The sequence below is a fragment of the Chiloscyllium punctatum genome, chromosome 35 (assembly GCF_047496795.1).
Source record: "Chiloscyllium punctatum isolate Juve2018m chromosome 35, sChiPun1.3, whole genome shotgun sequence".
Classification (NCBI taxonomy): domain Eukaryota; kingdom Metazoa; phylum Chordata; class Chondrichthyes; order Orectolobiformes; family Hemiscylliidae; genus Chiloscyllium; species Chiloscyllium punctatum.
This window is the reverse complement of record NC_092773.1, coordinates 37086544-37230722: the sequence shown is the minus strand read 5'-3', so window position 1 is coordinate 37230722 and position 144179 is coordinate 37086544. Positions and strand designations below refer to the sequence as shown.

Sequence of the window (144179 nt, the reverse complement as noted above, 5' to 3'; positions counted from 1 at the left end):
TGCTTCTGTCTTATTTTCTTATTGTTGATACTGACATAAACCTGCTACGAGGGAATTTAGTAGTCGTGAAAGTGGTTGGGTTTGGGGGTTCAAAAAATTTCTTGTTGAGATGCAGCTCAATAAAACCCCTCTCAGTCTCGATCTCCTCCTTTCAGCCAGCTTTCGTCATCAGCTCCCCACCTCCCCGCCATCCCATGGAGCCCAGAGTCCTTTTGACCACACCAGTAGCCAGTCACAAGGACAATTGTTGATCAGTTAGGGCATTTCACAAATAAATATCGTAGCTTCCTATTCACCTGTTCTGTGTGCAGCTTGAGAGACTAGCAGATACTTTCAGGTGCGTTTTACAAACTGCCCTGTGATTCGGAAAATTCAACTCTGTTGTAAAACTGGAAGCAACAGAGCTATTAGAAATACATTATCAAATCAACCAGAATCAGCATGATTTTGTGAAGAGGAAACCATAGCTGACACCTTATGGAGTTAGCAGCAAGACAGATGTTGGTAAAACCAATAGACAAAATATGGTGGATGCAAACATTGTTTCTGCATGGTATTGCATGTGAGATTAATTCAAAAAGGAAGAACCCTTGAGCTAACACTGCTGAGGAGAAAAGTCAGCCAAGGATATTGATCAAGACTTTGGTCATGAAGTGAAGACACTGAGTTGAGACTAAAAGAGCATCTTTATGATCGCGAATAGTTACATGTAGAAATCTACGTTCATCAATATTGAAGCTACAACTATTTAAAATAAATACTATCCACCAATTCTCTTTGCACTTCTTCCAAGTCACCTGTACAATCGAAACGAATGCACTGTAATGAAGTCTACACAACACCAAACGGACAGGGAGGGAGCTAGTGAGGATGGGACAACAAATTACAGAGGGGTATAGACAACTAAGCAAGTGGTAAAAAAAAATAGCTTACAGAATATGAAGTGGGAAAAATTGAGCTTTATGTATTTTCGCAGGACGAATCGAAGAGGTGAATATTAATTAAGTGGGGTATACATGCAGAAATCTGCAGCACAGAGAGAATCGTGGAGCCTTCTGTTGAAAGCTGAAAAGATTGCATCCACGTTCTGATGGTAATAAGCAAGTTAAATAATATGTCTATCTTTTCGCGAAGAAAATGCCGGGAAACTTTGGAAGTTTTGCTAAAACAACACAAGATGCACATCGCCTTACTTCAGGAAAGGCAGACCAGAAAACATTCACAGGAATGATGGCGGACATGAATTGATTTTTGTCGAGGGATTTGATTTTCCAGACTGCTTCTGATATTATCGATATTTAGAAAAATGAGACAAGACGTTACTGATAGGTAAAAAAAAATATGAGCGGTATGGCGGGATAGATTCAGAGCTATTGTTTCTACTTGTCTACGAGTCTTGGACCAGAGGACATTATTTCAGAGAAAGGAGTCACATATTTAAGATAGAGATGTGGAGGAATTCCATCTCTCATAGTGCTGAATCTGTGGAATTATTTTCCTCAGTGTGCTTTTGAGATTGGCTGATCAGTGTATCTAAGGCTGAGAGAAACAGATTTTTAATTAGTAAGGGAATCATGGCTAAGGGAATAAGGCAGCAAAGTCAAGCTGACGATTATCACATCAGCACTGATCTCATTGAATGGAGACAGTAGACTCTATGGGTTGAATTGCCCATTCTTCACCTCCACTTATCTTGTTTTCTTCTTTTACTGGGCTCTCACCTGTCCCTTTTTAAAAATGTTTTCAACGAATTTAACAGGGGAGGAAGATTTGCAGTGAGGAGTCTTAAAATCAAACATCAATTCTGTATCTGACGCAGATACAATTTTTTATAGCCTGAATATCATTGGATTTTGAAAATGGAAGGGGAAAGCATCATTCACAGCGGGGAGAAACCGTAAACGTGTTGTCCGTGTGGACAAGGCTTTAACAGAACATCTGCCCTTTCACAACATAAATATAGTCACGGTGGTGAGAGGTCATTCTTCTGTTCCGACTGTAGGAAAGCATTCACACCATCAACCACCCTGCTAAATCAGTAGCAAGTTCACACAGATGACAAACCACTTAATTGTCCAGAAGATGGGAAATGCTTTAAAATCTCTGAGTCACTGATATCCTATCGACATGCACACAGTGATGACATATTATTCAGTCTCTCGCATTGAGTAAATTTGTTCAAACAATCATCTGATCTCATTGAAGGTCCGCAGATCCCTATTGGGAGGGACCATTGACCCATTCAGAATGTGGGAAAACATTTCATCGGAAATCCACCCTGCTCAAGCAACAGCGAATTCACACAAAGGACGGACCTGAAAATTGTCCGGACTGTGAAGAGTGCTGAAAATGCTCTGGAGCTCTGATGTCCCGTCAACATGTTCACACTTGTGACAGACCGTTCGGCTTTTATCACTGTGGGAGTGAGTTCGAATGTTCATCTCAAATGCACAGTGACCTCACACTGGGGACAGGCCGTACACTTGCACTCAGTGCGGGAGGGGATCGCTGCAATATCCAAAATGCTGAAGCAACAGCAAGTTCATGAGTAATGACAGCGACTGTAGTTCACTGTGAATATGCACATACTTCATAATATCCCTCAATCTCGGCCATACGATTTGGTTTCAAATCCAATCTCCTGTGAATCTCCGTCAAGAGATGAAATTCTTTTTTTAAATTCATGATCGAATGATACACGTTGGGGGCCTGTTTCTGCTAAAGTTAGAGCATGGAACATATAACATAGAACATAGAAAACAGAACATAGAATATTGAACAATACAGCACAGTGGAGGCCCTTTGGCCATCGAAGTGGCACCGAATTCTGAAAGCAACCTTAAGCCCATCTCAACAACACTGTTCCAATGCCATCCATCTATTTATCAAATGACCATTTAAATGCCCTGAAGTTTGAAGAGGGCAAAAGCGAGTACTGCAGATACTAGAGATTGGAGTCCAGTGTGGTGTGCTTGAAAAGCATAGCGGATCAGGCAGAATTCATCAGGACTGTCCTGCAGAAGACCTTTTTCCCGAAACGTCGATTCTACGGCTCCTTGGATGATACCTGACCTGCTTTACTTTTCCAGCACCAGACCCTTGCCCTAAAATTGAAGTTTGGTACTTTTGCACGAAGATTGTTCATACCCTTACTACGGTCTGAGAAAAGAAGCTACCTCTGAAATCTGCCCAATATCTGTCTCCCCTCAGTTCAATGCTATGTCCCCTCGAGTTAGCCATCACCACCCGAAGTAATGGGCTCCCACTGTCCTCTTCATCTCCCCTTCTGATCATCTTGTCTGCATCTATTAAGTCACCTCTTAATCGCCCTCTATCGAACGAAGACAGTCTCAAGCCACTCAGACATTCCCTTGACGTCCTTCACTTTAAATTAGACAGCATCCTGGTAAAACGAAATCTGTGTACTTACGACAAAAATAAAATGGAATTATTCAGATTGAATGCACGGTATCATTGATCTGCTTATTGACTATTGAGTACGACCTGGTTGCACTGTAGTTACTGCCTTGCATTACTTTGCTCATAATGGAAAGTTCATCAACATTCGTAGAATAATCGGTGGGGTTGATTTGCCCTGTTTTTGTGGACTTGACGTTCCCAAGACCAGTTTTAAAGAATGTGCGTCAATCCGAATGTTTGACCAGGTTCGGTGTTATGAAAACGATAGCAGGGCACTGAATATTATGAACATTCATCTTAATACTGAACAGCAGGCCAAGTTCAAGGGTCAAATGACTGCCTGCTCTTCCGATACGTCAATGCTGGAGAGCTTCAGAGGGGACTGATATCGAATCGTACAGATTTATATCAGTTTGCATTTCTGCCTGAAGAATCTTGGCAATACTTTAGCTTTATCTATTGCACGAATTGTGATGGGATCCCCCATCTTCCTTGTGGAGAGAAACTGTCTTTGAGATGGGTTGCTCCTTTCCAGTCCATCTTGTTGAAGTGAGCACAGATCGAACTCTCTCACTCAGTGGCCTGCACTGCCAATCGGCTCAGCCCCGCTCCTCCCTCACTCCGTGATTGGAAGACAAGCCATCCTGCCCCCTAAACTTGCTGTTCAGTCGCTGCTTTCAATCATCGGCCCAGCAGAGAGTGGTGTGAAGTGGTTGCGCTGGAGACTACCGGCGAGGGCAATACAAACCACGGGCTGCAGCCGAATGGATTGGGCCGATGCATATTTACAGCGTGAGGCGAGAAATTACCCGGCATCTTCCGGATATTTAAAATCAGACGGTTTTTTCTTTGCTCTGAGATGGAGTCAGCGGCAGGTTTTGTTCAGGAAGCAGGCCATGGGTTCGCAGTCGTGGCGGAATGTCTGATTTTCAAGAGAGACTGATGGTGTCGGAATGCAGATTGGAACAAGGATTGGAAACACTGCCTTAATTCTGCCCAACACATATTTGATTTTATTAATCAGAATGGAGATAATGAGAAATCAGGATGGACTCCGAGACTGCTTCCATATTTAATTGAGAATGCGTGGGAAAAAATGAAAAACGATACTCCAGCAGGTTAGGAGAAACCACCTAGCCATGACAGGCTCCAGCAATAAGACATTTTAGCCATGAAGTTCTATTGGAGAAGGCTGAAAAAACATTTTTGAAAAAAAGTTTTCAAAGTCATGCAAGTTCCGGACAGAAAAGAGAGTAATAGATTGTTTCCATTATGAAAAATAATGTTGACAATAACAGTGGAGAAATCAAATAAATAAAAACAGAATTAAATGTGATGTGAGAAAGAAATTTCACACAGCGAGTAAGAGGACCACCAAAATTGATTAATGTAAAATTGGTCATCAGTATTGAGAAAGCACATATTAAGACTATGAATTGCATTTTTGGCAACGACGACATAGAGCGGCATAGTTGGCCTGACAGCATTAACATTTATCACAGCACACAATGAAATAGGAAAAAGACAAGAAATCGAAAACTCGCAATCTTGATTGAGAGATAAGGTGTTAGTGTTATGTCCCGTGATAAGTGACCCTTTAAAATCAAGGCTTACTGGCCTTATCAAGTCAAAAGGAAATTGAGTGCGGTGTACTATTTCAATATGATCTCCAGACAGAAAGAAATCTGAGAATGTGTCATGTAAATATGCTCAAAAGGTATTTTGACAGGGAACGAAGGCAAAAGGAGACTGCATTATTTATTACACCACAGAGTGAAGAACCGAGGACAGAGGAGTCTGAATGGGACTTACATCAAATTAACCTGCATAATGAGGAAGCTGTCAAAATTTTGAATACATTATTGTTTTATCTGGCAGTGGAAAATCGAAATGACCTGAAAGAGTTAGTATTTTCAGGTTGGGAGACGTTTGGAAATAAACTGGGACGTAGTAAATTAATTATGTTATCGTGAAGATGCTGTTCGACGTAATCAACATCCATTTAAGCATAACACACGAACATTGGCACAGTTTCAAAAGGAGATTGAATGCATGCTCAAAGGTTACATCATCGAAATTCGTTACACTGATTAGAGCTTAGCCATTGTCATGGCACCAAAGGCAAATGGCACCCAAGTATGATTTCTCACGTTTAATGCCGTCACAAATACTGCTGCACCTCCCATTTGCAGTTTGTAAGACTGTGTCGATGAGGTCGGAGAAGCAAGATATATTACTAAATTGGACTTTTTCAGAGGATACTGGCAGGTACTTTTGTCTGAAAGTTCGAAAATAATTTTGGCTTTTGTAACATCAAATGGACCGTGTTTATTTAAAATCATGCCATTTGGTTTGAAAAAACACGCACCGACGACATTGCAGAGATTAAGCAAGAAGGTCATTTCCGGATTACACAATTTTGTGTCATGTATATTTCGACCTGGTCATTTTTAGTTAACGTATGGAAGGAACATATTAAACATTTATGGGACTTGTTCGATCAACTTCAGAAGGTAGGATTGGGGATAAACGTGCTGAAATGTGAATTTGCCAAAGGCAAGTCAACTACTTGTTATTGTACACGGACAAGTTGTCCCAGTGAATGCAAAAACAAAGGTACCTCGGGAGTTTCCCATAACATGCACAAAAAGAGATTTAAACCAATTCCTGCGACTGACTGCAGTTCATCAAAATTCCGCACCAAATCTTGGCAATATGCCTGCTCCACTCTGTGAATTGATAAAAAAAGGGACATATTTCATTGGACATCACACTGTCAAAGTCATTTGGTAGCGTATAAGTTGTGTTACCTCCTTCCCCAGTATCAGCAACACCTAATTACGCAAAGCCTTTGCACGTGACTATCAAATGCAAATGATATGAGTATCGGTTCTGTACTCTTACACTAAGATGAAGAGAAGATAGAAAGACCTATTGGGTATTTTTCCAGAAAAAATGCACATTAATCAGCAGACGTATTCGACAGTTTGATCATGCTGTTGGTATTACATCACTTCAATCTTTATGTTTTCAGTAACGTATCTGTCACAAACATTGGCCATAATTAATTGAAGTTTTTGGAAAAAAACGCAAGGACAAAAATGCCAGACTGTTTCGATGGAGCTTGATGATTCAGTTATTTAATCTGAAAGTGGTGTATGCAACACGACGGGAGAAGCGTGATTTCCGAAGTATTGTCGAGAGTTGAATGAGGAAAAGTTGCTTTTGGTGACAGTAGCGATGCAGACTGAAACAAAATACACTAGTTCATGCTTGCACGATTATTTAAATGTAACGTGTGTGTGGGTTTTCGTATACTAACAACTTAAGGATAAGGGGTTTTAAAAGGAGTCCATCTTTGGACGTTAGTGGTTAATTTTTATAAAGGGCGTGATGATACTCCTCCTTTCACAAAGTTCCATGAGGGCGTAAATACACGTACTATGATCGGTTTGGAGTTAATCTACTTGCAATCTTGCTCTGCACGTTTTCTTTTCTTTTGTACAAATTTCGCGTGAAATGGTAACTTTCAGAGAGCAAATCTGCAAGCTATGTAATTGTTTGTGCTCTTTGCCACTCTGGCTTACTATTCTAATTCCTTTATTTTATACACCCAATACGTCAGACCATCGCATTGATTTGATGTCATTCTAAAGAGTAACTTTGAAATGCGATTGGATTTTGGTATCTTTGGGCAAAAGTTAAACTAATTGGCTGAATTCAAATTTGCCGTCTGACATAGTAACACAGTTCCAGCTATTTGTTTCACCAATAAATGTTACAGTTTTAATATTTTGAAGACGTTCTCTGACTCTCCACATCAATGCCAGATTCCCCTTTCTCTTAAATATACAGTGTATACCTCCACCTTCATAACACTACGCATAATAACTAATTTGAAACGCCAATAAATTGTTATTGTATTGTTAGAGGAGACTTTGTTACTAAATAATTTGTTTATCCATTAGCTTCAGGTAAACTGAGCAACCATGTAATTATCCCTATTTAATGAAATATAAAGTGCATTGGGAGAAAATCTAAACGGGACATTCTGAAATAATATGTAATGCAACAAGTGTCTGTGAAAAACTCTGAGCAGGTTATTGTAATATTCTAATATTGGTGTTGACAAAGAGCAGACGCATTAGATTAGATTACTTAAAGGGTGGAAAGAGGCCCTTTAGCCCAACAAGTCCACACAGCCCAGCCGAAGTGCAACCCACCCATACCCCTACATCTACCCCTTACCTAACACTACAGGCAATTTGGCATGGCCAATTCACCTGACCTGCACATCTTTGGAATGTGGGAGGAAACCGGAGCAAACCCACGCAGACACGGGGAGAATGTGCAAACTCCACACAGAGAGTCGCCTGAGGCGGGAATTGAACCCGTGTCTCACGCACTATGAGACAGCAGTGCTAACCACTGTGCCACTGTGCCACCGTGCCGCCCCTAAATGATTGAAGCATTGATGACCTCAACAAGATAGAAAGATTGCTTAGATTCATAAACTGATAAATTAAAACAGCCATGTGGTACGTTATGTTTTCAATACTTTTCCATTCTCAAGGACATGTGCCTGTGAAACTGTTCTCACTCACTGACATCAGAAGACTGCTCAATAATCTCAAGTGAACTTCGACGCAAACTTCTTCACTAAGCTCAAGACAAAACAAATACGTGGAACTATGGACAAACCGTTATGCTTGAGACATACAGGATGAATATCGTTCATGATCTAAAGTAAGCAAAAGTGAAATTCTTTCGATTGTGTGCAAATATTTAAAAGAACCACGCAAGAAGAGGAGGGGAATTGTTTTATTTTACATCGAGATGGTGGACTGGATGGGAATGTATTTCATGTTTCGGTAGTGGAAGCAGGTAACCCCAATCTTTTTTCCGGTAATTTATTTGAGTAAGCATCTTAAATGTCAAAACAATCAAGTCTATGCACAGTATGCCGGCAAGCGTAAATAGAAATAATAACCGCACTTTTGCTGATGCAGACTCAATGATACCAAGGGTTATTTTCCTTCTGATGGCTGCATGGTTATGTGCAATCATCACACTGAGAAAGACAGACATTGTCTTCATTATCTCAGAAACACGGAAAATCTGAAAGTAGCTTAAAGGAAATGGCAGAAACACTGATTTCAACAAAAATGCTGAATTGTTCACATGTCAAAAATAGCTTGCATTGCTTGGTATAAATTTCACAGTTTATATCACAAAATGTTGAATAGAATGCTTGTCAACAATGATATCGAATTGCTGGCAAAGCAATAAACGTGTTGAAACTGCACATTACGGCTCAGCAATGAAGTAGATAAAGAAAGACATGGAGATGACACTCAACTAGTCTCCTTCCTACCGGAAAGATGATGTGAAACTTGAGAGTTCAGAAAAGATTTGCAAGAATGTTGCCTGGGGGAGGATTTGAGTTACAGGTTGAAGGGTCGAAGGGCTATTTTCCCTCGAGGAACAGAGACTGAGTTTTGACCTTATAAAGGTTTATCAAGTCATGAGGAGAACGGATAGGAGACATACAAAAAGTCTTATCTCTTGGGTAATGGAGTACACAACTCGAGGGCATAAGCTTAGTGTGAGAGGGAAAGGATATTATAAGGGATCTCAGGGGCAACTTTCTTTTACCCAGAGTGTGGCACATGGATGGAATGAGTTGTCAATGGCAGCGGTAGAGGCTCGTGCAATTGCAACATATAAAAAGCATCTGGATAGGTATATGTATAGCAAGAGCTTAGCCGGATAAAGCTCAGCTATTGACACGTGGGACTAAATTGGTATGGAATATCTGGTCGACATGGACGAGTTCGATAGAAGCGTTTGTTTCAGTGCTGTACATCTTTATTACTCTATGACCTGTGTTGACACTTCAGAAAAGGCAAATATATGAGATGATACAATGTTTGCTTAATGCATTGTCAAGAGAAACTTGTCGAAAAAAGTGTAGGACAAAACAAGGGCTAAAGACACGAATGACGACATGCCCAGAAGGGGCAAAGTAGAAGGAAAATCTCTGGATAATACAACGCCTCCACAATAGATGTGTCTTTCAAGAATCTTTTCTGGAATAAGTGATCCATGAACTTAAAAAAGACACTTCCAGTGATCACCTGCTTCACAGTGCACTCATCTCATTATATTCCTGCAACCAAATATCTGGCAAAACCATCCTTTACTTGCAGCACTGTGTCATTAATAGTGATCCGAACTGAAGTGTCAGGCAGTGTCCCTCGTGAAAGTGAACCATACGTACGTTTAATTTGAAAAAAAAAGACATTGCATACAACATTTCTTATTCTACGAAAATCCGTTTCAAGCACAGCCAATAATGTCTCCTTTGACAAAAACACAATTTCATTGTATTAACATTTTCATGATCCAGAATCCAAGCAAATACATTTGGAAGCAACTTGAATCACCATAATAAATGTACATCCTTACTCCATCGTATAACATGGAAGAGTGCAACAGATGAATGGGTCCTTCGAACCATTATGTATGAGTCATCCATAACGTAACTGTTAACAAATCCTCTGGAAGCCTGCAGGTTGTACATATTCCTCTCGTCTCAAACAGCTGTGATTCTGCCTAAATAACCGATCAGATTTGCTGTTCTATGTGATTCTACCCCATCTCCTGGCATTGCATGACAAACATCTACCACGCCCTTTGAGAAATGATTTTTTTCTCGTCAGATCTCCCTTAAAATATTCCCATCTCACAGTAAAAGCATAGATTTAGGTTTTTGCAAACTGCTAGAAAGGATCTATCTAACCATGCCACCAGTAGCTTGCATATTTTCATATGCTTCTCTGCTTCTTCAAATTCCGATGCTCGAACAAAAGCAATCCAAGTTTGCCCATGCTCTCTGTGTAACCAGTGCGCTCCAATCAAGTCTATATTCCATCAACTCCATTTCCAGCCTCTCCAAAACCTTCACATTCTTCCAACATTCTGAATGTAACAACTGCTCGCAATTCTTCAAATATGGTGAAGTAAAATCTAACAAACTTGCAATATGACTTGTTAAATACTTCAATCACCCATATGACCGATGATCACGAGTGCGCAATCTGCTTGTTTTACCATCTTATCTACTGGTGTTATCACTTTCGGGGAGCTGTGAACTTGCATCCCTTCTCGTAGAGTCGGGGACTCATTGATAAATGGATTTCCACAGAACACAGAGACGCATTTCGACCCAAACTAGTCCATGCCGCACAAAATGTCCACGAACTCCAACGCCATTTCTCACCGCTTGGCCCACATCCTTCTAAATATTTCTCATCCTCGTAATTGTTCAAGTGCCTTTTAAATTTTGTTGATGTACCCGCCTCATCAATCTCCCTTGGCAGCGCATTCTACTTTCAATCAACCCTTTGTGTTATCCAACTCGCTTTCTTATATTCATTATACTCTTGAACCTTAAAATGATGCCTTCTAGCCGTTGATTACCAATCCGAGGATACGAACTGAGTGTATTCACCCGATCCACGCCTCTCATGTCCTTATACACATGTATACGATATCCCCCATTCCAGTCCTCATAATGTTTTGCGCTCTAAAGATGTCAGTCCTGATTTTCCATTCTCTCCTTACATCTCAGATCGTTGAATCCTGGCGAAATCCGAGTAAATTTCTTCTGCACTGTTTCCACTTGATTGATATCCTTGATAAAACAAGGTGACCAGAACTGAACACAGTTCAATAAGTGCTGTCTCATCCATGTCTTTACAAATGCAACATCATTTCCATATTTCTATGCTCAATGCCCTGAGTGTTGAAGACCAGTGTGTCAAATCCCTTCTTCACTCGCTTGTGTACCTGCGACCCCACTTCAAAAATTTGTGACAAAGGAAAAAGTGAAGGCAATTTCATTTAATAGCCTTAACACCCAATTCGATGGGTTTTTGCATAGTGGCGGAATTAAGGATTTTGGAGAAAATGCAAGTAGTAGGAGCTGAGGCTATGGACTGATCTGTCATGGTCTTAATGAATAGCAGAACCGGCTCCTGTTCAAAGAAAATGTGAAACTATGAAGCGTGCGCCTGAATACCATGGTTCCTTTATTGCATTACACTTCGTAAGGCCCTACCATTCTTGTGATTCTTCTACCTTGGTGTGACTTTATAAAATGTAAGACCTAACACTTGTCACTACTAAAATCGATTTCACATTTCTCGGCCTGCTTCCCCAGATTATTAAGGTCCTGATGCAATTTCTGACAACATTCTTCTCGGTCCACAACACCGACTCCTAGAGTATCATTTACAAACTTTCTCTTCATGCCTAGGATATTTTCCTCCAAAACACTGATATCGATAACAAACGGCAATGAGCTATTCACGGCATCCTGAGAGACTCCACTGGTCAAAGACCTCCAGTCTGTCAAGCATCCTTCCCATGTTACCCTCTGATTCCAACCATCAACACAATTGTGCATCCAATTTGCTGTCTCCGCCGAGATTTCATGAAATCGAACCTGCTTGAGAATCCTACAATGTGGACCCCTATCCAAAGGCATTACTGAAATCAATATATATTGCATCTGTCACCATAATCTTGTCAAACCTTCTGGTCAACTCCCTATTAATTTTGTCAAGCATAATCTCCTCGACATAAGGTCATGAAGACTATTCCTAACCAATCTTGTCTTTCCAAATGCATGTATGTATTATCGCTCCGAACCTTGTCAAGTAAGTTACCTACCATAGATGTTAGGCTTATTGCCTCCGTAACACAGACTTGCCTTTGCAACGTTCCTTGAATAAGGACACAACATTCGCTACCTTACCGGACTTCTCGAACGTCACCCGTGGGTACAAATGATGCACATCATCAACGAGGCCCCCCAAAATTATTTTTGTGCTCTTGCAATGTTTTGGATATATCTGATCAGGACCAGGAAGTATATCTATCTTCATATTTAAACACATTAAATACATGAAACACCTCATCTCTTGTGCTAAACTTTGTACCTAAGAAATGGCAACGAACTTCCCCAGGTTCACTAGTCTACATGTATTTCTTCACGGCAAACACGGAGGGAAAATCCTCATTGAGGACCTTATCAAGCTCCTCTGGCTCTACGCATACATGTTCACTTCCATTCTTGATGGTTCCTATATACTCTATAGTTATTCGTTTTCCTCTAATAAAGGAATATATCTTTTGCTGAGTTCACGCTAATCTTCTCAGCCAAGGCTATTTCGTGCCCCTTTTTTGCATTCCTGGTTGCTTTCTTCAGTAAATCCCGATTTCCCCTAAATACCGAACGCGATTTCCTTGACCCCAGCTGCCTGCACCAGAGCCCTATCTCCTCCTTTTTTTGCTGGTCCAAGCCACAATATTGCTGTCATCCACTACTTTATCACAAATGAAAACAAATGTCAACTAACTTTGGAAAATGATAAAATGAATACAATAAAATCGTGAATTAAAATTAAGATTAATTATAAATCAACTAATTTACCGGAACACCTATAATGGTTAAAAACTTATGAGAATGACGTTTAGTTCAGTAATGTGCTTTTGGGAAGGACATTGTCTGATTTGGCGAGCCGGGTACAAATGTGACTGCAGAAAAGAAGCAATGCGATTCAATCGGAAACGTCATTTGAAAGAATTCTGAAATCAGTCACTGAGGGAGACTGGGCTCGTATAATGGTCTGAATTAACTATCAGAATGCTCATACCGAGATGATTAGCAACGGCAGCTCCAAATGAATATCGAGAGATAATGTCTACTTATATTCAAGTTAAAATTAGTCATTGCCTCAAAGTTTCATGGGCGAAAATGACGTGAAATTGACACACCACATCTGGACATTGTGGAGCTCTTTAAGCACTCAGCCATGGTTTGATTTAGGGTCCGAGGTGTCAGTCATATCACACAAGCCTTGGGCATCCTCAGTGGAAATGTACAAATAAGATTATTACGAGCTTATGACAATGTGATATATCATTATTGTATGATTAGGCTAAGGGTATTCTACAGAGGAACAGTTTAAAAGCGAAGTTATTGCTGAGGATTTAAACCTTTATCAAACACCACCATCTTCTTTTCTACCAGCTTTGACAGTTCTGATATATCCCGATCGTCTGAACTGATTTAAGATTGATTTGAATCTTTCTCTATCATTACTGTTCACCTAACTACTGATGGTCACGTGTATTTGGTGATCCAATGCAGGTTTCCTGAACTATCCCATCCCTCGTCACAGTAAGTGGAATAGGATTTAGTTTTGTTTTAGCTTATGTCATCTTCTTTTCTGCCAACAATAGATCATCGTTGCGAGGATGGTAGCTCTTTATATGTCACACTACTTTTCCACACACATCCCATAATGTTTCTGATAATAGGCTAGTGGGAAACAATTAGGCAAGAAATCACATTCTTTGTTACATATTTGCCTGGGTTGCCCATTCGAAACAAGAGGCAGGATTGTTCATAATGTGAGTTATCCTATAGCATTAATTAGATTGCAGAAATCGTTTGGACTGTAACGGCTGGAAATCAATGTTCCTGCATCAGATTTTTTGCCTGCATTATATGCAATATGTGGATTCGTTATAAACATTAGAAATATTCGGTTAGTTGTCACGGAAATGTTAGTTGCTGGCCGTGTCTCTATAGAATATTATCTATGTTTTTGAAGATTTTCAAACTTTGCAGGGCGATATTACTTGGATGCATAGATTTTTCATCTTTTTTGTTGAACGACTTGCCTCATTTGAGAATCAAGACCTATCAGTAAGTCATTATAGAGTGAAGGATGGTCTTGATTTAGATGTCATTAAATTGTCTTGTATAGTTGTGATCATTGCTGCCTCCGAACGTCAATTGTTAGAATTTGCGCAACTGCATAACCCGAGAAAGAGTGTTCAAGTTAGCTTGGTATTCAACTTACAAAATAATTGCAACCATCCAAATTAGTTTTGAAGGCAGATTTAATGTCTACATTTTCATGGTAAAACTGCTATTTGAATACAGTTCCTGAATCTTGGATATGAAGAAGGTATCTGTAATATTAATGACAAGAGAAATCATGTCTGATTTGAGAATATCCTTGATGGAAAGAAATATGCTGATTCTATTGGGATGTGAACGATATGTCTCTAGACCTAGAGCAATAAAGTTAATTTCTAGATGCCTGTAATAAGTCAATATGTATACATATACTTATTAAAAATAAATTTATTAAAGAATCCCGACACGTAGAAAGTTAATAAACATACAAGGATATAGTAATTTGGTCATTTTGAGTGGGAGCAGCGGCCGAGGAAAAACGAACCCGGGAGACTACAGCTAAGGTAAGACAGTTTGTTTCAAAATTACTTACCTGTAGCGGGCAGCGGGCTTTTCTTTCTCTCTTCACAAAAAGAGCGGGAGCAGCAGAGGAAGTGACGGTAAACAGAGGGGCAGCCGGGAAGGAGAACGGTGAGTATAAATACTCCCCCTTTAATCACCAACGGTCATTTGAGTGGGACCAGCGGCCGAGGAAAAACGAACCCGGGAGACTACAGCTAAGGTAAGACAGTTTGTTTCAAAATTACTTACCTGTAGCGGGCAGCGGAAGTGAGGTTGGAGCGCATAGCTGGGCGGGAAGGCAAGTGATTAGTATTTGAGTGGGTGTGTTCTCGACCCCAGGTCCTACTTCCGTAGGGCCTCCCTCCCACCCTCCTCCTCTAACCTAACATTAAAGTCCACAGGTTATTGACTCAGTGTTCTTGTTTTTGGAGACAGTGTACAGTCATGGCAGCGCAGGCGGTGGAATGTTCCTCCTGCAGGATGTTTGAGGTAGGGGTGACCACCGATACTCCTGCCGACTTCGTGTGCAGGAAATGCAGTCAGATCCTGATCCTCACCGAACGAGTTAGGGAACTGGAACTGGAACTGGATGAGCTGAGGATTATTCGAGAGGCTGAGAGGGTGATCGATAGAAGCTACAGGGACATAGTTACGCCAGAGAACAGAGGTAGCTGGGTAACAGTTAGAGGTGGGAAGGGGAAGAAACAGGCAGTGCAGCGTTCCCCTGTGGTCGTTCCCCTAAAAAATAAGTATGCAGCTTTGGAAACTGTTGGGGGGGACAGCCTTGCAGGTGTAAGCTGCAGTGAAGGGGTCTGTGGTTCTGCGATTCAGAAGGGAAAGGGGGAGAAGAGAGCGCTAGTTATAGGGGACTCTCTAGTTAGAGGGACGGACAGGCGGTTCTGTGGACATGGGCGAGACTCTCGGATGGTTTGTTGCCTCCCAGGTGCTAGGGTCCGAGACGTCTCGGACCGTGTCTTCAGAATCCTTAAGGGGGAGGGTGTGCAGCCAGAAGTCGTGGTACACATTGGCACCAACGACATAGGTAGGAAGAGGGGTGGGGAGGTCATTCAAGAGCTCAAGGAGTTAGGCTGGAAGCTAAAAGCTAGGACAGACAGAGTCGTCATCTCTGGGTTGTTGCCGGTGCCACGTGACAGAGGCAAAGAATAGGGAGAGAGTGCAGTTGAACACGTGGCTGCAAGGATGGTGTAGGAGGGGGGGCTTCAGATATTTGGACAATTGGACTGCATTCTGGGGAAGGTGGGACCTGTATAAACAGGACGGGTTGCACCTGAACCAGAAGGGCACCAATATCCTGGGGGTTAGGTTTGCTGGCACTCTTCGGGGGGTTTAAACTAATTTGGCAGGGGGATGGGATCCGGACTTGTAGTCCAGCAAGTAAGCTAGCTGTGTGTCAGGATGTCCAAGACTGTAGGGAGGCTGTGGAGAAGGTAGCACTGACAGGGACTACTTGCAGACACAGATGGGCTCAAGTGCGTATACTTCAATGCAAGGAGTATCAGAAATAAGGTGGGTGAACTTAAGGCGTGGATCGGTACCTGGGACTACGATGTTGTGGCCATCACGGAAACATGGATAGATGAGGGACAGGAATGGCTGTTGGAGGTTCCTGGTTACAGATGTTTCAGTAAGATTAGGGAGGGTGGTAAAAAAGGAGGGGGGGTGGCATTGCTAATTAGAAGTGGTATAACGGCTGCAGAAAGGAAGTTTGAGGGGGATCTGCCTCTGGAGGTAGTATGGGCTGAAGTCAGAAATAGGAAAGGTGCATTCACCTTGGGTGTTTATTATAGGCCCCCCAATAGCAGCAGAGATGTGGAGAAACAGATTGGGAAACAGATTTTGGAAAGGTGCAGAAGCCACAGGGTCGTAGTCATGGGCGACTTCAACTTCCCAAATATTGATTGGAAGCTCTTTAGATCAAGTAGTTTGGATGGGGCGGTGTTTGTGCAGTGTGTCCAGGAAGCTTTTCTAACACAGTATGTAGATTGTCCAACCAGAGGGGAGGCCATATTGGATTTGGTACTCGGTAACGAACCGGGACAAGTGGTGGGCTTGTTAGTGGGTGAACATTTTGGTGATGGCGACCACAATTCTGTGACTTTCACCTTGGTTATGGAGAGAGATAGGTGCGCACAACAAGGAAGTTTTTACAACTGGGGGAAGGGAAATTACGATGCTGTAAGACAGGATTTGAGGAGCATACGTTGGGAGCATAGGCTGTCAGGGAAGGATGTGGTGGAAATGTGGGACTTTTTCAAGGAGCAGATACGACGTGTCCTTGATATGTATGTACCGATCAGGCAGGAAAGAAATGGTCGTGTGAGGGAGCCTTGGTTGACGAGGGAGGTTGAATGTCTAGTAAAGAGGAAGAAGGAGGCTTACATAAGGTTGAGGAAACAAGGTTCAGACAGAGCAGTGGAGGGATACAGGATAGCCAGAAGGGACCTGAAGAAAGGGATTAGGAGAGCTAAGAGAGGGCATGAAAAATCCCTGGCGGATAGGATCAAGGATAACCCCAAGGCATTCTATGCATATGTGAGAAACCTGAGAATGACGAGAACGAGGGTAGGTCCGATCAAGGACAGTGGCGGGAGACTGTGTATTGAGTCGGAAGAGATAGGAGAGGTCTTGAACAAGTACTTCTCTTCAGTATTTACGAACGAGAGGGACCGTATTGTTGAAGAGGAGAGTGTGAAACGGACTGATAAGCTAGAAGAGATACCTGTTAGGAAGGAAGATGTGTTGGACATTTTCAACAACTTGAGGATAGACAAGTCCCCCGGGCCTGACGGGATATATCCTAGGATTATGTGGGAAGCAAGAGAGGAAATTGCAGTACCGTTGGCAATGATCTTCTCGTCTTCACTGGCAACTGGGGTGGTACCAGGGGACTGGAGAGTAGCGAATGTTGTGCCCCTGTTCAAAAAAGGGAATAGGGATAACCCCGGGAATTACAGGCCAGTTAGTCTTACTTCTGTGGTAGGCAAAGTAATGGAAAGGGTACTGAGGGATAGGATTTACGAGTATCTGGAAAGACACTGCTTGATTAGGGACAGCCAGCACGGATTTGTCAAGGGTAGGTCTTGCCTTACAAGTCTTAGTGAATTCTTCGAGGAGGTGACCAAGCATGTGGATGAGGGTAGAGCAGTGGATGTAGTGTACATGGATTTTAGTAAAGCATTTGATAAGGTTCCCCATGATAGGCTTATGCGGAAAGTCAGGAGGCATGGGATAGAGGGAAATTTGGCCAATTGGATAGAAAACTGGCTAACCGGTCGAAGTCAGAGAGTGGTGGTAGATGGTAAATATTCAGCATGGAGTCCAGTTACAAGTGGAGTTCCGCAGGGATCAGTTCTGGGTCCTCTGCTGTTTGTAATTTTTATTAATGACTTAGATGAGGGAGTCGAAGGGTGGGTCAGTAAATTTGCAGATGATACAAAGATAGGTGGAGTTGTGGACAGTGAGGAGGGCTGTTGTCGGCTGCAGAGGGACTTAGATATGATGCAGAGCTGGGCTGAGGAGTGGCAGATGGAGTTCAACCCTGCCAAGTATGAAGTTGTCCATTTTGGAAGAACAAATAAGAATGCGGAATACAGGGTTAATGGTAGGGTTCTTGGTCAGGTGGAGGAACAGAGGGATCTTGGGGTCTATGTACATAGATCTTTGAAGGTTGCCACTCAGGTGGATAGAGTTTGTAAGAAGGCCTATGGAGTATTATCGTTCATTAGCAGAGGGATTGAATTCAAGCGTCGTGAGGTGATGTTGCAGCTGTACAGGACTTTGGTTAGGCCACATTTGGAGTACTGTGTGCAGTTCTGGTCGCCTCACTTTAGGAAAGATGTGGAAGCTTTGGAGAGGGTGCAGAGAAGATTTACCAGGATGTTGCCTGGAATGGAGAGTAGGTCGTATGAGGATAGGTTGAGAGTTCTCGGCCTTTTCTCGCTGGAACGGCGAAGGATGAGGGGTGACTTGATAGAGGTTTATAAGATGATCAGAGGAATAGATAGAGTAGACAGTCAGAAACTTTTTCCCCGGGTACAACAGAGTGTTACAAGGGGACATAAATTTAAGGTGAAGGGTGGAAGGTATAGGGGAGATGTCAGGGGTGGGTTCTTTACCCAGAGAGTGGTGGGGGCATGGAATGCGCTGCCCGAGGGAGTGGTAGAGTCAGATTCATTGGCGACCTTTAAGCGGCATTTGGATAGGTACATAGATGGGTGCTTAATCTAGGATAGAAGTTCGGCACAACATCGTGGGCCGAAGGGCCTGTTCTGTGCTGTATTGTTCTATGTTCTATGTACAGAGAATTGAATATTTGGAAGTTCGAAAGTCAACAGGACGACACAAAAATAACACTCATCCTTGCTAACAACACTATACTTGCATCTACACCACATGAACTTCATGAGTTTTGGAAGGAAGCACAACAACTTCTGAAGGGAAATTTGGGATCCACAAGAGCTTTTACACAGTAAGTAATGCATAGATATTATAGAAGTATAAAAGAAAACAAAACATCAGATCTAAGAATTGAACTGTGAAAGTTTGCACAATAAAAAAAGAACATTGCCGACAAAACGAAATTGCTACTTTGTTTTTCATTTAATTAACACGATTAGTCCAGTCCCACTGCTGCGTTGCTTCTAATCCATCAGGGACTGAGTCTAATCAGCAAACTCCTCGTTGCATTTTCAATAAAACACATTAATTCGCAAGTTCTGTGTTCCCATGGCAATCTCTCTTAAGGTATAAATTGAACATCTTTGCAATGTCCTCACAAATTTAAATATAATGACCTTGCCTTCATCATAATAAAGATACAGAGCTGGATTGAGAAAATGCATGAGCTTGTGGACGGTATCATGAAGATATTTTATACGTTACTTGCTTTTATTGGAGTTCCTGGTGAGTGAATATGGTCAACGATGGCATATATGCTTCTGTTTTTTTTTCTGGTGTCTCTATTAATTCTGCCATGAAATGTTTTAACTTTTGAATTAGGCGTTGCCTGATTGTAGGATGTAAAGCATTTTAATTATTTTTTAAGTCCATAGGAATTAGATAATTTAAGGTTTTGTGTTATCATATTTGGAATATTAGAGAGAGCATGACTAAGCTGGGGCTGGATTCAATAATAAGGGACGGCCGTACAGCGGTATATAAAATCATAAGGGCCATGGATTGAGTGACTACGTACTGTGTTTTTCCAGGGTTTGGGGGCCTAAAACTTAATGGCATAGGTTTTAGATGATGTGGCAAAATTTGATAGAGAATTGAGGGGCAAAGGTTTCGCTCACAGTGTATTGCATGTATGAAACGACTTGCCAGAGGAGGTAATTGCGGCACGTGTAATCAGGACATTTGAATGGTAGATGGATAGAAAGGGCTTAGAGGGATGTTTTGGAAAATATTGGTAAGTAGAAGTTAATCACTTTGGGTTTATCGTGAGTGTTCACGAGGTGCACAAAAGGGGCTCTTTATTTGCTTTATTATTCTGTGACTTCATATCTCAGCAAAATCTCGAAATATTCTTGAGCTGGACACGCTCTGCGATCAGATTCCGTGAAATACTGTATTGCACAGTCTCTTTGCATGATTGAATGCTTTTCTTGATTGTTCAATTCAAGTGGATATTGCTGCCATTATTGTCCAGCATCTATTGACAGCCGGTTCCTCGATATTCATCAATGCCCGAAGCCTGAGTACATTATGCATCCCATTGCTCCTTATGTGTTGGAAAGTCAAGCTCCTGAATACATGCACTTGAATGCTTTTGAAGAATAGACATTGCAGGAGTATTGATAGAGTTCGAAATCAGCATAGTTCCGAAGGCTATGATACAAGTAATAAGGAAATGGTTTGCTCTCTCTGCGGAATTAAATGAGGAAGAATCAACAAATGGATTTTCAGATCCTGATCTCAGTGAATAACCATTGCAGGCGTTTCCACTGCTGACGGTGGGCGCAAAAGGTAATAGAATATTCAATTAGTGGCCGCAACTGAATCCTCAATAACTAACGTCATGGAGAGCATTATTCAGCAAAAAATGAACAAAGCTAATTTCATAGCTATAGTAGAAAGAAGATCGGAGAAATGTAGGGCAGATAATACAATCCTGACTTCCAAGAAACGTTTGCTGTCGGCAGAGTTAAAGTCAAGGGTCTGTCTACATACCGTGCAAGTTTCTGAATAGTTGCAGCTTCAAGAAGCTTCAGAAAATTCATCCAAATTGTAAGCAAATTATCAAGAGTGACTGGCATGTTACTAACGCTTTCAAGGATAGCTTCCTTCAATGGACCAGACCAGTCCCACACAAAATATTTTACGACGGCAGCCTTAACGTATTTAAAGGAACCAATTAATTGTCATCTTGCAAATGTAATTCAAATGGTCAATCTACGTGGCTTTCCTCAAACACCAGTTCATTCAGGCACTTTAGTTTTATTACAATGTAAGAAAGAAAAACTTAGAATAATTTAACTCTGTTGCAAAACTGAACAGAAAAATGGACACAGTAAGTATTACTAACTTACTATTCAACTATAGTAACATCCAAAAGTACACGACGTTGCAAAATGCAAATTCAGAAACCAGACATTCTCAGTGTAACGCCCACAGTACCGGGAGAAATGAAAGATTCGAGCTGTAACCCGGAGATAGAAAAATTAGTTTCTATTTCTTCAAAGCTCCAGCAGCTTAAACGGAATCCAAATTAAAATGCCTGAAATTCCAGGCCTGTGAGAATTGCCCACACCCATCCAGGCTGCTTCTATTTTTACAAATTCATAAAAAGATCTCAAGCTATGAATATTGCCACAGTCAACTCATATCTTTCGTTCAATCTCTGCCTTACAACAAACCAGGACAGAATACATATCTTAAAACGCCAGGATTGACAGATATCCCCATTGCAAATAACCATCAATATCCAATAAATTGTTTCATATTTGATACCCAGTAATATACGCTATTAGTATAATGCAATACATAATAACACTCACACTAAGCATGCAAACACTCACTATTATAGTCTATTTCATCCTGCATAATCCTAACATTGAACACTTCTGTTTTCCCTCATCAAAGGCGCTTCAATGCGTCTGCAATTATGTTCTGCCGTCCTGCCATGTGTATAATTTTTAAAAGTCGTTTGCTACAATAATAATATCCGTCCAGTCAAAATGGAGTTTTTGTTCTTACATTTTCACAAAAATGTTTTGATCAGTATAGACATTCCTTTCAGACACAGTATCACCAAGATTAATTATGAAATATTTTAATGCCACCACCAGGGTTGAGGATTCCTTCTTTATTGTGAAACATTTCCGTTGATGATCATTTAATTTTCTGGAAAAATACTCAAATTGACTTTCCATCATCTCAGCGTTTTCTTGGAAAGGACAGCACTGACATGCACATATATCACATTGACAGCTCACTCGAATGGCTGTGTGTGATGAAGTGTGGCTAACACAGGTCAGTGGTTAAAACACCTTTCAATATTTTAAATGCATTCTGACAGTCTGCCGTCAACTCGAATTTTCTGACCTTCTTCAACAATTCAGTTAGTGGAGCAACCACAGTGCTAAGGTTAAGTACGAACTTTCAATTAAATAACACTGAAACCCAGTATCTTTTAGTATTCTTCATCGACGGTGCGTGAAACTCTCCAAAAACCTTTATTTCACAGATGTGAGGCTATCTGCCCTCATATGTATCATGCCATGGTCCAGCAATGCGACTTTGGTTTTGGCAAAATCAATGTTAGCCATTTTTATCATCAAGCCTTCCGTCGAAGTAGTTGCAAAATTGGAAGAAATACTATAAATGTTCCTTCCATGTGTGACTAAAAAGTACCCGATTGTTGACGACAACAGAATTGGCCAATCCAGAAATGAATTTACTTGTTAGCCTTTAAAATGTGGATAGCACGTTTTTCATTCCAACTAGGATGGCTTCAAGTTGGTATATCTTATTCTGTGTCATGAAAGACGAAACTGTCCTCGTTCGTTCGGATAAACATACCAACAGTTACTCTCTGTTTAGACGAGCTGGCCTTTCCCAAAACGTACTTTTTCAAGTACTATATTCACAATACAACAAAGAAATTAGAACTGAGAATTCGGTAACGATATTGTAAAGCTTAACACGGCAGTGGATACAGTAACTGTTGCTTAGTAACTGTTCGAAAAGAGCAACCTTCCATTAACACATTTTTCTCACATGCAACACCCATTGTAGGAAGAGAAACCCCAGCTTCTGTTTATAACAGAGATAGCTGAAAGAAAGCCTCGGCTTCTCGAAAACGCCTGCACATTTCCCCGAATCTAAAAGCGAAACAAAATTAATACTGTTCTGTGGTGAGATCTGCCCACACCCATCTACTGCTCGAAATTGTGCTTCTATTGTTCTGAATTTGAAAGGTAAAAGTTCACAAGCTACTTATGCTACACTTGGCAGATGGATAACTCTTGTTCAGTCTCTCTTCACGAATCCAGGTGCAAGCCCACTTCTTAAAACAACAGCACTATTGCACGCTATTCACTAAAGATTCACAGTGCAAATAATTTCCAACATCTCGAAGATACAGATTCAGAAACGAAACTTGTATGATTCTGCAGGCCCTTCGAAACGCCTGATATGCCCAAACTAGAGTAGGACAGTAGCAAATGCATGGCGAGAATGCCAACTGCAAACTTACTTCAAAATCAAACACCATGCTGACTTGGAATGGAATCATCTGGCAATTACCTATTGTTGAAGCAATATCCTGAAACACGTTTTGAAGAGCACAATGTTTGTGAGAGCAACAAATGGAGAACAACAGTTCTAAACAAAGTCAATGAATCTATGCATATTCTTTATGGCATAAAGGCAAGAATTACGGACAATTCTGATATGAGCTTGCAGCTCCAAAACTCATTTGCCAACTGCACAAATTGTGATGTAATATGAGAATTAATGTAACCTACTCCAATTGCTTTATTAACATAGAATTCCATGGCATAGTTCATCAAGAAGGCGACCAAATCGTTGGCCCTTTTGTGACGAGTGTAGAAGGATGAACGCAGGAACATATGACTCCAACAGTGTCAGTTTCTGCTGAGACTTCATCTTCAAAACTGGTGAGCAGTTTTCGCCTGATTATTAAGTGGAAGAACTCATTTCACTGGAAGTATTTCACAATAGCTTAATAAGAATGCTGCATGCTTTAGATCTCTTTATAACTGACCTGTCTTCTGATCATGGACAGCGAGACACATGCTCGTTGAATTTGAATAGACTCAAGTCAGGCACAGGGCACAGACCTCGAGCGAGTGTACCATAGACTTCGAGCAGACCCAGAGCATGGACGTTGTGTAAGCCGCAAACGGGGGACTAGAGCACAATAAGCACGGAGAAGAGTGAGCACCGACTTACATTTCCTGAACAGGCATAATACCAGCAGTCAGAGGTTAATAAATTACAGAGGAGACGTTGGTGAGGTAGGCACATTAGCATAATATCCACCTGAGTATCAACATATTGCATGGGTCTGGCGCTGGTGTTGGCAGTGGGGCACAATATGAATATCGATGAGGTAAGCCCCACGAAGAGAAACACAACTCTGATGCCTGTCGATCAAACATAGTCGCTGAGCAGACTGTGTTAAAGGAGTATCGCACAGCAGCAGTAATAGCACCTGAGGGTCACAACCGCGATGTTGATTGCTTGTGGTGCAAACTGCAGCAAAGCAGTGGTGGTTGGATGGGGGCAGAGATGTCGTTAAGGTAATGAGCTGGATCAGGACTAATGATCATTCTTCATCCGGTATCTTTCTTTATTGGCGAAATCTTTCGTTACTCAAAACGTTGTTGTGTCATGGCTACGAACCAAAACATTTCACTGTATTTAATTGTGTTCTTACGATGAAGTAGGGATTACAACAATGTGAAAATTAAATCAAGAAACGATTGTCAAATGAACAAAAGGTTCAGCAGCTGAGCATTCCAATCACAATGAGTTAAAAAGAACGAAGCCTCATCTGATTCAGACATTCCGATTTTATTACTAAATCGTGACAAAAAAAAATCAGATAAATTTCAACACCTTGGTGCGTATTTATCCATGCAATTCACCAGCCACCACACTATCGAAGTTAACTCTTCATGAATTTGAAAATATTGATGCAGATGTTTACCATGGATCACAATGGTGACCAGGAGATACCTTCATGTTTCAATTTTGCATCATTTCAAGAACTACCACGCTGACTGAATTTGCATATTTTAAGGCTGTCTTCCCTTGCCTATATTTCTTATTTGTAAAAAAATCATGGCATGTGGACATCACTGAACAGAGCAGCATTTGTTGACCATTCGTCATTGCCCAGAGGACAGAAAAGGTAAACACTTTTGCTTTGCTGCCTTGAGTCACATGCGCTGAAGAACAGATATGGTTGGCAGATTTCCATCCCTCCAGGGCATTCGTGAACAATCTTTGAATATTTTGCATATTTGAAAATATATGCAATCGATTTGTCTTCTGTGTTAAAACATAAGACGAGAAAATGATTTAAGCATACACCAAAGACACATCAAACTGTTCGCTCATTTTGTCTTGGTAAATGAAATACTAATGCCAATCATGAATTTGAAATTGTGCATGAGCATATGAACTGTTGGTTTCTGGATTGATGTCAGCTCATGCCTCTTTCACAAAATTTCCTTGTCGAACTCTCAGGAATCCGAATCAATAACAGTTATTTTTTAATCATTTCTTCCAGTTAATGTAATGGCGATTACGATCCTAGCACGGGGAAAATGTGGTCTTTCCAGCAGCACCACTCGTTACCTGATTGCCATGGCAACAGCGGACTTTTTGGTGATTGTCACATATGTCATAGTGTGGCGAATCAGCTCTTATTACTCTCCGGGCGTTTTCCTGGTCTTCGACTTTTCCTGTAGTGTCAATCTTGTGCTGAGCCGTGTTGCAGTAGAAGGTTCTGTCTGGTTCACCGTCACTTTCACCGTTGATCGATTTGTGGCCATTTGTTGCCAGAACCTGAAAAGAAAATACTGCACTGAGCGTACAGCGACCATTGTGTTAACAACAACGTCCATTCTTGTTTGTTTAAAAAATATTCCCCACTTCTTTGCAGTTGAACCTGGAGTTATCATCAACAATGTTCCAACATTCTGTGTTGAGAAGCAGAGCTATTATTCAGACATAGGTTGGATCATCTTCGACTGGTTTGTTACAGTCTTAACTCCAATACTTCCATTCGCTTTAATTCTTATTCTCAATGTTCTTACAGTCAGATACGTATTTATCGCCAGTCGAGTACGTAAGCAGCTGAAGGGTCAGAACAAGGAAAGCAATTGCACTGACCCAGAGATGGAGAACAGGAGGAAGTCTGCAATTTTACTCTTCACCATATCGGGCAACTTCCTTCTTCTGTGGTTGACGTATCTGATTGAATTTTTTTATTATAACATAACTGGGACAGATCACAGAGATTACAGTGATTCTGACTATATACTTCAACAAACCGGGTACATCCTGATGAACTTAAGTTGCTGCACCAACACATTTATTTACGTTGTTACACAATCAAAGTTCAGAGATCAACTCCAGAGCATGGTGAAATACCCGGTTAACTCAATTATTCAAATAATTAACAAAGGAAACAACAAGACGGTTTGAGTAACAAGAGTAACAGCATCTTGCTCATATTTTGGAGGACAGTAGAGGTAGATTATTTGATTAATTTTTTTGACTTGCCAATCAACAAGGGATATTTTCACTTAACATAATTTCAATAAATTTTGCTAGACTGCTATTGAAGTTATTGCGTCAGTCATAGGAAAAGACATTATGAAGGCTGGGTCTGGAATTTGCAAACATTCAAAGAATGGCTGTTTATCTGATTGACTTTCAAAATCGCAGAGTACTCCAGCACGAAGAAACGTCCTTTAGTCCAATCTGTTCCAAGCCATCGAAAATGGCCATCCATTTTAACTCCATTTCCCATCACTGGGATGATAATCTTCTTAACGTTTTGTATCCGTGTATATGTCCAAATGTGCTTTACATGCTGCAAATGGACGGGGCTCACCCACTTCCACTGGCAGATCATTCAACATGCATAACACATATTATGTGAAGATGTGCGTGGTTGGTTCCCTTTTATTCTTTCCCCTCTAACTTTAAATTGATTAATCCTTTATTTCGCAATATTGGTAGAAAGACTGAGTATATTCGCCCTATGCCTACCTCTCATGAAATTATTATTTCTATAAGATCCTCCTTAGTCTCCTATTCACTGAAGAAAACGGTCCTACTTTTTCCATACCATCGCTGTTACTCAGCCTGTTGAGTGCTGGCAAAATCATTGTAAATTTCCTCTGTACTTTTTCCAGTTTAAGAACATACTTCATACAGTAGATAGATAGATACATGGTTAGATAACTTACAGCGTAGGAACAGGCCCTTCGGCCCAGCATGTGCACAGCGACTTCCAAAGAGCAACCAACCCAGACCTATTCCTCTTCCGTTACCCCTTCACCTAACACTCCGGTCAATTTAGCGTGGCCAATTCACCTAACCTGCATATTTTTGGACTGTGGGAGGAAACCGGAGCACTCGGAGGAGATGTACGCAGACAGGGGGAGAATGTGCGAATTCCACACGCAGTTCTCTGAGGCAGAAATCGAACCCGGGAATCTGACTCTGTGATGCGCCAGTCCTAACCATTCTGCCGCTGTGTCGCCCAAAACACTCTGCCACCGAACAAAACTGAATGCAATTCTACAAATGCAGCCTCACCAAAGTCCGATAGAACGGCACATAACTTATCAAACTCTGTCCACAATGCCCTGATTCTTGAAGGCCAGTGACCCAAAAAAAATTATCCACTGCCTTCATTAGCTGTAACTCCATTTTCAAAGAACCGTGCACCTGAACACTGAGTTTGCTACTTCCACTACTCTCTTTAATGCCCTCCCAGTCACCATTAAAATCATTTCTCATTAGATATGACACATTCTTCCACGTTCATACCTGAATATTCATTTTATATACATTACTCTCAGAGTTATTTTGCGCTTCACTGTTTCTGTACACCAGATTTCTTGGTCCACCTCCTCTGTGTCAGTCTATATTGTGTATTTAAACACAAACTAACTGTTTATCAGTTGAAAGGTGCACTCCAACAGGAATCACACCGGTTACCCCGTCACTTTGTCACAGACTCTGCCAGAACCATGGAATTTCTCCACCGTTCTATGTTATGATTATTTAATTCCAGATCTGGACAGGACAGATGGAAATCGGATATTTTTACGTCTGCAGGTCGGGAAAATTGGGCAAGTTTCCTGTTGCTCCTGGTCCCCATTCCCTGGCACAACTGCATTAGAAGATCGAAAGATTTGATCAAACAAAATTTTACTTCTTTGAAAGAGAGTTTTAGTCTCTGTTTCATTCTGTTCGTGACATCGTTTAACAAAGAGTCGCTCCCTGGTATGTCGAAGCAGCTCAATCGTTGGGACCATAGTTCACCATTCATTAACTTAGGTGACACACACTCTGGTGGCAGATTCCTGATCTCACAGAGGAACTGTGCTGCTGTCGCAGATAGCTTCCCAGCAATTTCAAAGCAACAGAGCATTTATACACGTTTCCTATTTTGGATCACGTTTTTGTCCTATCATTAATATCTTGCCTGTTTACAGAGGAGAATCCTTATTCAACTAGGTTGAAGGTTTTTTTTGGTAATTCATGAATAGTTTACTATGTCGTGTTTCCATTTGCAAAAACAGGCAGAAAATTATCTTGAGCTCTGTTCATGCATGTCGTTGAGTCTGACTTGCACTGGTTAATTTGATCATCTTTTCTGATCTGTGCTTCAACTCTTTGTTAGTTTGGTTTGTTATTATATTCACAGACAGAGAGTGAATAACAGAATATGACGTGGCCACAGTGACAATTTTTCACCTCGAACATAAGCATGCTCATATAATGACAGTTTGCAATCCATGTCCCTGTTTTACCGATAACCAATTTTGAGTGCCTTTATCCTGTTCAAGTGCCATAGCTGAACTTGCAGTCCTGGTAGAAACTGAGCATTCAGTCTTAAGCGTCTGCAATTTGCATAATCATCTCCTCAATGGCACCTTCTAGTGATTTGACGCTGCTGTTGTGGGAGACTCTGGGAATTGCAGATGCTGGACACTCAAAGTCGGGACATTCTGGTGCTTGTGAACGCACAGCAGGTCAGGGAACACTTGAGGAGTGTGAGAGTCGACGTTTCGGGCATAGCCCTTCTTCTGGATGAGGGAGGGGCAAGGGGCTGAGAAACAAATGGGGGTGGGATGGAGCGAAAGGAAATGTAGTAGGGATAGTGCTTGTTGGACAAAGATAGGAGGTGATTTTACTTGGTTGGTGGGGTGCGTGGAGCGAATACGTGGGAAGGAAGATTGACATGTAGTTTTGTAGATCAGGGCAAGAGTGTGGAGCTGAGTCGGAGAGCTAAATGTTGGACGGAATGGCGGGGGGGGGGGACAGTTGAAGACAGAGAATTCAATGATGAGTTTGTGTGATTGGCTCTACAGGAAGATGATGAACTCTACCTCCTGCAGCGTGTAGGTGCCCTTGTTCTGGAGGAGGTATAAAATGGAGTTGTCATCGGGGGAGTGGGAGAAGAGTTGAAAAGGATGTCCAAAGGAATATGCCATTGATTGGTCTATGCAGACCACAGATGTTCCCTGTGCCATCCCGCCAGTTTGCACTTGGTCTCTCCATTGTGGAGGAAACGACATTGTGAGCAATGGATGCAACAAATGAGTTTTGAGGACATACAAGTAAATCTTCACCTGAGTTGGAAAGATTCGTTGGGACCTTGGAAAGAGGTGAATGGGGATGTGTGGGCAACACAAACGTCTGAATACATCAAGGGTGAAACAAAGAGGAAGTTGCCGATTATTGGCTGCTATGGAATGCAAAGAGCGATGGAGCGATATATTTTGATGATGGTGTCTGACTGTGCAAGTTGAAAAGGGCAGAGGATGATACCCTGGATTTGGCGATTGGTGCGTTGGAATGTACGTTTCTTGGATCCTGTAATCGTGTGATGGCGGTCAGAATCGAGGGCAGTGTTGCAGTAAATGGAGGTGATGCGATTGAGGACTTCATCATTGAGGACGTTGTTGATACAGTACAGGGAAAGTTTTTATTCTTGAAGTCGGACGAATTCTCTGATGTTCCACAGCCGAATCGCTCATCCTGGAAGACGATATGGTGGAGGTGAAGAAACAAGGAGTGCAGAATCGTGCATCTTTTTCTTAAACTGGGGTGGGTGTTGGGGAGGAGGTGAAGTTGATGTAGTTCTCGGAGTCAGTGCGTTGGAAGTAGAGGTCATTGTTGAATCGTTTGATGGAGATGGGGATGAGAGTTTTAAAAATGGCAGGGTGGTTTTGGAGATGGTTCCAGTGATTTTGACTTCACTGTGGAATGTGTTACCATAGCAAGTGAATTGTCGAAGCTTCTTGTGGGAGCACAAAACAGTGCTGGCGCAGTCATCAGTGCAGGGGAGTGGACGGTAGGGTATTGTGCTGATGTCACTGTGGAAGAATGACTGCTCTACACATCCTAGTGGATGGTCTGGGAGATGATGATTTGGTGTTGAGAAGTGCGGTCGTCGTCAAAGAGATCGTAGGATGAAGTGTTTGCGAGTTTACCTCTGTCCCCTTTTGTGTACACGTTGCTTTGGCATGCAACCACTGCGCCTCCCTTGTCAGCTGGTTTGATTGTGAGTTTGGGTCCAAGCAGAGAGATCAGACGGCAGCGCGTTGCAAGAACAGCAGATTGGAGTAGCTGCGAGGGATGAAGAGATGGAGGTGATTAATGTTGCGATGGCAGTTGGAGACGCAGAGGTCATGGGAGGGTAACAGGAGAACAACAGCATGTCCACGAACATGAACGCTGCAGATCATCATGATATCACTTCTGCGGCTGCCAACTGCACATGCCTCTGAATTCACCACATTCTGGAACGCCGCTGACAACGTCAATTCCATCCATACAGGTGCCACTGACAAGGTTATTTCCCCCTCTGTGTCCATCACCATGCATCTTTTCCACACCGTGTACTGCTGCCGACATAACGTCTGCCTATGCCTTATAATACGCTAAGTCCACGCCTGCCAATGGTTATGCAACTGCCCTGACTTCACCAGCGATCACAAGACCGCTCCCATGCAAATCCCCATTCCACAGTCACTAACGTCACTAGGAAATCCAGTTCAACACTCAGCCCCAGTTTCAAGCACTCTCGGATATCTCAAATCCCCCAGACCTTACCCTCGCAGAGGACGAATTGTTCGTCCTCAGCAAAGTATGCACCTTCATTTTACTACTTACTCATTTCATCAAATGCCATAGCTGCAGTGACATTGAACACTTTTTCTGTCGCCTCCACCTCTGTGTCCATATTTTCTATCATAACTCCCACTTACAATCAACTGAGCCCCTCTCCCGACTTTAGCAAGCTGTGTCCTCGTATGCACACTGTCTCAATTCCACCCAAATCTATCTTTCACAAAATCCACAAACCTGACTGGACCAGGTCGATCGAATGTCTCCGCCTGCTCCTGCTTATCTCCACTTATCTCAGCACTCTTCAGTCCCCCTTGGCCAAGATATTGACACATAAATTTGCGACATAACCTACTCACCCCGATCTCCTCATGACTTCTGATTCCCAGGATCCCATTACCTCAGAACTCAGTTGTGTGTTGACACGATAATGTGTTTCTTTTCTTTTTTTATCGTGTGATTGGTTAAAAACATTTCCTGTCTTTCATTTTTCGTTTAGCTAAGTTAATATTGAGTTAAGCTTATGATTAAAAAGGACAGGAGCTCATAAACCCGGTCTTTGCTCCTCTTGATCAATGTCGGAGCTCAGTGACACAGCTGACATTCCTGAATCCTTCGCGTGCAGGACGTATATCCAGTTGTAGCTCTCGTTAGATGATAAGACTAACTACTCTTGAACTGCGGATGGACTCACTTTGTGTATTAGTGATGCTGAGGATGTCGTGTACGGCAAGTCTACCGAATTCATCGCACCACAGATTGCGATTGCTGAAGGAGAGAGGCAAGTGAAGGGGTGAGCAGAAGGCATAGAAAGAGCAGAATGGCAGTGCAGATGTCCCCTTCCATCGTCTCCCTCCAAAAAGGTAAACTATTGCAGATAATTTTGGGGAGATGGCTTACCAGGGAACACAGCAGTGGTCATTTTCATGGCACTGTGGTACGCTTCCCTCTACAGAAGGGCGGAGAAGGAGTGGAAGGACAACAGTCCAAGAGAAATCAATGGTAAGGGGTCTAAATAGGCGTATCCGTGGTCGAAAGCGAGATTCCACAGTGGTATGTTGCCTCCGAGGTGCACTTGCCAGGATTGACTGAGGTCCACTGCAGGATATTCTGAAGGGGGATGGTGAACAGACAGTTGTCGAGGTACATATAGGCACCAAACATAAAAGGAAAGAAAAAGGATGACGTCGTCAAAGCAGACCTCGAGCGTTTGGAGCCAAGGTTAAAAAGTAGGACTTCAAAGGTAATAAGGCCAGGATTTCCACCAGTTGTCACGGGCTAGCCATTTTCCTGCTCATCACTGCATAAAACAGGAATATTATGGAATTTTTAACAACAACATTCTGATAATTTTGGGAAAGTTCAATCATCGTATATTCTGGGACAATTACACTAGCAATAATGGTATTGGAAGTGGAGTTCAGGGAATTTTTTAACAGTGTTTCTTTGAATAACACAATGTGCAACTGGCTACGAAAGGAACTGTATCAGATCGACTGCTGTGCGATGAACATGAGCGAATGAGTGATGCCACACTGAGAGATCCATTGAGAAATTGTGATGAAGTGAAAGCTAATTGAATTACAAAACTTTGAAGTGAATCACATAATGAACAGACCCTGACGAGAAATAAAAATAGCCAATTAGAAAAGATTGAGACCAGAACATGGTAAAGAGACTGGAATTTGTGTCTGTAAGTAAACACTGGAAAATACTTATAGAAATAGTGTAAGACATTCAACAAGACATTCGGTTGAACCAGTCAGAACATCAGCAAGAAATTCCCACCTGTCCCTCACTAAGGACGAAATGGTTCATAATAGATTATGCGGCCAAACGTAATAATAATTCTGAAGCGAGAGAATATTTTCAGGATAAGTATGAAGGGGATTGCGAAGGTTGCTCCTGCTGCTCCATTGCAGCGGGAAGAGGAATCATTGTCAGAGTTTAATGACACAATTGGAACGGAAGAGGTGATTGTGCTGGAGATGGTGACAGTGTTACTGAGAGTGACCAGGACCTGAATTTTGTTACAAAGCCAGTACCAACTGCTGCGGCTAGAGATGTTTGCAGTCGTAGGGATGGAAAAATTACCTTTATTTGTTCATTCATGTAATGTGGGTGTTCATGATTGGATCATCATTCTTTGCCCCACTGCTAATAACCCAGAGCACATCTCACAGTCAACCGTATTGCTGTGGATCTGGAGTCAAATATCAGACAGACAAGGTTTGAATGTCAGATGTCCTTCCCTCAACGACATAAATGAACCAGATGAGTTCTTCTGACTGACGTCCAATGCTTTTATAGTGTCCTCACCAATGTATTGTCCAACCATAACATGACATCCCAACTCCTATTTTTACTGCTCTGACCAATGAAGGCAAGCATAAAAAACAACCGCTCTACCTGTCTACCTGTGACGAAACTTTGAAATACCTGTATACCTGCATTCCCATGGCACTATTTGGCAGCACTACCCAGGGCTTGAACATTAACTGCATAAGTCCCGCCCGGTTAGTCTCACGAAAATGCAATATTTCACATTTATATAATTAGACCCTACCTGCTCTTCCTCAGCCCATTATCCCCGAATATTAATCCCATTATATCAGAGACAACCCTCTGCACAGCCCACTTTACCACCATTTTGAGTGACCCCTACAAACCCACTTATCATGAAACCAATATTCGTATACAACTCACTTATCCAAGCTACAAACAGTGGATACACTATATGGCTAGTCACATGCCTCAGGTTATAAAACTAAAATGTCTCCCACCACATCCTGTCTCCTACCATCATATCAATTTTATATTCAGTTCACTCGCTCCTCCTGGATCTAATATCCTCACACATTGATCAGAAGTTATTAACCAGTCTACCACATAGAAACCTGTCAAAGGTCTTGTTGAAGCCAATATAGATAAAGATGACCGTTATGCCTTCGTCTATCTCTTGGCCACCTCCTCAAAGAGTTAATCGTGTTTGAATGGAGGTGCCGCTGTTGGACTGGGGTGGACAAAGTTAAAAATCACGTAACATCTGTTTATAGTCCAACGGGATTATTTGTCCTTTCAAATAACCCCGCTGCACTATAAACTGTTCTTGTGTAATTATTTTACAATCAGTTTTGTGAGACTCAGTTTTCCACTCACAGAGCCATGATGACTATCTCGAATCATCCCTTGCGTTTCCAAATGCACGTAGCACTTCTTCCAGAATCTCCTCCAACAACATACCCATTACTGGTCTTACTGGGCTATAATTTCCTGGCTTTGCCCTGGACGTCTTAAGCGATAGAACAGTATTAGCCGCCCTCTCGTCTTCTGGCACCTCACTACATCTGCTGATAATACAAATGTCTGTTCAGGACAATGCCATCTCTTCCAACGATTCTCACATTATCCTGGGATACACCTGATAAGATGCGGAAGATCGATTTATCTTAATGTGTTTTTATATCTTAATGTGTTTTTATATTCCAGCCTCTTCTCTTCTCTGTTGTGGTCTTTAATCTGAAAGCATCACATTTATTTCCTCAAGATGCCGAGCTTCCATGCCTTTCCCCACAGTCAATACAAAAAGGAGATATTTGTTCAACATCTCACTTAGCTCCACTGTTTACATACATAGGTGAACACATTGATCCTTAGTAGAACCTATTCTCTCCCGAGCTACTTCTTAGCTCTTCAGGAAACTTGTCCAAAGTCTTCTGAAACGTCAAAGGAACCATATCCCCTACCACCACCCCCTCGCCTACCCTTATGCATTCTGCCATTCGTATTCACACCAACAAATAAAATATTCCACGGTCAAAAACAAATTCTCTTTTCTCAAATCCATTTGTGAATTGTTAGGCGACAAGCAGTTATCAATTTATTCCCGCTAATTTTCTGTCTGTTAAAAAAAATCAATTCATGCCAGTGCAATCCCTCCAATCTCAAATCAGCCGACCTTGCTAATCAACCTCATCAGTGTTGACCTTGTTGATAGGTTTCTGAAAATTTCAAGAAACCTTTCTTCTACTCTGCTGTTTACAGCCAGATAGAGAGAGAAAAAAAACAAATCTCGCATTGCTTCTGAAGTGAAATCTCGCTTTGATAATAACATGCTTAACATTGTCAAAAGACAGAGAGTGGATATAAATGAGTCAGTGCTGACAAGTGGAGCTCCACGGGAGTCATGTTGAGACCACACTGTACACACTACACATTAACAATCTGGAGAAAGGAGATGAGAGGTTACGGGAAACCGGTTTCCAAAAACGTTCCCATTGGTGAAATTTTGGTCACGTGAGGGGCAGTTGAAGACGCTGGGTCTGGACTCGATGAAGTTTGGGAGGAGTTGTCGGAATCTCATTCAAACTTACACCTAGTGGTCTAGGTGGAGTGGATGACGTGGAGATGTTTCATCTCGGAGGATAGACTAGGGTCCAAAGGCAACAGTGAGTGGTTGATTTGTCCAGATGGTGATGAACCTGCGGAACATACTGATCCAGGGGCTGTGGTGGCTAAGTAAATAGCGCATTTGACTCAGAAATAAATATGATTTGGAGACACTGTTGTTTGTCTGTGATGGACAAAGTCGACCAAATCACAGAACAGCATGTTATTTTCCAACAGGTTTATTTGGATGCACTAGTTTTCGGAGTGCTGCTCCTTCGTCAGGTGCTTGTGGAGAATAAGATTGTAAAACACAGAATGCGTCTTACAATCTTAATCTCCACCATCTCCTGATGAAGGAGCAGCACTCCGAAAACTAGTGCATCCAAATAAACCTGTTAGCTGGTATTGTGTGATTTTTTAAACAGGTATTGATAGGATTTTAGGGAGAAGGTGAGGGAATGGGTTGAGAAACAATTCAGCAATAAACGAATGATGCACTCAACCCGATTGTATGAATGGTTTACATTATACCTGATCATCGAATTACAGAATTCCTGTCATGCAGAAACAGGCCATTTGGCCCACACCGGAACGCTCTGAACCTCTAAAGAGTTATCAACCCAGAACCATTCCCCTATCGCATTATTCTGCATTTATCCCTGTTTAATGCATTTGTTGCCACATCCCTGACAAGTATGGACGAATTAGTTTTGGCGAAATCATCTACACCTGCACATCTTTGGACCGTGGGAGGAAACTGGAGCTCCCGAAAAAGCATGTAAATGTGTGGACAAGATGACGGCATGGTGGCTCAGTGGTTAGCACTGCTGTCTCACAGCACCTGTGTCCCTGGTTGTATGACAACCTCGGGCGACTGTCTGTGTGGAGTTTGCAAATTCTCCCCATGTCTGCGTGGGTTTCCGCCGGGTGCTCCGGTTTCCTCACACAGTCACAAAGATGTGGAGGTCAGGTGAATAGGCCATGCTAAATTGCCCATAGTGAGAGGTGCATTTATCAGAGGAAATTAGTCTGCGTGGGCTACTCTTCAGAGGGTTGGTGTCGACTTTTTGGACTGAAGGGCCTGTTTCCACACTATAAGGTATCAAATCTAACCTACAAACTCCTTACAGACAGTTGCCCTCGGCTCGAATCGAACGAGGGTTCTTGGCACTGTAAAGCAGCAGTGCTAACCATGGGAAAAACCTTACTGCCTTCGTGCCACCGTGATGGACTTGTAGGATGTGCTTATTCTGTTGTTTTCTCAGCGTGCAGTTATCACTTCCGGCATATCGTTTAAATTCCAGCACTTTACATATTATTACTGACATCTCTATTTTTCAGATCAACTGCAGTGTGCTGCACCAGAGACTAACTTGGGAATCCTTGCATAAATCGCATTAAGATGAGATAAATGGTCAGCAGGCCTTCAGGGAAGTCAAACCGAATGCTGGCATTGATTTCAAAGGGAATTGTGCATAAAAATAGGGAACGCTTGTAACTACAATAGAAAGCAGGAATCAGCTCACACCGAGAACACTGTGAACAGTTTTGGTTTTCTATCTCGAGGGAAAATGTTCTTGCATTGGAGGCAGTTCAAACAAGAGGTCACTGGACTGATCCTTCAAATGTGGGGATACTGATGTGAAGATATGGCGAACATTGAAATTGAACTCATTAGAATTTAGAAGACAAGGCAAATTTAGTGATACAGCAAAGATTGTTACAGGGTCGGTACTGAGACATTGCTTCCCTAAGCATGGACCTATATCTGGATTTAAAGGGAAATGCAGGCACGAGAGAAGGCTACAGATAAAAGAATGTTTGGAGAGAGTGAAGGATGTTGCAGAATTCGGGTGGTTTGAGATCACTGATGCTGGTTAGTGATCAAATAGGTTATCGGATGACATATGCCACATAGAAGTAAAGGGTTATGAGTCCTAAAGGAAAGAGAAAAAGGGAGGACTTTAGCGACTGGGCATTACATATGTCGATATGTTTATGGACACAGCTTTAAACTGACAGAGAAGATGCAGGGACAGGGTTCAGATGAAAGAAGCTTACCAAATCCAAAGAGAAAAAGTGAAGCATTGGAACATTATGGGAATGTGGTTGAAGTCAAGCAGAAAGGAAAAGGCCAGGGCACTGAAACTGCACGTCAGTGAATTGGCTTTTGACAGGGTATTGTGGGAAAGAACAATTTACGTTTGTTTGTAACAGACAAAGTTTTCACAATAAATGGTAGAAAGACAAAGGGATAAAGGAGATTTAGAGACCAGAAAGGCGGGGTTACATGATGAAGCATAACTATTCCTTGTTGAGACTCAGGTTGAATGGGACAGCAGGATGCGTAACAGTAATTGATACCAAATGCAGTAAGGAGAAAGGATTGGCCTCAGATCATGAAGTAGAGTCAGTATGAATGTAAATTCTGGGTAGCAATTGCAAAGCATACAAGCAACAAACCGCATAACACCATTGTACCGCTGAGACTGTATAAGGCTCTGGTCATAATATATTTCACAGTTTTGTAAGCAATTTTGAACTCTGCAACTAAGGAAAGATGTGCTGGCCTTAGAGAGTGTTCAAAGTACTTTCGAACAATGAGCCCGGGAATGAAACTGCTTTCATGTAAGGAATTGTAGAGGGCTCTGGGTCTGTACTCAAAATAGCTTGAATTTTGGTTGTGGAATGCTGAGAAGACTGGATGGAGAGAACTAGGCGAGGACAGTTTCACCAGTTGTACAGCCTGGAATGCAAGGGCAAAATGCCACATCGAATGGACAACTCTTTACATCTTAGACGAAGAGGGCAGTGTATCTGTGGAACACTTCACCATAAAATCCTGTATATAAGGACACATCATGTGTACTTAAGTGAGGTAGAGTAGGTGATTGACGAGCAAAGCGGTCGGGACTTGTATGGACGAGTCACCATCTTAAATCCTTGGTTTTGACGACTGGATACTGAAAGAGTTGCCTCTTGGTTTGTCGCAGAATATACTAATCAATCGCACGAGAAATATAGATAATTCCACCATTTCCATGAACGCAGACAGCAGGCAGTCAGTGAGTCCAAGATGCATATTGCCGCTCTGAAGACTATTTCTGTCAACGGAAAACAACTCTCCTACAATCAGAGATGTCTCACTTCGAACTATCCAGTGTTATCTTTCTGTTCCTAATTTTCCTCATTGTTTAAGAGCCAAAATGAAGTTTGAATGTCTGAGGTGCTCGAATTAAAGTAGTTTCAATGCATCATATCAATTCATGATCCACAAACAGTAGATGCATTGGCTCAGGCTGTGAAAGAAGGTCCTTTGTATGTGCCTGCCAAGTTGGTCAGTTCACCCCTCTATCTCCTCTGAATCCCCTTCCAAAAGTGTTTGTAAAGAATTAGAACATTGGTGTCTGGATGTTCCTTTTGTTTTTCCTTAACGTATTTCCATGTTTTCGCAATGTTTTCGCAAATTATCATTGGAAATCTCTGCGTTGGACCATGTCCAGATATTAGAAAATGTAGTTTGGCGGAGAGAATCTCCAGGCCAGAATTGTTTTCATTGAAGCAAAGTGTGTTAACTGTAGATCTCATGGGTTATTTATAATGATTGGGCGTGAGAGTTGATAGAACAAGAAGTTATAGAGTTATGCAACGTGGAAACAAGCACTTCAGTACAACCCATTCCGCAGGGCTGCTATCAGAGAGCTGTAATTGGAGGTGTTGAATGAAATAAGCGGTTCAAACAATGAACAGATAGAATGATGGAGAAACTCAGCAAATCTGGCAGCATCTGTGGAGTGACAAACAACAGCAAGTTTTTGAGTCCAATATGCTTCTTCTTCAAAACCCGAGTTTCCTCAACGTGAATAAATGAAATTTAGACAATCTGGGTGGAGTTTGCAGGCATTTCTTGTGATTAAGCTTTGTCTAACTGAACCAGAACTCAGTTAAAAACTGCAAAGAAAATAAATGCAGTCAGGAGAATTGAGTTGTGCTGGTAAACCTCAGTGTTTTGACTTATCCATACAGGTAAGTATTTGAGCACAACTAGAATACTGAGCAGGAGTTTATTAGTTTGAAGAAAAGAAAAACGGAAGAGATGACGAAAGGGAAGAAGACGCAAGAATGGAAAGAATGAAATCAGGAAGGGAGGAAGAACGGAAATTCAATTAACCAATACAGACTGCGCAATTTCGATAGGTATTTAAGCATATTGGTGAAGTGAAAAAAACGTGGCAGGATGTTCACAGCAGGACTGTAGAAAAGTATTTAAAACCTATGGTCAGAAAACTGCTCTGAGGGATATTGAAATTGGGCAGTTTAAAACCCAGAGCGACGGAGCGAACAATTTATTTTCTGATTTGCGTCAGTGACAGTAGGATATTTACATACTATCCCAGAAATTAGAATTATACTATGATCTCATATCTGAACAAATCATCAATAATGCATTAACATTGCTTCAGTGCAAATGTGTGGTCATCGAATTTTGTCCCATACATTTCTTAGTTGTTGCAACTACAATCCGCCGCTTACTGAATTCTGATTGAGAGTGGTCCATGATGCACTAAATCAATTGAGGGTGAACACTTTGTAGATGCTACATGGAAAGTTTATTTTTCACAGCTTTCTATGAGCAGAGCAAAAGGACCTTCTTGAACTCCTCACTGAACTTGTTCTGGGATACTGCATAGATGACTACGTTGTTGCAGGAGTTGAGTTTTTGAAACAAGTTCGTTGTCTCTTGCAGGACGTAGGTTAAGTCTTTGAAATTCTCATTGTTGAAGTATGCATCACCCTTAATACGCAAGTACAAGAAATGTCCAACTTCGGTGGCCCACAACAGCAGGAAACTGATTGAAATGGCAAAGAGCAGGACGATGGATGTTTTACGGTATTCCATCTCTGGATCACTGCCATTTTCAGCCCTGACAAGTTTCGTACGGAGTTTGCTGGCTGTGATGATGTGTTTTACGGTCAGGACATTGAGTAGCAGGATGAGGAGAAATGGGAGAAAGGGAGTTAAGACGTGATTCATCCAGTCATAGGCCTGCCAGATTGGTAACGTATAAAATATAGACTTTATACCACAGAACCAGGCGAACCCATCCAGGATGTAGAAGGGTCTGTAGATGATGTACAAAGGGAAATTTTTAACACAACTTAGGATGCAGATCATTCCTATGATGAGCAACGCCATTTTCTCGGTGCAGTATCTGATCTTCAGACTCTGCAAGCAAATGAACACAAAACGGTCGATGGTGAAGGCTGCAGTTAGCCAGACGGAGCCATCCCGGCTGCAGCGGACCAGAATTGTAGTCAGTCTGCATATGGGGGTGGTGGACAGAACACTGTCGCTAAAGTAAATGCGGCTGATTCGGTTGAGTATGCATCCGTTGACAATAACAAGGAAACCTGTCATCGCTATGGCCATCAAATAGTAGTTGATGCACCTGGAGAGTCCGCACCGCCCTCGGAACAGAATTGCAATTGCCACCAAGTTGGCTGTGATGGACAAAAAAGTTAAATAGTTTGTTGAAATACCAAGTATAAAGAATGGCATTACCTAGATCACAACAAGTGGACCGCAAGGAACACATACTGCCTCCACCTATCTGACACTGAAACCATTGTGATCCACGACAGTGGCACGTCCAGACGCGGGCTAACCAACGTTCATAGGTCATTGTGAGTAGAATAATCATAATTATCCACAACTGACATCTTAAACATTGGGTATTAGGCCTCTGCTAACTTACAACTTAACACCACAGTTGGCAATTTATTCTCTTCAGTAAATAATTTCATTGTTCACTTTCGTTTTGCTACTCGTGACCATTCAGTTTCCCATTATTATCTGAGATGTCAATTTTTCTCCAATTATACCCTCTTGTATAATTATGGTATTTAACATTCCAGATGTGACGTTAATGCCTCAATTATCGAAATTGAATTCCCTTCTTCAAAGCGCCCTTTCTCCCTGCTTCTGTATATCACTCCTCATATCCAAACTGAGAGTCATCAAGTCATAGAGATGTACAGCATGGAAACTGACCCTTCGGTCCAACCCGTCCATGCTGACTAGCTATCCACAATCTCGTAAAAACTTCCGGCACCCGGCCCATATCCCTCCAAACCATTCCTATTCATATGCTCATCCAAATGCCTTTTAAGTGTTGCTATTGTACCAGCCTCCGCCACTTCCTCTGACAGCTCATTCCATACATATACCGTCGTCTGTGTGAAAAAGCTGCCCCTTAGGTGTCGGTTATAACTTTCCCCTCTTACCCTAAACCTATGCCATCGACTTCAGGACTCCCCGAACACAGAGAAATTATTTTGTCCATTTATCCGATCCATGTCTCTCATAATTTTGCAAACTTGTATAAGGTCACCCCTCAGACTCTGACGTCCTGGCGAAAACAGTCCCAAACTCTTCAGTTTCTCCCTATAGCTCAGATCCTCGAACCCTGACAACATCCTTGTAAATATTTTCTGAACCCTTTCAAGTTAACCAACTTCTTAATCTTCTCCAGTTTCTCTTTGTGTAAACCCTGTTTACGAAACATCCTGTTCAATTCCACAACATTCATATTGTAGTATCTGCAAACTAAAGCAACTCCATGTGCAGATGTATGAGCAGGAGCTGAAAGAAATCCGTCAACTCGACAGTAAATAGATAGCTTACCGATGAATAACTATCACAACTTTGCAAGATGAATGCCAAATGCAAACAAAAAGCCGAAATCCTTAATGAAACAAAATAAATTTTATTTTTATTCACCTCTGCAAAAAGGATCAAATATTAATTAGTTACACTATTCAAGGAAGTTGATCCTTTGCAGCTTACATAATTAACTGCTCAATGAGATAGGATTGCAGACTTGTATTTAAATCCCGACACACAATTGTTGATTTCATTACATCCAACACAATGTGTAACCTGCAGAAATTTTTCGGCAAGAGATTCAGCCATTCCACCGCACCTTCCAACAACTTTATGGCTGATCTTCATAACCAGCATGAATGTATTAAGATCAGTGCAGGAAAATGCACTTTTCCCACCTGGCTAAACTGCCAGCACATATGTCATTAAATTTCTAGAATCTATTTTAGATTAAAGTTAAATTTAATTCTGAATAATACAACAGATTACTGTTCAGGAAATGCTATTCATGAATTCATATTTGCACAATCTATTAACAGCAATGTGTTATATAAATCATTGAATATAATCATGCGTTGTTCAATGATATAAGTTCAAATAATGCACTAAAACTCTCCTTAATGCCGCAAAACATGCACTAAGCTGCAATAACCAAAATGGCAATATACGTATCTGGTTTATATCCCTTATATTTCCAGAGGGATGAACCTTAGAAAAATGGGCAAAGGAAAAAATAGAACTTTAGTGAAGATTTCCAAATAACTAAGTACTTTCTTTGCAATTCATTTCTTACCTGGGATTCCAACAACGGCAACAATGGGATAGGTAATGGCATAGAAGAGCCCTTTCACTGGTCCATGCATGACCGTTCGGAAGTATTACACTTCTCGAAGCTGCGCTGTTTAATGTTGTCAAAAATTCAAAGTTCCCTTCATTTATTTTATCTGACAGTCTCCAGGGGAGCACTTAAACCGCATCAAGCTGTCAATTTTAGATCAATTAACAAACAAAAAAAAACATTGTTTTACATTTGAAGCATTGACAATGGAAGGGTTCTCATATATTTATTTCAGTGGCTCTCTTTCACCAATCTCACTCTGAGTATGCTCACCGAAGTGGCTGATAGCAGATAACGACGAGAGGCAGTAATTCGAATACAATCTCTTCTCATTATTTCAGCCAGGTTCCTCATGTTATCGGCACCTAAAAGGTCAGATTAAGTCGTGTATTTATTTGATTGCTGACGTTACCTTCTTGTTTAGATTTAATGTTAAACAGTTGGAAACAACTTGGTAAAGCAAGATGATTATTCATATGTAACAAAATGATATCACCACAGCATTGTATAGTGAGGGCAGCGTAGTGGTAATTATGAAATCCAGGAACCAATGCTGAGGCAAAAGCATGATAATGTTTGGAACGAGTACAGCTCAGAAGAAGAGGTTTGGACCATAAGGTACATGATGCGAATTAGTTCATTTGGCCCACTCAGTCTGCTTCGCCATTAGATCTTCCTGATATATTTCACAACCTGGTCATCCTGTTTTGTCCATTAAATGTTTGATCCCCAAACTAATTCGTCGCATTTATGTCTGTAACTGAGGTACACTTAGCCTGTGCAGCCTGCTGTGGAAATGTGTTCCACATATTCACTGACCAGAAGCAAAAGGTAAATGTTGTTCAGTCATTTCTTAAGTTTCTTCCCTTCACGCCGAGACTCTGCCAATGGGTCACTGTTCCTCCTAAGAGCGAATATGTTTTCTTCAAATCCACCCTCTTCAGACTTCTCAGCATTCTGTAAATTTCAATGAGCTTTCCCTTCACCCCACTAAATTTCTTGATGTACAAACTCAACCACTCCTCAAATGACAAACATTTCATTCTCGGGATCAATATTGTAATTGCCTTCTGAATCCACCCACCAAACAAAGACAGCATATCCTTCCCAAATTATAGAGAGCAAAATTGCTCATATGTTTCGAAATATAGTGTGACCAGAGCCTTATACAATCTGAGCAGTGTATTCCTGTTCTTGTAACCGAGCCCTTTGAGAAATGAATGTCAAAATAGTGTTTGCCTCCGTAACACAGACCTGAACTTGGTTGTTAAAGTAAGGTAATCGTGAAGTAGAACTCTTCAAGTCCATTTACACTTCACGTTTCCAAAGCCTATCCCAGTTGACAAAATCGTCTGAACATGTATTCCTTCTTGCAAAGTGCACAAGTCCATGTTTTCCTGCACTGTTTTACATCCATCAATTCTTTACCTATTATCCTAACCTGTCCAAGTGTACTTCAGCCTCCCCGCTTCCCCAAAATTTCCTGACATTCCAAGCATGAATGTGCAAACTGTAAACTAAGCAGCAATACTGTTGGTGGTGTTTTCAGATCATCAAGATGCAATTTGCAAAGTTGGAGTTCTGACACTGACACTGTGGAATTCCACTACTCACTGATAGCCATTTTGAACTGAGATCCATTTTCACCAGTCTCTGTCTTCTGCCATTCAGTCAATCCAGTTTTTTGTAAAATTCGCTTTTTTTTAATTTGACAGACTTCTGTGTGGTCCATTGACTCAAAATAAGTTTGTGAACACTGGCTCTCCTTTGTCTAATTTGGTTGCTATGACGTCAAATTTTTCCAACAGATTTATCAGGCATGATCTTCCCTTGACAAAGCCATTCTCTCTCAAACGCTATCTTACGACACAATTCCAAGTAATCTGCAAACTCACCTTTCACAACTGACTTTATAATCTTACAGGGGACGACGCCAGGCTAACCTAACACCAATTTCCCATCTTCTGCCTCACTTCCTTCCTGAACAGGGATGTAACGCCAGTCATTTTACTGGACACAGCCAGCTCCCGAACTCATTGTTTGCCAAAAGGTCAACAATAGTATCTCGAATATCTCGACAGGTATGTCTATCAGAATCTTGGATTGGATCACATCGGTCCAGGTGATTTATCGACATTCAGAACTTTCAGTTTCCCGAACACCTTCATCTTAGTGATGTTGACTGCACTCATCACTGTGCCCTGACTCTGGTTATTTTCTGGTATGCTGCCTTTCCACCATGGAGGCTGAAGACAAATACTGATTCACGTCCTTCCCCGTTTCTTGTTCATAATACTCCTCTTCTCGTGTCATTTTCCACCGGTCCAATGTCTACTCTAAACTTTCCCTTACCGAGGATATATGTCAAAAATAAAGATAATGAAATCTTCTTTCATATTACTCGATCGCTTACCCTTTTACTTCCTTTTGTTCTTTTTTTTCTTTTAAAATATATATTAGAGTGCCTCATGTGAGTTAATGTCACCGCCCCGCTCGTGAACTCTGGTGCAAAATCTTTCCATGCAAACTCTCAGTACATTGTGGACTGTAAATAGTTTGATAATCTGATTGACGTTCTATAATATGCATACGCAGTAGGCGTGCACGTTTTAAATTAAATGATTATGTTCCAGTGCAGATTCAATCAGGTGACATTGAGGATGATGGTATTTTGGAAATGTACAGGTTTGTCCAGGACGGAGTTGAAAAGAATTAAAACGATCTGAAAGCAAAGTATAAAAACCAAGGCAGGTATCGACCGACTTCATCCGGGAAGAAAGGTCCTCATGATTGGAGAATCTAGAACAGTGCATCGAATTTCAGAATATGCGGTCTGCCATTTGCCATTTCAGTGAAGAGTTAAGATGTTTTCAATCATTCTGAACTTTTCTAACACATCAGGCTTTCATATTCAGTTCGCTGGTATCTTTAAAAACGTAACCCATACATGCATTTTCTGAAAAACCACACAACAAAATTCAGCAAGATGTTTGGAACGAATGTTGAATTATTGCGTTGATATGCAAGATCAAGCATGGTCATAATGAATGGCTGAGCATGCTCGCCGTGTCTGTGGACTATTGCAGCGTCCTGTTTCCATGTTTCTTTGCTCAAACATAACTCATTAGTGTCTTCCGACATCACTTTCTGAAATATTAGCATTTCAAATGTCAATGATAGTACACCCATGGAAGCACCAGCACTCGCAAATTCGACGACACGTTTCTTCTGCGATGGAACTGCATCACCAATCCTTCACTCAAACTTCTCAAAACCCCTTCCAAGCAATCTCGTTTGTGCTCATACATAGGAATGACAGTTGTGATCGATAAAAGTGAGCTTAGAAACCTCTTCTTCTGATGCAGATATTGAAAAAAAATGTTGATGGACCCCACATGTTGTGAATAATAAACAAAAAGAAGGCTGGTTTTCAGAATGTATTTGGCCGTAGAATGTTGCAAATTTTCGGCCGTGATTCTACTTAAAGGATTAACAGGAGAGAAGGTGAAATGTCCTGCTGAGGTTCTATTGCGTATGTTCCGTTTGTAACTTATTCTACGCCTGGGAAAGAATGTAATGACGTTTAATTTGATTTGATGAGGTGAACCAGGCGGGTCCATATTCCCCAGAAAAATAAGGAATAACGAGCCAATATCAAAACATTTTTAAATTGTGCGTTGGATGATTGAGGCATGATCCTGCTGCCCCTTTACCAAAGTCAATTTTATCTTTCCTTTTTTTCTCAAGAGAGTTCGTAAAGGTTGAGGTGCCAATATATGCAAATCTATAATGGCAGAAGAGTAGGCAGTTCTCCCAGTTCACATTTTTGTCCAGTTTGGTTGAGTTCTGGCAGAGAAGCTGCTGCAACGCATTGAAAGAAGGTTCCATGCATCAGCAGATGATTTTTTGCTAAATGTTCTCCAAAAGGCTTCGACTAATTGTAAGGAATTGTGCTCAATTCATCTTTTATCAAAATGTATATTTATATTGCGAAAATTGGTAAAGATCGTTGTCAAAGTTCATCCATCGAGTCTGCTGGGTTTTCTATTAGTTAGGTTATTCTTTTTTCGTGTTTTGGCTGTAGATTTTAAATAAATTCTCTTTTGCTTGGAGCCGAGTTTTCTGCTCAACTGTTGCAAAAAAGAAATGGAACAATCACTTCACATCTGTGTTTGAAACGAAAATCAACTTGCAAGAAAGTGAGTACAGTAGATGGAGATCGGCGTCGAAATGTGTTTTGCTGGAAAAGCATAACCGACCAGACAACTTCAGAGGACCACGAGAATCGATATTGTGGCCATGAGCCCGTCCTTCCTGATGAATGGCACTTTTTAAGAGGTCTTGTGCCCGAATTGTCGATTGTTCTGTTTCTCCGATGTAGATCCTGATTGGCTATGCTTTTCCAGTTTCACATATTTCGTGAAAAAAAACTTAAAATACAGAACATAGAGCATATAACAGCAGAGTACAGCAAAGGCCCTTCACCCCACGGTATTGTGCCCCACATTTAATTTCATCTAAGGTCAAGCTTACTGCACACCCCTCAATTTATGTGCTTGTTCAGCAGTCGATTCAATGTTCCTCGTGTCTCTGACTGTACTACGATTGCTGGCAACGCATTCCACCAACCCATCATTCTCTGCGGAAAGAACCTACCTCTGACATCTCCCTTATACCTTCCTCAATTAATTTAAATTTATGACCCCTCGTGACAGGCAGTTCAGCACTGGAGAAAAACCTCTGTCTCTCTCCTCTATCTATCCCTTCCACTGCTTGTACAATTCAATCAAGTCACCTCTCTTCTTTCTTCGCTGCAGTGTTTAAAGCCCGAGCTCACTCATTGACAATTCGTTCGACGAGCCGTACAAACCAAGCAACATCCTCGTAAATTTCCTCTTCACCCTCTCTAAATCATCTAAATCTTTCCTATAATGAGGCGATCAGAACTGGGCACAATATTCCAAGAGTGGTCTGACCAGATTATACAGAGCTGCAGCAAAACCTCGCGGCTATTATACTCAATCACCCTGCTAATGAAAGGGAAATAAATGTCTTCTTACCAACTCCATCAACTTGAATGAAACGTTTGAGGGATCTAAGGACATGGACCCCAATTTACGGCTGTTCCTGCGCACTGCCAAGAATTCTGCCTTTAACGCTGTATTCAAAATTCAAATTCGACCTTCCTCAATGAATCACTTGACATCAATACAGACTGAATTTCAACTGCCGCTACTCACCCCAACTCTGTGTCGTATCCATGTCATTTTGTAGCCTGGAAAAACCCTCATCAATATCTCTAATTCCACTGACCTTTGTGTCATCGGCAGCACAAGAAGAGATCCCAGCAGGAGTCCACTGGTCACCGGCCTGCACGTGGAATACTTTCCAACCACTACCACAACCAGAGACCTACCAAGACACACTTTCACTTCTTTATTCAAATCATTGATGAAAACAACAAAGAGCAGAATCCCAAGAACAGACCCCACCAGGACACAAGTGGTCACCGACCTGCAGGTGGAATACTTTCCATCCACTGCCACTCACAGACTTTTTTTCAGATTGTCACTTCAGTATACAGGCAGCCACATTTCCCTATACCCCATAACATCTTACTTTCTGAATGATAATTAGGCTCTGGGCTATCTTCGTACATTTTTGGACATCTCTGGCCATAAAGTTTTGCGGGCTGTTTGATTGGCCTATTGGATAATTCCAATTCGGGTTTAGTGTTGTTGGACTGAAAGGCGGTGATTGAATGGTGTTGGGTGTTTTGTTTGGGTGTGGAATAAAGTTGATATAAACAGTGCTTGGTGTACTAATGGCTCTTTCTTCAACAAGTAGTTTTCTGTGGGGAAGAAGTGATTTTGAATCGTCCTGCAAGATGTGAACAAGGTAAAGCTGCTTGATTTGGTAAAGAGGCTGCAGTTGATGTTGTCTTCATCCTGAGGGCCACACTCTCTCAGAACTGCAAAGGATCTCTGCTGTTTTACGTCAACAGAAGAATTCTTACCCGCACGGTTTTATCTACAACATGACAGACATCAAAAACTGAAAGTACAATAATTTTTCATGTAAACGCCATGATATTCGGGACTCATCGATCTTTTCAGAAGCTTTCCACAGCCTCCAGAAATGCTTGACCTCCATCAGCCATCTGTCCCCTTCAGCCACCAACTTGGTGACGAACTATCACGTCACTTCAGTCCCCGCTGAACGACAGCCCACAGCGACGGCTGAACATGCCACTTCCGCGACCATTCGTCAGACACCCACTGTCGCCACCACTACAACATCACAAGCTGCCACAACTGTTGCAAGATCCACCGCCGCTGAAATCAAAGTGAGACCGACCCAGAACATTACCTCTGTATCCGTTGTTGCTGCGCCTGCAGTCTCTTCCGAACCACTAACATAACTACAAAATGAATTCTGCCACTTCTGCCTCCATAGCTGCCGGGGTCACAAGCATTTCTGTCCCTACAGATGCCACTCACCTGAACACAGCCAATAACAAGCCATCTGCTGATCCCAAAGTCACAACTTCTGCGCTTGACACCATGGCTGAGCCGCACTTCTGCAATAAACACCAAACTGGTGCCTCGATTACCACACCCACTCCAGTTACAGTCTCTACACCCACTCCCAGTTCCAGTCCTACAACTGGTCCTAGATCCCAGTCCTGCTGTATTTTCAACTTTGCCCCAAGACCTCCCCCTTACTGAGGGCGAACGATCATTCCTCAGCAAAGACCATACTTTCATCCACATCTAGTTCCATATCCCTAAATTATTAGTGCATTGCGACATCAAGCAGTTCTTCTGCCGTCCTTGTCTCGATGCTTACGTTTTCAAATAAAACTCCCGACCACCTTTCAAGGACTCCTTCTTTCACCTCCAACATACCCATCCACCTCGATACTCTATGCTGGTCTTTTCGCTGCCCTCAGTTTCTTTGTTTCCAACTTCCGTTGGGACACTAACTGCCTCAATCTGTCCACCCACCTCAATAACTCCAACCTCTCTTCCTCACAATGTCCACCCCTCCACTCACTCAGCTCCAGCTCCAATCTCACCATAAAACCGACGAACAAGGGGGCACAGTGACAGTTTGGTGCACTAATCTCGACACAGCTGAAGCCAGGTGCCAAATCTAAAACAACTCTTCCTGCTGCTCCCTCGGCCCCGACCTCACCTGCAGTCAACAATCCATCATCTTCCAGACCGTACACAACCTCATCACATCAGGGCATCTCCCATGCACAGGTTCCAATCTCATAGTTCAGAAACACGGCACTACCGGATTCTACCTTCGACCTAAGTTCCATAAGTGGCACTGCCCAAGCTGATCCATCATTTCGGCCTGCTCCTACCCCACGGAACTCGTCGCCATATATTCCACTCCATTGATGACTGTATTGGCGCCACCTCATGTTGCAACAATGTGGTTGAACAGTTCATCAAATTCGCCAACACAATTGACCCCGACCTTAAGTTCACCCAGATCATCTCAGACACCTCATTCTCCTTTCTGGACCTCACCAATTCTATCAAGGGTGACTGACGCAATACTGCCATCTGGTGTGCAGAGAGGGGGCTGGTGTGTAAGGGTTTGGGGGCTGGTCGGGGAGCAGTGGTAGACAGAGTTCGGTGGGTTTTAGGGATGGAGGTGGTGTTGCACGGGGTTGGGGGTTTGCGGGCGGAGACGATGTTGCACGGGGTTGGGGCGGGGGTGGGGCCTCACACGCTGTGTGGTGCTGGCAGACCCTGGAACGGGAAGCGGTCTTGAATAACTCCGAGCCCCAGAGGAAAGGTAATTATTCGATTAACCGAATTAGTGATTATCTGAACGAAATAGTGCCAGCCCATTATGTTCAGATAATCAAGGTTACCCTGTTTTCCAGTCAGCACTTCTCGAGAGATATGTCATAGCATCTCTGAACTGGTTCGGGGTTTTATAGCTAGTCATGTGGATTAACACAGTTACTGGATTTTCCATTGACCCTGGTTTCCCCTTCATAACAATGGTCTCATCTGAATATTCACAGCAAACCTGGTGATAATCATAATTCTATCTTGAGGACGATGTGGTCTCTCTCTGTTCATCACCTATTATTTCTTGGCGATGGCAGTAACCGATTTCCTCGTCATCATCACTGCTGTCAGCCTTAATCAGATTGGAGATATCTACTTCAGGTACAGTCTCCTGTCAACCACTCCCGTGTGCAAGCTCAGCATTGTGGTGGTATGTGTGACACAAGATGGTTCCGTGTGGATGACAGTGGCCTTCACTTTCAACCGTTTTGTGGCCATCTCCTGTCACTGACTTAAGTCCAAATACTGCACTGAGAAAACTGCATTGCTGGTCATAGCCATTGTCTGCAACTTGAGCTTTTCAAGAATATCCCATTCTACTTCACCGAAAAATTCTTGTACATTTTTGATGGAATGTAATGGCTCTGTGAGATCAAGTCAACCTATTACAATTCCCCAGTTTGGACGGCCTACGACTGGTTGGATTACATCTTGACGCCCTTTGTTCCATTCCTCCGAATTCTGCTGTTCAATGCTCTCACTGCCAGACACATCCTAATAGCCAGCAGAGCTCGCAAGAGGCTCCGTGATACTGAGACAAATGGAGAGCAGGAAATAATCAACCGCAAGAAGTCATTTATCCTGCTATTTGCCAAATCACTCAGCTTCCTCCTCCTGTGGGTAAACCTATGTGGCTCATTTTCTCTATGTTTGGATTCCTGGTGAGGCGTTTTTCATCGGCCTGGATTTCAATGACCCAGACTGCATTCTTCAAAGACGACCGAAATGCTCCACTTTCTCAGTTCCTGCAACAACGTATTCATCTACGCTGTCGCCCAGAGCAAGTTCTGTGAGGATGTCATGAAGGTGTTGATGTACACTCACTACCCTCAACTGTTTCATTAAATGTTGTAAGCTGTCAAGCTACCTCATGTACCTTATTCTACTGCATAAGTGTGGATCACTTTGTGGAACATTCCCGGCCAAACCAGAAAATATTACTGAAATTCCGACATTGTGCTTGGATCACACAGAAGATTTCATGTCAATACTTAAATGACGTGATTGAGGACAACAAGGAAACGTTTTAACATTTACTTTGTGCTATTAAACGTGGTGTTTGAATGAATGCTCGATTGAACACTGAAAGGCAACTTTCGAACGTGTATTTAACAAAATAATGGAACACAGTAGTATTGCAAAATAACCTAGAGTATGTATTGATCTAGTACACTTTCAGAGACCCAGTTAAACTGTCATAACTGTTCATCCTTCCGCTATGATCTATAGTAACAGGAATCTAACCTGTGCCTTACAATGTCTGAAGCACTTTTCCATGAAATATTGTATGCAATATTAGAAATGCAGTCCCGAAACTGCTCTGGGTCGCTAATGAACATTTATAATATAACATTTATAATTTATAGAATAGAACATCCTTTATTTTGACGTTGTACTCAATATAAAGTCGAGTCAAATGTTTGTACCATTGCCATACATCGGCATCATTCACATTATCTTAGAATAAAATAAGTAAAAGTAACTTAAAGGCAATCCAATTTTTCTACTTCATCACTGCAGCATGCCACTGTCAAATTCCCACTCCAGGCTTCACAGCCCAGCCTATGCCGCCAGCAGTAGTCCACTTCCTGGACAAACGAGAATCCTGCTGTAGGTTTCACAGACCTTCGGGCCAACTTTCAGACTGCAATGCGCCTCAATATTCCGTTGGCTCCTTGGAGCCCTTCGAAGGAATCTATTCATTTAGAGCTGTCTTTATCAGATAGTTTTGATTTCAAAAGATGTCGAAGAAGAAAAAAGAAAGAGAAAAAGATGTGGACAAAGAGGGCAAAGCCTGGCACTGGAGTAAATATGCTGCCTTCTCCACCGCTGTCAGCGTTACTATTATAGAATTAGAATTTTCCTTTATTGTCATATATAATCAATGAACATAGTGAAAAGTTTGCATATAGACACATCCAGTGTCGTATCTAGGTGCAGCTTATTGAGTAAAACATCTTAAAGAATAGAGAAACAAAATGTGCAGCATTGAAGAAATTAAAGTTCAGAACAGCAGATCACACAGGAACCTACCTTCTCGTTCACACTGGATCCTGGCTCCAAACTGTGACGGTCTTCACTCTGAGGATCATTAGGGTGAGAGATCCCTTTAGACCGACAAGTTAGGCCGAAGCTATCACAGCTGGAGGACGGTAATCTAAGATGCCTATGGGTGCGCACGTCATGCCAAGTGTTTGCCATGCTACGCCAGGAGGCGTGGAAAGCTGTAATGTTGCCGTAGCCCATTGAGAGGCAGCTGCACTAGTTTGGGAGAAATTGCCAGAGGCTGAGAGTGATCACGGGGGCGTGGGAGTCATCAGCAGAAGCGGGAGCAATCACCAGATGGTGTGAAAGCATTACACTTTTTATTGCTAGAAATGGCGCCTGACGGCGTGAATCATAAATCGGCAGAGGCGAGGCACCGTCTCACTGGAGGTTGTGAACGTATGCTGGAAAGCAGCGAATTGTCTTTCAGTGTCGGATGAGAATCATAGCCAAATAGCAGGACATCGTTGTTAACTGGAGCCTGAGAATTCTCCCCGGAGTCAGGACGTGACTCTCAACAGGAGCAAGAAATCATTGGCAGAGTGTCAGGATTTATCGCTGGAGGGCGAGACATAATCGCTCTCCCGAGACCGGGAATCATCACTGGAGGCGAAGAGTTGAGAGAAGATATAGGAAAAAAGACATTAAGAAGAAGGAAACAGAAGAGTCAGAAGAAATGAGAGTAAACCGTTTGACGTGGTGTATATGGATTTCAGCAAGGCATTCGATAAGGTTCCCCACAGAAGGCCATTGTTCAAAATGAGAAGGAATGGGATTGTGGGACGTATAACAGTTTGTATCAGTAGTTGGCTTGCTGAAAGAAGGCAGAGTGTGGTGCTTGATGGGAAATGGTCATCCTGGATCCAGTTACTAGTGGTGTACCGCAAGGGTTGGTGTTGTGTCCGCGGGTATTCGTCATTTTTATGAACGACCTGGATGAGGGCGTAGAATGGTGAGTTAGTAGATTTGCAGACGACACTAAGGTCAGTGGAGTTGTGGATAGTGACGAAGGATGTTGTAGGATACAGAGAGACATAGATAAGCTGCAGGGCTGGGCATTGAGGTGGCAAATGGAGTATAATGCGGGTAACTGTGAGGTGATTCACTTTCGTCAGAGTAACTGGAATGAAAAATACTGGGTTAATGGTAAGATTCTTGGCAGTGTAGATGAGCAGGGAGATCTTGGTGTCCAGGTGCACAGATGCTTGATGGTTGCCACTCAGGGTGACAGGGTTGTTAAGAAGGCATACAGTGCTTTAGCTTTTATTAATAGAGAGATCGAGTTCCAGAACCAGGAAGTTATGCAAAAGCTGTCCAAAACTCTGGTGTTGCCACACTTGGAGTATTGTGTACAGTTCTGGTCACCATATTATAAGAAGGATGTAGAAGCTTTGGAAAGGGTGCATAGGAGATTTTAGATTAGATTACTTCCAGTGTGGAAGCAGGCCCTTCGGCCCAACAAGGTCCCCACCGACGCGCCACCCACCCATTTCCCTCTTTAGTTAACGCACCCGCAATTTAGCATGGCTAATTCACCTGACCTGCACATGTTTGGACTGTGGTAGGAAACCCACGCAGACGCGGGGAGAATGTGCATACTCCAGACAGTCAGTCGCCTGAGTCGGGAAATGAACCCGGGTTTCTGGTAGTGTGAGGCAGCAGTGCTAACCACTGTACCACCAACACTAGGATTGACGAAGACATACTCGGATGTTGCGTGTTATGGGGGGGAAGGCCTTACCATGTCAGGCTGTTTTCGTTGGAAAGAAGAGGTTGAGAGTTGACCAAACAGACGCATATAAAATAATCAGAGGGTTAGATAGGGTGGACAGGGCGAGTATTGATCCAAGTATGGTGACAGCAAGCATGACGGGGCATACTTTAAACTGAGGGGTGATAGGTATAGGACAGATGTCAGAGGTAGTTTCTTTATCCAGAGAGTAGTAAGGGTATGGAATTCTTTGCCTGCAATGGAAGTAGATTCACCAACTTTAAGTATATTTAAGTCGTCATTGGACAAGCATTCGAACGTACATGGAATAGTGTAGGTTAGATTGGCTTCAGATTGGTATGATTGGTCGGTGCAACATCGAGGGCCGATGGGCCTGTATTGCGCTACAATTTTCTATGTTCTATGTTCTATGAAATGAAGAAGAACTAGCGGAGCAGACGAGCTCTGGCTGCACTGTTCCATTCTGCCACCATCTGACAATTTGTTGACATGTTGTGGCTACCTGTAGACAATCCAAAGTAGATTAACAAAGTCATGATCTCACTTCGAATTGACAATAATTTGAGTTGGTTCAGTTTGATAGACACAACAGAATTTTCTTGTGTAGTCAAAGAAGAAGGAATAATGATCAATAGTTGTGTTTAGTGTCCAAGGATAAATATGGAACAAAATTTCGTTCGTTTACAGCAAATGGACGTCGCTGGCCAAGCGTAGCAATAATCGCCAATTTTTTGACAACAGGGCAGTTAAGACACGATCACGTTGCTATACGTATGCAATCACTAGGCAGTTAAAATGGTTGATATCATTCCCTGGAGACATCACTGAACCACGTGAGATTGTACGCCAATTTTCAGTATGTACATGGTCAGTGTTCGGTCAGCTTTTATTCCGAGTTTTGTTCCCTTCTATTTTCATTAGCTTTCACTGTGATATTCCAAATCAGACCATTGACTTGTGGTTCTGAATAATACAGAATCAAGTGACATTCCACTGCTGCCTTTTCCTTATTCACCAGGAAGAATTCCCTTGTGTTTTTCCAAATAACATCATAAATACGTTTCTGCAGACATGATTTTGTTTTTAAAAAAATCGGGAAATGTGGGTGGGACACATCGTTTCTCCCAGAATGTTGGAAAAGAAAGAATAGGAGCTGAATACATCGCCCATCCACTGAATTTCCTGTTGATAAAGTGTTGTTGCTCTGTTACCTCTTTGCTCGCTAACCTACACTGACAGCAGCTCAAGCAATGTACTTATTTTATAATTATCACCCTTGATTTGATTTCCTCTCTGAGCTCAATCCTTTATATTTCCGTAATGTCTTGGATATTCAAGGCTTCTGAACTCCAAACAATTCGCTCTCATGTGGATTTACTGTTCAAAAATGATCTGGAGGAAGTATTCGGTGGTCTGATGAGCAAATTTGCAGAAGAAACAGATAGTGAAGGGCACTATCAGAGAATGCATGCATTATTTTATAGATGGACTGGTGTTTTGGGCAGAAATATGTCAGATGGAGGTCAGCAATGTCTAATACCATGAGATACATTTTGGAAGATCCGGTTCAAGGGCGAACGCTACAGAAAAAGGAAAAGGCCTGGAGAACATTGATGTACAGAGTGATCTGGGTGGTCAGGTCCATTGCATCCAGAAGGGGTTAACGTCAGTAGAGAGGGGCGTCAGGGCAGTGTAGAACATGCTTTTCTTCATCGGGCTGGGTACTGAGTACAAGAGTTACCAGATCAAGTTCCAGTTGTGTCGGACTTTGTTTCGGCCAGCATTTGGAATACTGTGTACATTACCAAATGGATTTAGATGCTCTGGAATGCGTATAGTGGAGGGTCACAAGGATGCTTCCTTGTACAGAGGGCGCTAGCTATGAAGAGAAGTTGAATAGATTTTAGTTTTTTTGATTACAAAAACGGAGGTAGTGGAGGGGTGCTGTTTATGGTCGACAATATTGTGGGAATAAAGGACAGGATGAATAGCAAGATTCATTTTTCCTGTAGTGGGGGAATCATTAACTCGGGGACACGATTGAAAGCTGTGAGGGGAAAAGTTTGAATTCGATATGTGTGGAAAGATGTTCGTGCAGAGGGTGCTGGGTGTTTTGAAAGTGTTGACAGTGGAGGTTGTACAGGCGGCCACGATATCATCATTTAAGATTTAACGAGACAGATACATGAATGGGCAGGGATCAGAAGGATGCAGATCCTGACAAAATAGGCAGTAGCTTAAAGTAGAGGATCTGGATCAGTGAAGGCATGGAGAACCAAAGGGTCTGTTCCTGTGCATTATATTCTTTGTTCTTCGTTCTCCACTTTCGCGAACTGTACTGCAATAACACACAAGGCTGTGATATTCAGAAAGTAGGGATGCAAGAAAATCAGTTCACTGTTGTAATATAGATCTAAACATAGATTTTATGAATTAGTCTGAAAACGTCTTGCAGGTGGCGTATTATGTTAATAAATGCGAAGCTATCCATATTAGTAGGAACAGCAGTAACACGTGCGAATATTTGAAAATAAAATCAGCATGCTGCTGTGCAGAAGGAACGGGGTGCCCTTGAGCATGAATCAGAGAATGCTGGTCTGCAGGTGCAATAAGTGACGAAGGAAGAAAATGTATTTATGTCCTTCATTGCTTAAGAGACTGACTTTAAAAAGAGTGAGGTTATGTGACAGCTAAAAAGTGAGCTACTGAGCCCCCACATGCGGTACCATATCCAGTTTTAGTCTCCTCCATTGATAAATGATAAAGCAGCACTAGAGGGTTTGAAGAGGAGGTTGTTAAGTTGATTCTGGAGTTGAGGGCTTTGGCTTCTGTGGAAATACAGATGAGGCAGTGATTGTAGTCATTGGACTTTAAAAGAATGAAATAGGATCTTATAGAAACATAAATCTTGTCTAATCCATTCAAAATTTTATATCTTATCGAATCCACTCATAAAGTTCTAAGTAAAATGATTTTCTCACTGGCAGATGAAACTAAGACAAGCGGACATAGCCTCAGAGTTCGAGGATGTCAATCCATTACTGAACTGAGAAGGAATTTTGACACTAACAGAGCTGTGAAACTGTGGAATTCCATGCCAAATGCAATAGCTGAAGCTTCCTCACTGAATGTTCTTACAGCTAATATAGATACATTTTGAAACAGCAAAGGAATTAAGGTTTACAGCAAGAGAGCTGGTAAGTAGAGCTGAGGCTATGAAACGATCAGTTATGATCTTATTGAATGGCGGAGCAGGTTTTAAAAGTCAGATGGCTTCTTCCTGCTTGATGTTATTACGTTCTTATGTTCGATTGCAAAACGGAAATATTCTGAATATACATTAAACAAAACAGTTATTAGAAAACAGACGTGCCTTCGTGCTTTTTGTCTTGAAGCAGAACCCCATTTAAAAACTATACCACGATTAGACATAGTCCGCATGACTAAAACCTGAGCAGGACAAACCGCAAGCGATTTTTGAACGAATGCCTTAAACACTCGGCCAAACCCACAGCAATAGGCGTTTGTGCAATATTTGGCTATTTCCGTTCATCCTGTCCATACTATCATCAGAATACATTGCATTCTCAAAACATTTTCTCCCTTCTCTTAATGATCATTCTGCCAAACTGGGAATGATTGTGGGAGAAAATGGTTCATGAAAGAATCATTGGTTGCAACTACAGAGGAGCGCAACCTTTTGTTTTTGACCCTGATGACTCATAAAACTTCAAAAACTTATGATTAATCGTCCTTCTGTTTAAATCTGTAATAGTGACTAAGGCGAGTGCATCCTTTAAAATAAAGCTGTGATCTCTCTCTTGAATAACTCCTAATATTAACAGTTGGAATTAAGTTATTTCCAGAGCATGTTTTTTGAACGATGAGACTGTACAACCGTTGCGTTGGAGCAAAGTATGCTGTGTCTGTTTTCAGGCAATTTTGGCTCTGTAAATTGTTAGTGGGTAAAAACGCTTTTAGTATTGTGCTGTGCCCTTCATGTTAGACGTGGTAGATCACGGAAAAAAAAATATGATCCTGGAGACGAATAATTCAAGAAGTATGTTTGGACGCGATTCCTCCTGAATCACATAGATCGTTTGGAATGACATTTAGAGGCAATAAGAAATATAAAAACTGCAACGTTTTGTGATGGATAGGGAGGTGGAGGCACCACAGACGCAGTCAGATAAATGGTTGACAGCGCGGATTGGTAGGATAGGTAATCAGATTGGGTCGGGAAAAATCAAGCACTGCAGATACTGTACATCAGATTCATACAATATGGTGCTCGAAAAGCCCAGCCGATGAGGCTGCATCGGAGAAGCAGAAAAATCAACGTTTCTAACATAAACCTTCGGCAGTTAGCAGCAAATTGGAAAGCAAACACATAATTCTTGGGGATTTTAGATTTCCACATATGCACGAAGGGTATGGTATTATCAAGGACTTGGATGGAGTGGAATTATTTAAGAGTGTACAGGGGTTATTATTTTTTCCTTTGACTCAGATTATAGATGTACCTACCAGAGAACTAGGAATATTGACATTCTGTTGAGGCATAAGCTTTGGCAATTGATTAAAGTGTTAGTGATGGAGTAGTTTAGAGTACCACGTCAGAATTAGAGATGTACAAGATGTTCAGAGGTATAGAGTGGAAAGGCACAGACGTTTTCCTTTGCAGAAATGTCTAGCACGAGGGGGTATAGTTTTTACATGATTGGAGGAATGTCTGGGGTTATGTCAGAGGGATGTTCTTGACGAAGAACTTGGTAGTTGCGTGGAATGCACCGTCAGCATTGGGAGTATATCAGTTACACGAGGAACATATTAACGACTCTTGGATAGGTACATGCAAGATACCACAATGAAAGATCTGTTAGTCTGATCTCAGTGTAGGTTATAAGGCCGGTGAAACATCGATTGTCGAATGGCCTGGATTGTGCTGGACTGTTCTGTGTTGTATGCTCTATAGTTATATTCGTTTTAAAAGAACGATGTTGAAGAATGGAACAGAGCAAATAAAATAACTTTCCAAATTTGTTTAAGACCAATGTTTATGGTATTAAACTGGAACTTTCACAAGTAGAGTGTGGGAGGCTGTTCGCCCGTGAAGTGCCATTTCAAAAAAATGGATGCCTTGAAGAATTAGATAACGGGATTTCAGACACAGAAAGCTACTGTTAATTGAAGGCAAGGATTTTACAGAGGCGAAATGCTGGATGACCAGAGATTTTTCGTCTCTTTTCAGGAAAAATGAGGCATTAATTAGGTACAGCAGTTCGCATCAATTGAATCCTACAAGCGTGACAGGGCAATTGGCGGACACTGAAACTGGAAATCAGATAGTATTGTGAACTCGCATTAGGGTCAACCCAAAGAGATTGTATAAACGCATTAAGGACAAAAGAGTAATTAGAGACAAAATAGTGACTCCTGAAAATCAACGAGGTCATTTAAGTGTGGAACCACTGGAAATGGGTAAGATACTAAACAAGTAACGTGCGTCAATATTGGCAGTCGAGGAGCACATGCAAGCTAGTGAACTTCTGTAAATTAGAAATTATGTCTTGAAACATATCCATATTAAAGAAAATGATTCGCTGAAGTTCTTAATACCCATTAAGATAGACAAATCTCCAAGATCTGATAAGGTGTTATCTACAATTTTGTATTTAGCTGGAGAGGAGATTGCTGGGCCCCTTGCCGAAATATTTGTGTTCTGGACAACCACGTATGCATTGTCAAAAGCATGGAGTTTGTGTCATGTGTTTCCATTGTTTAAGGAAGGCTGGAAGTAAAATCCAAAGAACTTTTGATGGTTGAGCCTTATGTAAGTCACGTGTAGTTGCAGATTCCGAGGAACAAAATATACATGTATTTAGAGAATCGATGACTGATTAGTTCGCGTTCACATGGCATTATGCATGGGAAATCGTGTTTCACTCGCCCTATTGAAGATTTTTTTTGAAGTGAAACCAAAGAAGATTCAGCAAGTCACAGAGTTAGACGTTTTAATATCGAATTCATGAAAGCATTTGACAAGGTGCTGCATAGTAAACCTGTTAGTAAGGCTAGTTCCGAAAGGATTACCGTGTGGCACGGTGGCACGATGGTTAGCACTGCTGCCTCACGGCGCCAGAGAGCTGGGTTCAATTCCAGCCTCGAGTAAATGTCTGTGTGGAGATTACACGTTCTCCCCGTGTCTGCGTGTGTTTCCTCTAGTTGCTCTGGTTTCCTCCTACAGTCCAGAAGATGTGCAGGTTAGGTGAATTGTCCATGCTAAGTTGCCCGTATTGTTCGGTGTAGGGGGGTGGGTTGATATTCGGAGAGTCAATGTGGACTGTTGGGCCAATGGTCCTATTTCCACACTGTAAGTAATCAAGGAGAACTAGCTAATTACACACGATATTAAATTGAAGGTAGTGGGTGGAGAGATGCTTGTTGTAGTGGAGGACTGTAAGCACTATTGTGCCACAGTGATCGTTTTCGGGTCCAGTGTCTATTGACATTTATATAAAAATTTGGACGTGAATTTGGTGGTTATGGCTCTGGAGTTTGTAGACATGTTGTGATATTAATCAGATGGGCCAATTCATAGACGTGTGACAGATGGACTTTAATTTCGACAGATGTGAAACGTTGCCATTTGATAAGGAAAGTCGAAGTTTGAACAGTAAATGCTCGGGCCCTGGGGAGTGTTGCCAAACAAGGAGACAAAGCGGTGCAGAAACATAATGCCTTGAAAGTGTAATCGAAGGAAGGTGGTGAAGAAAACAATTGGCACGTTTGTCTTCATTTGTCAGAGCATTGCACGTAGCAGTTGAGATTTGATATTGTGGTTGCACAGTACATTCATCACTTTTGGAACATTGCATAAAAATTGAATGCTCCTCTACAGCTGGGATGTCGTTAAGTTTGGAAGGATACAAAAAATACCTACAAGGGTGTTGCAGGGATTGGAGAGTTTGAGTAACAAGGAATGGCTCAATAGAATGAGGTTTTTAACTCTGTAATATCAGAGAATAGAGGAGTATAACATCAGGAGGTCCATGGACATGGTGAGTAACCAAGATCTTTTTCGAAGGTGGAGGAGTCAAAAACTGGAGAATGTCGCTTTAATATGAGATGGAAAAGATCTAAAAAAAAAATCTGAGGGGTAACTTGATCACACAGTGTTTGATGCAAGTTTGCAATCAGGTATCAGAAGAATTGGTGAAGGCAGGTAAAATTACAAAATTTATGAGACATCTGTATGGGATATGAATATGAATGGTTTTGAGAGAAATGGGGCAAATGTTCGCAAATGAAACAAAGTTGGGTTGGGATATCACGTCAGAAGGGACGACATGCACCAAAGTGTACGTTTCTGTTCTGTCTGGTTGAGTCATTCTATGATGATTTAATAACAGTTTTGAGCATCAGAGCGCTTTCAGGGCGACTGCACATGGACTTTCTCCCTCAAGTGTTCCCTCGCATTAAGCAAGTACTCATTGCACCACGAGTGTCGGCGCACGTCCTGCAGGAAAATGACATGATGATGCTGAAGATCGAAACCAGGTTCGCTTGATTCGAAATGTTAACTCTGTTTTTTTTTCCCCACAGATGTAGCCAGCCAAGAACAAATACGTACTCTCATCCAACTAATATATCTATTTCCTATTATTTTCAAGTTTTTTTTTTCAATATGGCAGCAATTGAAGTTTTTCACTGTGTTTTCCCTTAAGTATAAATGACAAATTCATTCATAGGTGTTGAATTCCGACACCAATTCCTATTTATGATTCATAATCATAGTATCCAAAGTATATTGTTTCATTTAAATCTCTCGATAATACTTTGGAAGTACGATCTCTTTAGTAGGGAGATGTATCAGTGCTGTAGGTCTCGAGGGAGACAATGAAACTAACTCTTTGCAAAAATGAATAAATTGGATTAAATTCCATTTCACCTTGTTCAGTTTTTAACATTGAGCACGGAGCCACGGAGCCATATAAACTGGAAGCACGACAGGTATCAGCATAGAAAGTAGTCATTGCCGAATGACTAAGTCCATTTACAATCTATTTGGGTTTCCTGAGGTTGCCAATCAGTGCAGGTAGAATGTGTAGAGGGTCAACTTTTACCAGTGGCCATACGTATTTGGGGGTATTTCTGACCAAAAAAGTTAACTGCTTGTGAGTAGCAAAATAAAATGGAATCTCCGACTGCAACTGTAACTAGGTCAATTACATGTCAAGAATCATGCCATGATACGTATATGTTGTATTCTTTATTTCTGTTCTATATAATAATGAGCTGACGTTGACGTTTAGGGGTACAATGGACAGCAATGTGGAAGATCTTCACTATTAATTGAATTCGCTTCATCCTAAGTTTACAAAGGAGGATGTCCCATTCGAAATCAATAAATATGAAATTCCTTGTGAGCAGAAAACAGCAGAACGTTTATACAAATTGAATAAAACGCGCTGTAGCCACATTATGCATGCCCAAATAATATATTTCGTACTGATTATTAATAGAGCACGTTTAGTACACACTGTGACATATGGTGGTGGCAGTCTATAATTTCGACTGGATAAAAATGGATATGGAGCTGGAAGTATCGAGATTTGATGACTGATTCGACTTTGATTAACAGCAATGAAACTCTAAGTCATAACATTCCCAGAGTAAATTTTCCAGTGATTGTCACTCTTCACGATCTCATGTGTGTTCTCCTTGTAATGAAACCGTTCTTATCCGGAATGTACAATAATAATAATAATAATAATAATAATAAATACAAATACCATGATGAATAAAGATGCCTTTTTCGTCACGTATCTCGCTTCAGCGCCTGCAATATTATCATTATGATTAATTATTGATTGGAGAGCATCAGACAGAAATATCAGTGCAGCAAACAGACAATTCCCAAAATGTTTTACCAGACCACACAAGACTCTGTCATGACAGAGAGGTCGAAGTGGTAATGAATATCCCATAGTAATTACTCTAGCGTGATGTGTCTCATGTCTGGATCTATGATTTTCATACTTTCATCACAAAAATGTAACCTGTTTTATGCCCTAATCCAGGACTTTTTTAGTTTATTATGAGGGACGTTCAGGGGGTACAGATACACATTTGTTTTCGGGCATGTTACATTTAATATAGAGCATCGTGAATGAGTTACTTTACGTTATCAAAGCGTTTCACCTCTACCCCATCTGTGCATTTCACTTCACTAACAGAGCTTGCGAATTTCATTTCAAGAATTTGGATCTTTTCACTTCATTTAATGCGACAATGAGAAGCCGGCTGACTTGACGCGGCTTTGCAAATGTTGTCACACACTTTATTTTGTGATTCACGCTCGAATCTAAAAACACTGAGTGTTAAACACTCAGTTAACTCTGAGCGTGACACACTCAGAATTGTTCCATTTGCATTCACGAAAATATTGATTATCTTTAACTTAATAAGATGTAAGTATTTTAAACTTTTTTAATAACTAAAATAAATATCTTGATCTTAAACGTGTAAATTATGAACACATTTTTCAGAATAATGAGTCCATGTAAAACAGACTCAAAGACATTATTACACTTTCGAATCGCCTCAGTTGACATGCATCTGTGCAGCAGATCTTCAGAATCAGAAAATTGGACACAAAATCTGCAGACATCCCATCAATGCCCATCCTTCCAGCATTCGTGCAAAGTTGAAAAGCTTGCTAGCTATTGTTCAGCACTATTTACGACACCTGAGGTATTGAAAGAGTGTGTGTTGATACACTGTGAGAAAGCATCTGGCTTGAACTGATAATTGACATGTAACACTCATACCCGATGGGGTCAGGCAATGGCCACTCCAAATTGTTGCAATCAGCCAGTTTCCCAGTGATTGCTGTGAAATTGCCATCTCCAAATGCCTGTCTATCAAAAACCTGAGCCAAACATTGAGAGGAAAATGTGCTGTTTCATCAGTACCTGAAATTTTGCCCGTCTTTACAATTTAAGTCCAATGTTCAAATAGTGTGGCTCACGGTTAGAATGGAAATCCATCCAGTTGCCTGGACAACTGTACCTCCAGTAAGAAGAATATCGAAGTTGTGCTGGGAAAGCAACTCATTTTTCGACTTGCAGCACATTCGATACTCACTCCCTTCACCAACACCACATTTGACATGTGGTGAACCCTAACTACAAGAGGCAATAGAGCAATGCATCAAGTCTGTTTTGACAGGATCTCGCAAATATTCACAATAATCGTCGTCCTTTACCATCACTTAGGCGAATCGAACTGAACAACCACGATAGCGATCAAAGATCACATTTCACGAGCTATTTTAAAGTAATAACTACCTCCAAATCGGATAAAAACAGCATATTTTATGTGGTTCCTTATGGCAGGCTTTTCCAGAAGGTGAACTCAAATAATATCAGTTGTTAGTCGGTAACATGGATACAGATCTGCTTGGTCATCGAAGACAGAAGAATATTGAAAGGGTGTTTTTGTGACTGGAGATCTGTGAATAGATTTTTGGAGTTGTAGATCGTCGGTATGACGGGCAGACTTACAGCAAGATATAGGTAGACTGGAGACTTGCACGGAGATAATGCATATGTAATTTAATCTGAGCAATTGCGAGGGAATGCATTGTATAATGTCTGCTGCAGAAGAGAAATATACAATAAATGGAATAACTCTAAGTTGCTTCAAAATCCGAAGGGATCGAGGCATACAAGCTACAGTTCTCTGAAACTGAAACTGAGTTCACCAGTGTGAACAGTATGATCATAGGCCAATAACATGCTTGCGCACATCAATCAGAGAACAGAGGACAAAAAATGACATGTCATGTTGCAGCTGAAAACAACTTTACTTCAGCAACTTCGGAATATTGTGTAAAGGATTGGTTACATGATCAATAAAAGGATTTAGATTTGTGGGAGATGGCTAAAAAACGTTCACCGGAATGTTGTCTGGTTTGGAGGATATTAGGTGTGAGGAATAATTGAGCAAGCTTGATTTGATTTCAGTTGGACATCAGTGGCTCAGGAGCTACATGATAGATGTTTGCAAAACTTGTTGCGATATGGATAGAATAGATTCTCAGAGCCTTTTTCCCAGGGTAGTCATATCAATTACCTGAGCCATAAGTTTTAGTTAAAAAGGGGAAGGTTTGAAGGAGATATGAGAAGCAAGTTTTTTTTTCCTATTCAAGAAAGAATGTGAAAATGCCCTGAGAGAGGACATTGTAGGAGAAGATACATAAGCAACAATTAAAAGGTATCTTGACACATAGATGAGTAAGGAGTGAATGGGAAGATAGCTAACTTGTTACAACTTTCGAAAGGCATCATGTGTCTGTGCAAGCTTGGTGGGTCGAAGGGCCTGTTCCTATGCTGTGTGTTTTTAAGACGAGATTTCAGCAAGGTCATAGCCAATTGCTGACTGACTTATTACAGATGATCAACAGTCATATTAATGTCGATCTTACCTCATTGATTTGCATCTTCATATTGTCGTCTGGATTCCCTACTCCCCATATGATTCGAAGCAAACACTCAGAAATACAGTATGGCTTCACATCCTTCATTTTTATTCTGGGCCCCAGAGGTTGAGAGAACGATCGCCTTGTGCACAGAGATGAGTTTTCGGTCTTCTCTTGAACAACAGATTATTCAGTAGTTTTTTGGTCCACATCAAGGAGCTGCTTCCAAAATGTGTTGGGAAATTTGACAGGATATTTTGTGGTCAGGATCGGGATTCCAGGAAGGTATGTTGCCTCCCTGGTGCCAAAGTCCTGGACGTATCCTATCGGGTGTATAAGAATCTGAAAGGGGAGGGCAAATTGCCAGAAAACGTGTAACATATTGGAACCAATGATATAGCCTGGAATAGGATCGAGGATATAAAAAAGTGATTTCCGGCAGTTAGGGTGGAAGCTGCAGAACAAACGAACAGAGTCGTGTTCTCGGGTTTAGTACTGGTGCCACGAGATGGCGAGGCGAGAAACTGGGAGCGGGCGCAGCTTAACACGTGGCTGCGCAGCTGGTGGAGGAGGGAGGGCTTCAGATATGTAGATAATTGGGATGCCTTCTGGGGAAGGTTGGACCTGTACATGAAGGACGAGTTGCACCTGATCTGGAAAGGGACCAATGTCCTGGGAGGAAGGTTTGCTCGAGTTGTTCAGGAGAGTTGAAAATAGTATTGCAGGGGTTGGAACTTGAGCTCTATACTGGTGGTGAGAGTTGATGGAGATGAGGCAATAGCAAGAGGTAGCACAGCCAGTGTGAATGAATTTCCCGGGAAAGAACCAAGGGATCAGTGAAAGTGTGTTTGCTTGAATGCAAGGAGTATCAAGAATAAACGTGATGAGCTCAGAGCATGGATCAGTACCTGGTGCTCTGATGTTGTGGCCATAACAGAGACGTGGATTTCTCAGGGGCAAGAATGGTTGCTGAATGGTCGAGGGTTTAGAAAATTTAAAAAGAATAGGGATAGGGGGAAAATGAGAGCGGGTGCAGAACTGCTAATCAGAGAGGGTATCACAGCGACAGAAGTTACCATTGTCGAGGATGGTCTGCCTACTGAGTCAGGATGGGTGGAAATTAGGAACAGTAAGGGAGCAGTCACCTCATTAGGGGTTTACGACAGGCCCCCCAACAGCATCAGGGAGATTGAAGAACGTATAGGTCGGCAGATTTTGGAAAAGTCTGAGTGTAGTAGGGTTGTTGTAATGGGTGACTTTAACTTTCCGAATATTGATTGGTTCCTCCTTAGAGCAGATGGTTTGGAAGGAGCTGCTTTTGTAAGGTGTGTTTAGGAGGGTTTCCTAACTCTGTACATTGACAGGCCGACGAGGGCAGTGGCCATTTTGGATTTGATGCTCGGCAATGAGCTGTGGCAGGTGTCGGATCTTACGTTGGGACAGCATTTTCGTGATAGTGACCACAACTGCCTCACATTCTACAGAGCTATGGAGAAGGAGAGAATCAGGCACAATGGGAAGTTATTTAATTGGGGAAAAGGAAACTACGATGCTGTCAGGCGTGAGTTGGGAAGCATAGACTGGGAGCAATTGTTCCATGGAAATGGCACTATAGACATGTGGAGACTGGTTAAGGAACAGTTGTTGTAAGTGATGAACAAATGTGTTTCTCTGAGACAGGTAAGAAGGGGTAAGATAAAGGAACGTTGGATGATGAGAGCGGAGAAGCTTCTCGTCAAAAGAAAGAACGGAGATCACATAAGGTGGAAGTAGCAAGAGTCTTGCTCAGCACTGGAGGATTACAGGCAGGCGAGAAAGGAGCTCAAACATTGTCTGAGGAGACGCAGGAGGCGTCATGATAGAGGCTTGGCAGGAAGGATTATGGGTAATCCAAAGGCATTTTACACGTCTGTGAGGAATAAGAAAATGATCAAAGAAAGAGTATGGTCGATCAGGGTTAGGAAAGGGAACTTGTGTATAGAGTCTGAGGAGAATGTGGAAGCCCTAAATGAATTTTTTGCTTCTCTGTTCACGAAATAAAAGGACCTTGTAGTGAATGAAACCGTTGAGGAGCAGGTAAGCATGCTGGAAGAGATAGAGATTGAGGCAGCTGATGCGCTGAAAATTCTGACAAACATTAAGATTGACAAGTCGCCTGGGCCAGGCCAGATTTGTCCTCGGCTGCTTTGGGAAGCGAGAAATGAGATTGCTTCGCCGCTTTCGAAGATCTTTGCATGCTCGCTTTCCACCGAAGTCGAACCTGAGGACTGGAGAGAGGCAAATGTAATTCCTCTCTTAAGAAAGGAAATAGAGAAATCCCCGCCAATTACAGACCAGTCAGTATCACGTCTGTCGTCTGCAAGGAGTTAGAAAGGATTCTGAGGGATAGGATTTAAGACCATCTGGAAGAGCATGGCTTTATTAAAGGCAGTCAACATGGCTTTGTGAGGGGCAAGTCATGCCTCCCAAATCTTATTGGTTCTTTGAGGATGTTACGAGACACGTTGATGAGGGCCGAGCGCTCGATGTGGTGTATATGGACTTCAGTAAGGCATTTGATAAGTTTCCCATTGGTTGGCTCGTTAAGAAGGTCAGGAGGGATGGGATACAGCGAAATTTATGTGTCCGAACACAGAATAGTTGGTCGACAGAAGGCAGCGAGTGGTAGTGGAAGGTAAGTATTCTGCCTGGAAGTCAGTGGTGAGTGGTGTTCCACAGGGCTATGTTCTCGGGACTCTACTCTTTGTAACTTTTATTAATGACTTGGATGAGGAAATTGAAGGATGTGTTAGCAAGTTTACAGACGACACAAAGGTTGGAGGTGTCGTTGACAATATAGAGGGCTGTTGTATGCTGCAGAATAACACTGATAGGATGCAAAGATGGCAGATGGAGTTCAAACTGGATAAATGCGAAGTGATGCATTTTGAAGGTCGAACTTGAAAGTTGAGTACAGGATTAAATACAGGATTCTTGGCAGTGTGGAGGAACAGCGGGATCTTGGTGGGCAGGTACATAGATCCCTTAAAATTGCCTCCCAGGTGGACAGGGTTGCTAAGAAAGCATACGGTGTTTTGGCTTTCATTAACAGAGGGATTGAGTTTAAGACTCGTGATATCTCGTTGCAGCTCTCGATAACTTTGGTTAGATCGCATTTGGAACACTGTGTCCAGTTATGGTCGTTCTATTATAAGAAAGATGTGGATGCTTTGGAGAGTGTTCAGAGGAGGTTTACCAGTATGCTGCCTGGAATGGAGGGCTTATCTTCCGAAGAGAGGTTGACGGAGCTCCGAGTTTTTTCGTCGGAAAAAAGAAGGAAGAGAGGGGTCCTAATTGAGGTGTACAAGATAATGAGAGGCATAGATAGAATTGATAGCCAGAGACTTTTTCCCAGTGCAGAAATTGTTAACACGAGGGGTCATAGGTTTAAACTGTTTGGCAGAAAGTATAGAGGGGATGGCAGAGGCGGGTTCTTTACGCAGAGAGTTATGAGAGCATGGAATGCGTTGCCAGCAGCAGTTGTGGAAGCGAGGTCATTAGGGATATTTAAGAGACTGCTTAACATGCATATGGTCACAGAAATTTGAGGGTTCGTACATGAGGTTTACCTTACATGATGATCAATGGTCGGCACAATATCGTGGGCTGAACGGCCTGTTCTGTGCCGTACTGTTCTATGTTCTATGTTCTCAATAGGACAACAACTATATTGATTGGATTACCGTTACAATCAGCAAGCATCAACAGTAAATATTAAGCCATCTAGCGCTATGCAACGAATGTTCTTAACCTTGTTAACAGGCTTCTCATAATGAATGCTTTTCATATTGTTAACTGTTTAACACGTTGTTAACTGGTTTTACATTAGGAATTATGTTTTCCCCTTGTTACCTAGCTTACCATGATGTGTTTTTTTCACCTCGTTGACCTAGTACCCTTGCCTCCAGCACCTCATTGTTTGTTGCAAGTTCTTACCAGGACAATGACAGGCTAGCTGAGCCTTTGTCTCAAACAACTCAAAACGCGTTCCCTACCTGCTCATACCGTTGACACTTTCTCGTACACTCCTTTAACAATTTCATGATAATCACTGCGATGACGTTACTAGTTATCATGAGAATCTGACAGCCAGCATTTAACCAAGTTATTGACACACAGCACACAATGATTATTACAACAACATTCATTGGTCCGTTACTTTGATTCGAATTTGAAGAATTCTCCTTCACCAGTAAATTTCTTAATTCCACAGTACTTAATGACAACTCGATCCTCCCTAAATCGAGAGGAAATGAACCTGTTCTCCAAACCCTGCTCCACTAAAGTTAATCCTAAAAACGAAATTCAGTCTGTCCTTGCATCACTGCTCGGAGCCATCTGAATTTTGGATCAGGGCAGTTAAATTCTGAAAAAAACGGACGAAATTCCATGCTTCTGAGATGCTTCAGAGGGAGTATACCAGCTTATGTGAGTGTGCAGTGCAGCAGCTGCAGCTGCAGACTGGGTGAATGCAGCATTCTTTGCTGTGTCTGCTCCCACTCGGCTGTTAAATGGAAAAGAGCCAACTGGCTGTTTGATGTTAACTTGACCACTGATCCTTCATATCCCTTCAATGATCGAGAGAGAAGATAAAACAGAAGTTGTTTAATACCCACAGGAAGTCAACGGACAACAAACGTACGGACCTTCGCTTCATCGTTGCTACTTTCTTCAATTTTCGTGCTTATGACTGGGGATCTGATTGAAGTCATTGGATCAGGCTGTGGAGGGGTGGGCGGTGGCCTGAAGGCGGACTTAACATGTGAATGGAGAAACTCTAACGATTTTAACTGCTGAAAATATATTTGAATTTCCTCTCTCATTCCTTCCTTGCCAAGGTCATTGTCAGTCTGAAGACAGTCACACATGTAACTGCACTAATTCACGTCTGCCTATTTCAACATATTCTGAATTCTATCTAGCCATTTCGCACTACATATGTTTAGTCACTAACAGTCTCCATTAAAAACTATTCACCCTCCAAGCCTAATCGTTATCCATTAGTTTGTCCAATTCTTCTTCTCTCTCTGAGATCTATACCCACCCACTGTTTACTTCTTATCCGAACCCACCACCCTATCTTCTTCATATAGGCCAACAATTTCTTGGTACCATCGCTCTGAGGAAGCATCACTGGACCCGAAACGCTAGCTATCATTTTTCTTCTCAGATGCTGCCAGACATGCTAGGCTGTTCCAGCACCTTCTGCTTTTGCCAAGTTCCTTGGTGCACATCTCTGTCTCAGGCCTATGGATACTGTGAATAATCGAGGAAGACATTTCGTGCATGTGCCCTGTTGGAAGCCTGAGATTGTCCATGCTCAATGATCCCCTGTACCGAAGACAGTACTCTTTTCCTGTTGAAAAATGCTCTTGTGAATTGATCCTATTGCATTGCGAGTCATAGGCATCAATATCTTACGTCTATTAATACAGCAAACATGTGAATGTACCGCAGTTCTATCTTGGACTCGATGGACAACAGAGAGTGAGAAAAAAGAACCTCATGTCAAACCCGAACTGACTGGAGTTTCCGCAGGAAGAAGAATTTTGTGACTTCTTTTTCAGATAGAAAACACTTAAACTCTTGCTCGCTGTGAAAATGTGCCATTGGTTATCAAAGCTAAAGGATATATAGGCGCAAAGGCTGAAACAGCGTTTTCCACTGATAATACCTGAATATCTCCAGTGTCATAGTAGAGTTGCGTCAGTAAATGGATAACTGAGTGAATCACCTTACATATGCGGCTGGAGCACAGTACTTGTGTGGATATATATATGTACAGAATGCAGGACGAGAGACTGAGGTTTTTTTTGAGCCATTTCACATCGCGACTGAGATGGTATTGGAGCTTTTGACAGGCTAAAATTGGGCAAATCCCCAGCTCGGGATGGAGTTGCGTCTTACGTTGCTTTGTGAGACAAGAAATAAAATTGCATGTGCTCTGACCATTGGTTTACATTACATTTTGGCCACCTGGAAGAAGTTAGATGACTGCAGGACTACTGATGTGATTCAAGTTTTCAGTAAGGCTGGCAGATATAATACAGCGAATTACAGAGCTGTGAGACGAAACCGTTGGAGGAGCCTCTGAAGGATAGAATTATTTGCAACTTTTCCAGACAAAGTTTGACCAGCGAGAGTTAGCATGGTTTTGTCAGAGGTGGTCATACCTGACAGATCAGATTAAGTATTTTTCCAGGAACTGATAAGATGTGTAAAAGAGGGTAGTGGAGTTGATTTATGTTATGAAGACTTAAGAAAGCCTTTGCTAAGATCCCACACCAGAGACTGGTAACAGGGTTAAAATAAAATGGATTCAGGTTCACGTGGTAAGTTCGATCGAAACTTATTTGGGTGGTTGGAGAAAGGATGGTGCTGTTTCTGTGACGTGGAGCTGGTGTTCAGTGGTGTACCACAAGGATCATTGCTGTGTCCTTTCATGTTTGTTATTCTACGAAACAATATAGAAATAACGTGGGGGAAATGATAAGAAATTTTGAGGAAGATATGAAGATTGGCAAAGTGGTTAACAATGAGGAAGAAAGTCTTAGGTTCCAGGATGTTAGAGGTGCATTTGTCAAATGGGCAGATAGTGGGAGCTGAAAATAACAATAAAAACATCAGGCGATGCACATTGTAAGGAACATGTCATGGGAGTACTCAAAGAACGGTAGGGCACTGGTAAACCCAAAGGAATATTGTGACCTTGCATGTGGGTCGACAGATTCGTGAAGGCAGCAGAATATAATAGTTAAGAAGACACGCACCAACTTCATAAGCCAATGCAAAGATTACGAGAGCAGGAAATTTGGTGTCACATGTAGAAAATTTCGTGAATAAAGCATTTGGCACGCTTGCCTTCATTAGTCAGAACATCGATTCTTGGAGTTCACATATCATGTTGTGGCTGTACAGAACATTAGTGAGGCCACACTTACAATACTGCTGACATTTCCGATCATTTTCAACAGGAATGATGTTGTTCGACATGAAAGAGTGCAGAGAAGATTTCCAAGGATGTTGCAGTGTCGAGAGGGCTTGAGTTGAAAAGAGAGAGTGTTTGAGCAGGGGCTTTTCCCAGCAGTGTTCCAGGCTGGTGTGAAAACTTCTAGACGTTTATAAAAGCAAGATAAGGGGTGGATAGGTGACTGGTCTAGGTCTTCTTTTAACCCAGGATGGTGTAGTTCAAAACGAGAGGGTTCAAGTTTAACGTCTTTCACACAGACACAATAAATAAGGGACAAAGAGTGCTCGAGCGATATATGGATTTCCAAAAGGCATCATTTCAGCTTAGTCTTTGATTTAAAAAAAAGAGTATGTTCGAGGTGAAAATAGTTTGGAAGTTAAACCGTGACTGGAACGTTAATTGTATTAAAATTGAGTGTGTAGAGATGAGGATGTTTTTAGGTAATATATTGACCAATGTAATGGAGAATGAGATGTTGTCAGGATCATTCAATATTGATCCTTTAAGTTAAATGAGATTTTGATGGACTCTAAAATGCAGATGTATCTGGCTGCCCTGCTTTATGAAACACATTGACATGGTCTGTAGTGGTAGCAACTGATGAGGAACGCAAAAAAGTATCTTATTTTCATTTGTTAAGCAGTGGCTGGGCCAACATTTATTTCCCCATTCCTGTCAACACTTGAGACGGCGAGACTCTGATCGAGCACTGCACTGTATTGTTTTTTTGCAGAAACGAAAAGTAGCAGTTATTAAGTTGTGGCTTTCTCATTTCCTGCTCCCAGTTCAATGTACTATGATTCAGTTGAACCGAGGGAATGCAGAGTTTCTCCAGCAATTATTGCTTGTGATTCAGATTTCCAGCATCCACAGTTTATTTTTATTTAGTAGTCTGGATGATCTGAGTGATATGAGCAATAGAATGTTGCTTACAGCAATGCCAAGTGGAGAATTGGTCCCTTCAGTGTCTAACTCAGCATGTATCTGCATTGTCACTCTTTGTGTCTGTGCATCCACCTCACCCTCTTCCTCTTTCACATTCCCCGACACTCTGTCTGTCCGGACAGCTCATTACATACTTCTACACTCAGACATCTTGAATGGGGAGCTACTAAGAGGCTTTGTGCCCACTGACTGGAGTGTGTAGTACTGGGCTCAAATTCTCCGGATAATATGTCTGTCACTTCAAACTCAGGCAAGGCGACATTTCTTCGTCAAACAATTATGACTGTTTCTAATTCAAAACAGAATTCCTAATCCAGAAGAAAGAAAACAAAACGCAATTACACTACAACTAAAGCAGCACAGCGATGTATATACTGTTGGTTTAAATCAATGAACGGTGACATCAGAGAATGAGAGTGATCAGCTGGTGGTGTCTCTGCCATTACAACAAAATTCCCCTGTAAGTCTGCAACGTCTCCTGCCTCATTTCGTTATTCCTACCAAACCGGGAATGAAGAAGTGGAATAAAAGAGGAGGAGAAGCAGATGTGCTTGTGGAATAATAGTAAGAAACCAGCGAATTTATTAATAGTTCAGAATTGAAACTGATACAGCATTCACTGTTGGAACATAATCTGGATCCCCAAATCATAACAGGGTGGAAGTACAAAAAGACGCAGACTTCTTGACACCAGATTTGCAAAGCATTGAAACACGGAGCCCAAGTACGAGCACAACAAACAGGCGCCGCTGGGAATTGAACCCAGGATCACCGATATAGAAGACAGGTGCTTTAACCAACTAAGCCAAGTCGCCACACTGTGGTGGGCTTTACACAGCCATATATGAAGTTACTAAACCACTACATCAGTTTTTGGACTAATGTTGCTCACTGAGAATTGCAATCAATCCTCCAATTTTCAAATACAAACTGTTGACAGCTGAACATTCTTAACTAAAAAGGCACATAAAAATATAATCTCCTCTTGCATTAATTTCCAACTGATACTTTCACCTGTTCAAACTGACAGGTGAAAGCGGATGTGTTCATCCTCTCGTAGCCCATGAACCACATTAATACACAACAAGAGGAACAAGGTCATTCTGTTGAATTGACGAAGTGTAATGTGTAAGTAAATGCAAACATTGGGCAGTAAAAGCAAACCCATTGCCACTGACACTAAGTCTTGCACCACCAGTTCCACGCACACTTCCTGCCTCATGCCTCCCAGTCATCATTGTCGATCACTTTATTTCACTGTCCTGCTCTGCTTCTCAACTTATTTCCAAACGATTGCAGATGTCTGATAGGAACCTTCAACTTTTAGAAACGGATCTCTGGAATATAGTCGTCACTCAATGGGATAGAATTCAGCGCATATCCCGAATTACCCCAGTGATGGAGGGGATGAGTTACTTTCCTAAAACTTTCAGCTCCTCAGCACGGACATACAGCCATTATACCGCTTCGGGGGAGGGGCGGGGTGTGTTCCAGTATTTACACGTAGAGACACTGAAGGATCAGCGTGATACGTCCAACTCAGAAAGTTGATATGATTGCAGGGGCTTTGCAGTGGTAGTTTCTCGTGTACCTGCTGCCATTGTCCTTGTGCACGGATGCAAATAATCACTGGACCACATTAATTAATCACTGGACCAATTCCGGTGCATGTTCTGCAAAAGCAGGAATTAGTATTCATTCAAAATGAGAAATAAATCTTCATTACCTGAGTGGGAATTATATCCAGGTCTGGGCAATGCATCTGCGGACTCCTAAGCAGGGACTTCCAGCGATGCTGATTGTAAACCTTGCGAACTGACTTGTACACACTCATGTGTCTGTCGTTGACTCCACAACCAACTTTAGCAGCAAAGTTGCTCTCCCCAAGTTTCAGAACAGTTCATATTAAGTGTTTCAATGTGAAGAAAGTGGAGCTGTGATAATCTGATTTTGTTCAGCAGATGTACTGCAGTGAGGCACAAAACAAGCTAATGGTGACTGGGCCTCGTTTTGACGCGCTGGCCTCCGGTGAGCAGCGGCACCAACAAGGGTGGCGTTCTACTCGTCTTATTCTAGATCCCGGGCTAGAAAGGACCAGAGTTTTCTTGCTAAATTGTTCAGGGTCTTGAAAGCAAGAGCCCATGACTGAAATCATGAAAGTACATTTCATTGGAGTGGATCATGGAATCGCGATGTGACTGTAAATTCAACGATGAAAATTTCCAGCTGAGATGCAGACAAGACTAAAGGTGGCACTTGAAGACAAATGTGTTTTCTTTGTCAGTGAAAAGCACTGCTTCACAAAGTGGCACATATTGAACTAATACAGTGACGCTGATTCCCTTTGCTGGTTCTTCAACTCGCCAATTTTGTTTCCCCGGATCTATACGTCTCCCTTACATATGGAAAAGCTGAGATGAAGTCGGCGGTGGGTGGGCTCGGTGCTGTAAGGATAACACATTTGAATTCGAATCGGACGATTGTAGTTTTGAGTTCTACCTCGCTCAATTGCAGCATGTTGCTTTGTTGAAGTCTGTCACAACTGGTTTTATAAATATAATGAGGACAAAAATGCGTCTGTGAAGAGTACAGAGACACCTCAAAAATCAATAAGCCAGTCTCTGTTTGGTGTCGTTCGAGATGGGAGAGATATGAAACCTGTGCTTTGTATGAATGCTTACTGTGGGGAAAGGACATAGAACATAGAAGGACACCGCGCTGAACAGGCCCTTTGGCCATCAATGTTGCTCTGACATTTGAACTATTCTCAGCTCGTCTCCCCACACAATCCCATCATCATCCACGTGCTTTTCCAAGGATTGATTAAATTTCCAGAATGTGGCTGAATTCACTGTACTGGCTGGCAGGGCATTCGTGACCTTACCACGCTCCCAGTAAAGAACCTGCCTCTGACATCTATCTTAAATCTATTACATCTAAATTTGTCGTTACATGTCCTCGTACAAGCTGACGTCATCATGCTAGGAGAGAATCTTTCATGTCTACCCCATCTAATTCTCTGATCATCGTGAATGTCTCTTAAAAAAAATCCTTCAAAGCCTTTTTCTTTCCAATGAGAACAGACCCAAATCTCTCAGCCTTTCCTCATTCGACCTTCTCTCCAGACCAGGCAACATCCTGGTAAATCTCCTCTGCGCCTTTTTCAATGCTTTCACATCCATCCCGACATATGGCGATCACAACTGTACACAATATTCGATGTGCGTCCGCTCTAACGTTTTGTATAATTGCAGCATGATATCGCGGCTCCGGAACTCAATCCCTCTACCAATGAAACCTAACACACCGTATGCCTTCTCAACAGTACTATCACCCTGGGTGGCAACATTCAAGGATCTATGTACATGGACTCCACGATCACTCTTCACATCCACACTTGCAACAATCTTCCCCTTTACGCAATACTCTGCCTTCCTGTTATTCTTCTCAAAGTGCAATACCTCACATTTAGCTGCATTTAACTCAATTTGCCAACTCTCACCCCAATTCTGCAGTTTATCTAAGTCCCCCTGCAACTTTTAACATTCCTGCAAACTGTCCACTACTTCTCCACTTGTGTCATCTGCAAATTTTTTTAATTTACCTACCTATGCCTGCCTCTAATTCATTTATAAAAAATGACAAACAACAATTGACCCAAAAAATCCTTGTGACATCACACTAGAAACTGGACTCCAGGTTGAATATTTTCCATCAATCGCCAATCGCTGCCTTCTTTAAGAAAGCCAGTTTCTAATCCAAATTGCTAAGTCACCCTCAACCCCTTGCCTCTGCATTTTCTCAAATACCTACCATGTGGAAATTTATCAGAGGCTTTACTGAAGTCCGTTTATACGACCTCAATTGCTTTACCCTCATTGACATGCTTGGTCACGTTATCAAAAAACTCAATGAGGTTTGTGAGACACTACCTTCCATGAAACCATGTTGACTATCTGAAATCAAATTGTTGCTTTCTAGATGATTATACACCTTACCTTTTATGATCCTTTCTAAAACCTTTCTGACAACAGAGGAAGTGCTGCATATCTTAAAACGGTTAAAGGTCGAAAATTCCGCATGACCTGATCAGGTGAACCCGACAACTCTGTGGGGAGCTGAGCTGAGATATTTGTATCATCGATAGTCACAATTGAGGTGCTGGAAGACTGTAGTTTGGCAAACGTGGTGCCACTGTTTAAGAAGGGTGGTAAGGACAAGCCAGGGAACTATAGATTAGTGAGCCTGACCTCTGTAGTGGGCAAGTTGTTTTAGGGAATCCTGAGGGACAGTATGTACATGTATTTGGAAAGGCAATAACTGATTTGGGACAGTCAACATGGCTCTATTCGTCGAAAATCGGGTCTCACAAACTTGATTGAGTTTTTTGAAGAAGTAACAAAGAAAATTAATGAGAGCAGAGCCGCAAATGTAAGTTATACGGACTTCGGTAAGGCGTTCGACAAGGTTCCTCATGGGAGACTGATTAGCAAGGTTAGATCTCATGGAATATCAGGAGAACTAGCCAGTTGGATACAAAACTGGCTCAAAGATAGAAGAAAGAGGGTGGTGGTGGAGTATTGTTTTTCAGACTGGAGGACTGTGACCAGTGGAGTTCCACAAGAGTCGGTGCTGGGCCCTCTACTTTTTGTTACTTACATAAATGATTTGGATGCGAATAAGAGGTACAGTTAGTAAGTTTGTAGATGACACCAAAATTGGAGGTATAGTGGACAGCGAAGAGGGTTACTTTAGATTACAACAGGATCTGGACTAGATGGGCCAATGGGCTGAGAAGTGGCAGACGGAGTTTATTCAGATAAATGCGAAGTGTTGCATTTTGGAAAGCAAATCTTTGCAGGACATATACTTAATGGTAAATTCCGAGGGTGTGTTGTTGAACAAAGAAGCTTGGAGTCGCAGGTTTATAGCTCCTTGAAAGTGGAGTCGCAGATAGATAGGGTAGTGAAGAAGGCGTTTGTTATACTTTTCTTTATTGGTCAGATATTGTGTACAGGAGTTGGGAGGTCATGTTCCGGCTGTTCAGGACATTGTTTAGGCCACTGTGAATATTGCGTGCAATTCTGGTCTCCTTCCTTTTGGAAAGATGCTGAGAAACTTGAAAGGGTTCAGATAAGATTTACAAGGATGTTGTCAGGTTTGGAGGATCTGAGCTACAGGGTGAGGCTGACCAGGCTGGAGCTGCTTTCCCTGGAGCGTCGGAGGCTGAGGGGTGACCTTATAGATGTTTATAAACTTATGAGTGGCATGGGTATAATAAATAGACAATGTATTTTCCCTGGGCTCGTGGAGTCCAGAACTGGAGGGCATAGGTTTAGGGTGGGAGGGAAAAGATATAAAAGAGACCTCAGGGGCAACTTTTTCATGCAGAGACTGGTACATGTATGGAATGAGCTGCCAGAGCATGTGGTGTAGGTTGGTGCAATTGCAACATTTAAGAGGCATTTGGATGTGTATATGAATAGGAACGGTTTGGAGGGACATGGGCAAGGTGCTGGCAGGTGGGACAAGATTGGGTTGGGATATCTGGACGGCATGGACGAGTTGGACCAAAAGGTCTGTTTCTATGCTTTACATCCCTATGACACCAGGTAAGGCTGTCTGTTCTACAATTGCCTGGGTCATCTCTACTGTCCTTCTTCAACAAGGGCACGACATTTGCTGTCTTGCAGTCCTCTGGTAATTAACCTGTGGACAATGACTACTCAGATATCAAAGCCAAATGCTCTGGCATCTCCTCCCTAGCTTCCCAGAGGATCCTTGGATAACTCCAAACCGGCCCAAGGGATTTGCTTACTTTCACTCCTTCTGGAATTGATAACGCCTCTTCATAACTTACTGCGATCCTTTCTAGTCTAATATCCAGTATCTCATTATTCTCCTCTACAATATTCTCCTTTACCTGAGTGAAGACTCATGATAAATGTTCGTTTAATTCCTCTCCGATCTCCACAGGGTCCGCACGTAACATCCCACTTCTGTCTTTGACTGTCCCTATTCCTAACCTAGTCATCTTTTTAATCCACACATACCGATAAGATGCTCTAGGTTTCTCCTTTATTCTTTTTGCTAAAGACTGCTCATGTCCTTTCTTTGCTCTTCTTAACTTTCTCCTTAAATCCTTACCAGCTGATCTGTAACTCTCCATTGCCTCATCTAAACCATCTTGTCTCTCAATACATCAGCCTCCTTCTTCCGCTTAACAAGAGATGAAATTTCTGTCCCAAACCACGGTTCCCTTACCTAATCACTTCCGCACTGCCTGTCAGGGACATACTTATGAAGGTCACACAATACCTGTTCCGTAAACCAGCTCCACATTTCCATTGTCTGCATCACTTGCGTTTTGCTCCCCCGTTCTACGCATCTTAATTTTTCCTCCTCGCATTATAATTGCCCTTATGCCATCGATCAAGAAGCTCGCTCTTAGTGTTGAAACTTTCACAGTAATATCCTCCCTCAGTGCTAACACTGTCACAAAGAGCACTTATTCAGAACTGACCATGAGTGTGTGGTGGATCCTTGAAATTGACCTGTTGCAATGAGACACTGATTCAATGTTGGCCCTCTGGCTAATAAATACTGCCTCAAAATTGAACATCGGAAATTAATATCTCCCTCAGGACAGAAATTTGGAAAGTGCAGCACTTTCTCAGTACTGGCCCCTCACAGAGCTGCAGCATCTCGGAATAATGAGTTACTGGTTTAATATTGTCGTCCAACAATGAGGCACTCCTTCAATCGGACTCTCTCATACGGTTGGAATAGCTGACGACTGACGTTTTAATTACGTGTCACTCCCTCAAACTAAACCTGTTAGAATGAGGCATTGCCTGAGAATTGACACTCCGACAACAATTCATTCCCACATTTCTCGTCATGTGACAGTGCTGCAAAGCCTCCGTACTGGCCCTCTGATCACACTGGAATACCACAGTACTACCTGAGAATTGCATCTTTGCTTTCGATTATCTTGAGTTAGACCCCCTCCTGCAGAAGAAGTCAGCAACGACACTCGTGCTGACCGTTACTTCCCATATTCTGCAAGAGGAACATTCAAATATCCGAACCGCCATTCCCATATTGTAAACTCAAAAGGGACTGTAGAAAAATAAAGAATAAAAAAAGGCTTCCCAATCGTATGCACAAAGCTTTTTTTTGTTATAGTATGAGGATGGGAGGGTGAAACAACTAAGTAGTGTTTCAGATAACGCAAACACACAAAAAATTACATCACTGACTCTGCTGTCAGAGATCCTATCCTTGTCCACGTGCACTCCGCCAAATAATGAGGTTTTTATTTAAGTTAGTGACTCCCCTCTACATCAGGTCCCTGATCGATGCTCTCACTCTTGCTGATACTGAAACAAACATGGATTGTTCTGATGTACAAGATAAGTTTGTATTTAAAACATATTTACCAACCCGTCAGCCAGCTGATCGACGTACCGGCTCTGCCTGCTGCTGCTTCTGAACAAAATAAACAGTTTGATGTATAATGAGGTGGATAACTGATTTGAATCGCTCTCTGTGGTGTTCCGATATGCCATCCCGTTTTCGACACAACACTTGTTCTCTGTGAGTATCTGCGCTCAACCCATTTCTCTTTTACCCTTCCACCCCGTCTTCAGCTTATTTCCTACTTTCCATTATCATCAACTCCGCGTTTTCCCATCTCTTTCCATTTGCTGTTCCCCAAGTGGAATTGTGTAATTTGCTTTTGAAATTAACTCAGATTAATATTTTAAACATTTCTTGTTGTGATGAGCTCCACACACCAGCTATACAAAGGAATGATATTTCTCTTTGTTTCACTGTTGTATTTATGAGGAAATATTTGTGATCATGGCCCTTCTTTCACGATCTTACACTCAAGTAGAAAATTTATACAATTGTCTGCAAAGTCCGACAGGGTAGTGTGTGCATAAAAGTAAAACTATTAAAATCCACGCTGGCATTTCAATTCGCATCTAAAATTTAACTCGATGTCAAGAAGCCATGAATGGTAATCAAAGGGTTTTTTAAGCCTGTGACAGGATTATTGTTTCGAGTGATTTTACACTGGGCTTATCCCTGACTTCATCATTCCTGAATCATATCCTCGATACAGATAAAATATAGGGTCATAAATGAAAACTTTCAGATGATAATGGAAATCAGGGTGTGTTTGATGTCACGATGAACTTGTCAGGACATGAGTCATCGGAACCGGACTGGATCACTCGGGCTATTGACCAGGCTCCATCATCTGATACCTTTACGACTAAAATTATTCGTTATCCTTGTTAATGGAACATCTGTTCCTGAGCCGTCATTATTTTCAATATCCCAGCCTGCACTGCAATTTTGCTGAGCACTCACTATCCTTTAAGATAAATGTTTCTCATCTCTGTTGTAAACCAAGTCTCAATTGGAAAACAGACTTTCCTTGTTTGAGATTCCCCCACATCCTCTCAGCGGCGAACTCATCAAGTTCCATCAAACTTTTTTGAATGTTTTTATGAGATGAACATTCATTTACCTAAACGGCAATAAATGAAAACCTCATTTTTCCTCATACAGTAATCCTTTCATCCTTCAGAGCCATTTTGATTTGTTCCAAATGTTAGTATGGTTCGATTTAAGGTAGGAGGTTTGAAGTCTTGTTTCGACCGTCACAGGACGAATGTGCTGGTTATCAATTCCAAAACAGCCCCATTAAACCACCACTGGTATTAATCGTACAGAATATGAAAGACATTTTTTTTGGCGGGAGGCAGGCGATTTTTCAGTTGGCGGGAGGATTACCTGAAGTGGAAACAATATTTTAGACTGTAACGTTTAGGAGACGAAATTTGGCCTTTTGGACCATCCAGTCTGAGTATCCATTCTTTTATTACTGATAAGTTTCTCAGCTCCATTCTCCTTCGCTCTCTCTCTCTGAGCCTTGGTCCCATTGATATACAAGAAACTATATATATCAGTCTTAAACATACTCATTGACATAGCCTCCACAGCCTTCTGTGACAATCAGATCTATACATGCACTACTCTCTGAATGAAGATATTTCTCCTTACCTACTTTCCAAAATGTCTACCCTTTACTCAAATGCTATGCCCTCGCATTGTTGGCTCTCCTACTTTTGGAAACATTTTTCAAACATCTGTTCGGTACACACCATTCAGTATTTGATATGTTTCAATTAGGTCACTCCAACCTCATGCTTCCAAGCTCAAAGAAGTATAAACACAGAGACATAGAACATAGAACATAGAAGAACACAGCGCAGTACAGGCCCTTCGGCCCTCGATGTTGCGCCGACCTAACCTACACTAACCCACTATCCTCCATATACCTATCCAATGCCCGCTTAAATACCCATAAAGAGGGAGAGTCCACCACTGCTACTGGCAGGGCATTCCATGAACTTACGACTCGCTGAGTGAAGGACCTACCCCTAACATCAGTCCTATATCTACTTCCCCCCCCCCCTTAATTTAAAGCTATGCCCCCTTGTAATAGCTGACTCCATACGTGGAAAAAGGTTCTCATTGTCAACCCTATCTAACCCCCTAATCATCTTGTACACCTCTATCAAGTCACCCCTAAACCTTCTTTTCTCCAATGAAAACAACCCCAAGTGCCTCAGCCTTTCCTGATAGGATCTTCCTACCATACCAGGCAACATCCTGGTAAACTTCCTCTACACCCGTTCCAGTGCCTCGACATCCTTCCTATAGTATGGCGACAAAAACTGCACACAATATTCCAGATGCGGCCGCACCAGAGTCTTATACAACTGCAGCATGACCTCAGGACTCCGGAACTCAATTCCTCTACCAATAAAAGCCAGTACGCCATATGCCTTCTTCACTGCACTATTTACCTGGGTGGCAACTTTCAGAGATCTGTGTACATGGACACCAAGATCCCTCTGCTCTTCCACACTACCAAGTATCCGACCATTAGCCCAGTACCCCATCTTTTTATGAGTCTTACCAAAGTGAATCACCTCACACTTAGCTACATTGAACTCCATTTGCCGCCTTTCTGCCCAGCTCTGCAGCTTCTCTATATCCCGCTGTAACCTGCCACATCCTTCCTCACTGTCTACAACTCCTCCGGCTTTCGTATCATCCGCAAACTTGCTCACCCAACCTTCTAACCCTTCCTCCAGGTCATTTATAAAAATGACAAACAGCAATTGTCCCAAAACAGATCCTTGCGGAACACCGCTAGTGATGGCACTCCAAGATGAACCTTTGCCATCAACTACTGCCCTGTGTCTTTTTTCAGCCAGCCAATTCCTAATCCAAACCTCCAACTCACCCTCAATGCCATATCTCTGTATTTTCTGCAGTAGCCTATCATGGGGGACCTTATCAAACGCCTTACTAAAATCCATATACACCACATCTACCGCTTTCCCCTCATCTACCTCCTTAGTCACCTTCTCAAAGAATTAAATAAGGTTTGTGAGGCACGACCTGCCCTTCACAAAACCATGCTGACTATCCTTGATCACATTATTCTTATCCAGATGTGCATAAATCCTATCCCTTACAATTCTCTCTAGGACTTTGCCCACAACAGAAGTGAGACTCACTGGCCTATAGTTACTAGGATTATCCCTACTCCCCTTCTTGAACAAGGGAACCACGTTTGCTAGCCTCCAGTCCTCTGGCACTACTCCTGTAGACAAAGAGGACACAAAAATCAAGGCCAATGGCTCTGTAAACTCCTCCCATGCTTCCCAGAGAATCCTAGGATAAATGCCATCAGGCCCAGGGGACTTATCTATTTTCACCCTTGCCAGAATTTCCAACTCCTCTTCTCTACATATCTCAAAGCCATCCATTCTACTTATTCGTGCCTCAGTATTCATATCGACAACAATGTCCTGTTCCTGAGTGAATACTGACGAAAAGTATTCATTCAGTGCCTCCCCAATCTCTTCAGCCTCCACACGCTACTTCCCATTACTATCCTTGATTGGACCTATTCCTACCCTAGTCATTCTTTTATTCCTAACATACCTATAGAAAGCCTTAGAGTTTTCCCTAATCCTACCAACTAAGGACCTTTCATGTCCCCTCCTTGCTGCTCTTCCCTCTCTCTTCTGGTCCTTTCGGGCTACCTTATAACTCTCAATCGCCCTTATTGAACCTTCACGCCTCATCTTGACAAAGGCCGCCCTCTTCCATTAAACAAGCGATTCCAATTCCTTATTAAACCACGGCTCCCTCACACGACCCTTTCCTCCCTGCCTGATAGGTACGTACTTATCAAGGACACTCAATAGTTGCTCCTTGAACAATTTCCACATATCAATTACGCTCTTGCCTTGGAATCTACTTTTCCAATCCACACATCCTAAGTCATGCCTCATCGCATCATAATTTCCCTGCCCCCAGCTATAACTCTTGCCCTGTAGTACACACTTATCCCTCTCCATCACTAGAGTAAAAATCACCGAATTGTGGTCACTGTCCCCAAAGTGCTCACCTACCTCTAGTTCTAATACCTGGCCTGGTTCGTTCCCAGAACCAAATCCAGTATGGCCTCACCTCTTGTTGGCTTATCTACATATTGTGTCAGGAAACTCTCCTGCACACATTGCACAAACACTGACCCATCTAACGAACTTGAGCTATAGCTTTCCCAATCAATATCAGGAAAGTTAAAGTCCCCCATAACAATCACCCAAGACTTCAAGTGTTAATCATGTGTAAAGATTTTTATTGCTCGCGCTATTCTTGTGAACACCCTCTGAACATGCTCCAGGGCCAGTACTACCTTCTGAGATATGGCTCACAAAACTGCGCACATTGATCGAAATGTGGTCTGAAAATTTCCTGAAAGAGCCTCTGAAGTTCTTTCTTCCTTTTAATTGGCGAAAGGGAGGACTGCAGATTGCAGAGATCAGAGTCGAGGGTTTGGTGCTGGATAAGCACAGTTGCTCCGGTAGCATTCAAAAAGCAGGAGAATCGATGTTTCAGGCAAAGGCCAATCATTCGGTTTCAGCTTTCATTCTTTTATATTCAAGCCCTATCAAAATAAATGGCAAAATTGCATTTACCTTCTTAACAGGTGGTTCAACCTGTCAGTTTGACTTGAGACAATTCTGATCTGGGACGCCCAGTTATTTTTACACTTCAGACTTCGGAACTTTCTCCCTATTTAGACCATTATTCATGTCCCTATTCTTCCGACCAAAGTGCACGGTCTCACTTTCAACCGTTGCACAGCACTTCTTTGCCCACTCTCCTCAACTGCCCAAAACCTTTTGCGACCTCCCCGACTCCTCAAGGCTATCTGTTCTCCACCCATATGTGTATCCTCTGCAATCTTAGCCAGAATTCTCTCAGTTCCTTCATCGTGATCGTTAATGTATAAAGTGAAAACTTGTCTTTCCAACACTGAGCCATGCCGAACATCACTTTTCACTGGCTGCCGTCCTGAGAAGGACACTGCTATCGCGATTTTCTGCTTTGTGCCGGACATCTGAGATTCTACCATGTTGGCACTTTGCCTCGAATACCATGGACCTTTATCGCACTCAGCAGCCTCCTGTACAACACCTTTCAAAGGCCTTGTTGATGTCCAGGTAGAAAAAAACGTATTGGCTCTCCTTGTTCTAACATGCTTGTTAATTTTTCAAAGAACCGTATTCGATTTGTCACGCATTACTTTCCATTAATGACACCATGCAAACTTTGTTGATTTTGTCGTAACACATCCAAGTATACAGAAATCCCATCCCATCCAATGGATTCCAAGGATCTTAGCCAGGTCCTACGTTAGGAAATTCAGTCTGACATTTTCCATCTTTTGCTTTACTCCCATTTTAAACCAGGCTGTGGGACCTTCCCTGATTCTAACGATTCCATTCTCAGCTAAAACCCTCCCTCTCTTCTTCATGGGTTTAGATCAGCGATCAGGAATATATGACTACCAGTGTGCAGACCCTGCCCAGGGAGATGTGTCCAGTCCACATCAAGCCTTGCAGCCTGAGCATGCAGTCTCCTGCCTCCCAGAATTTCCACAGCATATTTGAACTTGCCGTGACACTGTCTTAAAATGACATTTGGCCCAGACACAACACTAGGCTGGTAGATTACACCATGCAGCAGTGATCGAAAGACTTCAAGGAACAGACAGCAGTTAAATTCATAGGAGAACTCTCATTAGGGCACTGGAGTTTCGTACAATCGTTTTCAATGGCTTGTCCTTTACTGGATCACTTTAAATGATTAATTAGCATATTTTTCACTGTTGATTTGCAGTGGACGTTTCAGTCAGTTTATATAATTATAGTCAGTTCTCTCCTCATACCGGTGCATTTGGCTTTGTTTCAGTTTGGGATTGTTGTTTGTGTTTGGAATGGTCATAATCAAACTTCATTGTAACTTTAAATTCCTTGATATCACCGTTTTACGTAGGGTCCTTTTTTCCTCCATACAACACTCCTCATTTACTCCGTTTAATTACACAATGCCGGATCAAAGATAGGGACATCTTTGGTATGCTGGTTCAGTTGTGAGCACTACTGCCTAACAGTGTCAGAAAACCGGGTCTGCTTTCAACTTCTGTGTGGGCTTTGTACGTTCTCCCCGTGTCTGCTTGGTTTCATGTCTGCGCTTCGGATTCTTCCCACGAACCAATGACATGCAGGTTGGTGAATGGACCATGCTTAATTGTCCGGTGTTTAGCGATGTGTAAGTTATGGGCATTAGTCAGGGATAAATGTAGAGTAATTAGGTATGTGAAATGAGCTGTGGGAATTAATCTTTGGCCTGTCAGTTAATACTAATTGGATTAAGTAGACTGTATCCACACTGCAGGGATTCTATAATAATTTGTATACCTTGGCAATTGTACTATGTGTTCTTCGAAAATCATTTACAAAAACGTAAGACAAGTTTGGCTGAAAGAGCTCTGTTGCACATGTAGTTACCCCAGAAGTTTTGAATTTTGAAGATCCCAAAATTTGTCGTCCACACATCGAGACAGACCTGCTTAATTCTAACAAGGATGTTCTGCTTGTGATTCCCGACACTGCCCTAACAGCAAAACGCTATTCGGAGGTTTAAAAACTGTTCCCTTTTCACTCTCTCTTCCATCAATTCTGATTCCACGCTAAGAGTTTGAAGTTTGTCACCACTGATTTTGCTTTTCCAAAAAACATAGTTACGACACTGGCTTTCCTTTTGCGTCTGTCTGTCGACAAGATTGTATCCACTAGATTATAGATAATCATCGTTGATGACCGTGTTGCCCTGTCTACCTGATGGTTATAAGTTCTTTCATTATTTCTTTCGCTCTTCATTTCTTTCTTTCTTTCTTTCTTACTTACTCCTTCTTTCTCTGTTTCTTCCCTTATTTCATTCCTTCTCTTTCTTATCCCTTTCATTATTTCTTTCTTCCTTTCTTCCTTCACTTTTTTCTTCTTTTCATTCTTCTTTCCTTCCTTCCTTCCTTTCTTTCTGACTTCCTTTATTACTTTCCTTTCTCTCTTTCTTTCTTTCTTTCTTTCTTTCTTAATTTTTTGATTTTTTTTATTTTTCTTTTTTCTTTCTTTTTCTTTCTGTCTTTCTTTCTAAACTTCTTTCTTTCGTTCGTTCTTTCTCTCTTTCATTCTTTCTTCCGTAATTTTTTCTTTGTTTTTTTCTTTCTTTCTTTCTTCCGTTCTTTCTTTCTTCCATTCGTCCATTCTTCCTTTCTTTCTTTCTTTCTTTCTTTCTTTCTTTCATCCTTTCCTTCACTGTTTATTCCTGAGACGACGACACGATATACTTTGTGACACACACACGCACAAGCACAAAATCACACGCACTCACATGCCCTCACACATTCACACAAAATCTCTCTCATACACACGGTCTCTGTCTGAAACACAATACAACCGCTACACTCACACAACGCACATTTTCCTCGACGAGTTAACACAGTGTGATACTCTCGCATACGCTCTGAAAAACATGCACACATGCAAACATACACTGTCTAACGTAACTCAAATTCACAAACTCACAGGCTCACACTTACTCTCTCTATCATGCAGACACGCACACATCTTGTTCATGTGCAGATTAATATTTGCAGACACGTCACATTTTGCTGAAAAGCATCGAACCGAGAGACAATCAATGCAGGCAGACAATCCATATAAGATATGATAAATTCTTACTTTGGATATAGAACCATTCTGCATCTAGATTGGGTGACATACAGGCACTAACCTTTCACCTTTAATGTATTGTCTGAGCTGAGATGGCAACGATTTTATATAACATTAGGTTGTCTCGAGAATGTGACTTAATAGTTTTGGGATTTAGATATTATTGAACGGAAGCCTGCCACCTATTCTAAACGATGGAAGACTTATCAGCGATCTAGGTTTGTTAAATAAATCATTTCAGTTGCATGACACTGTAATCTTTTGTTATAAAATCGATATCTTGTCATCCTGATCAAGAGTTATCTCGTGAAGGAGCAGCACTCTGAAAGCTAGTACTTCCAGACAAACCTGTTGAACTATTACATGGTGTTGTGTGATTTCTACCGTTGTCCACCCCGGGTAATTTCCGTGTCTTGGGAACACCTCAATGGCCAGAGGGTTCCAAAAATTCTCCTGTCCTGGAAATTAACATCACATTAGCACAGAGGCCTCCACAGAGGACAGACGGACAGACAGGACAAAGTGTCTGAGATTGCAGTCGTGGAGTCAACATCATTTCACTTGGAATAAATCTGAAGAGACTGTCAACTTTATCTCAAACTCTGGTCTCCCTCTCTCTGTACTAAGTGATTGTAGATATTTCAAGCTTCATCTTAATTGTTTACTTATGTAATATTTATATGTCAATAGTGTTGTGATGTTATGCAATACATTGCTGATGGAATAGGTGGGTGAATTTTAACCAGGGATCTTGCTGTGTAATTTTCCTTCAACATGCTCTCGGTCACTTTTCAACTAATCTTTTCTCTCCTTCATCCAGAGCAACGTTTGTTGGGGAAGCTGCAACGCCAACATCCAAAATGATAAGAATGAGGAAAGCTGTGGCAAGAACAATTTTCACGGGGCGAGAAATGTCCTGAAACTTGAGGCCTTGTCAACAGGCTGCACCCCCTGGGGTTCCATGTGAGTTGTGTGTTTATGGATCCCAAGGTTTAATCTCCTCTGTGGGATCGTGGGTTTCGGAGCCTTATTTTAACAGACTCCTGATTGATTGTGGTCCATACATTTTAAAAAGAATTACACACCTGTCAACGCGGGCTTGGGATTTGTCACAAATACATCAATCTCCAGTGACTGTCTCACACACAGGACGCCCCGAGGAGGACATTTTAACCTCTATAAGGAAATCTCTCAAAAGATTTGTTGCAATGTCAGATGATTTGTGAGATGTGTATCGGCCAGGATGATTGAATTTGATGATTGGATAAGTTATACACAGGTTGCCGATTTCAATTCGGTGAGTGTCTGGAGGGGATCTCTCTCTCTCTCTCTCTCTCTCTCTCTCTCTCTGTCTCTGCTCCCTCTTTTGAACCCGCTCCAGTTGTCTATTATTGGTTTTTGAAACACTAAAACCGTTCCACATACAGCAATGTGACGCATGGTTGTTTGACGTGGGAGGGGATGAAAATATTTGACAGCAGATTATTGTTTGTTGCTCAAATGGTTTGCAAAACACGAAAGATGTAGACAAAAAGAGAGAGTGTGATTTGGAATAAGAGCGCGACCGAGGAATAAAATGTGTCTTGGTATCTGCACTCTAAAGTGGAGACAGCAGCTGCTCGAGGGTTTGGGGAAGAGAACGGCTGTGTGCAATATCCTATCACAGCCCAATTCCAATCACTTCCTTCCAGAATGTGACAGCTGCAAAAAAAAAACATATCCTAAAAGAGAGTAGGTGATATCCTTTAAACAAATGTCCCAATTAATCCACAGCCTAATGTTGGATATTACGTGGAGCTTGAACAAATTACACAGCAGGAACGAAATGCCCTGTGGGATCGCACTGTGCATCTATGACCTGTGCAGTGACCTGTCATCTTTGAAAATGCGGATGGTAGCGGTGTGGTTACATGGAACGTAGAACAGTACTGCAAAGTCCAAGCGCCTCAGGCCTTAATGTTGTGCCGATCTTTTATCCTAATCTAAGATCAAACTAACCTACATACGCTTTATTTTATTATCTTCCATGTACCTAAACAAGAGTCGCTGAAATGTCTCTAATGTATTAGTCTCGACTGCCACCACTGCCGTTACATTCCACGCACCCAACACTTCCTCTCCATACAACATACTTCTGGCATCTTCTGCAGTGTTCCTCCAATCAATTTAAATTTATGCCCGGTCGTAATCGCCAATTCTGGCCTGGGAAAAAGTGTCTGACTATCCACTCTATATAGGTCTCTCATCATCCTGTATACCTCTATCAAGTCACCTCTCATCCATCTACGCTCCAGTGATGAAAGCCTTTGATCCCATACACTTTCTTCAGAAGTTTTGCCTTGCAGTCCAGTTCTCATGCTGGCGAATATCTTCTACACCCTCTCGAAAGCTTCCACATACTTCCTGTAATGATGCAAGCAGAACTGAACGCAATAATCGAAGCATGGTCTCACGAGGGCTTTGAAGAGCTGCAACATAATTTCGCAGCTCTTATACACAACCTTCCACTAATGAAAGCCAATACACCATATGCTCCCTGAAAAACCCGATCACCTTGGTTAACAACATTAAGGGAGCTGTGGACGTGGACGCCAAGATCCCTCTGTTCCTCCACACTGCCAAGACAACAGCCTTTAAAACTGCATTCTGTATTCGAATTCACTTTTTCACTTTTTTAAAATTTTCCCGGTTGAACTCCATCTCCAACTTATCAGGTCAGTTCTGCATCCTGTCAATGTCACATTGCAACCTTCACCAACACGATCCACGGTGCCACCAACCATATTGTCATTGGCAAACCGACTAACGCAAACTTCCACTTCCTCATCCAAATCTTTCATAAAAATCACAAAGTCTGCAGGTCCCATAGAAGATCCTTGCAGAACACCGCGAGTATTAGGTTTCACTATCACCCTCTGTGCTCTGTGTACCCGGCAATTCTGCCCGCAGATAGCAAAATTTCCTTCCATCCCATGACTGCTTACATTCTGAATGCATCGACTATGGCAAAATGCACCAAAAGCCTTGTTGAAAATCATGTACGCCACATCTACCGCTCTACCTTCATTCTTGTATTTGGTCACATCGTCATGGAATTCAATATGTTTGGTGAAGCATGTTGAACATCAACTCGTCAATTTTACTATTTGTTTTTTTTCCTGAAAATCACTCGCAAAAACAGAATACAAGTTTGTCTACAAGAGCTCTGTTGCAAGTGAATCTCGAAAATATTGAGTTTTGAAGGTCTCAAAATTTGTCAGTTCACACATAGGGTGACACCTGCCGAAATCTGAAAGGGATTTTTTGTTTTTCTTTCCCGATTATTGACCGAACTACAAAAAGCCGTAAGGGGGTTTTCAGACTGTTCCCTCTTACTCTCTCTTCAATTGAGTCTAATTCCACGCTAAGGTTTTGAAGTTTGTTACCACTACCTATGTCTTTTGATGAAGTGGATTGATGAGACTGGCTTTCCTTTTGTGTCTGTCCGCAAAATGTTCTCCGCGGGATGATTGATATGCACCGTTGATGACCTTGTTGCCCTGGCTACCTGATGGTTATATGTAACCATTTGCCTCTGTGTTACTCGCTCTTTGGTGCAAATGCTTTGCACTTTAACATTAAGAAAAAGAATGCTGGCGCAGTGTTTAGCTCTGCTGCCTCATAACATCAGGGACCTTGGTTCAATTCCAGCCTCTGGCGACTGGCTGTGTGGAGTTTGTGCATTGTCCCGTGCCTGCTTGCGTTTTCTATGGATTCCTCCCACTATGCAAAGATTTGCAGGTTAGGGTGGATTGGCCATGCTAAATTGTCCATAGTGTTTGGTGCATTAGTCAGAGGGAAGCAGGTCAAGTCAGAGGGAAGAAGGACTAGGTGGTTTCGAATTCGGAGGATTGGTGTGGACTTGTTGGGCCGAAGGGACTATTTCCATACTGTCAAGAATAAAATCATTGAAACCTTTGAATTCATCCTCAGTTTGTTCTCGAAGGAAATGTCATCTCACTCTTCTCCTCGCAACTGTCTGAAAACCCAAACTCCACATACTGTGAACTCATCCCCTTGCTGTTCTCCTAAGAATGTACTGTAAACCAAACCCCATTCCGTTCCTTTAGCAAAAGTCTGTGTATCCCGCCCAAACCTCCTAAACTCGCCATTCCCTTACTGTGAATCGAATGCAGGCCACGGCGATATAAGCAGAATTTCCTAACAATGAGATCAGCAGTGATTACTGCAGGAGTGCGATGCACGGGTGTGTCAACAGCCCTCAAGCTTCTTGCATGTTCTCGAGGCAGAACAACAGCCGAAATATTGTCATGCAATTTTCTATGTCTTGAACTTGTCTGCCTTAGAAATACAAATTTACAGCTGAATAACTCTGAAGATGATGTGGGTTTCTGCCGCTGCGAATCCTTTTAGTGACTTCCAAATACAACCACCAATTGGCTGATAAAGTTTCCTGACAACTTCCTGATGAAGGAGCAGCGTTCTGAAAGCTAGTGCATCCAAATAAATCTGTTGGACTATACTCTGGCATTATGTGATGTTTGACTTCCTCTCTATCAACTGCATGTCAACAATAAAGGAGTCCTTTTTTTCTGACCAGAAATTGAACTCGGGCTACAAAGCCACAAGCGCCGAATACCAAGCATTGCACAACCAGGGATGTCAACAAGGAACATTGCATCGTTTGTCCTGATGCAGCCTTTGAGGTTTGTTTCACTGCAGTTAAGATTCTCCTCCAAAATGATTGACTCTTCGAGGTTTACAGAACGGGAAAAGGCATATCATCCCTGTTTTCCTACCCTGGCCTGTAACCTTATGCAATCTGACGTTCCAAATGCTCATCACAATGGTACGTTCACTGTCACGTTTTAATCTAAATCTGCACAATGAATTGGACTGAATTTTCATAATCTCATAATCACAAACGGCAAATTTGTGCTCACTCCCCCTCGATGAATTGAACCTCATTTTCACCCACAGACAACAATTTGACACATTCCCCCGAGATTGTCAGAGGTCACATGAGGGACCAACGTTCAGAAAAGAAGGATTTCACCCACTTGTCTTATTTTATCCTATTTCACACTTCAAAACCAGAGTGTGGTTGCAGCAGGGATGTAACTCATATAAATGCACTCACCTGTGCGTGTTTCTTCCTCGTGGATTCCCCCCAATATGCAGTTTATCCTGCCTCACCTCGAAATTAGAACATTCCATCCGTCAGCTTTTTCCTCTCCATCCGAATTACTTCAATGAGTGGAAAATCAAACAGGAATGCTTCAACAGCATTTTACGTTTCCACCGCCAGTGTTCTAACCACTGAGTGACTGACCCAATACATTACCATCTGAGAGTGAAGGTCTCATGCATTAGAACTTGCAAGGTAATAGGTGAATGGACAGCCTATGTCTCATAAACCAAGCCAAGATAATAAAACTGAGACAGAGCCGAGTGGATCATGAACAGGCAAATGAGCGAATGCAATGCTGAAGCAGATACTGTCCAGGATGATGTAAACTGAGATATCCTGTGTAGTTTGGTCATACGGATTCAGAGCTTTCACTCTTATGGCTAACATTTACAGTGAATAATATGAATTACTCACTGTCATTTAAGAAGTGGTATGGTGCTCTGTACCAGTCAGAATTGCTTCCCTGCATGTTACAATCCCAAATCACTAATGCCAGCTGATAATTCCTCACGTGCAATCAATTCTAAACAAAAAAAAGAAAGACAATAAAAGGGAAAGACGATAGTTGTTTGTGATTGATGACTGTGGGATGAGTGGAGCCAGACTCAATGTGGCTGCTGAAAACCGGTCTTCATTTTTAACCTGATGTACAATTCACTCCGGATCAATCATCCACGTACACTGTTGTTTGTGCTTTGTCCTTTGCACATCTTATGTCGAATCAGTCCCCGGAGCGGATCCATGCAGTTTTAACTTGACAAACGTCACACAGATCAGTTCTGCAAATTCATATTAATCTGAAGTTTGATAAGTCTCCGGGGACTGATGGTCTACATCCCCGGGGACTGAAGGAGGTGGCTCGGGAAATCGTGGATGCGTTGGTGATTAATTTCCAGAGGTCGATAGATTCGGGTCGGTTCCTGAGGATTGGAGGGTGGCTAATATTATACCACTTCTTAAGATAGGTGGGAGAGCGAAAGCAGGAAGTTATAGACCAGTTAGTCTGGCCTCAGTGGTGGGAAAGATGCTGGAGTCTATTATAAAGGATGAAATTACGGCACATCTGAATAGTAGTAACAGGATAGGACAGGGTCAGCATGGATTTATGAAGGGGAAATCATGCTTGACTAATCTTCAATTTTTTGAGGATGTTACTCAGAAGATGGACGAGGGAGATCCAGTAGATGCCATGTACCTCGACTTTCAGAAAACTTTTGATGAAGACCCACACAGGAGGTTAGTGAGTAAAATTAGGGCACATGGTATTGGGGGCAAAGTAGTAACTTCGATTGAAAATTGGTTGGCTGACAGGAAACAAAGAGTAGTGATAAACGGCTCCATTTCGGAATGGCAGGCAGTGACCAGTGGGGTACCGCAGGGATCTGTGCTGGGACTGCAGTTTTTTACAATATATGTTAATGATATAGAAGATGGTATCAGCAATAACATTAGCAAATTTGCTGATGCTACAAAGCTGGGTGGCAAGGTGAAATGTGATCAGGATGTTAGGAGATTACATGGTGACCTGGCAAGTTAGTTGATATGGCAGTTGCATGGTAGATGCAGTTAAATGTGGATAAATGTATGGTTATCCACTTTGGTGGCAAGCGGAGGAAGGCAGATTACTACCTCAATGGAATCAATTTAGGTAAAGGGGCAGTACAGAGAGTTCTGGGTACAATTTGGGAGTTATTGTACACCAATCAATGAAAGCAAGCATGCAGGTACAGCAGCGAGTGAAGAAGGCTAATAGCATTCTGGCCTTCATAACAAGAGGAATTGAGTAGAGAAGCAAAGAGGTGCTTCTGCAGCTGTACAGGGCCCTGGTGAGACCACACCTGGAGTACTGTGTCCAGTTCTGGTCTCCAAATTTGAGGAAAGACATTCTGGCTATTGAGGGAGTGCAGCGTAGGTTCACGAGGTCAATCCCTGGAATGGCGGGATTACCTTACACTGAAAGACTGAAGCGACTGGGCTTGTATACCCTTGAATTTAGAAGACTGATAGGGGATCTGATTGAGACATATAAGATTACGAAAGGATTGGACATTCTGGCAGCAGGAAACATGTTTCCACTGATGGGTGAGTGCCGAACCAGAGGACACAGCTTAAAAATACGGGGGAGACCATTTAGGACAGAGATGAGGAGAAACATATTCACCCAGAGAGTGGTGGCTGTGTTGAATGCTCTGCCCCAGATGGCAGTGGAGGTCCAGTCTCTGGATTCATTTAAGAAAGAGTTGGATAGAGCTCTCAAAGATAGTGGAATCAAGGGTTATGGAGATAAGGCAGGAAGAGGATACTGATTAGGAATGATCAGCCATGATCATATTGAATGGGGGTGCAGGCTCGAAGGACTTAATGGCCTACTCCTGTAACTATTGCCTATTGTCTATTGTCTATTGTCCATTGATTTGATTTTAGAAGCAGAAGTAAACCATTTATTGCAAGTCTGTTCCGCCATTGAATGAGCTCGTGAGTGTTTTGACAATCCAGAACTGTCGTCTTGCCTTTCTTCATAAGCGTTCATGTCTTTACCGTTTCCAATTTTGTCAATCTCAGCCTTGCATACGCTTAATGACAGTGACCTGACAGCCCATGTACAGAATTCCACCAGAATATCAGAAGTTTCCAACAATGGTGTGTCTAACTGCCATCTGGAAAGAACAGACACAGGACTGGAGGGAGGGGTGAGGTCATGGTGAGAGACACTGTAGCAGATAAACTAAAAGAAATCGATATGGCACTGAGTTCATAATCACACCAGTGTTCTTCCATTCTCACATTCCAATCACTTAATAAACAGTATTAGCATTCTTTCTCCGGTAGCAGACGACCTCCTCTTCGCACTTTTGCACAAATACTGCCACCTCCAAACTTCACATCAGCTCTGATGAAGTATCACCAAGACTGAAAACAGTCGTTTCCTTTCTCTCTATGCCGTGTGTCATAATCCGTTGTGATTTCCAACATTTTATTTTGCTTTCAGGATTGATTGCAACATCATCAGTAATTTGCTCCAAATGCTTTCTCATCTCTGTCTTTAATGTGCAATCCTCATTCTGATATTAGGCTCTCTGCTCCTCGGCTCTCCGAGAAGGGAATCAAATTTCCTGCTTGCATGAAGTTAACTCTGCAAATAACTTGTATATTTCAAAAAGGAGTATTTTTTGTTGTTGGTATACTGTGTCGGACATGCCATGGCAATGCATTGCAGCATGATCTCCATTTACTTTCATCTCTGATTTGAATCTATCACGGAGTGTGATAGAGCTACTTCCTTTGATGTTTTTAATGTCATGAAGTCATGTTCGTTTTTCAGAGTTTTTCCTCTGGCAATCAATCCTCATTCCCTGACTGGGAATTAAACCCAGGAATCATCAATGAGAGGGCTGAATCCCAACAAATAAAGCATCATAGAATGTGCGTACAATGCTGGCAACGTTGTTCTTGAAAATGCTTTTGGCTTTTATTTCAGTTGCAAAGTGATTGAGTCACTTACCTTTAACAGAAATGGGACAGTATCTTCCGCCCATGAGATAAATGCCTTTCATCAAGGATCGCAAGACTAAACCCAACTTCCAACTTAGCCTTGTGTTTTCTAATGTTTTAAGTGCTCATCTAAATCGTTATTTGACGTCTTGAGTGCTTCGATGGAACAAAAATACAGTTACTTTCACGAATGACAAGATACATTGCCGGTTTTTGCAACATGAACTCTACGCTGTTCTCCTTGAAGACATTTCTGAAAGCCAAAATCTTTCTTAAAGCCATGTTCCAGTGTTCCTCATCATGCCATCAATCGGGGTTCAACTCTGTCATGGTACTCCTTTGCAAATCCTCTGTTCATCTGCGGTAGGGTGTCCTCAGAGTAAACCATCACCAGTTATGTCTTTTTGAATAGCAATCCAGAACGTCTCTTGCGAGTTTAAGATTTTTGTTTCCTTGAGACAGGCAAGAAGGGGTACGAGTAAGGGGCCTTGGATGATGGTAATACAGTTTCTCGTCAAGAGGAAGAAGGCAGCTGATGTATGGTCGAGGAAGCAATGGTATAACACAACTTCAGAGGATGTCAGACTTGAAAGAAAGTAGTTCAGAAGTGGACTGAGGAGAGCCAGGAGGTGCACGAACAAAGTTTGCCGGGAAAGATCAGGGAGAACACAAATGCATTTTAGTCATACGTAAGGAATCAGGTAGAAGGTAGGACTTGTCAAGGATGACGTAGGGAACTTTCTCGTGGGGTCTGTGCAGAGAGGGGAAGCCCTAATCCGTTTTTCACTTTGGTTTTTAATAAGGAAGGGGAATTTGCTGCGAATGAGAATTTGAGGGGTATGAAGCAGGTTTGAACAGATCAAGACTAACAAAGTTGATGTGCCGGACATTTTGGCAAACGATAATAGCAGTGACTCCCCCGGGCCAGATCAGATTTATCCCAGGATAATCCGGGAGGTGAGAAAGGAGGCTACGAAGCCGTTTGCGAAGATCTTTGCTTCACCACTCTTCACGGGAATTGCACTGCAAAATTTTCGTGGAGGGGGGAACGAGTGTGATTCCTGTTTTCAAGAAGTCTCATAGGGAGATCACTGGCAATTGCAGGCCAGTAAGTCTTGCGTCTGTGGTCAGCAAGATTTTTGAAATAATTCTGTGGGAAAGGATTTATGACTGTTTTGAAAAGCGTAGCGTCATTAAAGGCAGTCAGCAGAGCTTTTTGACGGGCAGGTCACGCATCACATACTTTATTCAGTTCTTTGAGTAGGTGATGAGGTATGTCGACGAAAGTCGAGCAATGTATGTGGTGCATATTAACGTCAGCAGGGCATTTAGTAAGTTCCACACGGTACGCTCATTCGTAAAGTCAGGAGCGATGGGACACTGGGAGACTTGGCTGTCCGGGTTTGAACTGGTTAGGTGACAGAAGGCAGAGAGTGGTTGTATGTGGAAGTTATTCTGCTTTCAGTGGTGAGTGGTGTCCCGTAGGGCTGTGCTCCTGGGCCTCTGCTCTTTGTCGTTTTTATAAAGGACTTAAATGAGGAGGTTGAGAGGTGAGTTGGTAAGTGTTCCGATGACATAAAGGTTGGTGGTATCGTTGAGAGAATCGAGGACTGTTGCAGGCTGCAGCGCGACATAGACAGGATGCAGAACCGGGCTGAGAAGTGGCTGAAGGACTTCAACACGGATAAATGCGAAGTTATGCATCTTGGGAAGTCGAACATAAATGCTGATTAAAAACAGGATTCTGGGCAGTGTGGAAGAAGAGCAGGATCATGGCGTTAAAGTGCAGCGATCCATCAAAGTCGCCACGATGGTAAAGAAAGAGCATGAAAGCATGGGAAGGTTTAAAGCAGGAAGACCAGAGGTGGCCTTTTGGAAGGGGCCTGTGGAATGCTACACTAGCCAAATGGCCACTATGGCGGGATGAAATAATACAGTTAGAAAGGTTCTCCTCGCCCGCTAAATATCATCCTGGCAGGTTTGGGTCAGATTGTAGCAATAAATGTTTGCGACATGGAATTATGTATTTCAGTAATAGTTAGTAGAGTCAGCCTGATTGAGACCCTTGACGTTAAGTATCGAACCAGTACTTAGCAGAGACAGCTGAAGTCAGGAGACCATTGTAATAGATGATCTATCTAAATAAATGACCTACTCATTGAATAATTCTTGCGTCTCCTGGTGATTCTCTATGTTTTATCCTTGACAAATTTGGCGGAGTGAGCAGAGTCTTGGAGAAATCTACCTGGAAAGAGGACGGCAGTAACACAGCGCATTTTGGTCAAACGGGAGCACTCCCGTGACTGACAGAATGAGGGCACCAAACATAAGAGGTTAGCAGTTTTGCTGTGAATCCGGACTATATTCTGTTGGCTTGTGATGGTTCTTGGTGGCTCAGAGGTACGAGAACCTGCTGGAGGGTCGCTCCATTCCAAGATCCAAAGGCAAAGCATAAATTGCAGTTGAAAGAGATGTGGCGAATTGGACAAGAAAACTGAGCAGTGGGGTAAGAAATGAGCAAGAACAGAATGGAGCAATGGCTTGAATAAAAATTACACGTGGTGTTAATAAAAGTCCACTTGGTGTTCGTAAAAGATCTACGTGGTGTTAGTAAAAGAAATTTCATAGAGTATTAATAAAAAGTCCACGTGGTGAGCATAAGACCCTATAGATGCCGCCTCGCCAGAAACAAGGGATTGAACCCAGAAATAAATAAGGGGAAATTGTTTTCCTCAAAGCGCTAATAATTAGAAATCCAGCAGATTGGTAGTGGATTATTGAAATAGTAGAGAATAGTCCTAATATTTAAGCGTAATCTTGGAAATTAAGACAGGCTTGGCTCGCAGCAAGGCTTTGTCCGAGAGAAAGAGAGAGAGAGACTCTATATTTAAATCAATGTGTTCTGGTTTGTATGCATAATTGTTGGTCATTAACAGCTTCATTTTTGTTTCACTGGAGCTCGAGGTCCAGGGGTAAATTGATTTGATTTTGTACTGTAAAAATTTAAGATACTTCACTTGAGAGATTTTTCAAGAAACTGTTAGTGATTAGTGCAAATTGCAGATGCAATGCTAGAGTGGTTTAGGCTGAACGAATAACCATAGGGTGTTGGTATTAATCAGCTACAATTGAGGACGTTTGGGAATTGTTAAAGGACAATTGCAAGTTATAAAGTTAGGGATTACTTATACATTTGACGAAGCCCTACCAGACTTGAATGCCATGAGAAAGAGACTTGTGACAGCAGAGATAATATCTTAGCTGGATTGAATGCATAAAGCTCGGCAGCCGAGGTACCAAGTAAGACATTTCCAGTGGGACGAAATGATATTGCAATTCTTTTTTAGGAATCGGAAAAAAGAACTAACGATTTATGGAATAAATAGCCAAACGAAGGTACGTCTGATATACACATGTGCAATAAGATGTGCAATAAGATAGAAAGACTAATTATGAACTAAAAGCCGAAAGATAAATCTAATAATAGGAAAGAAAAGAGGTTCAGGAGGTGGGATTACGCAACGTTTTAGGGAAGAGTGTGAGAAAGTGAAGGTAGCTTATCAGGCATGCACGTTGACTAGGAAAGTTCCAAAGAACAAGCTGAGCAGATACTGGAAACAGAAAAGCAGGAATCAGCACCCCTATATACCCCGATGTACAGGAGTTGAATAGACCTCCTTTCTACTCGAATGAAGAGGCACTTGAAACAGTGTCCAGTAAAAAAAAACCAGGAGAAATAGAGTTATAAGGGGATGCAAGTGCAGAAGACAAAAGTGAATTGAGTGAAAAGACAAACAGAGAGAGGTGGAGAATGTGCTGGTCAGAGCAATTGGAAGCTCTACAACGAGAGCTAAGAAAAAACTGAAGAATGAGGTTAGTGTACTGCGTGGGCTAAGGGAAGAAAAAGCAAATGAGGAATACTGGCGACGGGAAAGGGAGTCCGAAGAGTGAAGAAATGCAGGTGACGCAGTAGTTTTGGAAAGTGATGAAGAGAGACAAGGAATGAGAAATACCCCACTATCTCAAGATTAGTAGGAATTTGGAAAAGCTTTGGAGGCAGAGTCCAAGGGGGAATTATTGAGATGTAGCACAGGTAAAGGGAAAATAGGCCAATAGGAAAGGCTGCTAGTGGTGCTTATAAAAGAGGGCATAAAACTAAAATACATTCGTTGGGGAACTCAGGATCTTGAAGGGCTGAAAGATGCGATGCCTAGTTTACATAAGGGGAGCGGGAAAGTTCATCAGGATTTTGCAGATGAAAACACAGGGAAATTGCTGGCTATAGGAGACTGGAATGCACTGCTGGTTAATTAGGTAGGGCTCACGAAGTTAAAAGAAATAAAGGAACTAACCCATTTAAAGAATATGAGACCGGCAATCCAATGATTGATGGGTTCGGGTTTGATCGAGTGAGACATAATGTACTGGAAGCCTTAAGAGATTGTTCTCCACCAAAACTGGCCACCAGGCGTTAAGAGGGGATCCACGAGAAAGTTGAAAACCTGGCTGCCTATTTGGAGAAACAATGTTAACAAAATCGAGGCGGGAAACAGACTAAGACATAGAGACTAACCAGTTGCTGATCACAATATTCTGAAATTCCATCATTGTGTCAATGCCCTTCCATGTCTGGGCAAGACTGGATGTGGTGATGGGCCTGACATCATCAGTAAGTCACTAGGAATTTAGAGGTCATCTAGTAAATGAAATTGAAATCTTTTCAAAGTAAAAAGAGACAGTGTCTGAACAACAGGAGGAAAGAAAAAGAGAAGGCTAAATAGATTGTGCAGTAAGAACGGACACAGTTTAAACACTGGCTGAGCCAAATGCCAGCGCAAGGGTTGGCCTTGGAGTTCCTGAGTCTACCGAGTTCAGAATGGACAAAGACTTGGCCAAACTCTGTAAGCTTAGTTGTTCCAGTGGCTTGTGACAAATGTTAACCACACCAGAAAAATGGCAATCGTCTCGACACAAATTGACTGTGGAAACCCGCAGATGTTTGCCCGTTGCTGAGGCCAGGTTGGAAACCCACAGAGCCTGTAAGTAGTTCAGAAACTGATATTAACCTTTCGGTTTCAGCTGCCACAAGTTCAAGACTCAAATATTCTACACAGTACATATAAGGATGTTTTCAGTGAAATTTTAAATAAGACATCTTTCGAGCAGAACGTGACCGAAGACTCACCAATCATGTAAAGTTCCATACTGCCTTCTCAGGATCGAAATGGTGAAGACCGTGTAATCAAGAATTACCAAATAGATGGAATGTACTGTTATACATGTCAGACAGTATTCATTCCATCGGAAGCTTTCAGCTGTCATGTTCAACGCTTGGGATTAAAAATATTTAGACTGGATACTCCAATTTTTTATTCATTCACAGGATGAGCGCATCGCTGGTCAAGTCAATATTTATTGTTCATTCCTAACTGCTCATATCGCAGGTTAGAGTGAACCACATTTCGGACAAATCAGGTAATGATGCCACTTTCTTTAACTAAAGGATGTTCGTGAGCCATGTGTGTTTCTCAGCAATTGACAAAAGATTCATGGTTAATATTGGACTCTTACTTCCAGAATTTACTGATTTCAAATTCCACCATCTGCCATGGTGCGATTCGAACACGGGTAGAAAGAACATTACTTAGGTTTCAGCTAACTTACCTCCAGCCCTAGGCCACTCCCAATTATCTGTCCACTTTCTCGTCTCCCAGCCTAATTGCTGATGAATGTTTTTTTTTTGCCTGAAACGTCGCCTCTCCTGCTGCTCTGATTCTGACTGACCTGCTGTGCTTTTCGAACACTGCACTCTCGACTTTCTGCATTAACAGACTAATGAGACCACCACTAGGCAATTGCCTCCACTAAAGGCGATTTGTTGACTGTCCTGCCACGACATGTCACTATACCAACGGTAGAATAAATTGTAAAGAGATTGAAAATACAGGATTTAAATGTTCCTGTGGTGACTTCAGTTGTAGCACTAAAATGAGTTAAGGCCACAGCAGACATTCATAATCAAAAACGTATTGACGTGGCTCAGATGAAAAAAGTGGGGAAGAAACAGGGTCTGTTGTTAGTGAAGAGATGTACTTAACAGCTGATTGGCACAAAGATACTTGCCTACTTTTATCTTTACTCACATCCTTAAGGAATATAAACAAGGATGAGTAAGGGCGACGTGCAATAATAATGGTTGGAATGAGGATTTGCGAAAGAAGCCCATTTTCGAAGAAGATAGCTGTTGTGTAAAACTAAATACTCATAAGTAACCTATATCTTCCATACTACTGACGTCAGGCTCAACAGTCTATAATTACCTGGATTAGCCCCGCTGCCCTCATTAAGCACGGGCATAACATTAACAATTCTCCAGTCCTGCGAGGTTTTATCCATGTTCAAGGATTCTTCAACGTTACCTGCGAAGTCCCAAGCTATTTCCCCGCCGACGTCCCTCAGTAAACTGGGATAGATCTTATCCGGAACCTGGGACTTGTCCAATTCAATGTTTGCGAGAATATCCAACACTTCCTCCCTCCTTCTGCCAACTTGCCCGACACTAAGCAAGCATTAATCTCTGACCGGAAAATTCATCATGTCCCTCTCCTCGGTCAATAGCGATGGAAAGTACTAGTTAAGAATCACGTCCATTTTCTCTGACTCCACGCAAAACGTTCCTCCTTTACACTTGAATGGGCCAACCCTTTCCCTGGTTACTCTCTTGTTCCTTAATATAGAAATAAAAGGCTTTGGAGTCTTTTTTTTTGTTATGCTGTTTGGTGAACATATCTCATGACCCATTTCAGTACTCTGAATGCCTTATTTGAGAATGGTCCTTCATTCCTGAAATTCTTCTAAACGTTCGTCTATTTTCAATTGTTTAGAGCTTATGGATGCATCTTTTTTTTCCTTACAGCTAGTCTCTAAACTTAACCTGTCATCCCTGGTTCCTTAATTATGCCATTTCCATCCCACATCTTCACAGGAAAATGTCTCTCCTGCACTCTAATCAATCTTTTTTAACAGTCTCCCAGGTATAAAATGTGGATTTACCGGAAAACAGCTGCTCCAAATTTACATTCCCTAACTCCTGCTGAAATTTTGTATTCGAAAATTACGGAAGTGTGTTCAGTCTGCGCAAATTTATCCGATACTGAAACGTCAACTACCGGGTCGTGCTGATTCCCCAACAGCAAGTCTATTATGGCATCTTCCCAAATTGGTCCATTTACTGCGTTTGAAAACACCACTGGATGTGCCTTCCACATTCTGCTTCATGTAGACCTCTAACACGAAGTGGATCCCGTTAATGATGGGAAAATTAAAACCTCCTATCTTCACAACCCTGCAGATCCTACATCTTTTCAGAATGTGTTTATGTGTTTGTACCTCAGTCTCACGGTTTCCATTGCAAGGCCTGCAGGACAGCTCCAAATTTCGTTCTGCACGTTTCCTATTTCTGACCACTGCACAACTTCCCTCACTACTCGAGTCTCCACGATGCCCTCTTTTAGCACAGCTGTAAAATTCTCTTTGATCACTAATGCAACTCTTCCAAACATTTAGTCCCCTCTGTTACCGGCGTGATGCTTCGATATCCTGAGATATTTAGCTGCTAATCATAACTCTTCTCTCAACCAGGTCCCAGTGATACCAATGAAGTCATACTCCCAGGTATTAACGCACACCTAAGTTCATCTGCCCTAGCTAATACAATTCATGCATAAATGCAAATACATTCAAATTTCCAAACATTTGCGTTAATTATCCGCTGACTCCCTACTCTTCCCCTTTATCATGCTGACGTCATTATCTAATTGTTTACGGGTTTAATTGCTCCCTATTGCTGTCCATTAAGCTTCCACATTAGTTTACTACGTTGCCAGCAACGTCAGCAAATGAACCCGCAAGGACATTTGTTTCAGTCTAGTCCATGTGTAGACGATGCAATTTGTAATATTCACATCTTTCCCAGAATCGGTCTTAAAGGTCCAAAAGTCTGAAAGCCTTCCTCTTGCACCATCGCTCAAGCCTCCCGTTCGTTGTGGCTATTCGTTCATTTCGACTCTGTTTCGCATGTGGAACTGGTTGCAGAGATTATGAACTCTGAGCTCTTAATTTTTAACATATCTTAAAAACACTAAATTCTGCTTGACGGACATTATCCCTTTCTTCCCTCCATTACTGGTGTTGATAAGCATCGCAACAACTGGCTGTTCACCTTCTCGCCCAGACCCAACCGCCGATGATATCCCAGTAACAATAGCAATCCAAAGAACCCGCACTTCGCTGGACACTATGGGAAATTTAGCTCACTAACCTGTGCTTCTATGGACTTTGGGAGGAAAGCGAAGCACCCGGGGGAAACCCACACAAATGCTGTGAGAATCTGCAATCTGAACAAAGACAGTCGCTCAACGGTGGAATCGTGCCCGAGTGTCTGGCGATGTGAGGCATCACTGCTAATGAGAGTGTCAGTTTCAGAATGGGCTACCAGCCAGGGGAGCATTCAGACAAGGTCTTTTCGATTTGACCAACTGTTTACAGTGAAGCCCAACAGTCTCAAGGAACTTAACATAAATCAACCTGTCATTTCTTTGAATTGGCATTGAATCTACATTGACAGGGAATGGAAAGAAGGTGATCGTTTTGACGCAGTTACAGTGGTGCTTTCCATTTCGCAGGCATTGTGGACAATTATCAGTCGCTACGGGGCACTGGGGAAATGTCAGTGTTTCTCTGGACAAAAGTGCAGTGCCTGATTATTATTAGACGGTGTCAAGTTGATTATTGATTTTGAAAGTTTGCGATTTCATCGGTCCCTTGTTGGTGCAATTGAAAAGTTTCCTTGCAACATTTTGCATCAGTAAACGGAAAGATTTCCAGGGTCAAGTCTGTGTGTCAACGTTTACTTCGGTTAACAGCTTTATTGCCATAAGTTACATTAATACCAGCGAAGTTTAGCAATACATAAGCAGGGTTCAGTGCAATATATCAAAATTTGCAAGGAAACCCAAAGGACGACATCGGTTTGAATAATAATACCATAATAATGGACATAATTAATCAGTAGTTTTACTGGCCTTTCGGAGTCGAACTACCAGTCGTAGCGCAGAAACACACTGTATAAAGGATGACCTGCTATCCAACATTTCTATCCCGCTGAAACAACTCTGCCACCAATATTAGCCCCACTGCCTTGCATGTTACGTAGCGTTCACCGCTCCTCCAATAACTTTAGTAGAAGCTGTGAGGATTCAAGTCTGAGCTGTCCTTATTGGCTGCGTAGTCGAGACGACTGCATTCTTTTGGTGCAGAAGACTGATTCTGAATTCAATCTAAATATCCTGCCTTTCACGTTATATGGATGCCCATTTTAATGACAATTCAATTAGGGTAAAATCTGCATTCTATTAACAGTATCCGTACCTCTTCTAACGTCATACATCATTTCTGAGGTCTCTCTTAACTTTTTATTCTTCGAATTATCTTCCCAAACACATCCAACTTCAGTTCATAACTGAAAATTTCCTTCAGCCTCATGATGAATCTCGGAGGCACTCGCTCAAATGACAGTCAATTACTTTCTGTAATGTGCTAACCACAGCTACAGAGTTTAAATGGACTCGTATCAAGGTTGGTCGCTGCAAATCCAGCTCCAACAAAAGCTGTTAACCGAAGTAATCTCAGAGGAGAAAGTGAGGACAGCAGAAGCTGGAGATCACAGCGGAAAATGTGTTGCTGGAAAAGCGCAGCAGGTCAGGCAGCATCCAAGGAAGAATGGCTTATGGCCGAAACGTCGATTCTCCTGTTCCTTGGATGCTGCCTGACCTGCTGTGCTTTTCCAGCTACACATTTTCAGCTTATAATCTCAGCCATGACTGACAACGAGAAATGTTCTGTGTGTCTTCTTAACGGACCTATTATCTTGTCGTGCTGCCTTGAGGGATGTTCTGCACTATATATTCTTTGTTACTATGTAATACTCCCCTGAAAATTTCCTTCTTCAAAACTCCACCACCCCACGTTTATTTGCATTACACAGCACAGTCCATTTATCTGCTCATTTGCTCAATTCATTTGTCTCCTCATTGTGGTCTACAAACCTGCTTTGCATCATGCTTCTGCTCATATTATCGAAGAGCTTATAATGTACGTTGGTCAACATTTCATTATATCATGGCAAACATAATCACAGGAGGTTTGCCCAATGACCTAACTCTGATTGAAATGCAAGTTTATTCATTCCCCGTGTGCGTTGTGGTCCGGACACTGGGGAAACTGCACATAGCTCTGGTCTGAAACTTCAATAAACGAGTTTTCCAGCTCAGCGAGCAATACTACGTCCTAAACCTCAAGCTGAAAGAATTATCTTCTCAAAACTCAAAAGCTCTGGACTTCATAATACCTTTCAAGAAGAAAGCATAGGAGAACAACGCATTGATTATAGTCCTCATTCACTCTGATGTAATACAATTGGTGCCTGGCGCAAATTCGCTTGTGTGCACGTGACTGTGTACTGATCTTATCACTGTGTACTTAGTTTAAATAACACTTGGATCTCTGTGCCCGTTTCTCACCAAAATGCACCTTGAATGGAGGACAACGTGCATTTGTCTGAATTTAATGTGTGATGAGGCGATATTTGAAGCTTTATGCATATTTTCAAAATTCGCAGACATTGGAAAACCTGTGCTTCAACCAACAATATCCATGACTTGACTTCAGTATAGGTCGTCGAGGCTATTTTTGGTGCAATTAGTTCAGTTAAGTTCTGCACTTATCATCACTACATCAGATCTGTATATTCACGGTTCTATACTACTGACGTTATTGCATTTGTGTGTTTTTATTCACAAATTCTTCACTTATGTTTCGTTCGGAGAATTGACCAAACCAATTGACAAAAATGTTACAGGCTCAAAGCATACTTCACAAGCAGCTATTCTCCTTGAAGAGAAAAAAAAGAATCAACGATAGCGAAATTGGTATAACTGTCACCCCTGTCTCACTATTTGACTGAAGTAAATGTAAATTTCTATAATTTAGCCATACTCGATGGCTTAGCCAGATGACCCCAGGTGCACTATTTAATTTATTAAGGATATGGGTAACAAACAAGTGCATAATATGGAGTTCTGCGCCAAACTACTTACGGATCAGTTTGGAAGTGCAATTACTTTCATTCAGTTTTAATTTTTTTTTACTCAATCTACCACTAACGTCTCGATTACACACAGTTATTGCATGCTTGGAGCATGGAATGTAAAATGAGTTTAGGCTTGCTCATTTTAGTCGCTGCAATTTCATGACTGTGCTCAAATCCTCTTTCACTAGAAATGATTCGTGGCATACTGGCGTATTTGAGCTGAGTGAACAGCGGTAAAATGGCTCCATGCAATTGTTCAACAGATCCACCAAACGAAGTTGAATCTCAAAACTGAACTAATATATTTCTCTGCACAGATGTTATGTAATTTGATGAGACTGGATCAGATATTTCTGCCTTTGTTTCTAATTTCCAGTGCTCGCAGTTCTTTTGGATTTTTCTTTATTTGCTATTACACACGGTTAGCAGGAGATGTGCGGGAACACATGTATTCAGAGCACTCCAGTGTGATGTGAATGAAAGAGACAGCACGGGGCTGCTTTTGTTTGGCAGATGGAACCTCCAGACAGAGGTGAAAGGGGCATTATGCGAATCGTGCGCATTAGTAAGTAATTTGCTGTCGTTGTTTCACCTATGGGAATGGCATTAAAAATGTTACAACTGATTTATGTTGATTTCTTCAGACTTGCAGAGAGAGAGAGAAAGATGATTGGTGGTCATGGGCAGAGGCAGCGGTCATGAAGGCGCATTAGCCATTCTGGTTGACTGACTGGCTGAAATACTGCCAGGTTCATAACCCCAAAATGATAGTGAGTGACCATGGTCCACAGAGTATGAGTCAAGATTTCTCGTAGTACCGAAAAATTATATTTCAGATTTGTGAACTCAGCTGTGGGGCGTCCAGTGACTACTGACGTGGAGAAGAGCATCGTCCACCTTGAAGCAGGCCTCAATGGTTTCACAAGGTGATTGGGAGCCAGGGTGTCGATTCAACTATATGGTACATTGCAGCAATGAATAAGACAGCATTGCAGCGGGTGTGTCCTCGTGATATTATCATTGAACTGCGAATTCAGAGACCGAGAGAATTTCCTGCGGATCCGGTTTCAAAACCTACAATAGCAGACTGTGAAATTCAATTTCAATAAAGAAATTCTGGAAGACAGAGTCAAATTTCGACCAATGGTCCATTGCCAATGGTTAGTAAAATACATTTAGGTACAGTTAGGTTCATTTCGGTTCCGCTGTAGGGAAGGAGAGCACCATCCTGATCAGGTCCAGCGTACAGAAGAATCCAGACCGAGAGCAATGTTTTTGACTCTTAGCAGCCCTCACGCAATCAGGGATGTTGAATAAACTCTGGCCATCTAACAATGTCCACTGACCATGAATGGATTAGAAATAAATATTCTTACACAGCGCGTTCAGCCTGAACTAACTAAATGAACATGAGCATTATATATTAACGCCTACTCTCTGTCAGGCTCCTCCAAGTCCCTCATATGAAATTGCGGTTATACGTATTCTCGCTGACTCAAACAACTGCTCCTCCATATAAACAGCACTCATGCTACATTACAGTTAAATCATAACATCAAACGAACTTATGGTAGACAATAAAAGTTGGCCACATCAACAGAAAAAAAGATTTTTGTCTTTCAGGATATGGCACACAGCTGCCTAGTAAATCCATTGATGTTGATCCAAAGAATGACAATTTGATGAATAGACGGTGGATAATTTAATTTCAGACATCAACGCCCAACCACCTTCCGACTCCACGAGACCACATTCCCACAGACAAACAGATGAATTAATGTTTGCTCATGAACATTAAAGTACATAACGTCGTAGCGACTTTCTGTTCTTGAAATCTGAAATATGCTACATAATGGAATATAATTTTAACTGATGTTACTAACTTACATTCTTGCCAAAATAATAACATTGCACGTGCTTGTTTGGAGCTTTCGGAGATAATATTGAATCATTTCTGAAAACATCGCCTTCGATCGTTTTACCGTTTCCAGTTTTATTGGCGGTATCGAGGTGGCTCAGGACTGATGGGATCTCTTTGACTCCGTTATTCCTCCCCTTATTCTTACATTAGGACTGCAGATGCTGGAGACCAGAGGGCAAAAAATGTGGTGCTGGAAAAACACAGCAGGCCAGGCAGCATTCGAGGCGCAGGAGAATCGAATTTTCGGGCATAATCCCTTCTTCAGGCATGAGGCTGGTGTGACAAGTGGGTCCTGGGAATACAGTAGGTGGAAGGAGGTGAGGGTGATAGGCCAGAGAGGGGATGGGGCGTAGAGGTCGGGAAGAAGATTGCAGATCAAGAGGGCGGTGCTGAATCTGGGTTTTCGGACAGAGATAAGGTGGGGGTAGGGGAAGTGAGGAATCTGGAGAAATCTACATTCATTCCATGTCGTTGGAGGGTCTCCAGGCGGAAGATGAGACGCTCTTCCTCCAGGCGTCGTGTGGCCAGGGTCTGGCGATGGAAGAGGCCAAGGAACTGCATGTCCTTGGCGGAGTGGGAAATGGATTAAAGGGTTCAGCCACGGGACGGTTGGGTTGGTTGTTGCGAGTATTACAGGGGTGTTCCCTGAAACGTTCAACAAGTCGGCGTCCTGTCTTCCCAATGTCGACGAGACCACATCTGTTGCAGTGTATACAGTAAATGATGTGTGTGGAGGTGCAGGTGAATAACGGAGTTTCTTGGGAAAATGAAAGCTTTTCACTGTATTTTAATGTTTTCCTATTGTAAAATAAACTTGACAACAAAATGATATCAAATTTCATGCAAGCTTCTATTTATACCGTCAGCTGGGTGGATCACATTCACCTTTGGCTGCCTTATTAGCAACTAAAGCGTCCGTCATGTTGTAAACACAGAACCCATCATGATATTTTACTTTATTCTACCATATAACAGCGATGTTTGACTGGAACCACGAATATAGTCGATTTGAACTTTTCAAGAATGGGAAATTTTGTGGATAAACCGACAAATAAACAAACATATACTTGCTGTACTCTGACTTTAACTTTCAATAAGCCAATTGAAAGCTACTTTATGGATTAATCGCTGCCTATCTCTGAAATTGTCCAACCATATCGCATCTTTAGAACCTCATGTCGAATTCCGATGGCTGTGCCATGCTCAACCTGAGAACCCTTACCATTGATCCACGGAAACATTCCATTCAATAGTATATACACGAAACACGAAGTTTCAGTTGAATCCAGTTTTGAATTATTTGTCTCTTACTCTCCTCATCACTATGAGAACACATTTCAATTTTGTGTTCGTTCAAGTCTGTTCTTACAACCACAGATGGGCAGCCAGAATCGAAAATCTTTCTCACTTTCAATTCAAACTAACAAAGACGTTATTTCCACAGAACAACTCCAGCCTCCAATTCAGGACATAAAGTTGAATCTTGAAGATGTTGACATTTTAACTGGAAGGAAGTTTGGATCAAGGGCATGAGCAGACGAGATAGCAGTTAATTCCATCAGAGTAAATAAGCACGCATATCGGAGGTTTGTATCAACAATATGAGCATATCATTGATTCAATTTTAAAATAAGGATATTTTGATTTTTAGTTTTAGTTTAATTCAGGTAAGTGCAAGCAATGTTTTAATGCAGGATGATATAACTTAATATTAAGAGTTATATCAAAATAGTCCCACTGCGAAAACGGGAGAAATTGAAATAGCAGTGAAAACTATTTCCAAATAGGCTATCAGCGAGTGTGACACATTCTGTGGGATGTATATGAAATCACGGTAAGACCTTTAAAATGGTATCACAACTCAGTCGTGCTTCTATTGTTGAATTTCCCCAGTACCAACAATGTGAGGTTTATTATAGTGCAGAAAATGGACTGAGATCTCCACATTAAAAAGGTAGCTGCAATAATTGGACTGATGTCTGGAAATCTGCGACGGGCCACTCATATCCTGACTCATCAAACGGAGTTCACCCTCCACAAGGCACAAGTCAATAGTGCATTGGTGCACTCCTCGACAAATCTGGCTTGACACCATCCAGAAGAAATCAAATCAAAACATAGAACATAGAAGAATACAGCGCAGTACAGGCCCTTCGGCCCTCGATGTTGCGCCGATCAAAGCCCACCTAACCTACACTAACCCACTATCCTCCATATACCTATCCAATGCCCGCTTAAATACCCATAAAGAGGGAGAGTCCACCACTGCTACTGGCAGGGCATTCCATGAACTTACGACTCGCTGAGTGAAGAACCTACCCCTAACATCAGTCCTATATCTACCCCCCCTTAATTTAAAGCTGTGCCCCCATGTAATAGCTGACTCCATACGTGGTAAAAGGTTCTCACTGTCAACCTTATCTAACCCCCTAATCATCTTGTTAACCTCCCTCAAGTCACCCCTAAACCTTCTTTTCTCCAATGAAAACAACCCCAAGTGCCTCAGCCTTTCCTCATAGGATCTTCCTACCATACCAGGCAACATCCTGGTAAACTTCCTCTGCACCCGTTCCAGTGCCTCCACATCCTTCCTATAGTATGGCGACCAAAACTGCACACAATATTCCAGATGCGGCCGCACCAGAGTCTTATACAACTGCAGCATGACCTCAGGACTCCGGAACTCAATTCCTCTACCAATAAAAGCCAGTACGCCATATGCCTTCTTCACTGCACTATTTACCTGGGTGGCAACTTTCAGAGATCTGTGTACATGGACACAAAGATCCCTCTGCTCTTCCACACTACCAAGTATCCGACCATTAGCCCAGTACCCCATCTTTTTGTTACTCTTACCAAAGTGAATCACCTCACACTTAGCTGCATTGAACTCCATTTGCCACCTTTCTGCCCAGCTCTGCAGCTTCTCTATATCCCGCTGTAACCTGCCACATCCTTCCTCACTGTCTACAACTCCTCCGACTTTCGTATCATCCGCAAACTTGCTCACCCAACCTTCTAACCCTTCCTCCAGGTGAATTATAAAAATGAAAAACAGCAATGGTCCCAAAACAGATCCTTGCGGAACACCGCTAGTGACGGCACTCCAAGATGAACCTTTGCCATCAACTACTACACTCTGTCTTCTTCCAGCCAGCCAATTCCTAATCCAAACCTCCAACTCACCCTCAATGCCATATCTCTGTATTTTCTGCAGTAGCCTGCCATGGGGGACCTTATCAAACGCCTTACTAAAATCCATATATACCACATCTACCGCTTTCCCCTCATCTACCTCCTTAGCCACCTTCTCAAAGAATTCAATAAGGTTTGTGAGGCACGACCTGCCCTTCACAAAACCATGCTGACTATCCTTGATCACATTATTCTTATCCAGATGTACATAAATCCTATCCCTTACAATTCTCTCTAAGACTTTGCCCACAAAAGGATTAGATAATTGGAGAAGAGCCAACGCTGTATCTTTGTTAAGCAAATGTAAGTGGGATAATGTGGGGCATTACGTTCTGGGAACCTACTGCAATTGGTATGCAAATTATTGCAGCAGAATATTAAGGACAGGGGTTGATCACACTTTGGGAAAAATTGATTCAGTAACGATAGACGGCATGGCTTTTTGCCGAGAAGTTTCAGCCTCACACACTTGATAAAGGTTCTGATGAAGTCACAAAGTATGAATGAATGATTATGCTGTGTGTATGGAATTTCACAAGTCCATTCATAATTTTACTCATGGCAGTCTGAAACGAAATATGAAGTTATATGAGACCTGCACTTTGGTTGTAAGAATGTTGCAGTACTGGCTTCGCCATAGATTGCAACGACTATTGGTACAAACGTGAGAGTCTGACTGAAGACGTGACGGTACAACTGTATGGGGAACCTGGGCAGTGAGAACAATTGACACAGGATACATACTGTCTGCAATAGACTGCATACTTGTGCGAGAAATTGCAGATGCAGTTTAATCTGCACAATTGTCATACGATGGATTTTGGAAGATCTAATGCAAGAGGAAAGTGCAGAGTTATTGACAAGTTATGATGTACATATGTGGAACTTTATACAAGCCATATTAGGAATGTGGTCGGCGTTTCTCTTCGTTATGGAACCAAAATCATATGGAGGATTTGGAAACTGTAAACGAGGATGTCGCCTACTTTGAACGGCATCACATACAGGAAGAGATTAACCAAAAGTGGCTTGTTTTCACGTGGAATTTCGAAGCATGATCGGCGTTTGCAAATTTCTGAGCGACAGGAATTTAATGGATAGTCGTCGTTATTTATCCCAGGGTCGATGTGCCAATTATAACAGAACATAGGTTTAAGATAAAAGTGGATATGTCGAAAGGGGTGTGAAATAGGCTATTTTATTTTTTTCCTTCAAAGTAAAAGCTGATGAGTGTCCTGAATTTGTTGCGATAGGAAGTGACAGAAGCGTTGACATGACAATGTTTAAGAGATGACTTGACCGATATGTGAAATGGCTGGAAAGAAACGGGTCGATGCCACATGGAAGGAAAAGCCCTCCTCTCATTTATCTCTCCACCCTTCAGGAACTCTGCCCGTATTCCTGATGAAGGGCTTTTGCCTGAAACGTCGATTTTACTGCTCCTCGGATGCTGCCTGACCTGCTCTACTTTTCCAGCACCACTCATGCAGAACAACGCTTAAGAGACTACTTGACTGATTCGTGAGATGGCTGGAAAGAGACGGGGAGATACCACATAGAAAGAAAAGGTTTTCCTTCAGAAAGGCCACAGGTGCAAATGCAATATTGACGTACTGTAGGGTATCTTGCGATGCTGTACTTTTCATTGGCTTCACTTCATTTCGCCACATCAAGCCACTTGATTGGCATCACATATGAAGGCAGCCACGCCCTCCACTAGCGACATTTTGAAGCAGCACTGTAGACTATCGACAAGACAAAATGCCTAACTTTACCAGAGATCTTTCAACGGCACAATGCAAATGTAAGAGCACTTCCATCACCAAAGAGCTGGCATCAGATACAGGGGTTCAACTTGCAGTAGGTGGACTGCAGCATTTCAGAGAGGACGTTCATCACGATTATCTGAAGCAAAAATTGAGCTTGCAATAAAAGTTTGTCAATCAGACACTCCAAGTCTCAGGAATGGATACATTACAAGTGTGAGGTAGACAGAGGCAGGGGACAACTAAAATTAACATGAAAGTTGAAAACGATGGAAAGACGCAGGCATAAATCCACTGAAGGAAGAGAAAGAAAGTGTTGGAGATTTGGAACAGGGCGAAATCTGCAACAGAACAAAAAAGAAAGCATTGAAATGTGAGAATGAATTTTGTAGGCAACACGAACCTGGTGGTGTGGTTGTCAAAGAGAAGGAATGAATGTCTGAATGAAATACCGGGACAAAGACCAAGGTTTATTAGTAATCTGGAACGAAAAGCGAGAGGTATCATTTAACACCGTGACCAGACAGGACATGTAAAACACAGTGACAACTGCAAAGAAAGGTTGGCGACGTCTGGGCGCAGCAATTCATGACAATCAAACTTCACCATGTTACTTTTTTACATGATGACTACTGATGATGCCAGAAGAAAACCTTTAATCTGAAAATGCCTCAAGACTCTGACCTACTTTTCTCTCTGTCAGAAAATAAATGCTTGATTGAGAAGGTGGAGATGCAATGAAGTCAATGCGAACTATTTTAAAAGAAAGCCAAAGTACAGAAAAATACATTTGCAATCTACCGTTACGTTCAGATAAAATGGAAGATATTAAATACAGAATGATCCAGGGATTTAGGAATGGCGGCAGGAATAAATCAATGAATTATAAGTTGCTGTCTTCTACATGAAAAAGAAATGTACATTTATTGCGATGCTCTCAAGTAAGACAAAGACAGATGATGTAATTAAATTTATAATGGAACAAGAATTGAGAAAGCTTCCTCCTTAAAACTCATTATAATTCAGAACCTGAGGTGTTCATTCAGCAAAACTGGAAATGGAATTGCACAGTTTATGGTCTTACCTCCAGCACTTCCTATGTTGCCACAACTATCTGATGGATTGGAGAATTTTGCAAGATACACTTGATTCAACAGTGTCAATTCGAAAGCCATACCAAAAGGCAATTTGATCTGAGTTCTGGATTGACCAGCAGTATCAATAGTTCGCCCAAAGTGAGTGATCCTATGCGGTTTGTGTTTCAGCATCTTGGGAAGAGTATGAAGTTACAGAAAATTAAATGGGCTCATAATGTAACTTGTTGCCACAATCTTGCCAGATATATGATCTGCTGTCTTGTTAGAGAGAAGCGACCTTTGGTAATATAACCTGTGGGCCACTAGACCTCCAAGTAGGGAGGAGGTGGAGAAGCATTATCCTCCCTTTTAACACCAAACTGACGCTGGGCACTGAACCCTTGCTGTTGGTATTGTACCGCTGTATTCTCCAATAATCCATCCAACTCAGCTGGATACTTGACCTTCTTTTCGGGGATGAAAGACTTGAATTATGAACAGTGGAAGACCTTCCATTCGTTCACCGTTCTCGAGTCCTGGGACAAACATTTGACCACATGAGAAAACAAGAATGGTTACATAATGACAAATTCCTTATATGAGAAGGAAATGTCTAAAACGACTTGTGCTGGAGAACATTAACATTGTTTGTTAAATCATGACATAGAAGCCAAATTTAATCAGTAGCTTAAATGTACAGATATACAGAGCAAAATTGGGGAGAACAATCGATGGATTGCCTGCTCCATTCCATCCTTCAGTCAACATTCGCAGTTGTTCTTTCTGAAAGCAGACGAGTAGAATGCATGGCCACAACTGATGTTAACCCATTGGGCTCATTCTAAATTTATTGGCCCATCGTGTTTTGGGAATGGTCACAGAGAGATAACGGCACACCTCGTCACTCACTGTGCTATCAGTAATCAAGAACATTACAGTGGACGAAACTCAGACAGAATTACCATCACCGTGGAAACAGGCCTCAAAATATTGTATGGTTGCCATCGCAATGACAACACAAAATGACACCCACTTCCGATGAAGAAGGTCCTCTCAAGTACGCTTTACCATGTGGAGAACACAACATCTTCCTATTCAATGTGACCGACGATGAAATGCACTGAAATGAAGAGACCTTTTTTCTACTCAGTGCTTCATTAATTTGCATCTTTCAGTGAATTGTAAAATTGAAGTGAAGGGATATTTTAGGATTTTCTTCAGCTCTTCTCTGAACTTTGATTGTATAACAGCATACGTGCAAGTGTTTGTACAGCAGCCTGATACTTGCAACATGAAGCTCATTTCAAGTACAAAGTAAGGAATTTCTACAGTCTGATAACCCAAGTTATAAATTCGCCTCCACAAACAAAATATCATGAATAATGCACGTAAGAGGACAAAATTTCCTGAAATTAAAAATAGGAAAATAACGGATTGTCTTCGGCTCTCTTCCTCTGAATCCCTGTGAGACTTACATGCTCGATGAGCCTGGAGCCGATTGCGGGCTCGGCTGCTGATTAAAACCTGTTTGACTGTGAAAATATTGAGCAGCAGAATTAGCACAAATGGAAGGACCAGTGAGAAAATATGTTGCAAAAACCCGATTGCTGTCCAGACCAGAGACAATTGAACTTCCTGTGCCATAATACAAAACCAGGGGTTGCTCCACATTTGATAGAATTCTGTTAACATGAAATACCAACTGACGTTTTTTAAACAACATAGGACTGCAGTTGATCCAAGAACCACATTTGCTGTCTCCACGACACAATATTTTCTTTTCCACTTCCTAGAGCAGATGGTGACAAATCGGTCAAATGTGAAAGCGACAGTAAACCAGACAGATGCATCAGTGGCTGCATGGAGCAGTACAGCATGGATATTGCACATGGGAATATTCAATATGAAACGAAAATGCTCTCTAAAGATGAACAGAATTTTTCTTAGTAACAAGTCCAAGAGAATGACAAGAAGATCCGTCATTGCCATGGCAACCATGTATCGTGTGACGCATTTGGACAGACCACACTTGTTCTGACTCAGTATCACTATCGTCAGTATGTTAGCTGTGATGGAGGGAATGAAGAGAGAAATTGTAAGCGCGAATTGCATTAACTATGGATGAGTATCCTGAGATGTCACGCTGTGAAGCATTGAAAAACAAATTGAATATGACAGGGTTTTTTTTGGAATTACGTGCTCTGATGGAAAACAGCATGACTTGCTTTTTTTAAAAAAAATCAGACTGAATACTGATATTGTTGAAGCATAATTTCGAGATATTTAAAAATTTCCTTTCATTACATTTCGTGCTCCATAAATGTTTCACTGCTAAAGAACAAAATGCCTGGTTAATGGTCAGTGAAGAGACAGAAACAATATTTCAGATGGGCTGATCAGCAGCGAGTGGAATTTACTCTCATGTATCTGTAGCTACGCTGTCGCTTTAAATAGGTTAATTTGCCTTTCTTTTATTTGAACATAGGTCATAAAGTTAGAAGCGTAGAAATGCCTAACTACTAATGGAAGAGGAGTGGCCAATTGTCCCAGTTTAAATTTTATCCAGTCTGTTTTAGCAATGGCAGTCACACAATGTGTCAGTACAAAGGAGTCGCAAGATTCAGTAAAGAATTAAAAGATCTCTTTCTATATGCTGCTCCCCCCTACTTGGAAGAATCTGTGTCGAAATTTACCGTTTACCTAAGGGTGTCCTTATTGGATTTTACTGTATTGGAAGAGCTCCTTCGTAGTAATAACAGCAGAGGGTCGTTTAAGTTTTCCAGTAGTTAAGTTACTCTAATTTCGGCTTTATTTTGCTCGAAGTTTAACTGTGTTGTTTGAATAAATTCTGTTTTTCATAAAGCTGAATGGTTTATCAGGGGCATAACACCAGGAATACACACTTCACAGCTCTCTATAAAATATCGAAAATATGTGTCTAGGCTGTTAGAAAAACATTTTGAGGAGTTTCATCTCGTCCATTCCAGTACTGCCTTGCACGTTAGAAGAAGAAGTAAGAAGTGGTAAATTAACTGAATAACAATACACATATGCTCCGATGAACACACGTACCTTAGAGTGCTTCTCCACAGACCCATGAACGTGGTATGACAGGTTAACAGTGAAGTTAAGTAGGCACATGTATCATTTAGTTTTATCAGAGGTGCTGCAGATTGTAAGAGTAGGAACCTCGTAATGTAGCTGTACAGAACTTTCGTTTGGCTATAGCAGGAGATCTGTGCACACTTCTGGATACCACACTTAAGGAAGTATGTAAATATCCAGCATCGTGTACAAAGGTGATTCAACAGGACAAAGCCTGGAATTGAAATTTTCGACTCTGAAGAAGGACTTGGTAACCTCTGGTACTTGAAAATGTTGCAGAGGAATTTAAGTGGTCAATGAGGTGAAGCCATACCTAGTTTTGAATAGAATGACACGATGAAGTCGAAACTATTCTCATTGATCGCCTTTCCAATAACATGTGAGCTTCATTTTAAAATGAAAGACGTTTTTTGTCTATGAGCAACATTTTCAGTTAAAATGAACCAAAGAAGGCACGCAGACATACAGAGGAAGCTGTATGATTATGTCGGATATTACACGGGAAGCGAAACGCTTTGCTCGCATTTATTTTGTTGCAGATGAAATAGGTGGAACAAAAATGGACATTGATGAAGAAACTCATGAGGTCTAGACATGTCTGGGGAGTGAATGCAGAATTATTGTTTCGATGCTGTAGACACGACTTCAGAATAGATGAGACAGAATGAAGAGCATCAGTCTAGTCCCACACCGAATGAGTGATCCGTGAACTATGCTGAGAGATTCTCCTCCTTACTTGTCCCCAGATAAACACGAATAGAAGATAAAAATCCGCTTTGGATAGGCATGCATTGGAATGGAAACTGAGTGGGCAAAGCAACTTGTAATAACACAGTATCTTCCCAAATTGGAATGGTGTATTCCTAGTATTCCGTCAGCTCAGGCAGGACAACTGCGTGCATGTCCCAGTTCCTGCAGAGGAAAGTTATTACACCTCTGAGCGGTTTTAATAGGAATGTCTGGATATGTTCAGAACACATCCCGTGGTTTGAGGGTTTACCCTTGGACAGAGATTCATGAGGAACATTGAATCTGCAAATAACAAAGAACATTTAAAACCAGGACTGGAATCACTGAATTGTCACTGGGCATTTTCTTTTCCTTTTGTGGGCAAACACTGGGAGAAAGTGAGGACTGCAGATGCTGGAGATCAGAGCTGACAAATCTGTTGCTGGAAAAGCTCAGCAGGTCAAGAAGCATCAAAGGAGCAGGAGAATCGAAGTTTCGGGCGTAAGCCAAAGGGTTTATGCCCGAAACGTCGATTCTCCTGCTCCTTTGATGCTGCCTGACCTGCTGAGCTTTTCAAGCAACATATTTTCAGGTCACACACATATCACCTGTTAATTTAAGGAGGTAGTTCGATAGAGTTACTCACCAGGGACACCAATAGCGGCTAGCAGTGGATAATAGCCTGCTTGGACAATTATAAGTCTGTAATTGATCCGCCAACTAATCGGTAGTTTGTCATAACATGTGTAAAGACTGTAAAGCGCATACTGCAAGCTCCTATTGATTGCTATCGCGTTCTGACTTCTTGTTATCGCAGTCATATCCATTCTTATCAGATTCCAGTTGACTGTTGTTGGTATATCCTCCACTGTTTTCGTATTCAAAGGTACATTCCGATCGTTTGATTGACAATTCAGTCTCGAGCATTCGGATTTATTGAATGATGTAACCTTGCAACTTATTACACTCAGATTTCGAAGTGTGCCTCTCTGCACACTCAAATTTCACGGTTTTGTCCATAAAAGCAAACAGTGAAATGGATACTTTATTAATATGAGTTGTAAAGGCTCCAGAATGGCAATTAAGGTTTTTCGCGCATGACGCTCAAGCCTCCAGTGAGACAATTAGCGTCCTTGGAGGCTAACAAATTATTACTGGCATTTAACAAACTGGTTCAGTTAACCACTTATACACCAATACTCAGCACTCCACAATAGCTTTGCAAATAGTATAAGCGTACAACCAGTTTGGATGACATACGTGACTTTTTTTGACAAATGATTTCTTCACAGTTTGGCACAGTGGCTCAGTATTGAGAACTGCTGGCTGATAGCGCCATGAGCCATAAATGACTGTGTATCTTGCACATTCTCCCTGCCTCCGTGTGGGTTTCTGCCAGTTGCTCTGCTTTCCTGCTGCATTCCAAATATCTGCAGCTTCGGTGTGTTAGCCACTGTAAATTTGGAGTCAGACCGGTAGGATCTTGGACTGGGTGTGGATCGATTGTCTTTGGAGGGTCAGGTTTATCGCGGTACTCCAAATGACCTCTCTTCTGTCAGCACATGATAAAGTTGAGAATATGGCCACTTGGGGATTTTTAGCGAACACAAAAGCCCAAAGTGTTTGATACTTATGTGAAAGGGAAGCTGGCAACTAGTAAGGAGTCTACATATTCTTATAATGGATAAGATCAGACTTCCTGTCAGAATAAATTTTGAGACAATTTACGAAGGTTTCTGTTAGTAGCTAGTTCCAGAGAAGCAAGTATTCTAATTACGGGCACTTATGTAAGGACAAGTCTAGGCACAGTCTGAAATTTGCTATTTCGTGAAACGTAGGAAACTTCTGATCCTAAACAGGCAAAGTGATAATTTGTGAGAAATGGTTATCTGCCTTCCTTGTGCAAATATTGATATGCCATGTCAAAGTGCAATGGTGTAAATATAACTGGATTGAGTTTTTTCTGTTGAAGAAGTAAGAAAGAAGATTAATGAGGGCAGAGCACTAGATGTGATCTACATGGACTTCAGTAAGGCCTTTCAGTAAGGTTTCCCATGGTAAACTGATTACCGAGATCAGATCACATGGAATGCAGAGGGAACTTGCAATTTGCATGCAGAACTAGCTCGAAGGTAGAAAACAGAGAATTGTGGTCAAAGGTTGCTTTTCACAATGGAAGCTTGTTACCAGTGGTGTGCCACAAGGATCAGTGCTGACTTCAATGCTTTTCGTCATTTGAATAAACGGGTTGGATACGAAAATTGCAGTTGACACCAAAGTAGGAGGTACACTGGACAATGAAGCTACTAAGTTTAGAGTACATCAGGATCTTGATCTAATAGGTCAGTTTGTTGAAGGAGTGTGAGGTGGAGCTTAGTTTTGGTAAATGTGATGTGCTGCATTTTGTAAAGTCAATTCAAGGCAGGACGAACACACTTATTGCTAAGGCTTTTTGTGTGTTCCTGAACAGTGACTTTGGAATGCAGATTAATATTCCCTTAAAAGTGAAGTCTAAGGGAAATAGGATAGTGAAGGAGGGGTTTAGTATGCTGTCCTTTTTTGTACAGAGCATTGAATATAGATGTTGTGAGGTCATGTTGCATCTTTACGGGACATTGTGTACGCCACTTGTGTGCAATTCTGGTCTCCCTACAATAGGAAATGTGTTATGAAACTTGCAAGGCTTAAGAAAAGACATGCAAAAAAGTTACTTTCTCAGATATGCATAATTTTGCTTACCCAACCCTCAAACTCTCGAACACGATTCTGTTTTCACTCCAGTATGTTGTGGTGATTTCCTCCAAGTAGATTTGAAACGACTGGATCATTAATCAAACTTTTCTCAATACATATTATCAAATTGAAAGCGACAGATCTCTGGTTGACTTCATGACATATTGCTTTAAGAAATGATACCCCTTACACTTCTTCAACATTACTTCGAGGCCACCCTTACGGAGTGAACTACTCTAATCAATACATATGTTTAAATCATGCATTAATGCCATTGCGCCTTTCTCACTAGCTTTCCTTTTCTCCTGGTTTATGATATGATCTACTTCGGAAGTACTGCTCTGTGTCCTGTCAATTATTTCTTGAAAGCGGCTTCTTCTCTTGGTTTTCACTTCCACCCAGACAGATAAAAAAATTTGACCCTCGTACAAATATCAATTCTCAACATAGACTTCATGACATTCTTAACTGGTAAAATAATTCCAGCTCCTGCTCCTTCTTGTCTATTCTTTCAGAATGTTGCATTCAATTGGATAGTTAACTCGCACCAGGTCTTCCTGACACCACCTTTCAGGAATCCCCAATAGGTCACCCCTGTCTGTCTCCAGTTGTCTCGTCAGCTCAAATGTCTCCTGTGCTGCATTTAAAAAAGGTCTGAGTCGTTCCCGCTTTGAGTACTGTGATCAGAACTGGTCAGCACACTTTGTGAAGGATGTAACGAATTTTTAGGGAGTATGGTACACACATATTTGTAGTTCGGAACGTGCCATCCAACTTGTCAAATCCCTTATTCCAGTCAGTGGCCCAAGTCCTTGGTATTGTAAGCACACATCGGAATACTTCCTCAATGATACCACACTCAAAGGCGTTGGAATAGTACAGCATAGATTGACGACAATGTCTTCTGAACTTCATGGATCAGGTCTTTCACAAAACAGATTGGAATTGTGGTGAGTTTTCCTCAGAATTTAGAAAGTTATTTTGTGTTCAGTTGTGCTGTAAATCTTGAAGATATTATCACGAAAAGGCAAGGTTTTTAAAGAGAGCATGTCCACATGTTGGTGATTTAAGAAGTTGGAGGCGGGGTCTGAGTGTTCGGACGACACCATTCTGGGGACATTTTGGGAAGGACTATTACACACAAAAACTGATAAATGTTCGGAATTGCACTCCACAAATAGCAGTGGATGTTGTATGTTGCCAACGATCCATTAATCTCAAATTTGTTTAACGTACTAATCAGCATGCCACGTGACACTCCATCAAAATTCTGCTGAAAGCTTAAGTATTCATCATTCACAGCACTACCCCATCCATTGTCTCCATTACTTCGTCGTGGACTTAAATAATTTTGTCAGGCACGACTTGCTCTTGACAAAGCCATGTCTACTGTCTAGTATTAACATACCATTTTCCAATATATACCTTACCCGCATGAATTTCTCAGTCAGTATTCCTACTATCGATGTGAAGCATTCACGACTGCAATGTAAATGGTTATTCGTCTCTTTATGAAACAACGTCGCCACATTTGCAATTCTCGCATTTTCTGGGTTTTCTCCTGTGTTCTGAGACTTTTGAAAAATTTCCGCGAAAATTTTTATCATTTGCTCCTCGACCTCTCTCTGTAATTTTGCTGCACTTCATCTGGGATTGACGAATTCCTGACGAGGTGCTTCCGTTCGTATAAGCACTACATTCGTTTTATTTGTCAACATACATCTCTGTTACTTAACATCCACATTTTCAATGAGACCATTGTCACCAGGTTGTATGTACATCAAGCCAAACACAATGCACTCACTTTGTACCTCCACCATAACCTTTGCTTCAGTGAGCAGGTTATTCCACTTGTTCCTGATGTCTTCAATATGATTAACATATTTGAAAAACATTTTGCCACTTCTATATGTGCAGCTCGCCATCCTTTCCTTATGCAACATCTTAACCTTCCAACTTCGAGCATTCGCCTCTCTTCTCCACTTGAGATGCTCTTCCTCATTCTGATAAGTATTAAAATCATGACATGCAGTATATTCCACTTACTCATGTCCTGATGCTCGCATCAGTATCCTTGGCGATGCAGATAACTGCAGTTTTCGATGCCAGAGTTTATTTCTGTTGGGAGTGTAGCAAGTAGTCACCCCCTTCACGTATATTTCAAAATTCTCTCATTTTCCATCCACTGCTTTATCCAGCAAGTGCGTTTAAAATCAACGTGCTCAAATTAAGATTTAACGTTCATAAAATGACTGATTTTCCGGTTGGGATCTTCATCAGTGAGTGATTTTTATCCATAGGTTGTGATCCCTATTTCCCAAAAGATTTTCCATCCTGATTCTCTTCACTTGTCCTGCCTCAATTTGTAGGACCAGATACCGCACAGTTCCTTCCTTCTAGTGCTAGAAATTCTAGTGTTCTAAGACGTTCTGCCCTGCACGTTACAGAATTTCACACGTCTCGCCGAACATAATTGAAAAATCTAAGCACAACAATCATGCCAATCACCACGGAGAGGAAGTGCTGCAGTTATGCATTATCTAATGAAAAATTGCCTCTTCTACGTCGTCCGTATTATTTGGAGATTATACTAATTAGCCAAGAGGATGACGTTCCGGTCCTGTCTCCCACTTCCAACTGGATAGAGTCGAATGATGAGCAATGGCACTATATGTTTAGCAAGTGTGCCATATACCACCTCCATTGTTATCCATATTGATTCTACTGGAAGACTTATGACGGGGACATTAGCTATCTCGTACTGTTTTGGAATCAACGACATTTCGTTCTGTGCGACTATGTCACTTCCCCCGGTGTAATTTCTGAAAGTATTTCACCAATTCTCTTCTCAATGCTCTATATACATGTCGACAATTTAATCCCACTTTTCTTTTACCGTTTTTACCCATTCTAAAGTAACCATTTGGTTGTGGAGCATCAACGTATGTTGTTGAAATAAGTAGAGAGGATGTGTTGGGTAGGCTGAAGGATTTTAAGGTGGACAATCTTCAGGACCGGATGGGATCTATCCCAGGTTGCCGAGGGATGCGAGAGAGGAAATAGCTAGGGCCTGACAGATACCTTTGTGGCATCCTTAAACACGGGTGAGGTGCCAGAGGACTGGAAGGCTGCTCATGTTGTCCTCCTGTAGAAGAAGGCTAGTAGGGATATTCCTGGTAACTACAGGCAAGTGAGCCTAATGTCAGTTTGCGGGAAGTTTCTGGAGAAGGTACTGAAGGATCGAATCTATTTATATTTAGAACATAATGGGCTGATTAGTGACAGGCAACACTGTTTTGTGCGGGGGAGACCGTGCATTACCATATTAATAGAGTTCTTTGAGGAAGTGACAAAGCTGATAGATGAAGGAAGGGTTGTAGACGTCATATTAATGTACTTTTGTAAGGCGTTTGATCAGGTCCACTGTGGTAAACTTACAGAGAATTTATAGTCCATGTTGTGCAGCTTGGTTAGGATAGGTGGATAAAGAACTCGTTGATGAACAGGAGACAGAGAGGTGTATTCGAAGGGAGTTTCTCGAAACGGTGAAAGGTGACCAGTTTTGTTCCACAGGGATCACTGTTGGAGCCACTGTTGTTTGCGATATTCGCAAATGATCTGGAAAAGGGCACTGTTGGTATGATCAGCAAGTTTGCAGATGAAATGAAGATTGGTGGAATAGTAGAAATCATAAGGGATTGTCAAAGAATGCAGGAGAATATTGATCGACTGGAAAGTCGCTTGGAAAAGTGGGAGATGGTGTTCAATCCATACAAAGGTGAGGTGATGCATTTAGGTAAGTCTAATTCTCGAGCAACTTATACAATGAACGGATAGGCCTTTGGTCAAATTGATGAACAGAGAGATCTGGGAGGGCAGGTACATTGTACCCTGAAATTTGCTGCTCATGTGGATAGAGTGGTCAAGAAGGCATATGGTTTTTTTGCCTTGTATGGAAAGCGTATTGAGTATAAGAGTTGCCAGGTCATGTTAAACTTGTACGAGACATTGGTACGTCCGAATTTAGAATATTGTGTGCAGTTCTGGTCGCCGCATTACGGAAAGTATGTGGACACTTTGGAGAGGGTGCAGAGAAGGTATGCGACGGATTTGCGTGATATGGGAGGTGCTAGCTTTGAAGAGAAAGTGAATAGAAAAGAAAGGAGATTGAGGGGGACCTGATTGAGGTTTACAAAATCATGAAAGGTATCGGCAGGGTAGATAGTGATAAGCTTTTTTCCAGGGTTAAGGATTCAATAACGAGAGATCACGCTTTTAGCGTGAGCGGTGAAAAAGTTAAGGGGGATATAACCCGCAAGTACTTTTCAACGATGTTGATGTGTTCCTGGAATGCGTTGCCAGCAGAGGAGGTAGAGGCAGGAACGGCAGATTCATTTAAGATGCATCTGGGCAGATGCATGAGTAGCTGGGAGGTAGAGGGATACAGATGCTTCAGAATTGTGCGACAGGTTTAGACAGATGATTTGCATCGGCACAAGCCGAAGGGCCTCTTACTGGGCTGTAAGTTTTCTTTGCTCTTCGTTCTAACTCTTCCGTCTCCCGTCACGTATCTTCCATGTTCAAAAAGATCTCTCTTGCTTTCTCTGAAACTTGCGAAAAGCAATAAAGTCTTCAGTTTACACACAACACCTCCCCAACATCCGTTCACCACACACACACACACACACACACAGAGTCGATAAGTTTACTATTTACTCTATTTAATCTCTCAGTCATCAGCATAATTCAATTTCGGTTGAGGGGACACCATGTGTTCTGATCAGATTTATCATTCACAAAAGCGATTCAAAACGCCCCAAGTATCTTAAGCCCTCCTTTTGCACGATCCTGAAAGTTTGGCATTTACCTTGCTGGCATCCCTTTAACTAAATGATGAGAATCATGGCAAAGACAGTATTTCTGAGATTACTACCCAAAGGTGCTGAATGTTATGCTCCAAACTCTTTCAGCAATCGAATTTCGGTGAAGGTCTTGTTGGAACTCCACGACTGTCCCAACCCAACGCCATTCAGATAACATTCGCCCTTCTTGTTTCTGTTCCCAAAGCAGATGATCCTCCGTCCATTTCAACAAACTCCATCTTCTATTGATATGTCCACTGTCATGACATGTCCAAATCACAACTACGAATTTCTGCATGCAACTCACCCACCGCCCACCCCCCTCCACTGCAAGCAGACGCTCCCACCCAGATTAATGTTATACACAAATGCGGAGATATTATGTTTATTTTCAACCTCTAAATCACTGACATATTGTGTATGACTGAGGTCCAAGTTCTGATCTCTGCAGTACCCTGTTCGACATGTGGACGCAGTGGGAAATCGAGCTTTGCACTTATCCTCTCGGTATCCTATCTGTTAATCTTTCTCCATTGTTATCAGAATATTCCCATGATTACATCAACTTCAATTTGAAACACAACCTTCTAGTGTGGTCCGATCAGAAAGACATCTGAAAGGTCACGTTACACACGCTCACGCGTCCACCTCTTCTGAAAAGTAACAGCTGGATTTTCATAGAACTCCAATAGACATGCCAAGCATGATTTTCTTGCTGTTCCTGTCACTTTCCTGACACGAACTAAAGTAATGTGCAGCTTAATCCTACATTCCATGCTTCTGCATACAATAGCTTGACAGTTAAAGATTACACCTTATAAACATAGGCACCAACGTATTCAAGTTCTGTGGAAATATGCTCTAATCTCCTCCTGAGTTTTTCCATTTTCTGACCTCCAATCCGCGTTTGTGAACAGTGCTGCAATGAAACATCAATTTATTTGCAACTGTATAAATAAATAAGTAAATGGAATAGTAGGCAGACAAATAATCGGAAGGCAGACAGACAGATAGATTGACAGACCGATCGTTGTATGTATAGATACATAGGTAGGTAGGTAGATGGTAGGTAGATAGATAGATAGATAGATAGATCGATAGATAGATAGATAGATAGATAGATAGATAGATAGATAGATAGATAGATAGATAGATAGATAGATAGATAGATAGATAGATAGATAGATAGATAGATAGATAGATTGATAGATAGATAGATAGATAGATAGATAGATAGATAGATAGATAGATAGATAGATAGATAGATAGATAGATAGATAGATAGATAGATAGATAGATAGATAGATAGATAGATAGATAGATAGATAGATAGATAGATAGATAGATAGATAGATAGATAGATAGATAGATAGATAGATAGATAGATAGATAGATCGATAGATCGATAGATAGATAGAGAGATAGATACATAGATAGATAGATAGACAGAAAGAGAGGCAGGCAGTCAGACAGAAAGTGAGATAACCAGACGAACAGCCAAATAACGGACAGGAATCATTTCACATGTCATTCCCTACCATCCTGGATAGTGCAGTATCAGTCTGCAGAATCGCTATCAAATCTACAACTTGTCACTCACTCAGACAATCTTGTTCAATGGTAGCAATACGTTCCATCTATGGGATGGAAGCCAAAATTCAGAATGGCTACCTGTGCATGACATATCTTCGTACCCAAAAAGCCACCATTTGAAGATAGTGAGACCAGATTTTCCAAGCACAAAAACAAGTTAACTGTCCCTAATCAATTTATCTTCTCGAACTGTACATAAATATTTTATTTTATATTTATTGCCAGCAATTCACCCACAGCCGAAGTCAGACTCACGGGTTTACATTTCCACGGTTTATCCTCACACCCTTGATTAAACAAAGGTACATTATCCACATTTCAGTCATCAGCAACCTCATCTATGATTATCGATTATGCAAATGCTTGTCTGAGAGACCAAGCAATTTGTTCCCAAAAACATGTGTGATGTATTAGATCATGTCCAGAAATATGTCCAACTGTATGTTCTCTCGGAATGCGCAAACGTCCTCTCCTGTAATTTGACCTTTTATTGAAATACCAGTTTATTTTCTTCTTTCTTTCGACTCAACTCCTCCTCTGACACCACCAAAATCCCACCCCAAAGCCCCACGCTCTACCTCCCGCCTCATAACTAAGCATGATTAGTCATTATTGAACGAAGTCCATAAAATGCATTTGACTTGGCGCCATCCAACGAACCCTTCCGAATGAATCAACTTGCTGGTGAATGTCTGCATTACGTGTCAATTAATGCACTTCTAAGAAATATTAGTGATATAATGTGATCGTTTTTTGATCTATTATTGTGTTCTAGTGCTGGGAAGCAATCAGTGTCAGCACTGTTTAATTATTTTAGCAGTTCGAGGCAAGGGGTATTTCATTGAGTCCTTCATTTGTCGGCTGAATTTATCCTGAGTCACGACGCAAATCCCAGTGTTTGTGCAGCAACTCAGGAGTTGGAGAAAGAAACCAGATCTTGTATGCACAAATACACAGATGCAAACTCAGGCATATCAGTAATCTGGGACTCTGCCCCCTTACTGGGAACCCAGAGTTTACTATGTGCTGTACTGCTCAGAAAATGTGCCTGACAGTGAAAATGATCAGGAGCAGAATCAGCGCACATGGGACATGGGAATGAGTATGTCGTGAACACATCCAATATCCCCCCAGAATGCCAGTTAGCATCATTCATGCGTTACCACAAAACATAGGCTGATTCAGTTAATAGTATAATTATTGGTATTATTATTATTATACATAAAATACCAGGAAGTGTTATTTGAAGATCTCAGCAAAGGTACTGTTACGAGAACCACAGCCGATGTTTTATCTGTGTAAAATTTTGGTTTCAGCTTCTGGCAAGCAATGGCCACAAGTCGATCGAAGGTGAATGCGATGGTGAACCAGACAGAGCAGTTAGTTCCTGCAATCAACAGGTCAGCGTGAATGATTCAGACATCTACACACTCCAGGAATACGAAGTCTTCTGGAAAAGGAACAGATAATTTTCTCAAGATCAGTTCAAATAAAATCACTAGGAGATCTGCCGTTGTCATGGCCACGAGGTACTGTGTTGTACAAATGGAAAGTCCTTATTTTCCACGACACATAATGACAATAGTCACGAAGTTAACTGAGAAAAGTAGCATTGTTCTCTTACAAGACGATGCTAGTTGGTGCATCCCAACAGTCAGCATTCAATCTCTCAACAATTGACAGACAGTTGCAGCATTGTGAGCCAGCCAGAAGGTACGCTGCAGCTGTCTCCTACAGCAACTTTCAAATCCACATCCACCATGATATGCAATGCAGAGCGCAGCAAATACAAGGAAGTGAAACAACTGCACGTTTACCGCTGAGCCAGACAAAGGCCATTTACCTTAAAATAGAATTAATCATTGCTTTGTTTCGGTGGATCAAAATCCCGGAAACTCCTTCCCACTAGGATTGCAGTGGGCTCTCAAACAGATGGACTGCACCAGTAAATGAAGCATAATGACAGTGGTCGAGGAGAGTGTATGTGTCTTAAACAGCATGGTCAAGAGAGTCAGTGAATGAATATGCATGTCTGATAGAGTGTGCACAAACATTGCGAACATGGGTGAATTTGAGCGTACATTTGCGAGACTGTATGCATGATTGTTTACGTGAAGATATTGTGAAAGTGTATACAGGCGGAGGAGTATGCGCGGATGGTGATCCGTTCATTTACTTGTGTGAGAGAGATTGCACATCAGAGAGTGTGTAGCAATCTCAGATTGTGCTTCTGCCAGCGTGTGCGAGTGAGAGGGGCTGTGTGTATCAGTGAGTTTGTGAGTTGCAAGAGTAGTGAGAGAGGGAGTATGTACGACATAGCATGTGTGTGAGAGAGATAGTTTTGAGTAAGACAGGGTGTGAGTGTGAAACTGAGTGTCGACGTCGACAAACAAAAAGGGTTCAGGTGTGAGATGGAGTACGTGTGGTAGTGACTGAGCGTGTAAGAGACATTGTGTAAATGATAAACTGTGAGAGAATGAAAGCTTGTGTGTGTGTGTGTGTGTGTGGAAGGAGTGTGTGTGAGTCTCCGTGTGTGAGTCTCCGTGAGTGTGTGTGCTTGTCTGACAGAGAATGTATCATAAATACATAGCTAGTAAGAATCCCAGATTCATAGAGTCCTACAGTAAGGAGAAGGACCCTTTGGCCCAACCTGGCTCTTTCTGAACAAAATGTCCATCCATGATAACAGCATTTCCATGCTCTTGGTCCAATGACTAGGGGCGCTAATAGTAACAAGTACCGGGTATTATATCATCTGGAAATACTTAAATATGTCCTGTATGCCAAACATTTCTTCAAACAATGACATCAGATCATGCAGAAACATGGTATCTCTTCCGTCAACTGAATATTAATTCTGTGGAATTCAATCTGCACAATTTGGTCCCAGTGAAGGCAAAGGGTTTCAGATTGCAGACGGCATCCCTTAGAGATTTTTTATTCTTTTCCTGAGCTGACCTCAAATCATAGTGAACTGAAGTCTGTTAATACGATTGTTTGCTGTGTTTCCAGTCAATTGGAAAATGGCTTCCATTAGCCCCCGTTTATCCAGTTAATTTACATTATAACTGAAATCCATGTGATGATAATGCTTTCCGAATCATTATTTTATCAACTTGAAAATTGGAGAGCATGTCTGTGGATATACCACACAATGGTATAACTGGAAATAAAATCTGTTTTTTTTTCAATGTGGACTGAAATGGAGAAATGATCATTTTAAACACAGAGTATTGCTTAAAAAGTTCCCACACCATAGAGAAGTCAGCTCAATCATTGTTCTTTGCAAGTGCTGTTTCCGCAGGTGTTGGATTAAGCAATGGATGAGGCACGTTTACAGATGGCCTGAAGCCAAGTGTTTTGCGACGGGTAAAAAGAGAACTGTTGCATCTTCCTGCAATATGCTCGGTCATGGAATTAGAGTCATTGTGATGAACACCGTACAAAAAGACTCTGCTCACCTAAATTTCCACAAAGATCAAAAGCCGTCAATGAACTATTTGAATGCAATTTTCCAGGACTTGGTCCGTCACCTTGCATGTGTTAGCATTTTAATAGCATGTCTCACATTTATACCAGACCGTATATCTGAAAACTTACGAAGATGACTACGTTATCGCTGGCCAACATGTCCTATTTCCAACACTAGTGTGTTTTGCTTGAGGATAACTGAACAGCTAGTAGATGGTGGTGTTGAATCATTGGTGGAAAGCGTGAGATCTCCAGAAGCTCTGAACCACTCTGCCGTAAAATAAGACTTTCGAGCGTCAACGTACTCAGTTTATTGCCCCTCATCTATCGGCTGTAGGCCTGTCTTTTAGTTATAAAAATACTTTACAGATGTGAACTTGTCGACCTGTGTCTTCTGATAACAAATGAAAGAAACTGAGAAGGAAGGTTAAGAATAAGAATACTGATCAACAGAAGATTCACCTGAGTAAATCCTGTGGACAGCGATGGAAGTATTACTTTGTAATTATTGCGTCCTCTGCGGAAAACATACTGCCATCATCTTAGTGTGAAGTGCTATTTTCATCCATAGAATTACATGTCGACGGCTCATGACTGCTTACCTGTTGTTGAAGCTGATTCGTAAAGTACAGTCATTCTCAGCAAGAACAGAAAATCTGCTGCTTTCTTTCTCCAGAATTCACTCTAACTAACCGGTCAATGGGAAAATGCTTTGTTCATTCTGAAATATTCAGCGGATTGATCGGGCATGGAGATGAAAACTAATGCCCTTGTGACGCTTAACATCAGTACGTTACCAAAGATTCCCTCCAACTGCGCATGAATGAGACAGATGACAGGATCGACCAATTTCTGCACTTCTGCACTCAACACTTACCTTTTGTGCAGGTCTGAATGGGGAATCTTTGCATATTTGGATATCATTAATTCTTCTTTCTTGACTCTGAAAATAGGGAGGAACAGATAGAGATGCACTGGAAACAGAAGAGAAGAATGTGGAGTTATCCTCCATGCCACTCGAGACATAACGCTTGGCTAAGGAATGAGGTTGCTATCGAAAATAGAGTTATTGATAGGTGCAGCATACAACAGTTATGCTCCGCTTTCAAACGATGTTATTCACGTCTATCACGATGCAAATTAAACAATGTGCGAGTTAATGCCTGAAATACAGATACAAATTGGATAGTCAGGGCAAAACAACATTGAGCCTGCAGTGGTTTAGCAAAACAATCTTCACAGGTGAGCATTTGAAGCCTGAACGATGCCTGGAACTCTCAGAGAGATTCAGCACTTCTGTCAGAATCTGTGGAGAGAGAAATAGAGTTAAGATTTTGGATGCATTGGTCTTTCTTCCGGAGTAGAATCAGCTAAGAAAAGTGGTATTTATAATGAAACATTGGCGGTTTTGAATAGGGAGAATGTGTGGAAAGGAGTGACATGACCAGTGGTTTGATTTAGTTTTGGCCGTCTGGCTGTTCACTGAAAGGAGGCAGTCAGTTTGAGGCTGCTCGTTCAAGTAACAGCTGCATGAATGAAGAAGGTCCATGCTGGTACTGTCTCTCTAACATCTGTGCTGTAAGACACTGTGATTGATTTTCTTTATTCCTTTTTTGCCAGAAACTGTTGACGGGGCTTCCTGCACGTATTGTGAACATCATCGTCAAGTTGTTATGATCTGTTGCGTTTTCAGATACGTCAGGTTATTCTGAATTCTGTACTCTTTTGTTTGGCATCATATTTGTCATATTTTAATTTATATGTTTAGCGTGTAAAACGAAGTGTTTTGAAGAGCTGCATCCCGTCTGGAATCTTCGCGTCACACAGGCACAAAATAACTGGAATAAAACAGTTTTTATAATTGGATTGAGAGGGTCTGGCCTTTTCCCCAAATATTGGGGTCTCTTTGCTGAATTAGTTCTGTAGTTCCATTTTGGGATTAAGGTTGACTGGACTCGAAGGCATCGCATTGTAATTGTTCGTCCTCTTTATTTCTCGGTGTTGAATTCATTTGCTTTCATCAGTGGTTATAAGAGCAATGGCACTTTCCATAACTATTAGCTTTCCGGAGGTTAATGGAGTATCGTTGGTTTTTTGCAAAAGGTGATTAAAGCCAAGCTGCTGGACTTCGCAGAGAAACTGGTGTTGGAGCAGTCTCCTTCCATTCGGAAAGGAGAAGTACTTATCGAAAAAAACTTAGTATTTAAATTTGCTGGAAATGCAACCAGACTATTCAGAGATGGCCAGAATTCAATTGAAAAGGAAACAGCTTTAAGTAGATTCAAAAGACAAGGAAAGGTCAACAGAAATGGAACAGTTTGAATAATGGTTATTCAATAAAGTAGAGGAAGGAGCAAAAAGAATCATTCGCTTGGCTGAAGAAAGGAAAAGAGAGAGAAAGAGAAAGTGAAGGCAGAGAAAGAAAGAGAGAGTGGAGAGAGAAAAGGAGACAGACGAAAGGCGAAAGAAAATGAGTTTGAAAGTCCGAAATTGTCACTTAGACGGGAGTTCAAAAATTCACTTTTCGAAGTAATGATAACTCATGTGGAAGAGCGGAAGGTTAAACAGCAAGTGTAGCCGCTCAAATGGCGAGCGATTATTAGTTGATCTAAAAATCAAAGCTTGTCTTTCAAAATCGGTTTCAATCTTCGAAGCAGACACATTGGGAAAAGAGAAAGCCTCATGTGGAAAGGGAATGTAAATCTCGGTAAAGATAATAAGTATAAATTATCACAGGGTAAAAAGGAAAATCCTTGAAGATGACAGATAAGTTAAGAAGCTTGGCGTTTTCACTGCAATAATGTCGGCTATATGAAATAGCAGTGTTTGTGGTTAGGGAATGCATTTGGAAGCCAGATATAGGGAAACAGTATATGCCACGGAATGTTGTTGGAGTAGTAATGCAAAACACAGTGGAGGCGGAAAAGCTGCACTGGGATATACAAAATGGTCCGAGGTTTGTTAAGGAGGAAGTACCAGATCATTTTCAACCATGTATCTGCCAAGGTACAGTTTACTCACATAGACCAGGAACATCAGCTAAAGAGGTTAAAACATGACGATTCACAAGACCTTTGACGTTTCAATCTGTGAAAGTGAAACATGAGGAGCTATGTACTTCTAAATGATGAATTCCAAAACAGATGCTAGTAACTGAAATTCACGGTGAGACAAGAAGTACCCAGTTGCGAAAAGTGAGCTGACAGCGTTCAGAGAAGAGGGTGGAATAGATGTGATAGGAGTACTGGAAAAACTCTCCGCTCCATAAATACGATATATTTTACTAAAGATAAAGATGATTCGTAGGAGGGAGTGCTGCCTATTGTCCTTGTAAACCTAGTAGAGTGTCAGGCAACCGAACGAGTGCAAGGTCCATGTTCTGTGATTCGTTTTGACTGTGTGGTAACGAGGTAACAAAGTCACCAGTTGAAACAGGGAGATCATGGAGTACAGATTAGGGTGAAGTCGAACTAACAGAGACCTTTTTGATCAAATGATTGTGTCAATCCAGGTGTATATAGCTGTCATAAATCCATCTTCAGAGCAACTAAATTAACGGAGTTAAAGTAGAAAAATGAAGATTTAAAGCAATTGTGTCAAGAGCATGCAGAGAAAACGAATCCGAATATATCCCTGAATTTTAACATTAAAAATGATGTCTTAATGAAGAAATGGAGATCATAACATATTAAAGCAGGTGGGAAATAAGTAGAAGTCCATCAAGTCTAATTGCCATTGGATTTCAGAAAGGATCTTTTGCAGGTAGCGCATGTGCTACCACGATGGAGTAACTGAGAAGAACCAACTGCAAAATCACTTTCACTGTCTTGGACTTCAGAAGGATACTGTCGATTTTTGCCACACATTGTATACATGTCAGGTAATTGCAAAGCAAAATATGTTTCCGGAAAAATACAGCAGGACAGACAGCATCTAAGGATAATGAGAATCGACATTTTATGAAGAAGCCCTTCATCAGGAATCAGGCTTGTGTGGGGCTGTAGCGAAGGTGCAGAGAATGCAATCGGTATATGAAGGATGGGAGAATTCGATAAGTCAGAGAGGAAGGTGAAGCTGATAGATAGGACAAACGATGGACAAGTCAAAAGGGCGATGTCCATTTGGAGCCCTAGGTCGGTGAAAAGGTTGGGAGATGGGCAACTAAGAAACTGTTAAAATACACATACATCCCATGTGGTTTAGTGTTACAAGGCTGAAGATGAGTCGTTCTACCTCCAAGCGTCAGATATTCAGGTTTTGGCAATGGAGGAGGCCCAGGACCTGCATGTCATTGTGGTGTGGGATGGGAAATTGAAGTATTCAGCCACGGGGTGGTGGGATTAGTTGGTGCGGGTGTCCCAGAAATGTTCTCTGAAATGATCTGCAAGTTGGCGTCCTATCTCCCGATGTAGAGGAGACCATATTGAAGTCAATGGATTGAGTAAATAACATTTGAGAAAGTACACGTAAATTTCTGTCAGATGTAGAACGATCCTTGGACAGAGGTAAGTGAGAAGGTGTGCAGGTACGTTTTGCATTATTTGCGGTGGGAAGTAAAGATGCTGGGAGTTGGGTATTGGCTGGTGGTGGTTACGGATCTGACAAGGGAATTGCAGAAGGAATGGTTTGTACGAAACCCTGACAGGAAGGGAAATGTATCCGTAGTTATGGGGTCTGTTTGCAGGTGGTGGAAGTTGTGGAGGATTATGCGATGTATGTGGAGGTCTTTGGGGTAGGAAGTGGGGACGGGATGTACTTTCCTTTTTGCGTTAGGCGAGGTGGGGTTCAAGGGCACAGATGCGGTAAATGGTTGAGATGCACCATTGGTGGAGATGTTGGAGCATTTTGTCAAACACGCGGGATAGAAAATTGTGGTATTTGAAGAAGGAGGCCAACTGGAATTTTCTATGGTTGAATTGGTCATCCTGGGAAGAGCTGTGGTGGCTGAGGAGTAATTAGGAACAAGGGAGGGTGTTTTTGTCGTCGGCAATTTGGGAGGGAGTGACGTCAAAATGGCTGTGGGATTCGATGAGTTTGTGGATGTCACTGGTTACTCCGTCGCCGGAGATGGAAGTGGAGGAATCCAGGAAGGGAAGAGAGTTTTCCAAGATAGTCAAGGTGAAGTTGAGGTCGACACGAAAGGTTTTTGTCAAGTTAATGAACTGTCTACACTCCTCGTGGGAGCGCGAGATGGCGCCAATGCAGTCATCGACATCTTGGAGGAAATGGTGGGGCATGGTACCGGTACTGTTGGAGAAGGTGGTATGTTCCACTCAACCGACAAAAAGGGAGACATAGCAGGGACACACGTGGGGGCTCAGGGTTACCCCTTTGGACTGGAGAAAGTGGGAAAATTAGGAGGATATTATTTAAGCGTGAGTACCAGTTTGGTCATTCAGATGTTGGTGTCAGTAGAAGGGTACTGGTTGGGACTGGATGAGAGGAAGAAACGGAAGGCTTGGAGCCCTTCTTCGTGGTGAACAGGTGGGAATAGCGATTGGATGTCAATGGTGAAGATTATGCATAGGGGTTCGTGTAAACAAAGGTCGTACAGGAAGAAGCGAAGCACTTGGGTAGTGTCCTAAATGTAGGTGGTGAGTTCAGGGGGAAGAGAGTGGTTTCGAGTTACGCAGAGAAGCGTTTAGTGGAACAGGAGGAAGCTGAGACAATGGTTCGATTGGGGAAGTCAGGTTCTTGAATCTTAAGTATGAGGTAAATTCGGGAGGAGTGGTGTTGTTGGATTGTGAAGTCGGAGGCGATGAATGGAACATCCCCAGAGATGATGAGCTTTTGGATGGTCCTGGTCCTCACATTCAATCCCACCAAAATCCGTATACATCGCATCATCCTCCGCCACCTCCGCCGCCTAGAAGCATGCCGAACCACTTTGGATATAGTACCCCCTCCACCACTATCAGTGTTTCTGATAGAGCAATCCCTCCACGAATCTGTTGTCAGATCCAAGCTGCCCCTCGATCAGCCCACCCCACGAGCATCTTACCCGCCACCACAAGAAGGGTAAAACGTAGGGCCACACCTCCTCCCTCACATACATACAAGGTGCCAAAGGATCCATCCACATGCAACAGAAATTTACCTAAACTTCCTTAAATGTCATCTACAGTTTCCATTGTGTACGATGCAATCTCGACATCAGGGAAACTGCACACCAAATTTCCGATCATTTCTGAAAACATCTCTAGGACAACTGCTCCAACCAACCCCACTGCCTTGTGACTGAACACTTCAATGCCCCTCCCACTCAATGAAGAACATGCAGGTCCTGTGCCTCATTCATCGCTAAACCCAACCACGGACCCTTTGAGGAAGAACGCCTCATCTTTTGCCTTCATGCCCTGCAACCACCCAGGATTAATGTGAATTTCATGGCGTTCCTCATTTGCCCTCCCCCAACCTCTCCCAGTCCCAAGCCTCGAACTCGGCAGTGCCCTATTGACCTACCCATCACCTTTCACATTGTTCCATTCGAACTGCCTCTCCGACCCATCATCTTCTCTCGCACCTCAACTATATATTGCATTCTCAACTACCGTCCCCACCGCTTTGCTGCTTCTCATTTATCTCTCAACCCCTCAGCTCAGAAGCCTCTTTCCTGATAAAGTATGTATGCCTGAAAAGTCTATTCTCCTGTTCCTCAGATGCAGCCAGATATGCTGTTTCTTACTGGCACCGTAATGTCGACTCTGATCTCCAGCATCTGCAGTCCTCAAAGTGGTAAGTGTAAAACCACAGGCAGTAATAAAACCTAAACTTCTAATGTATATTCCTGTAGTTGAGAACGTTTTAGAAGAGGATTAAATGATTGTGTCGGATCCGTTCCAGAAACAAAAAACGGGCTCAGAATTTTTAAACAATAATCAACGTGGCACTACATTTCGGGAGTCCATTCCATTTCTCTAAAAGAAGTGGACAAGTGTCACTCAATTTATTTTCACGAGACATGGACAATCAAATCAAGTTTCAAACTTCACATCAAAATTATTCAACTTAGTTAAGAACAGTTTAGGAATAAAATAATTCAATTCTAATCTGCAACATCCAGAGTCGCAGGGAGCACCAGAAGGGAGGCATGAGAAATAAAGAAAATGTTAAGGGCTTATCGTCAAGACTATCCAATTGAGTGGGCAGGCATACTTCTGATTGCACTTTTTGCGATCAGAGATGCACCAAGTGAATCAGCCAAATTCAGTCGATTGCAATGAATTTTTAAGATGAGGAGGAAAAGTCAACAAAACCTATTAACAGAAGGTGGTGGGAACTTTGAACTCCCTGCCAGCAAATGTCCTTGTATTAGAATCATGCATTGTAGCCAAAGTGAACCTTGTGATGCCACACTGGACAAGGCAATGTACCAAGTACAGAAAAAATGGGATTAGTATCATTGGTGCTTGTTTATAAATGATGCGACCAATGTGGCCAAAAGACGCCTTTTAACTGTACTGTACTATTCAATGTTTCAATCACAGCATGAAATATGGAAATAAAACAGGTTAAACATTAGCAAGAAAACCGAAAGCTGAATGCTACCTACTGTTCGAATTGCACTGATATCCCTTCCCTTCTCTCCAGTAAACGTAATAAGCTGAAGGTTTTCTTCTGTAATTCGAGAACCTCCATTTAAAACTTGAATTCCAGGAAGGACTGAGGCATAACATACACAATGGATCGAGAATGTCAATAACCACCACTCATTGAGGGTGTGTAGCAACACCAAACCAAAAAAACTGAACAGTTCTAAAAGGACGATATAACATTCTGTTTAATTTAAAAAAACTGTGTTTTTAAAATAACAAGATGAATCAGAACATGATATAAGATTTGCTGGGAAATGAAGAAAATAAATTGCAGTGTGGAGAAGGTATAGTCCAGGACTATTTGAAGTTTACAGAGTGCAGCCAAGTCCCGGTGGTGAAATTGTGGTCCGGAACATGGTGCGGGAGGTAATCGGAGCGTGTGCAGATAATTCATGTAAACACAACCTGTTTGTCCGATTGGATGATTATCGGGAACTTGAGCTGCTTAAGCTGACTCAACTTCCTGAACATACCATACGCACAAGTAAATGAAACGTTTGAGCGATCACACCTTGCCTGCAACGTGTGAAATTCAAGGAGAATATGTTCCTTCGTGGTATGCATACACTTCACGATGGGAGCAAGGAAATGTCCAAATGAAGTCACCAAAATACCGATTTTCGTCATAGTTTAAGGATTGCAGTCTGTTAGATTATTCTAGTCCCGACCTTCACTTTCAAAATCAGAGCTCAGTGCAAAATGTAATGATCTAATGTTCTTTCCCTTTCTTTATCTGAGCATCGTCATCCATGTCTCATCATCACGAATATTAAGTAAACCTCCCTGTGGTTTCAAGTTTGTGCATGAATAGGATTGCAGTTTGATTTGTCCTCTCATTTGCATTCATTAATTTTCATAACTGTTTACTCCACTGTTCAACGCAGTCAAAATGCTGTTTTGCGCATCAACTGCAGCAAATAAGTAAACCGGTTTTCAACTGCTCCAGTGATTCATACAGTCTGACTAGCGTATCAGCAAAACGTTAAAATATTTCAACCAGATTGGTCGTGATGGGAAACAAATATCTCACTGCAGCCTAAGGTGTCCCGGCACAGTTCAAACACTAGCGCATCACCAACAATGCAGAAAATTTTCAATGTCTAACTTTTACACAAAAACAGAACAAATCCAAGATAACTAATCACTACAAATCAGCCTCCTGTTGATCATCAGTGAAATGATATAAAGTGTCATCAACAATGCAACCAAGCAACAGAAATTAAATTAGTGTGGAGAAGATGTAATCCAGGAATATTTGAATATTTGAACGACACCCACTTTCGGTTCAACCAAGACCAATCAGTTCATAGATTCACTATAATTTTAGTTCAAATATGGCAAATGGAGTTAAATTCCAGTGGTGTGGGAAAATCAGCCCTTGACATCAAAGCCACATTCGACCAGGTGAGGCATTAGGGAGCGCTATTATAACTGGAATCAATGGTTATTAGGAGGAAACATTTCCAGTGATTGAAGACATACCTCGTACAGAAGATTATAGTGTCGTTCGTTGGCGGTCAGTCATCCCATCTCCAGGTCACCTCTGCAGAAATTCATCAGGGAAGTGTCCTAGGCCAAATAAGCATCAGTTGCTTCATAAGTGGCCTTCACTTCGTCGCAGGGTCAGAAGTGGGGATGCTCAATGGTACCAGCACAATGTTGAACACAATTCACGAATCCTTGTATTCTGAAACAGTCCATGCTCAAATGCAATGAAACCTGAACAATATCGAGGGCTGGTCTGGCACATGACAGCCAACATTTGTGCAACAGAAATGCCAGACGCTGATGATCAGTGCCAAAATGTTTGGTGCTGGAAAATTACAGCCAGTCTGACCGCATCCGAGGAATAGGAAAGTTGAAGATACAAGTGTAAGATCTTCATCATGAATGTGAGGGGGGGTGGCAACAAAGCTGAGAGATCGATGGGAGGGTTTGCACTGGGGGTGAAGTAGCTTGGAATGCAATAGGTCGAAGAAGCTGGTGGGGTTGGAGCATTGGGTGGAGCGGAGGGGTGAAAAGGAAGATGCAAAGGTTGGTCAGTTCAAAATGGTAGTAACGACTTGCAGTGGTGAATTTTAGGATAAGGTGGGGGAGGACAGATGAGGAAAACGGTGCAATTGACATTCCTCCCATGTTATTGAATGGTCCCAATTTGGACAATAAGGTATTCTTCCTCCAATCGTCGAGTGGCAGGAATTTGGCAGAGGAGGAGGCCAGGAAATTGCATTCCCTTGGCACGGTGGAAGATGGGGTGAAACATATCGGCCACAGGGCTGTGGGTTGTTTATTTTGTGTCCCCGAGATCTTCTCTGAAGCGTTCAGCAAGTTGGCGTCCCGTGTCCAAAATGTTGAGGAGATCACATTGAAAACAACGGACTCAGTAGGTTACGTGTGGTTTCGTACAGGAAAAACGGCCTCGAATGCAAAAAGATCTTTTGGGCCTTGGATGGCGATGTGAGCTGCAGTTTTATGCACAGACTGTACAAATTTTGTGAAGTTAAGTGAAAGTGCCAAGTGTGGAGCATGTGTTAGAGGGGGCTGTAGACACAACAAGGAAGTTGTGGTAGGAATGAACTGTGTGGACCACAGATACGGGAGAGGAGGGATATATATCCCTGGTGGTAGTGTTTGGTTATCGGTTCCAGAAACGGTGGAGGATGATACACTGCATCTGGAGGTTGGTCGTGAGAATGTGAGGTTTTGGGGTTCTGTCCTTATTGCGATTGGAGGAGTGGGGTATAAGCTTGGAGTTGTGCGGTGAGGAGCAGATGTACTGAATGGTA

At 41.9% G+C, this 144179-nt stretch overlaps 1 protein-coding gene across 1 annotated transcript; it reads right to left on the bottom strand.

Annotated features, from left to right (window-relative positions):
* Positions 1–40145: 40145 nt before the first annotated feature.
* LOC140459812 (galanin receptor 2a-like) lies at positions 40146–121966 on the bottom strand. The gene is made up of 3 exons (XM_072554345.1): positions 121786–121966; positions 118781–118837; positions 40146–41020 (listed from the first exon to the last, which is right to left on the bottom strand). Exons 1-3 carry the CDS (start codon positions 121964–121966, stop codon positions 40146–40148), a joined length of 1113 nt encoding a protein of 370 aa, XP_072410446.1.
* Between the last annotated feature and the right edge of the window lie 22213 nt (positions 121967–144179).

Bases quoted from the DNA above. Each gene is read 5' to 3' on its own strand.
- LOC140459812 (XM_072554345.1), bottom strand. From the start codon at position 121,966: ATGGATATGACTGCGATAACAAGAAGTCAGAACGCGATAGCAATCAAT. The intron at 118,838-121,785 runs GTGAGTAACTCT...ATATTTTCACAG, and splicing joins AGCCGCTATTGGTGTCCCTG to TCAAACAGGTTTTAATCAGC. The intron at 41,021-118,780 runs GTAAGTCTCACA...TGTCCATCACAG, and splicing joins GCTCCAGGCTCATCGAGCAT to CCAACTTGGTGGCAATTGCA.